Genomic DNA, 144179 nt, shown 5'->3' with positions numbered 1-144179 from the left:
TAGATGGAATTTTGAATCCGTCTGCATAGTTTCGAATGATGTGCAAAACTAATGAGACTACTAATTTAGTCAATTAAAACTAAACTAATTTCTGCACACGGCTTCTCTCGCGAGTATTTGTCTATACCTACTTACTTACTCAACTTTGTTTGTATTCTGTCCCAGAAATTACACAATCAAAAACACTGTATTTTATTTTATTTTATTTTATTTATCTTTATTAAAGAAACATACAGCCTTATTTGACACATGCAGCTTAAAATTAAGTATTTGTTACTAAAAGTAGGTAGGTATAATATATATAATGAGTTTTATATCCATTGTCCTTTTCCTGAGAAATGATTACTTTTTTTTACAACTTTAATCTCCTATATCACCCCCCTCAATGTTATTTTTGTGAAAAATCATAGTCTATGTGCTTTGTTAAGATCCAATCTCTTTGTTTACTAAATATCATTAACATATCACTTCAGTAGAGTGGTTGCATTCAGTTAAAATTGGTTCAATGAAATGAAACTGAATCATTTTCGCATTTGAATTTTGTAAATATTTAAATTTTACGTGGCGCTGAAAGTAAAAGTGTTCGGGCCCCGTGGTGGGTAGACAAACATAGGTTAAATTTAAAAAGCTTTTAGATCGTGGTTGTTACAAAATTCAACTATCCAAAACTTTCCACTTTCAGGGAGATATTTCTTTGAAACTGAATACCGAGTTTGTTTTCAGAGAAAACTTAGTAAAGTATCTATTAAAAGGTTTATAAATATGCTAACTTTTACTTAAATTCACTGCCTCCTGGAATATTGCTTTGAAAAAGCGCTTTTATACTTCCGGTATTGTTTTAACCCTACCAATAATATGCTTCAGTAGTTACAAACATTTACGATCGAAGAAAGTCCAGTAACCTCCAGTAAAGTGAGCTTTAACAAAGTTTAACGTAATACAAAGTGTATAAACCGCTTCATTATGCAATTACCGGTATTAACCGGACAAATAGAGTTAACACACGATTCAAATCGTCATTTTTGATTGATGTCTCTACTCTATCAACTTCAGCATAACTAAATCCACTCTTAATTTCAATCAGCTTAGAGTTCTAAGTCGTTGAAACGATTATTTCTTAGTAAAATACAGCTTAATATGATAAATCTGGACTCGCATGCTATCCCAATATAAATCGCACCGGCTCTATGTAAACAACTCCACAATATCGAGTTGACTTGATCGATAAATCCGCATTTGCAATTCATATCGATCGAACTAATACTCGATAATTTATTAGGATCGATGACTGGCGCCGATTTATGAATAAACAAATATAATGCGCACGTGAATATTTACGAGACGGATAATATTATAATCGATCATAATCTGACTTCAGGATTGTTTCCTGGTAGGTCTTGACAGAGACCGCCAGTTGTTTGGAACTACCCTACTCTCCAAAGAATTACTGCTCTATCTTATCTAAAGCAAATAAAATTAATTTATTGGCATATGAGTAGCACTTTTACACCTACCAATTAACTTTTCATCATTAATCTTACCACTTACTTAGCTTCGAGATAATAATGTGAACCAGTGCTGAAAAAAGCAGCGTAAAAAAATCAGTCACTTTTGCCAGCCATTCCGATAATTTCCACATTAGAGAATAACAAATTCAGATTATTGATTAATTTGAACATTTAAATGATTTCTCATTGATTTTTATTAGCTTGCAGATCTTGTTAAATCTATGATTAAAATAGTTTTTATCATTAGTATTTTTTTTTAATTTAGTTTTTAAGTAATTTTAAGTTAATGTATTATTATAAAATTATTATAAAAATAAAAAAAAATAAAAAAATTAAAAAAAATCTTAAAAAGATGAGGAAATAATACAATATAAAAGATGACTTTACACAATAATACGCACTTTATTTCATTGAATATTAATTATTATGCGTAAATATCAATAGTTTTACCATATCGATAGTGGTTTTATTTATTTAATGAACTGAATATTTATATAACAATTAAAGGGCACTATGTACTGCCCATTATGCGTATGATAATCGATTATTTATTGTGATTTTAGTCCATTACCTTACAGGAAGTAAGGGAATGATTTACTCTATAGTAAATCATTCCCTATTACTATACTATTATAGTTGCATCAGGTCATACTAATTTGTCAAGAATGCAGCTCGCAGACGCGCTTCATTTAAATTATATTTACATATACATTTATTATATGAACTGGATCATTAACTATAGTCTTATTTAGAAGTATGACTTTGTAATAGCATAATGTGGTGGAGATATAATTGTTATGAATGATATAATTTAATCATTGCAATTATTCTGGCGCTTGACCATAGTTTATAAGTACTACCTTTTAACTAATCAAAGTTACAAAGCGAATTGATTGTCGTGACGTCTTGTTTGAAATGTGCGAATAAAGAAGATGAAATGTATCTATTGTAATTATTATTAATTATGTATTCTATCTTTGTTTCAGGTAAGTAATAAAACCGCAGACCCAACATTTGGAAGTTTCCATATTCTGTTTCCTGCAATATAATAGTGAAGCAGTGCAGTTTTCCTGAGTGTCGCCAAATTATAATTATGTAAGTTAGTAATAATATTTACGTACTTATAAAACTAATCTAATTTTAAAGTACTCTATAAAAGGAGGCACATCAAACGTCCTTAACTCGACTTTTGAAATGGACGTTTTCCCCGCAAAATAAGAGCTTTTCAAACTTTAATTGAACTTATTGCAAACAAATAATGATAAATGATAACTAATCTTTCTTAAAACGTCTACAACTTTTTAATTAACATACTGTATCTCCAGTCGGCAGCATATCAACCTACCAAACATTCCAAAATTCCCCAATCTATTATGAACCTTATTACAAAGAAAAAAAGCTCAAAATGCATAGTAATTACTCTTTTTTGCCTCTTACTGTGCTTTCTTACAACATTATTAGCGCCTTCGCTCGTTTGTCGAAATCCTCGAACTTTAGTAATTATACTCATTAAGATGGAGGCCTCATTAAGGACTATAATCCGCAGACATTAACACTGGCCGAAGCGGAAACCAGAACCATTCATCAGAAGTGAACTTAAAAAAACGGCCAAGTGCGAGTCGGACTCGCGCACTGAAGGTTCCGTACAAACTTATAGGCCCTGTAAGCCTGTATGTAAATAATTTGTTCTTGAATAATTTCAAGAACAAACTTTTATAGATTTTCGAAAAAACGGCAAAAAGTCACGTTTGTGGTATGAAGCTTTCTTAATAGGGATACTTCATCTGTGAAATGAAAATTTCAACAGTCTAACTCAGTGTTTTTCAACCTTTTTCATGACACGACCCCCCTAGTATGAAAAAATATTTGGCGACCCCCCGACCACAACCCCGACCTCTCGCTTTTTTTTCATGCATTTTATAATGTAACAAAGATGTTGTAACAACCGAATACTTAAATCCATACAACATATTTTATGCATTGGCATAATTAGATTTCGGACAAATCTATCTTAAAACTTCACTGTTTTTTTACTGAGGTAGTTTTTCGACCTCACGCGACCCCCCTACAGTGTGCTTACCATGAGTTTACATTCGGTGTGCTCGCTAGCGAGTACGTCAAAAAAATCTATGAAGATTTTATTTCTTGAAAGTAGCCACTAGGGACGCTGCACAATATGTCATACATTTAATGTCATTTTTTTACGCAGTCGCTAGCGAGCACACCTAACGTAAACTCATGGCAAGCACACAGTTCATGAGATACAGCCTGACAGCCTGGTGATAGACAGACAGTGCAATCTTATGTGTTCTTTTTCGTACAGTGTGCCTACCATCAGTTTACGTTAGGTGAGCTCGCTAGCGAATATGTCAAAAAATTCTATGAAGATTGAAGATTTTATTTCTTGAAAGTAGCCGCTAGGGGCGCTACACAATATGTCATACATTTAAATGTCATTTTTTTACGCAGTCGCTAGCGAGCACACCTAACGTAAACTCATGGTAGGCACACTGAATTCTAAAAATGATTAAGAGCGAGTTGCGTTTTTACAATAAAAGTTTTCATGATATTAGATTTCCTGTAACAGAAACCTTTCTTTGATGAATGATCATTGAACCCTGTGGTTGGAGGTCTCAGGTTAAAATCCCAGCAGTTGTGACGCTTAAATTGAGATAACTTTAGTTTGTCTACCTAATTCTCCGACAAAATCTTTCAGAACATTGAAAGATTGGCAAATCACGTCTACGGAACTCCGAAAAATCGTTGAATGGAACCTGTCATTTAGGCCGGTCAGTCAAAATTTAAAAGTTAAAGACTTCGCATTATTTGCGCTTACGCAGATGCCGGTTCATTGTTGGCATGGACACGAAAAAGGCGGAAAACCAAAATCATCCTTCCAGTCATGAAAAATAAAACATTTGACTAAAATACTGCTCTCTTGAAAAAGGCAGTGATCTTTCTCGTTATAAAAACTAAAACAGTTGTATAACACTTTACTAAAACACTGCTGTCTCTTTTCATCATACGGGAATCAGCATATGACAGAAGTGACAGTAGGAGCTGAAAGTGTATAAAGATAGACTGAGTTGCACCACCAAACTTTAACCGTCACTAACGATAACCGGTGTATTTAGTACCTATAGAGATTGTCAGATTTTTGACGTTTGTTAAAGTTAAATTAAGATGGTGCAACTCGGCCATATAAACACTTAAAATAAATGAGCACCGTGCAAAGAAATGTGCACTAAAGAAATTTCTTTGAAAACTAAAAAAAAGTCGCAAAAAATATAATTTGGATTGATTTACTCATTTATATTAACAGCAGGAACGTAGGCGATTAGTCTGTAATTGTTTTACATGTGCTTTATACTTGAAGGAAGCAGTGTAGTAATGAGCAGTTATTAAATAGCTCTAAATCTAAATGTCTTAATTAAGAGGCGTCGACCATCTGGTAGAGAAATTGACACTATCCTTCCTACATTCCTCATGGTAATGAGGCTGGAGCTCCCTGACCGACTGGGCAAATTGCGCGTCGGTTTCACTTCCCTTTGGACGGCCTAAATAGTGATAAAGATAAGATATGTCCAGTTACTGATACTCAGTACACTTTGTATATGAAGGAAGACGATCGTCATCTTTGAATGGCTCTTATTTTGTTTAATTCATTTCGTTGCAGGTCCAATAAGAGGTAACTTTCTTCCTTAACTGAGCGTTACTTGAGTTGGTTCATTAGGGATGATCCTGGTTGCAAGGGATATAGGAGAATAACTAATTTAATTACCTTAGAGAATAAGTTATTTAATTGCTCACCTGTGTGTGATACAGATGTAAGCAAAGTAACGAAAAGGCAGCAGAACAAATGTCTTCAGTATGTTTTAAAGCCACATACGAACTGACGTTTAGGATTACCACAATACACACTGTGGAAATAATTATACTTATCATGCAAAAGCAGTCTGAACTTAATAATGCAATGGCAGATGCGCTTGAGTTGATTACTCGCCGACTTTCTGGCCGCATCAGGTGGGCTACTCTCAACGCGTCGTATTTCATGTCTATTTGTCACTGTCGATCCTACTGTCATCTTGCATGGCGTGAAAGGGATGGAAACATACGAGATTCGTATAACGTAGTTGGGAGTAACCCGCAGGTGCTAACGAGCGCGTCGCGTGCGCACTCGTGGAAATAAGGAACAAACGGGAACACTTCTCTGGCTTTTGGAGATAACTCGATTATGAGTATCTTGTTTTATTCTTAACTAGCTTTTGCACGTGGCTTTACTCACCAATTTCAATCACAGAAAGAAGTCATAGGAATAGATTATGTCGTAGGAATGTAGCATTCGACCGGTGAAAGAAATTTCAAAATCGCTTCAGTTTCAGAAACCTTCTTCTTTCTTTTCTTCTTTTTCAGCCAAATGACGTCAACTGCTGGACAAAGGCCTCCCCCAAGGTTTTCCACAATGAACGGTCCTTCAGAAACCTTCTAAGTTCTTATATTAATGCATGTTAATGCTTCTTCTTCTTTTATTAATGGCGATGAACTTGTGTATTTTCGCCACAAGGCACACTGTTCCGCCAATATCACGTGCGCCATGTTAATGCTAAATGCGTTTATGTTAATGCTAAATGCGTTTAAGATTAATTAAGATCTACCTACATTCACATTTATTTTCTGGTCGTCAACATTTTTCATTAGAGATTTATGTGATGCAGCCGATTTGTTGTTAGACATATCATCGGCGATGTAGGCTACATCATGTAGCCGAGTTCTTAAATAAGATTTCAAGTGTTAATTGTGAAAAATATAAAACGTTAAAATAGCGGTATCGTTATAGCCAATGAGCTGCTGTCATAGTGACATTGACGTATTGTCAATGTCACACGAGAATCAAACGTCAGAATAGAGGGACGCGCGAAGATGACTCCGCGCGCTTTTGTGCTAAGTGATGGTATTGTATCTAAAATAAGGCATTAGAATGTGAAAGATGAGTATAAAGTGTTTTATTTATGAGAATAGATCGACCGGCCTTTAATACAAGTCATGTGTACCTAAGTATGACTCCATTTCTAAATACAAATCCACGTGTTTTTCTATCAAATGATTATGTGGACTGATTTATTGAGGTAATATTCAACAGCTCAATACAATACTCAACTTCTAGTCTAAGTCAATATTGTGAAGCCTAAAGATATCCCTTAATACAAACTCTTAGAACCTGTTGGTTAGTACAATATTTTGATTTCCCGCTAACGAAAATAATCGCTAAGCTTGTAGAATCGAAAGCACATCAAGCTATTCATTTTTGTTGCAAAGTAGCTTTTATTACAGCTATTTAAGATGCTAGTGTTTATTTTGATGTGCCGTGGCGTTTGTACATTGTGAGCATAAGGTAATACTTTGTTTAAGATTTAATAGAGAGCATATAGGTAGAGCATATAGAAGTTAGTCAGCATCTTAGTCATGATGGTAGAGTCAGTCTTACGTGTTGATCAAATTAATCATAGTTTCAAAAACACTAGCAATTAATGTAAACTGATTACACAAATACACATATTAACGTTGCTGTCGTCATAGCTGTCACGAGCAATGTGTTCTGTTTTTGGGCATATTGCTGCGACACTGGCCCCGCCCCCTTTTCACATCTCCCTTTAGTTTCTGTGATCTATGATCTCCATACTGATTTCGACCCAACTATCGGCCAACTAAAAATAGGTGGTCTGCGCTTAGGCTAATAGTTCACAAATCTTAAAACCCCAATCAAACTAAACGATACCAGTAAGAATACTTATACTATTTTTCAAAAAATAACTTTAAAAAAATTACTAAGTACCTATGTATGTACCAAAAACATTAAAAACAATCACGAAATTGATCCTGAATGTAACTTTGTCTAAAGGCTCTATTTTGTATTTAAGTGCCTTTTAGTGAGCTCTAAGTTTAACTTTGTCCTTTATTTTGATAGTCTGACCTAGAATGCCTGTAAATAAACAATAAACATACACAAATAGGTTACGGTCAAACACCTCTGAAGTAACAAACTGAATTGAGGTAATAACTTCTAAATAAACATAAATGTGCCACAATAAAAGTAAATAACGCAATGAATCACACAGAAAACTTGTATTAACCTATTTACAGTAATGGAATTCTTGTTTATAACGATTACACGAGTATTTCTTACAAATTGAATCATAATATAGATATAAATGCAAACAAACGTCTGTCTGTCTTGTCCTATTAACAGGACTCGAGTGAATAGATATTTACTTTAAGGTGTAAAATGAACTCCACCATTTCATTATCACCACTTTACCATCATCAAGTTGCTTCGTTCGTTCGTTCGTTTCAACCAAATGACGTCCACTGCTGGATTTCCACAACTAAGTACCGGTCCTGCGCCGCGAGAGCTTACGTCAAATACAAATTGCTAATTAAATAAGAAATCTTAAATCCTAACATCTCTTCTTAACACTTTAACTGCAACAATCAATTTAATATGACAGTGACTGGATGTGAAAAACATTGTGCTTTTAGTGTTGTGAAAATCGTCAAGCGATACTACGGGAAGAAACTAGTTAAATCTCAGAAACTTAATTATTTTATTTTAAGTGTTTTGCATCGGTGTTATTGTCGGTTCCGTTAGCAATTGAAGATGGTTTTAGGTTAATTAAGACAGTTTGTCAACAAGTTAACAACTAAACGGACAGTTAACAGATGGTTCAAATAAACGGTTGTTTTCAATTATGAGAATAACTGAGAAGTGTTGTTTGTGGTAACATTTCTCTATGAAGATCTGAACTAAGGTAATTATTTATATTGTATAGCATTTAATGTTAATGGATAATTAAGATAAAGTACATGCGTACTTTTAGCATTTGCAATGAAAACTAGAAACCGAAGACTCGTTAAAATGGCGATTATTAGGGAAGCCCTATGCCCAGCAGTGGGTATAGACTTGGTTCATCATCATCATCATTTCAGCCACAGGACGTCCACTGTTGAACATAGGCCTCCTCCCCCAATAATTTCCATGACCACTTGATTGGGAAAGGAAACTTTGCTAACTTGCAATTCAAAAGCCCTTGAACTCACCCTTATCTTAAAGGGAATATTTATCTCAGATTCATACATCTCCAACTGTTCTCCAATTAGAAAACTTAATGAATCCGTTCGTAGTTATTATGGTAATTGAGCCGCTCTAGCACCGCTCTGTCAATTTGTATCGACCATCGGGTACACTAGACTGGTCTAGGATGAAGTAAAATACATGTTTCCATTCTTCTCGTCCGATAAAAAACCGTTCCTACGACTTGGATTAACAAATTACTTATATAGTCCCGTTAGCCCCTCGTACGAGAATAAGCTAAATATGCATGTGTCACGAGTGGGCTCACCACAATATTCGAGCGTCAGCAGGATTCGAACTCGTGTTCCTCGGACGACGAGTCAGGCTGTCCGACCTCTTCCTCCGTTAGGCTATCGTGGCTTCTTAAACTTGTCCTCCGAAACTGGGTGTTATTTATCTTTTTTGGAAAAATCATGTTAATTCAAGCTTGCATTTATCTAACTAAACAGAAGCAAATTTTTAAAACAATCATCAAACATCTATCTATGGTCAATAGCCCCCCAAGACAGTATTATTCTTGACACGTTCGTTCGTTTCAGCCAAGTTCCAGTCCACTGCTGGACAAAGGCCAAGGACTTAACTCAATGAAATCAAATCAACATATTAAAAAAAAAATAGATCGTAACAATTTTTGTATAAAAACAGCACCAATTAGTCATCTGAGGCAGGCTCTATTGACCCGTTTCGCTTATCACTAGTGTTGCCCGATTTTAAACCGGATAAGACATTTCCAAATGGAAACGCGTCCTAACTGCATTTCAGGACAGGCAGCTTCATCATTACCAAGACATTTGTGCTCAGATGCTGCTGATTGCATAATGAAATGTGCTAACTCAGCCACTCACAGATATCTGGGCTAGAAAGCAGATTTGTTGGGGCTTCAAACGCTAGAGTTAGGTTTTAATTAACAGAGAAAACTGCTCCGTCAAAACAGAGAAAACATTTGTTTATTTATTTTTTTACTTTTCACACAAATAAAATATTTTTAGTGCATACTTGGACTAGTTCTTCTTTTTCGTCTATGGTCACAATAAGTCTTAAAATTTTACAGGCTGTCCCAAAAATAGTGTTAAGCCGAAGCTCAGAAGTAGAGCCTACGATTTTCTACTCTCTTTAAAACTTCGTTTAAAAAACTCATAACTCCAAAACTATACAAAAATCGTAATCATAATCATAATCATAATTTTATTGTCAAAACTGTGTACAAAAGGTGGTAACAATCGCGCAACATAAATGTGGTTTTGACTTGACAATACTTTTGGGTCAACCTGTATAATACTTCATTTAATTATTATACACAATATACATTTCCAGCTAAATACAAACTTCTAAATAACACTCTACAACAGAATTTACTTAATAATAAATACATTTCAATGGTAATAAACACCATGATATTTACAATAAAATACTGTAATAATAACTAGCTGTTACTACATAATTTATTAACATTATTTTACAATGGCAGTTAATGTGTTAAGTGGCAATACTAGCTGTCACAATCAATACGCCGTCATGGCCGTGGCAACGGGTGTCAAAGTTTAACGTGTACGTGGATAGTATTGCCAAGTTTTATTACGTTATGTCAAAATTTTATGTCAACACTGTAGTAAATAACCTTTTTAATAAAAAAAATCCGATGTCTGCAGAAACAAATCTCTACTCAAAATGAACTTGACAAACGGAGGCTGCTCGATTGAAGTGAGTGAAGCTCGATTCCACCTTCGGCATGAATAATAGACTAATATTATCACTTACCGTCATCAGGTGATAATAGTGGCCATGAGTTCGTGGTCGGAAACATTTGTCTATGGATATGGATGCTTTGTGGTCCTTCAAATTAGATGTTTTGAGACGGTTGTTTGTCGTCCGTTTGCAATACCACACACTTTTGGTATGTAGGTAATTGACTGTCATTTTTATTCCAACGCAGTTGTCATACAATTTTCAGTGTGCTGTCCTGCAAACGGACGAACATCTAATTTGAAAGAGCTCTTAATATTCAATAATATAGGCTGTTTTTTAGACAGCCTACTGGTAAATCAACATTTTCTTTTCATAGATTTTCACTTGAGAAAATACATAAATTTTAGCCTAACCTCACCTTCACTATTTCCACGTTAGTGCTGCCATAAATCCGCACCAATCGTCCGCACGATCTAATTGAGCTTAATTACAATATCGTAGAGCAGTGTTTTGTGCTCCCAGTGACTAATGCCACAGTGGATTGGATTCCGCCCACGCTGCGCACGCGCACCTAACCCTTCCTTGTTTAATGGGGTGGTACTATTGAATTTTGCTGATAGTAGATGAAGTATTGGCCTATTAATTTGTAATAACAGTGATAAGAAAGACCATATGGTTAGTTAACAATTAACCAGGCTCTGGTTGCCTAAGTCCATATCAATTTGAACTTTATGCTGTGAAGATACGGTTGAAAACCAATGACTTTTTTTTAACCTGGTTAATTGTTTAATGAAATTTAAGGTAACTTAGTAGGTACCTCATTGCTTGTCAATTATTTAGCTGCTAGTCCACCTTTCGCGTACCTATATGTTTTCTATAAAAGTTCTGCACACGGATTCGCTTACACGAATTTATTTTATATGCATAAAGCTTTAATGTACCTTTCAAATAGCGAGAAAAAATTTCAAGTAAAGCTACGATGATTCTGAAATTAACAAAGTTACTAAATCTAGTCTTTCTATACATATTTTATAAAAAAAAGTTGAAATATAGGCGTCGTTACTTTCTTTGTCTAAGGAAATATACAAAATATTGTATTAACATGGAAATACTCACATTCTTTATGAAAGAATATTTAAATTATTTGTTTTTTCCGGCCCTTCCAAGTTTCGTTAATTAACAACCCATTTCCCTTCAATAAGTAACTGCTATGTCTGGTGCAGGTTAAAAAATCCATTAATTTAGCATAATTAATGATGTGACTCGGAACATCGATGCAATCGATATTTCAATCAATAACCGTGTTTGTTTTACGAGGTGGTTAATTACGTGTTCGATCGGATCGGAAATCGTTATACGATTGTGTAATCGTTAACTTAGATGTAAGTATTTACACATGATAGGTATTGATTATAATCTTTGTAGTGATGTGTACAAATGCTTTAGGACTGATTTTTCAATCGTTGGATAACTTTTAACTTAAGAATAGGCTTAGCACATTGACAGTTTAAGTATGGTATACGATTGAAAAATCAGCCCTTAGTCAAAATTCTTCTATGATGCACGGTCTTTGTAATATTTATGCTATCTGTCGACATTACTTTGTTGTATTAATATGTGAATAAAAATTAAAATATAGCTATGACATCTTCATTGGCCAATTTTTAAATCACTGCTAAACATATAATTTAGCTGTGCTTGCTGTGTGTGTGACCTTCTTTGGCCGAAATAATGATGATAAATTAGAGCTGCACGCTGTTTAAAACTATTTTCTTCGATATTTTTTACAATGTTTCGATTTTAAAGAAAAAATGCAAAGCCTTTACCGTTGAAGACCCATTTTATATGAGGCTTAAAAGGGGATAACATCCCGCACGAAGGAAATCCTTTAACCAAAGCCCTTGCTTCATTACAGAATCGATAAACCATAATCGAGTACTCGTAGTAGGGGCAAAACCATCGATATGCTAATCCAAACGGTCTTAATAGTGCGGCGCGGACGGCCCGCGATCGCGTTTGAGATAATCGTGTTCATTATTGTCGAGTCGGCATAATTGAATCGATTTTGTGAATCTGGCTTTACGATTATTTAGTCGAGTCGACGATTGGTGTAGATCATCGAGATAGTAGAGCTGTTCTTAGTAAAATACTGTTAGAGGTTTCATTATAGAGTTAAGCAGAGTCTGAGAAAGCGGAACACGTTGCGTTTGCGCGTTTGCTGTATTAAGGCTTTAAAATACATAACCATTGTATTATAATACCTAGTGCACCCATTGCGGTACAACGAATATGCAATAATTCTGGTCGTTTTGGCAGATTTTTTGATTTTTTATTAACTAGCTAGACTCACGACTTTGACCACACAGTTGACGTTTATTATTATTATCATGAATAGGGATATCAAACACAGCTTTTTCTCTGTCTCTCTCAGATATACAATTTACTCAAAGTTAAAGTTACCTTTTATAGTTATTAACCGTAGATTACCCCGAGTAGTTAACTCGCTTTTACTTTTCTCATCTCCTGTGAGACTATAAAATAATTGCAATGGTTAGATGACTCTACTTTAAGGAAGAAATGATTATTTAATTTTAGCTATCACCGGAGCGTTTTAAGCAATTTGTATGCTGATTTTCAATTTTAAAATTAAAACTTAGAAATAAATAACAGTATTACATTCTAGAAAATATTGTTTGAGCTAAATCTAATATTCCAGCCCTACCACTAGCCATATATTAGCGTACACAAACGCTTATAAATTCCATTCTCATAACTAAAGATGGCTTCTTCTAACTTAAAGCTTTTTTAAGCTATAAACTTGAGCTTAGAAGCTTCCGTTGGCCCCCTGCCGGCAAGCAACAGCTTTAGCAGTAAGTTTTTACATGGGGCTTTAAAAGTTACACTTTGTAAGTTTAATTTAATGAGCTTTTAATCTTGCTAACACTGTGAGGTCTGTTTAAATTTAAAAAATATACTTCCGCTTGTCTTCGTAGAATTTTTGACATGAAGAGTTACTTTATTTCCTTGTGTGAGTGATAAACACAAATAAACACTGAGATTAGTCATTAAATAATCCGGCTAAAAAGGTAACATGATAAGGACTTTACGCTGTGAGTTGCATTACCTTAACTTTAACCGTAACTATAACTTACCCGGTGTTTTTGCATGCAGACTTTTGACATTTGTTAAAATAAGATGGTGCAACCCATTCTTAGCAAATCTAGACCAGTATATTATGAAGTATTTGACTCATTTCCGTACAGAAAACTGACTAATCTATTTTTGGATATTAACGTAAAGTGAAAACTAAATTAATTAGGTACTTGATATCTTCACACAGCAAAATTTTCGTTTTCGTTTCTTCGGAGCTACCTCGTGGTCTACTTAGCACAGCATCAACAAACAGAAACCAATAAATCTGTTGACACTTCCCAATGTTTTAGGCTTGTGAACCAATTTCGTACAGTCAGAATATGTTTAGAAACTACTATGAAAATGCTTGAGTTTGATTCCCCGTCAAAGTATTTTTGTCATGTTTAAGTCTAAGCAGAATTTAAGGCTGGGTTGCACCACCTTCTTTAACCATAACTATAACAATAACCGGTGTATTTTGTTTGATAGACTTTTGACAATTAAATTGCAATCCAGTAAGACTCAATTAAGTCATTATTCTTCATAAATCATACTCATCATTACACTTTGTTAAAACTAACAATATTCTTCAACCTACTTAACTGAACTTTAAACTATCTATTTACGATGTAAAGTAGCGCAATGTTTATGTAATAATAGTGTATGGTGTTTTTTGTTTACAGTGTTCCATAATAAGGCTTCAAAAGAACCTAAACCTTCTTTGAATGCTTTTTATTATGTTGACTGTACACCAAAATGGCTGCTAATAGGTCGCATCGCGTTTCCGACACGTACAACCTTTTTTTCCATGACTTTCCCATGACGAATACGTCTTTATTTATGAACTTTGCCAACAAGGTGCTAAGATAATAAATATTTACTCATAATTAAAAAATAAACTATAAGTTGTATATTCAGGCACTAATCGACCTAAATAACACCCAGTTTAACACTAGGATAAAACAAATAAGTTTTTTTCTAACCTACCTATTTTTAATAGAACCACAATAACTAGAATTGTAAAAATAACATGAAAAAAATAACATTCGCAACCAAATGCAATAAAATAGATCATATAAAGAAAACTCTTGGCAAAATAGCTACCAGAAGACCAGCATTGTTATTTTAACCGACTACAACAAAAGGAGGAGTTTCTCAATTTGGTAGATTTTTTTTTCTATGTATGTATGTATGTATGTTCATACACATCACACTCGAACACACAGAAATCTCATGATTTCTGATCCGATTTACGTGATTCTTTTTTTTGCATAACATTATCGTGCTTTGTTTTTCGATCATTCGCTTCTATGATATCTATGGGATATGGAATATATGAGACAGCCTCAGGCTACACCATAATGCCGCGAATCGAACCGCATTACACTTGACTTATAACGCCATCGGTTAACTATAGTGCAGTTACTACGTGCGCATGGGACGTCCCGATTTTCCGGGACTTCATCATCATCATCTCAGTCATAGGACGTCCACTGCTGAACATAGGCCTCCCCCAATGCTTTCCATGTTGCCTGGTTGGTAGCGGCCTGCTTCCAGCGCCTTCCTGCTACCTTTATGATGTCGTCGGTCCACCTTGTGGGTGGACGTCTCACGCTGCGTGTTCCGGGACTTATGGCAGGATAATTTTTATTATGGTCTAATGGTTAATTAAGCTCTCTCAATCCGACGGTTGTGAGAGCGATCCTCGTTTGCAACCAATTCAGTCCTAAATATCGTGTCCCATACACAAAATGAAAATAACCCTCCTTCTGGCGCAGTCGGGTAAAAATGCTCTGTATTTGGTCTTAGTAGGAAACTGAAGGCTTGAATAATTTTCTGAAAAGAAAGTTACCCGTGCTTTTTAAGGCTAACGTGCTTTCCAAATTGGACATTCTATCTAATTAATCCATATCTCAATTGTGACCTCAGTTGTTACAACGGGAGCGACCGACAGTTGACTCGCCTGGACTCACTCGTTTTCGAAATGTGAAAAGCCTAACAAAAGCCGGACGTGTCGGATACTGTTTATTTTGGCCGGACACGCAATCAAAAAGCCGGACGCCTGGCAACCCTACCTAGGATAAAAACGTTATATGAATATGGTTGCAAGATCTTTTCGCCGCGTTAGCATGATTTATTACGTTACTAGCTTTCCGCCCGCGGCTTCGCCCGCGTGGAATTTTGTCTGTCACAGAAAAACTTTATCGCGCGCGTCCCTGTTTCAAAAACCGGGATAAAAACTATCCTATGTTCTTTCCCGGGACTCAAACTATCTCTATGCCAAATTTCATCAAAATCGGTTGCGAGGTTTAAGCGGGAAAGCGTAACAGACAGACAGACAGACAGACAGACAGACAGACAGACAGACAGAGTTACTTTCGCATTTATAATATTAGTTGGGATTAAGCTGTATAGTTGTGCGTATTCTCTCTAATACGTATCAATTGAGTTCTTACTGAATACGAGTATTCTTACTTTAAAGGAACTTACTGGATGTTAAAATTAGACAGACATCTAAAGCTTTAAGATATACTGTGTATTAATATTGGACAGAAAATATCTAAAAATAAAGCAAGAAAGCTGAAACGAAAGCAAGTAGGGTAATTCAAGTGCAATCTGTCATTTCAATCTATTCTATTTGTCATTTAGCTTGTTTAATCTGTGCTGAATAAAGTGCACAATATTTAAGCAGGATATGGTTGCACGCGGATTTTTAGAGAGTTAAATCTTTTGGCCAATAGAAAACGTCATAATAGTTATTATATGAACTGGGATTGGTCAATGACTTTTGAAATTAAAATCCGATGGCCTGAAAAAATCGGTTTTCCAACAAACGTCAGTTACGCGCAAGGAGGTTTAACTATTTATCCATCGAAGTTAATAAGGGAGAAGACATAAGACTAATTTTATTATTTGCCTGCCGCGACCCGGTTTTTACGAACAATGACGATGACGAACGATGAACCAGTAACGAGGAGCACACTTAGCAATGCTTCCAGGTTGCGCCTCGGTATCAATTAAGTAACATTTTCCGTTAAGTTTACTTTATGGCCAACTAAAGGACTTTTGCCGTCTCCATGGACAAACTCGAAGTATGATAACTACAGTCATTGTCAAAATTTTGCACTGCCATTGCCGCTGGATACCATATATCGCTACTATATTCATAGATAATAGACTTTCAGTTAATCGTCAAAATTGACATTGTTTTTTAAATAACAACAAATGGTATGAATTTTTAAATGTGATATTTTTATAAAGGTAAGTCCCCAAAACAACATTTGATAGCCTATTTTCTTTCGTTGGCATCTAAGTTCCTGTTTTCTACATATATGTTACTACTACCTATTGGATAAGTAACTAAGAACTTTGTCGTTTATTCCATGTGAACAAAATCCCTAAAAGCCCATTTGTAATAATATTCTTACTAAACACTGCTGAAAAAGGACTAAACTTCTGAGCTATGAACGTATAATCCAGTAGCATTAAGTAGGTAGGTACGTATAGCGACGTTGGAACTTGATATAGAAGTTAGCTGTTTTATATTTTTTTTCACAGCAGAAATCTTTATCTTTGATCTTAATATCTGATCGTACGTATTGTCTTTTAAAATATTACATTTGCCTAAATAAAAATAACCGACCTGCTGCTTATGTAAATTATAATTATTTATAACCCTACTTACAATGCATAACAATCATAATTAGGTATTATAACCCTACTTAACAATGCATAACAATCATAAGATAGTTTGGCGTATAAGTAGGTAGGTAGGTACTATCTAGGCCGAAGGTGGAAGCGATCGACCCGGAAATATTCTCAACCATCTCAACTATCATAATATGTATTTAGAACAGTCCCTCCTTACCAATGATATTATAGATAATACCATTGCTCCTTACCATCAATGCAATCGAGCAGACAAAGGACATTGATAAAAATCGCCCTAAGATTTTCAAAGACTTAGTATGTACCATAATTTTATGTATATTTTATTTATTTACTTGCAAGTGTCCAAACCTATCGGACAAGTTGCAGTTCGAAAAAATATTTTAAAAGTATTTAAACGAAATCAAAGTCACCGACATATTGACAGAGCAGAGACAGAGATGCGCTTTTTTAATTCGATTTAAGTAAATAATGGTATGATCGATTAGACTAGAGTCTAATCATTAGACCTTTAGACGGGCGCAGATCCGCCGCGCCCGCAGCGCTTCAGTGGATTATTGCATTTTTTTATGTATATTTAATCACATTTATTTACCTACATTTACATATTTACTCTTTTCTTTAAGTGTAGACACTGTTTATGTATAAGTCCACTATTGCATGCCGTGGCAACCTATAATTAAGGCAGCACTTAGATTAAGTTAAATACGTTGTAAATATTGATTGTCTTCCAGTGTATGTCTTGTTGGTTGTCCTATTAAATAAATAAAATAAATATTTATAGCAACACAATGTTTAAAAATAAAATTTTTCAAAAACGATCAATTTAATCGATTATGTCTATTCTAAATGGACATCCCTATTTGTTAGTCAAATTGTCATTCACTCGCATCACCTTTTCTCTCTCACTCACTCTTGCTGTGTTGTTGCTGTCTTGCTTGATCCTTCTTTGTGATTCGTTTGTGTTTTAGCTTTTATTTTCGGAATCGGAACTTTATTAACTACAAACTTGGCTATTCAAACGGACTCTGATTGATTGCAATAACGACATACTCAGCCTGGGATTTACTGTTTTTGTGTGGCTCGGCCAAGGCTCGGCTGGTGGTTCTATGGTGTTAGAAAATGAGCAACTTAATTATACACAACAATGGGCAGCACCTCGATCGGTAAGTATATACCTACATTTTGCTCTGCAATCTTATGAAAGTACTAGCCTTGCCAAACTTCTGAATTGCCATTCTCATGGCGGGTTGTCTTGAAATGAATGTTCCGCTATTATCTACAGCCAGGCCCGATTCGATTGTAAGAAACTAGTCGATGGTACAGCGCAATGGAGGCATGAGCGAAACAACAATTATGTTGACAATCCAGCTGGTTTTGGTGTAAATCTAAGGAATTATTTACTTTGACACTACGAGGGCGGCACTGAAAATTTCGGGAATCAAGGAAGTTAAACAACATTTTACTATTTAAAAATGTATTTATTGCTTTTTAAAGTATTCTCCGCGAAATTTGACACATTTTTCCATACACGAAACCAATCATTGAAGCAACCATTCCATTCGGAAGTTTGGGTTTTCNCTTATGTACCACTATATTGACAAAGTTCTCCGTCTTCGTACGCGATATTGGAAATTTGGCATCTACCATCGGCTGATCTGACATTAGGCGTAGTCTGGCTTTGATATTCAATTTTCAACTGTATTACCTTGACAATCAGTTCAAAATTGATTACTAGAAAATTATTTGACAGACGATTTCTACTCTCGACAAATGCATTTGAATTAGCCCAGAATACTCGTAAAATCACAATAAAAAATTAAAAGTTTACGTAGTAAAATCTCAACATACTTAACGTAAGATTTTTCCTTCATTGCCGTGTGCCGTCTCAAAGCAATAATAGGTGCCCAAACTAGTACACTACACTTTCAGATTATTTCTATAAAATAATACTCCCCCTCTCACCAATTAAAATTCAAATGTCTTCATTCAACCTATCCATAGCATATCTTATCTTGTAACCAATTTGTTAAAACTATTAAAATTACACCTTGTTAATTAATACTAAATGCCGAAAAACTCCACCGATAATAAAAGTACAAAAGACAGGGCTAATGGGCTAACGATGGGAGTAATGAGCCCTATGAGGTGAGGTTAAAATTATCTCGAGTTTCGCCCACTCCTGCCATTCAACACCTCTGGGCTACCGCGACGGTGAGGATTGATACTTGATGCTTTATTTTAAAATGAATTGTATCATTTAGTTAAAAAATACATAGTTTGAGCGCTTTAAAACACACTTTATATGAAAAAACTCTTATCACAACTCAATGTGTAGGCCAAAGCTTGTTATCGACATTGTTTAAGAGTCCACTTCTGAATTGAGACTACCGTATGAACTACAATATAGCCTGTATTCAAAATCAGATCAACCTTTAGTAAAAGCTAGTAATGTTTCCTAATAATAATAAAAAACTCCTTCTTCTGTCGTATTGCGAAACCTAAAAAAACACAAGCTTTTTTACTTTTATTTACCAGAGGCAAATGGAGAATTTGGTCAAACGAGTTGGTATGGATGTATTTAAATACATCTAAAGTATCAAAGACTCACGGTCGCAGTTGATACACCGGCGCTCGCGCACCCCGCGCGTGCCGCTAGAGTAAACCACGTGCCTCTAAATTAAATAATTTGTAATTAATTCCGACGTTAACACGCGTAACGTACTCAACTGCATTTTTAGTGCTTGTTCATAAACACGCGGACTTTCTGTAAACTTGTAATGCAGTTTGGGCCGTTTGTGGGAGTAATTGAATTTTATAACGGTTATAAAGAAGACCTTAGTATTTCAATTATTTTCCTTCATTCAATTAATTCAAAATATTTTGCTGATATTATCAATATGCATGCCATGTGGCTGTCCTAAGTGTATAGAAGCTGGAATTTTCGGTTAGATCCAGTTTATTCTGTAACCGTTTGAGCTCGTGAAGAACTCTCAGGATCAGTAACCAGCTTTCCGATATACCTATGTATTGTATTGTATTGTATTTATTTATTTATTTATTCATGAATAGAACGGTAGTACAATTACACTATTCAAACAAGACGTAACAAAGCTCAGAATAACATTTAAGTAATTAAAAACAATTTAACTTAATTCACATTCGCACCTCACATTCCTATACGCGATCTTTCACTGTTCAAGCTATCCGTCTATGGAACGCCTTGCCGATGTCTATTCGGCAATCTGAGTCACTTCCTATTTTTAAGAAAAGACTCAAGTCTCACTTCCTCACGTTGCTACCTTAATTTCCCTACATCTCTATTCCTTTTAGCTTCTTAAAATTCCTATCTATTTTCTGTTGGCTATCTAGTTCTATCTTTGGTTCGTATCAAGAATTGTATGTGTATGTATATATTATATGTTATATGTATATGTATGTATATATTAATATATTTTATGTTATTTGTATGTATTATTTTGGGTTAAATTTTACACTTTTGTTTATTATTATTTATTTCATTAGTGTCGACACCGCCTTCCCCTTCATCTGTTTTAAGTAACTGTCCTCTCTATAGGTTGTCTGGAAGAGATCGCTTCATAGCGATAAGACCGCCTAATTGTACCTTATGTGTTCCTTTTCTTTCTGTTTCTTTTTACAATGTGGTGTGCAATAAAGAGTATTTATTATTATTATTATTATTAATTTGTAGAGTTTAGAAATAATCGAGTGTGATCACTTATCGTTTCCACCCTGTAGATATTACATAAGTAGTTTTACGCCCATATTCACAAACATTACTATGAGGTCTCACAGTGCGCGTGTACGCACAAGGTAACACACCAATCACAGAGCTCTATTTAATATTTAACGCTGTGCATTGGATTTGCTGCTTCACTTAAGCAAAGCATCGTTTGTTAATACGGGCGTTAAGTACAACGCTTAGCTTTTAAAAGCTTACCTCTTTTTTACTCTTTTAGTTAAATGTAAGTACGTTTCTAAGCTATAAAAGACCGTTACAAATCTATCGATTGATGACGACTCTCCAAACGTAGTTTACATAAACATACCTACGAGTATATTATATGTAACGGCAGTGCCCCCACCAAGTCGAGCAAAAAAGCGGCACGGCCGTACCATCCTTTTCTCGAAGCAATTCAGGCCATTTTCGACCGCCTGTAACTTCGTTGTGGATAAAACTAGAAGGCTGAATTTTCATTAGCTATGCAGGCATTGTAAAGACACGGTATATTTAAAATTTCATTCAATTTGAACCAGTAGTTTAAGAATTATAACGGGTCAAAGTTACTTAATTTTGTCACTCACTGACTCACTGACTCACTGACTCACTGACTCACTGACTCACCGATCATCAAAACTCTAAGGCACTTCTAGCAGACCTAGAAGCTTCAAATTTGGAATATAAGTAGTGTTTGGTGTATGAATCAAGGAAAAACTAAAATATTTGGGGGCACGGTAGTGCAACCGCCAAGTCGAGTAAAATTTTTTAATTGTGGTCCAGTTTTCTAGATACATAACTGCTGTCTACAAAATACAAAAATAAATGAGATCCCATCAAAAACAATACTTGTCAAAAAAACCAAGTCTCGCAACTCAGTTGTTCTACGGTAAATATATTGTATATTGACTTGGCCATCGTATGAAAACACGTGTAAATTGAATTATTTAGTGCGATGGCCAAGTCAATAATTTATGTAAAACGTTAAAGATTTCCTGGCCTGGACTTGGTATTACATGGATCTCACAACTTTTTACCGTAGAACAACTGAGTTGCGAGACTTGGTTTTTTTGACAAGTATTGTTTTTGATGGGTATGTTATATCAATCCCTAATCAGCAGATTATCAGAAATCAAGATCATAGCAAAGATAAAGCCAGCGATAAGCTCGGCATAATACAGTCATTAATATGCAAGAGCTTTGAAATGAGCTTAACTTGAACTTATTGTGCACCGTTAGATCTAACCTATATGTTTAATTGTGGACGCTTGGGAACGCACACTTGCGGATAATGTGATTTAATTATTAAATAGATTATTCTTACATTGATGACTGATTAGATAATTATAATTTTATATTATAAAAAAAATAAGCTTTTCAGTGGAGGCCTCGTTTTGGCAAGCGCTGAAGTCAATTTAAGTATCTAATTGAGTAGTTGACACCATAAATAAACAATTTCAAGGCACTTTATCACTGATAATAACCGTATTAGTTTTCAATTAACCGTGTAAAAGTAAAAGCGTAATGTAAGACGTCCACCTACAAGATGGACAGATGACTTCATAAGGGCAGCAGGAAGGCACTGGATGCAGGCCACTACCAACCGGCCAATCTGAAAATTCCTATTCCTATGTTCAGCAATAAATGTCCTGTGGCTGAAATTGAATGTAAAAAAAAAACATACGGGTCGAATTGAGAACCTCCTCCTTTTTTGAAGTCGGTTGAATACGACGTTGGCATCTTTTAAATAAACTTAGAAACATTATGTTTTTCTTATCTTTCTCATTCGTAAATGAGTACGGATAGCAACTTGACAGCACGTTTAAATGAAGTCGTAAGTGTACTCCCCTTAATTGCAAATACACTTCCGTTAAATAACTACACGGGTAGTCTATTTACAATCGATACAATAACAATCGATTCCAGTAACGAGGCGCTGATTGTGTATCGATAACTGTTTCCTACTCGCTTCCTACTAAATACGTGACCTTAATGTTTACTATTTATATTATTACGTAATTGTAATAAAACAACGGAGAAATTTTAGTATGAACTTTCTATAATTAGTTGAGATTTCCAATTTTTTTTACCTACACTTTTCTGCAATTAGGTAGTTGTCACCAGCAACCAATATGTTAAAGCGCAAAGACTTTTTCCCACGGAAACATCCCGTTTTTTGCAGGAAACCGTTTTTTAGTTAGTGTTTACTCACAATGTGTATTCCCACGGCAATCCAGACCCCAGTTTTGGGGAATACAGTGATGCAGTATCCCGCAAAACTGGATTGTCGTGAGAACGAGCCCTTAATCTCATAATTTTAGCCCTGCAACCCCAATTTTACTATGAATTCCAGAAACTATGTTTTTGGACTCGGCAGATCCTTAGGCAATAAGTATCAAAATCCAATTCAACTAAGAACCAAAACAAAATTTATTTAGAACTTGTATCTCGCATGGCAACCGAACTTAGACCTTTCTACATACAATCGCACTGTGGAACTAATAACCATAATAACTCATTCCAATATTTTTCAATAACTCCAATGATTTACGACCGAGTTCACGATCAAAAGGAACGAATGATGATTGTTTTCATCTTTAGTTTGATCTGTGATTCTGAATCACAGATAAATATATTATTTCGTCTGTAGATCAAAGCGAATAGCAAACTTCTTGGATGTAACAAAGCCCTTGAATTCTATAACATGTTATTGAATTTATTTAATTCGTGGTGACGTAGGTAACTACGTCAGTTTTTATTTTCAACCCAGACAGTTGTAACAATAACCCATGGAGTAAAAATGTCCGAATTGGAAAAATTCCCGGAAAATTTTCCGCACGTCTAGTTAGACCCCTGACCTCAATGACGTTTTATAAAACGTGAGACTAGTGTTATATACGTATGACTAAGACGCCTTTTGCTCGTTAAAGGACATAGACATATTTCCAAACAATCCTCATTCCAATTTTAATAACGACTTGCTCCTGCGCATCTTTGTAACAAAAAGTCCAGGAATCTTAATAAAGGCATTCCAGTCGTATGATCACTTCATTCGGGCCTTTAGGACCGTTAGCATTCTATCCACTAATAAATTCATAAGCAACATTATTCGGAACGAATCAAGGCTTCTGGGTGTAAGGGTTGCCACAGTACAAAAATAACGTTAATATCTTTATCTTGATCATTATTATGAAACTTTTTCGTCGTTTTTAGAACCAGTGTGACAAAAATCTACACGACACGTTTAAAATTACACTAAAAATTTTAAAAATACATAAAAACTTTTTGTAATAAGCCACATAAAGTTTTTTTCTTTGTCTATTTCAAACAGTTTTCGTACTTTATCATGTTAGCAGACTATTTCAGCATTTACTATTATGGGTTGAACATCACTAAATATTTAAAAAAAAAGAGAAAAATAGTGAATTTTCTAAATTACAGCACAAAAGCATGATCTGATGATTAAAGTAGTTGTTCACATAGCTGCCTGTACTTAGCTCTATCAATTTTTGTACAAATTAGATCGTGTTGTTTTTGATTTTGTGACAGCCCTGCCTCAATGTAAAAGGGGTGGCAAGTTCAAAGTTAAAATTATATCCTTTTGACATCTGATAAGTTCGGCCCAACAAAGGCGGGCGCGTCCCCTGCCGAACGGAAAATGATAATTTATAAGATGTGCTTACGTGATATGGACAATTTACGGAGTATGGTGCCCATTATGAGATAATGTTGTGTGATAAAGTATATTTGGGTTCCTTGGGATGTTACATGACTTCAGCATCTCTTGCTCAAAATTGGGAGTAGGTAGGTACTGTTCTTCGGTCCAGTAAGATGATTGAGGTTACTCGGACTAGGTTCAGAGTTTGAAAAAAAATACGTCCTGTTGGGTACTTATCGTGAATTCTAGTTTCTGTTAATATTCGTGTGGTGGCTTTTATAAAGCACGTTTGCAAGTATGAACCCTACCACTGCTTCGGGACAATAAATGGGCCAGTGCTGAGAAGAAGCAGCGGCAGCGCAAGAAACTCAGTCACTATTGTCAGACTCCTTTTCAAGGGTTTACAGTGTTTTAAATATACAAATTATAGTATTATATTTTGGTTGGCCTCATTTACGTACTTCATAATAATTTCATATTTTAATAAAAAGTCGAAAAAACATTGTGTAGATCCATAACATACGGATCCCATCGTTTTGAATAAACGTTCGTCTTCACCATATTTTTAGGCAGTATGCATACAATTAGAAGGTGACATAGCTTTAATAACTTGTTACACATTTTTATGCTGTTATTTTTTGTGTTATGTTCTTTTTTCTATGTTTAATGAAAGTTTTAAAATTGTTATAATATTATTAAGGAAAGACTATTGGGGAAAGTGAAGCTGTTTTGTATGTAAAATACATTTAAGGGGAAAAGAAAATGAGGGCATAGCTAATTTATTCTAGTAACTCCATAATTATGTACTTCCTTTTTAAGATTTTCATGTTTTAGACCGGAAGTCTGACACAATGTTCCCAAAAATATCATAAATTAAAAATAATATGTTGCCCCCTTTGCGGAAATATGGCTAAGTGTATTTTCATGTAAAAAATACTAAACAATATTTATTTGAATTACATAGCGACTTGACATGTCATAACGGATTATTTTAACAAAAATATTTTCTACTTACGTACGAGTATAAGGTAAGTACCTAGGTCAATGAAAGTTGAAAGTTTTCTCGAAAAATAATGCGAATTTCTAAAAATCTTGATTGCTGTTCCCTTTCTCGCTAAATGGTAAAAAACATTTTCATTTTCTATGTGAAAAATACACAAAAACAATCGAATAACATTGCAAGAAGTGACATAAAAATCACGTACCTACGTAGAATGGTAGAATGCAGGCACAAAATAACAAAAGACGTTCAATAAAAAACATGTGTTCTTTAATTAAAAGGTAACAAAACAATTGAAGGAAGCTGTCATAATCGGCCCAGTCATCGCGGGCCGTATCTTTTTGTAGGGCAACAATCCTGACGCCTCCAAACGACAACAAATTGATCGGTCGCGGTGATAATAATATAGCTCTGATATTTCAATTTTGTTACTACTTTGGTTGATACTTTTTGCACACGCCCCCCGCGGGTTAAGGCCCATTTACACATCACGTTTGTAATATGTTTTGAAGTGTTGCTAGGCTGAAAAAACGAATTGTAGTTTTTGATAGCAATAGGTTCTTTTGAAAAGAAATAAATGCTTTGAATTGAAATGACGCATAATACTTTTTATAACTACGTGTAAAGAATTTGTTTGTAATAGGTATTAATTTTATTATTGAAAAGGCTGCTGCTTTTTCTTGCATTTTCTTCGGCATAATTACTATATTACGGAGAAAGTAACTTTAATTTGCGCTATTTTCTCTCACAAAGTAGAAAAGTGGTAAAGGATCTCTCAATAGAATTTCATGAGATAATCATACATAATAGAGTACGAGCTTATTATTTCCCAATTTCCTAACAGGTATTCGATAAAATCAATATGATCTATCTAAACTACTTCAGGTTCGGAATATCTTACGAAACGCATTTGGTCGGTTTCTTTGCGTATCAATTTCACGGCGTTTTCACGGTCGATCCGTCACGGTCAAATTGTCAGTTAACTATCTAACCGCAAAGTTGAACCATTTGACTGTTTATTTTCCTGATTCAAAGCCTAAAAATAATTTTACAGAAAGGTTCCTGTAATAACATTTTGCAAGCTTTTATTTTTAAGAAACTTAAAAGCTAAGCGTTCAATAATACTGTTTTTCAAGTGATTTAGTACTATTCATATTGATTTCAATAGCGCAGAATTGAAAACGTCGAGATGTCATTCAAGTGTTTGACACTTGACATCGACTTCAGGGCAAGGCAAGTGTCACGAATTAGAAATATGACCAATCGCCTTTATATGCACTTTCAATTTGAAATCCTTTTCATCCTTTCAATAATTTAATTTATTTTAACTTCATGCTTATCAAAATTAGCATTCTTTGGGGTTAAACTAGTCAACTGATATAAGTACTTTTATGAATTTTCAAAATGTCTTGATTTCTTTGTCTCAATTCTGTTTTTTTAACCTGACTTACTTGACTTAAGGTCCTATGTCCCCTATATGGGTCAGAGGGCGTCCAAAACAGTCCTCCATCGCGTTCGGTCTCGAGTAAAAAAATAGCAAAACGCACTTTAAATTGCTTAATAAAACAAACCCTACAGTACACAGACCCCAACAATAATAAACTTATTATAAATACGCACAATATCTCTGGAAAAAAACAATTTACCGTCAATAAAAACCTCAATTCCTTTACATCAATGTCATATTTATGCACGGTAATAATTCGAATAAAAATCGATATCTAAAATTGAATTACTCGCTCCCCTATGATGTGAGATTTATATCTTATTTACCTACGTCTCAGTTGCGTTGTTAATATTAAAATATCGGACATGCAAATTGATTGCAAGGATGCAATTGTGATTTACACGTTCCGATTTTATGGGCTAGTTTTATGGCCTTTTATAAGTGGCGCGGCGCCATGTTCAAACGTGTTTTTTATTACAGAAGCTCGTATAAGTAACGTGACAATGTTTGGTAGTTGCTTTATTTGTCGTTTATATTTACGACACCTTTGGACCTGGGAAGTCTCTATTCTTTATAGGTTTTAAGGTTTATTGAATGTTATTCGAAGTACAGTTTACAGGTAGGTCTTTAAAGATTATACATTTTTTTAGCGAAATAAAAAGTAGGTACTACTACTAAATTGCTACAATATTTTTGACATAATTATTGGCTTGACTTGTCCTCAATCATTCGAAAACTTTTAAATTATCTTCAGCCTATCTATCGAATTAAGGATCAGATGTTTGTCTTAAGAAGTACCTACCTACTTAGACTGAGTTGCACCACCTAACTTTGACGGTAACTTTAACGATAACCTAACCGATGTTTTTTGTATGGAGTTTGACAGATTTTTGATGTTTGTTAAAATAAGATGGTGCAACCCAGCCTTAGACCGTCAGTTAAAATTACTGAAAGATTATGAGATTTCATTGTGTCCTCACTAATGGAATAAAAAATAGACGATAGAGAAAAAACTCTGACTCTATTCCAAAATAAAATGTCAGCCGTGAACTATTTCACCAACAACAAAGTTTAAATAAACAAAAGTCCCCATGTCACACTATTTAAGTCAGGCATCCGAAATCGCTAAGCAGGCGTAAAGTGTCGACGCCAGCGCCTCGCGTGGGGCCGCGTGTCAACGTAATCCGCCCATCTGACAGCAGCTGTCAACAAACGTCAACGGTGTGTGATTTAATTGGATCCGCGCGGTGTGACGGTGCCTTAACGATTTCATTGATGAAGTAACGTAGTAGAAAGTGGGAAAAGGGCTTTAGGCACGATGAGACAAATAAAATATAAAAATATTCTAAGTAGGTACTTATTTTGTTTCTAACGGTACCTATTTATGAATTATGAAACACGTTATCCTTTATTTCTTTAATAATCAGATGGATTTAAACCCGAAACGTCCTTGTTAACAGTACTGGGAACAAATACAAAGCTAGGTAAGGGATTTTTGTGTTGTCCCATCTGAAAATCGAACCCAGAACCTCAGAGATAAGAGTCTCACTACACTTTCTTAGTACTGGACCACAAAGACAGATAATCAGATATTTCTTTAACAAAATTAATTTCATTTAACTGTCATGTTATTGATGTTATCTCAATAAAGATGCCCAGTATATTATTTAATTACTTATTTTAATTGGCTTTGTTTTGTTTTCTGAATGAGTGAGAACTGTGCCAAGAGGACACGATTGGGTAGTAATTAATTAATAATTAGACTAATCTGACGTTGATTATTGTGAGTCATTTTAAAATAGGTTACTTTAACAGCCAAAGTAGCAAGCTAAGCAATAATTAATTTGTAATTAAATTTTGATTTCAGTTTTGTTTTTTAATTTGAATTAACTAAATTAAAAATCAGTGGCCGGGACAAGGTGACAATTACACATCCAGTCTAAGGCTGAGTTGCACCATCTTACTTTGACTGTAACAAACGTCAAAAATCTGTCAAACTCCATACATAAATCACCGTTTATCATTAAAGTTGCGGTCAAAGTTTGGTGGTGCAACTCAGCCTAAATACTATAGTTCGATGTGCAGTCATATACAAAAAAGTGTAAAGTTATTTTTGACAAAATTACTATTCTTTAGGAATAACTGTAGTATGAGTTTTTCGTTGATAGCACCTAGTGGGAATCGAACCCGCGAAATCCAGTTTCCCCTTCAACATAAGGTCATCAATTAACACATTTCTGAATCTACGAATCAATTAATTTGGATTTTATTAATTAAAGATAACAGATAAATAACGATAACCTAGACCAATTTATGTTTATTTTTAATTAACTTACAATCCTTATATTATGACTGACCTTGGTCGATATTATCTCGAAGTATTCTTTGACTGACCCAATGACTTAGTTTTTATCTGTAGGTACCTACTACTGAGTACTCGTTGTATTATTAATTAAGGAAATAAGACAAATATCACTTTGTTAAAGACCTTGAGGGTTTTGGGAAATCGTTTCGCTAGTTCTTTTGATTGTGGGAGCAGTGATATGATTATATTATTTGACACGTTTAGACTTATAGAGGATGATTTTTAAAATTAATAAATGAAAATACAGTGTGAGTCACGTTAAAGTGTACATATGAAAATAGATTAAACTAGACCTATTTTTATCGAGAAAAAAGGGGTCAAAAAATTTTTGAGATTTTTTTTTAATTTTTTATAGAATTTTTTTTCTTCAAATTACTTATTGTAAAGAAAACGTAATAACTTTTAAACTAAGCGGTATATCCTGATAAAATAAAAACAGTAATAATGCTTAATAACAGGCGATACTAAAAAAATACATAAAATACACAAAAAATGCCAAAAACTAATAAAAAATGATACTTTTTGAAAAAAATCTGCTTAAAAATTCGTGTTTTTTTTGTTATTTTATAAATTTCTCCAAAAAATGCCCCTATAATCGGTGGTTTTTATTGCTTTGTATTATTTTATATCGTATTATCTTTGTAAAACCAAAAATCCCATGTCTCTATCCCTATCACAACATTTGCTATGATCGTTTGAACAAAGGCCTGCCACAACATTATTCTCCGCTACAGGTAGAGACAATTTTAATTTTAACTAAAATGCTTATTTTACTTCGAAATCTTTTGTTTTTATTTGAAATCTAACTTGTTTTTATCAAAATTACAAATCTAGAGCCATTTTCAGTTATGTTGTTAACGAAGCGTTGAATGGAGCGCCCGGAGAGGCTTAGTTCAAACGATCATTGCAAACGTTGTGATAGGGATAGAGACATGCGATTTTTTGTTTTACGAAGGTAATACGATAGAGAATAATACAAAGTAATAAAAACTACTGGTTATAGGGGCATTTTTTGGAGAAATTTATCAAATAACCAAAAAACACGAATTTTTAAGCGGATTTTTTTCAAAAAGTATAATTTTTTTATTATTTGTAGGCCTTTTTTGTGTATTTTATGTATTTTTTAGTGTTGCCTGATATTTAGCATTATTACTGTTTTTATTTTATCAAGATATACCGCTTAGTTTAAAAGTTATTATGTTTTCTTTACAATAAGTAATTGGAAGAAAAAATATTCTATAAAAAATTAAAAAAAAAAATCTCAAAAATTTTTTGACCTCTTTTTTGTCGATAAAAATAGGTCTAGTTTCATCTATTTTCATATGTACATTTTAACGTGACTCACACTGTATTTATGATACGGCTTTGCCACGAGTACTTCAGTGACTTAAACTTAAATTAAAAATATTATTGTATCCGTTACACGTTGATTACTAAATCAATCATTTAATTGCTAAGCCTAAATGGGTAACATGATGTACTGGATTGGATAATATGATAACCACATCTTGTAAACATTCATGAAATGCAATAAACACATTTTGACTTTGACTTTGACTTTGACTATCTTTCTCCTCCCCTACCCATACTGGCCAGCAAAGAGAGTCGAGGGTCGAATTCCTGCTGTGGAGACGATTATTCTTACTTCCTATAATTGTTGATTTGACTAATTTACAATGACGAGTGTCTAAATTGCACCGTTCTTTCTCTGCCCTCATTATTCCAAAGGGCATACCGTTCACGGAAAGTACAGGAAGCCCATTTTCCATTTAACAATCGATCTAAATAGTCTCGAATCTGTCCCGAAAATAATTGAAACTGCATTGAACCTAACACCCGTAACGAACAGGGCCGGATTAGCTCATTAAGCAAAATAAATAATTGCTTAGGGCATCACGTATCAAGGGGCACTAAAAAGAGCACCAAAAAATTTACTATTTATTTACATATAAACTATTTTCTGCGAATTGAAGACTCGTAAAAGTCGCATTTTAATTTGTAATAAGTACGTTTTTTTTCAAAGACGAAGACTGACGGGGTAGCTACACCACAGGTGTAGATTACGGGACTATTCCCACCTCTCGTTCCCACCACTGCAACTCCTGTGTAGCCAGGATCTACAGCTTGACGCCAATAAAAAGCCCAACCAGTGAAGGTCAAGTTTGTCCCGGAGAAAAGTTAAACTGTCATTGGATCCGCAATGAATTTAGGAGAACATAGGAGTAGTTCGAATTTAAGGTTCGACTTCCTTCCAGTACAGGGGGAGTAGTGTGATTTTATATCATACGCATTCGAAATCGACGTTTAAAAAATATTGAAGATTTTAGTTCTTGAAAGTTTCCACTAGGGGCGCTGTACAATCCGTCATACATTTAGGTTGAGTTGCACTACCTAACTTTAACGGTAATTATGGAAATAACCGGTGCTTTTTGTATGGAGGTTGACAGATTTTTGACGTTTGTCAAAGTCTTTTTTAACGTAGTTGATTTCGAATGCGTTTGATGTAAACTCACACTACGCCCCCAGGTGTGGATCGCTTAGGCCCTTAGCAATCAACACCTGTCTGGAGGCCTAAGCCTTAGGGCATCAAGTAGTCTTAATCCGGCACTGGTAACGACCTTTGATAGTTCTCAAGAAATCGCCATTCGTGCGTGCGCATGCGCCACGGTTCGTGACAAACCTTTAGTTTATGGCAACACCGATCTGGCACACGGACGGCAGTTTGGGTTGCCAGTGTCTTTGTGGAGTTTGAATAGGCTGACAATAGTGACCGAGTTTGATAAGTAGAACTGTCTTTAGAACTCGGCAACTTCAAACACTGGAAAAACGGTCAAGCTGTAGATCCTGGCTACACAGGAGTTGCAGTGGTGAAAAAGAAACGTGGGATTAGTCTCGTAACTTAAGTCTGACAGTAACTAAATGATGGTTATTATTTACTTCAATAGTCAATACAATAAAGATATTGACTATTGACTTCATAAGAACTCCCTTCTTCTTATTACGATTACATAAAATGCTGGGAATTAACTAGAAGAAAATTGATAGTTCTCTGCGTATCCAACTTGGGAATCAAATCCAGAACCTCAGACTCTATCGACTCGATTCTCAAATTATCCATCTGCAAAACTTTCCTAGCCCATAAAACTCAAATGTAAGAAATGAGTTTACATACTTTTTATGGTCACCATAAATCTAATAAAACTCATCATCTCATGTGTAGAACCATAGACAAAAATAAACAGCTATTCTTACTTCTACAATAAAGTTGGAGCAGGTAGATTTCTATTACCATAAATATTAAATCGGACTACATAAAACTATATTAGACATAAACCTGAGAATAGAAGCTGTTTACATCCTTCATCGAGGTAAAACAAACGACCAGAAGGCCATAAGAAAAGTGATATCTTGCGGGTTTTATAGCCAAAGTTTAATTAGACGTAAAAGCGGTCCAGTCACTTCTTCTTTTCGTGTCGACAACAAACCTACACAGTGTCAGCCCAAAACTCCGCCACAAGAGTGGCGTTGTCAGTAACACTCATCAAATCCTCCTGAGTGCAGTTGCTTGGACACTCAGGGCATGACATCAGGTGCTTCATCGACTGGAGAACAAAACCGCACCTGCACTCCGTGCTCAGTCCAGTCACTATTAGTTTACTTTGCAATACGATTTTGATGTCTCTATCCATATACTCTTACTTTTATTATAGCATCTCTTTCTCTCTCTATACAAGCATGTAATTTTCAAAAATCTACCAAGTTTTTCGTAAACAAATAACTGATATTATCCTGGTTAACCCATACAAGTAAGCAAGATATACTAATTATTAGTAGAGTAGGTTCACTACAATAAAGCGGTCGACATTTCAAACGAATGATCCTCGTATCTCGAATCGGCAGTCGATGCCGAAACTATTCGGTTATTGACTACTTATTGTCAAAAAGTTGCTACAAAATATACTACATGTAGAGTCTACGCAAAAATGTGATAATGAATTTTTTTTAAAAGAGTATCATAATGAGGAGAAAAAAAGAGTGGGATAATAATGATGACGAAAAATCTAATCTAAACTGGATCATAGTAGTTTGCTGATTATTGTATCTATGTCAATTTGTATTATAATCATGAACTGCAGGTTAGAAAATCGATTACAAGTAATTGCTGTTGCTAATTCGATCACGTGCTTGTTTATTGTGTAATAATAAACAATTGACTCAGTAAATTCGGAATTTACATCGATTTGGGCTGAGTCGTAAATATTATAAATTATAAACACAGCACCTGTTTAAATTATGTGAGAGGGCACCACTTAAATAAAGGTATCGATAAACTAGATTACCGACAAAAATGTAATAAAAATACTGCAAGCGATGCATATCCCATCACCCACACGTCTCTACCTCTTACCGTTTTCGAGAAACAAGCGTTGATATTTGCAAAATGTTGACCCACCTATACTTATAAATCAACGAATATTTTTTTAAAACTCAGGCAAACTTAACTCTAAACAAAATAAAAATATAAACTTATTTTACTCAAAAATAAAAGTGTGTCCGTGAGGCAAAGAGGCGAGGATGCTGGCTGCATTTCCTCGCTGAATGGCAATACTAAGCCTTTATGCAAGGAAAGAGCCAGCATTTAGATTTTCCGAAATTTTAATCAATTTAGGGGAAATGGTCCGAAACAGTAATTTAGCATTCGGTCCCCAAGGTCCGAAGGTCTCGACACCAAAAGGCGCAAATATGTAATCATTAGAAAGTGCTCATATTTGCGCCGTTTGGCTAACTCAGCCGACTCCGCTGCAGCCCCAGCTTTAGCAACTGATTCCAACACAAGCGAAAACACACATATTTACCAACATATCCACTGTTAAAATATACTAGTGTTATTACGCATGGTTACTGATAATTTATGAGCGGTCTGACTTTGTGTAAATATCAATTATTACATATCACCTTCTCGAGGCGTATCATTGACCTACAACCTGCTGCACTCGGCCTAGTCATTTGTCACATAAATCGGTCAATTTAATCAATTTAACGAAAATAATTCGGTTAAAACCTTTATTAAAATGTTAAGTAAGTAAAAATTTATAATAAATATGATATCCAAGATCCAATTCAACAATTTTCATTGGTTCATGGCGGAAAATTATAACTTTTTGTTTTTCAGAAACATCAAATTCGCGATAACGTCCTTTTTTCCTTGTGATGATTCTACGGGGTGTTTTTAATCATATTATGACGACGTCTAGGAGTCACATCTGACTGTCAACTAGTATGCAAAAAAGTAGAGTTTGATTCTGTAACTAGAAAATAAATATCAGGTTTTCAAGATGTTCAAAATGTAAACATTTACTTTTTTGTGACAACTACTCGTAGCATTCGATCGAAAGAGATTTCTTCAATAACAGAAGAAACAAGAATACTAAATTAGGACTGACAATGTTGTGTTAACGAAGTGGTACATATTTAACTGTTCTAGTTATCGGTTCAGTCAAGAAATAGACATTTTATGTTAGGACAACGAACTTATGGCGACTCGTCTGTTTGTTTGCTGTTAAACGTACAGGTTTTACTATCAATAAAATCATTTAAATCAATAATTTAATAGCCGTGTGGTGATGGCAGAGTAGAATACATTTGTCACCAACCCCTACTCTTCCCGCGGGTGTCGTAAGAGGCGACTTAGGGATTACACATCAAACAGAGAATGGGCAGCAGTGCTCTCTGAAAATCATCAATCTTTTAAACTGCGATCTCCAACCCGCCTGCCAAGCGTGGAGATTATGGCAAAACCCTCCACTATAGTGGAGGAGGCTCATAGTCCAGCAGTGGACTGTAAAGGGCTGTTGATGATGATGATGAAATCAATAATTTAAATAATATCTATCTACGTGCAGAAATACAGTACAACTCAAGGTGATCAAATTATTTGCAACAATTTCCCACTTATAAAAAACTTTGTCAGTTGAAACTTACTGTAGCGTACATTTAAGTATGGAATTAACACCAATTCGAACCAACCGATATATTAATTGTACACTATCCAACATTGTTAATAAAAGAAACCTAAAAATATCTAGAAATTCCCCGTTCATACTGCTAAGGAAGCGACATTTCAGATAACCTATAACACGCATAAAAATATCCGTTAAACTATCGACACTCGCGCGTCACTACGCTGCGCGGTACGTGCGCCGGCGCACGTTGGCGTGTGACGTCACGGATCCGCGCGAAAATCGCCGAACAAGGCCGAGCGATGACCTCGGAAAAGCATGGGACTTGTGACAAAATGTAGGAGTGACATACGGTAGTGGAAAGCAGAAAGCTATGTTCGTACGAAATGCCTGACCTGACATTAGAATAAGGTAAAATTTGAAAAGTAAATTTAAAAAAAACATATACAACTGTATCAATCCAGGACCCGTGAATTTGTGATTATACAATAAAATAGGAAACTCCCTAAAATGTCACCACGACTTATTTATTAAAATAATAATGTATTTGCATAATAACTTAGTTGAGTCAGTTACAATTGGGAACATACATCCTATCGTGGCTACTGTATTAAGTAGATATATCTTTGAAATCATAATAAATAATACAAAGTTCAGAGATAGCGCGCCACAATTCATTCAGACATGTCATAATCTAAGAGCTTCGTTCTTGTCAGTGGCGCAATTTCTGTTCATCCCTCGACTCTATCGGTAGGTACCTTCAACTCTTTGCACGTATTGACAACATTTTTTTATTTTAATTATGTACAAAAGTTCTTCTTAATATTTGCTATTAGCACTTATAAGTCAAAAATATATTATGTCGTCAAGATACATGATCATTGATTTACTGTGGTTCATAGATTACGTGCGCTATGGATGAATCATTGATCTGAATTGTTTCTTTTGATTTTAACTCTATTTTTAACGGCATAGACCTTGTTATCAGTTGACGGATAAGTCACTGAAAAAAATAGGTTTTGTAAAGTTCATTGCACGAGTGCAAGCACTAAATGGTTAAACAAAGTGAACTGACCTGAAAATGTATTCTTTAGTAAATATGATAATCAAACTAAAATACGAGGGCGGCACTGAAAATTTCGGGAATCAAGGAAGTGAAACAACATTACTATTTAAAAATGTATTTATTGCTTTTTAAAGTATTCTCCGCGAACTTTGACACATTTTTCCATACACGAAACCAATCATTGAAGCAACCATTGCATTCGGAAGTTTGGGTCTCCAAAATGGCCGTTTTGTAGGCTTNACAGACAGACAGACAGACAAAAATTTTACTGATTGCATTTTTGGCATCAGTATCGATCACTAATCACCCCCTGATAGTTATTTTGAAAATATATTTCATGTACAGAATTGACCTCTCTACAGATTTATTATAAGTATAGAAGATAATAAATAAATTCTTTATTGAATAACTAAAATGATCAGTTTCCGTGTCCGGCATTGTACAGCACTCGAAACAAGCTGAACGTGTGAGTCGCAAGTTAACAGTGGCCGCCGATTATCTGCTAGGGGACGATATCTCAAGTTTTGACTGCCGCTTTGTAATTGGGCCCTGTGCTGCAATTTTGAGGAGGTAGTTGTACATTAAATCTTTAGCTACCTTTATGTATTTATAGACTTATTTTACTACTTTATAGAAAACATGAAAACACTAGCCTAGATGGGGAATTTGGGAATTAAACCCACGACCAATAAAAATATCTTATCATTTGCTTCGCCTTAAGAGGTGACCACTGACACTGTGGATGACTGTGTATAACAAGGTGGTGCTTACTCGCTTTGAAATTAGGTCGATTAAATTAATTTATAGCAAATGCTTACTTTTCGAGTAAAGTATTTTAATCCTTCAAGGCCCGCGAATCTAGACACAATAGATAATCAATTGTTATGACATTAATTAATGCCGTCTGGGACTCAAGCGGTTAAAGCATGTTGATAAAGTAAAGTTCGTGAGAAGTTTGGGAGACAATAAACCGATATTATCCTTTAAATAAATACTTTATTTTATTTTTAATTACATCTGTGCATTCCCGCATCGTCCGAAGCGCGCGCGGGCGCTGCGAACTCACCGTGCAATTCTAACTCGCGTAATAAGCGAAACTGCTATATTGGGCGGATTCGCACTGGCGTCTGGGAAACGCTGCGTTTCTATTCTGCTTCTGTTATGTGGGTTCTATAAAAGTGTAATATTAACCAGGAAACTAGACAATAGAAAATCTAGAGTTAAGTTTGAAGCAAATCAATGAGCCGCGTGGCACACAACGTGATAAGAATAGACGTTGACGACAGAATGCACTTATTGTAAGGTTCATATCAAGTTCTGAAGATTTAAAGAGAAAATGGCAAGTTCTGTTCTAGAGAGATTTTAAGTTAGTATCTATTTACTAAAATTTTCAGAAAAATAGAGACCCAAGGTCAAAAAATAAAGTAAAGGGTTAATGACAACAAAACAGAACCAAAAACACTAAGGCTGAGTTGCACCACCTAACTTTAACGGTAACTATGACGATAACCGGTGCATTTTGTATGGAGTTTCACAGATTTTTGACGTTTGTCAAAGTTAAAGTAAGATGGTGCAACCCACCCTAAGGCTGAGTTGCACCACCTAACTTTAACGGTAACTATAACGATAACCGGTGCATTTTGTATGGAGTTTGACAGATTTTTGACGTTTGTTAAAGTAAGAATCAACCCAGCCTAACAATCTTTGTTATTTAGACAACAAATTTTCTTATTGTGAAAAGTTCCATGTATAACTTTAGTTTTACCGTATTTCAAACGCCATCAGTGCAAAACTTAAAATACCGTTTGAACTGGAATTTCCCACTACAGACTATATGGAAAATCACAAGTTCTTTGCGTGAGCACCAATCTGAGTAAGCAGTTTGCAGTATTCAATACAACAGCGTAAAATAGCAAAAATACAACACAAAACTACCCTCACAATGGGAGGGTAGAATGTAGAGGTTATTTAATAAGCATGTAAAATAAAACTTATGAATGCATTTGCAAGTTTGTGGGTTAGAATAGAAGTTATGGTTTTGTTTTGTATTTCGTATGAAATGAAAATGCTTTCGAGGTTTTAGAAAATTCGCAGATATACTATGAAAAATTATAATAACATAGGGAATATTTATAAGTGGTTTTAGATTTGAAAGTAAAATTTAAAATAATGTGAAACCGACAGAGTACATTATCTTTTTTAGTTTTCGGCTGAAAATTGCGTAGTCAATAATGGTTTTCAAAAGATGAAAGGAGTTCTTGCATTATCACGAATCAGAAATCATTTAATTGCAAAAATCTGCTTGTATTAGTCTTGTTTTCTCTTTATTTCTCTACACACTAGGTACACTGTCTACACCAATGTTAATGATTTTTTGTTTGTATTGAATCCCAACTAATATTATAAATGCGAAAGTAACTCTGTCTGTCTGTCTGTCTGTCTGTCTGTCTGTTACGCTTTCCCGCTTAAACCTCGCAACCGATTTTGATGAAATTTGGCATAGAGATAGTTTGAGTCCCGGGAAAGAACATAGGATAGTTTTTATCCCGGTTTTTGAAACAGGGACGCGCGCGATAAAGTTTTTCTGTGACAGACAAAATTCCACGCGGGCGAAGCCGCGGGCGGAAAGCTAGTAACTAATAAGAACGATTTGGAAAATTCTTTCACCATTAGAATTTTTCATTACTTCTGATGAAGCCCGAAAGGACGACGCCGCGAGCCGCCAGTGTGCTTGTGACCACGGCTGCAGCATCGCAGCCGAAACGTCAAGCCGTGAGTACATAATGTAACTCATTAATAAACGTCGCGTTAAAACCCGTGTCTTACTATTTTAGAACTGACTAAGCGGTAGGTACGAAGTTCGCCAAAAGGATTTCAGGTATGTTTATATCCGTTGTGTAAAATGTGAACAGCTGTTTCAAATCAACTCTAGGTGTGTTATAGTATATTTATGTCACAGTCAAAGCATTTTGGGGGCTAGGCCGATGATAATGGGCAATTCCACATAATGACCGGGTTGACCAGGTGTACACACACAGGCCAGAGTGGATGCCTCTACATTATTAACGTTAATTATTGACTTTGGATTTTTATGAGCCACTAATTTGTGAGGGTAGGTGAAGGAACACGTTTTTATGGTTCGTTTTAGCTTGTACTGTTAATTAGTTTTCCATACGATTAAATTCTTATTATTATTATTTAGCGACTCAATATAACAATATTTTTGATTAATTCTGCGTAATGAAGCAAAACTAATTGACTTTTAGAATTGAGTTAAGTTTTTTTTAGTAACCTAATAAGTTCTGGAAATAAATATTTTTCAAGTTGAATTAGACCTGTTTCTCATAGTTCAAATAAGCTAAGAAAATTATAATGAAAGTGATATAGCAATGCAATATTCTTTAATTGATGGCGTGATAATGGCGCTTGCAACAGTGCCTAAATATCGGAGACTCAAAATTAAGGTACATGGTAGCAATACCGTCAAATTAAAATTAAAATTGTTTATTACATGAAACACGGTACACGGTCAATAATATTATTCTGATGGCGTACCGTTTAAATAATGTAGATCGAACGACCGAAGGAAGACTGAAAGAAACTGATAATACAAAACCTTTTATCAGTATTATTTGCATGTAATCCCCTCTTCCCATGATGTCCTGCGAGTGTACCGCCATTGTAGTAGACGTAGATCAGAGTAATATACCGGCTGACATGATAATCCACGCCAAATAGAGCGGACCGATTGATGTATCTATTATTGTGCCAGAACTAATTGCTCGCACGGGAATGCAGCTCAAACGTAGACCTCATTATAGGGACATCTATATGTAAAGATATACGAATTAAACACTAAAACAACAGTATTTCTTACGTTAACATTATGTCAAAAGTCCACTATTGCATGCCATGGCAGCCTGTAATTAAGATAGCACCTAGTCCTAAGAAAAAATATGTATGCAAGTAAACCCCTCTGCTTGTACTTGTGTCTGTCTTGTTGGTTGTCCTAAATGAATAAAAAAAAAAACAACAATTAACTCGCAAATTCGTAACACACTCGTAACGTAAGCGTATTAGCTTACCACGAGGGACTAACAAGAATCTTTAAAAAAAATGTAATTTGTTTTATTTTATTTCACCAGAATGTATCTGTGTGAGCGAACCGGAAGTAACAAAAACAAACACAATTTCTATTTACTTATAATAAATATTGAATTAGGTATTTGGGAGAGGGAGGTATCAGCAGTAACCATCTTAAGGTTTAAAGTATGATGATCAAGACGAAGATTAAAATAAAATCCAAAAAATAATAATAAAATAAATTACACTATTAATAAAAGGGGAAACCAAATTAAAACTGTATTAGATCTTATGCTATAGGTACTTTATGTTTAAGTATTTAACTGCCAAGTCCACTTCTATGAAGCTCTTACTGATTTTTAAAGTTGTCATTAGTTAAAATTGAATTGAGCATTGAGACATTGAGTAAATCTTTACTAATAAACTAAATAAATGCAAAAATATAAGATTAAAAAATACGATCTTGCTTTTAGATTTTTCGTTCCTTCAAGGGTTCCAAATTCTGTTTTGATAACTCCCGGCCTAATTAATTTTAACTTTGCTGTAACTTTTAGGGCAGTCCATTTAAACTGCCTTCGGGGATGGCCCGTTTTGTCTATGAACAAGTTATTAACAATTACGAGTATTTTCGTTTCATTGTTTTGCTGGATTCAATATTGAGTTATATCTGACTAGAAAAGTTTGGATTTATTAACTCTTGTAGTCGGAGCTTCACAAAATATCTTTAAATACGATGGAAATGTTTCAGAAAACGTAATATCTATTTTTACATGTTTAAAATAAAAAATCAAAATCAAAAATATTTATCCAGTTTAGACCACAAGTGGCACTTATGAACGTCAAAATGTAGTAAAAAATTAAAAAGAAAAGGTAGCCCTTATGGGGCACTTTACATGTCTCCTTATCTTTTGGGCCCTACCAGCGCTTCGGGACAAACATATGGCAAGTGCTGAGAAGAAACTATCGCAAATAACATATACGATGTTTTTCTCCCTCAAAAATCTTTCGCAGCCATAAGGGCTGGCTCACACAGGCCGTTTTTTGGCAACACGTTGAATATGTAACATGGGGCCTAAAGTATTACCCTGCGTAGCCCCGACTCTGGGCTCCAGCATAAAGTATGCGCGACTCTGAGCGGGCTGCCTTCAAGTCCTGATTTATAGCTGACTGTACTCTTTTCCAACAGAATTCCCCACATTTTTCAACAGAACCCTTAACTCGTTGGGGTAAAGTTCCATTTGGAATGTTAAAGTTTTGCAACAGTATTTCATGTATGGATGTAAGAATATGCCAGCGCAGACTCTGTTTTACTTGAATTATTTCAAGTTATTTGAAAATGACTTTTCACTTATTTTCTGATAGGCGAAGCAAATTAATCTTAATTCAAGGACTTAGATGCGTATTAACATGCTAACCCAATTCAAACTCAAGTGTAAAATTATAGTCTTTAATAAATTAAATTTTATTTAGACAGAGTAGAATCTACTTTGGAGATCAAAGGGCCATTTTAGACCCGTTTTATGAAAGTTTAATATCCAAGTATAATAAAATGGTCTAAGTTCAAAACTAGCTAGTTAGCAGAAGATAAAACTCTTATTAAAAACCTTATCATATTTAGGGTTATTCTTAAAATTAAGCCATATTTAAGCCGTTAAGAGCCAATGACAGATGGAATCACCAAGCTTGTAAGTAACGGACAGTATTGTGGCGAAGAAGAGTGGGGAATTTTCCAGGGTTCGAAAATATCCGATATTTATATGGATAAGGATATTTTCGAACCCTGGAATTTTCAGCGAATAAAAAAATATTACACATAGTTGCTTATAAGTTTTTCTATCCTTATTTTTGAGGCTTTTGCAGGTAAAGACCCGTCGACCCCTAATCTTTTCTAACATGCTTAGTAAAGGAAAGCCGCAAATCTTGCTCAATGGCGTGTATGGAATGAAGCCGCTGGCAAAAACTACTCTATAATAACGTATAAGCGAAAAACATTAACCCACTAAATTTAATCTGTGTCTACTAAGTTAAAAACATAACGACTCCATCCAGTTAATATTACCTCGAATTACTCTCGCTTCCGTTAAAAAAGATACAACGTACAATTTGAGTTTAATTAAGAAATCCAATAGACGACGGCTGGATCACAGCCGTCAATTATAAACACATTAGAACGTGTATTAATACGATAAAGGCCGTATTAGAGGGTACAGTCCGCCGCAGAAACAAGTTCATGCTCCTAAAAGTTCAATATATTTATTTACTTTACTTTATATTTATTTATTTATCTTATTTAAAGACTTTATTGCACACACAACAATGTTCCGTACAAAAAGGCGAGCTTAATGCCATAAGTCATTCTCTACCAGCTGACCTTGAGCAAAACAGAGATATTGGTGATTTATAAATTAGTTTGACTTATGCCCGTTTTCACCATCAATCCCTAATTTTTAAGTGACCCCTATGAATACAAAATTCCTGTTACCATAGGGGTCACTTAAAAATTAGGTATTGATGGTGAAATCTGAATTTTAAGATTTACTGAAAAGTTTTTGCCCCTGAATGTTCGATAGTATCTAATTTTGTAGATTTTAATACTAAAATTAAATTTTCTTTTACTAAATTTTACTTACGACTTTGCTCGCCTGGATTTCAGTGTGTATTTGTATCATGCAGTTTCCGGTTCACAGACTAAGAAAGTTACCTACTTTGAAATATAAAAATATTAGTACTCAACTTGCTTACTTTCTCGCCCAAAAATTGAAATTGTATTCTGCGTAGTTCTCAAATGTCTATTTCCAGTACTTATGTTTATCTCAAATCTTATGGAAGATAGCGACAAATGGACCCAAAAATTCGAAAAAGGCGTCTGAGAGTTCCTGGGAATAATTGAGAGAAAACTTGCCTAAAATATATTCAGAAGATTTGGTAGGCTTGTGAAGAAGGTATAATTAAAAATGACTGATGCTATAAATTGAATGTATCTTTTTGCCTGATTGTACCTAACCGCAATTACAGTTCAAATCGAAGTAGGTGTAAATGGTAAGCCGGCGGTAAGTACACGTTCCCACTTAAATTAACAGGTTATTAAGAAACAAACATACCAATTATACTCATCAGCTTTTTCCTTAACTTCTTTTAAAACGGTCAATTCCCTGAACAAACTTTTTTGACTGTGAAATTTTATAAATATTTAAAGCATTAGAAAGCAGGTATTTATAATGGCCGGCAATCATCCTATATTTTTCTTAGTACGTAGATGTTAACAACTGATTGATATTACCTTGTTGTTAAACTGTTTGAGCCGTAGACGTCGGGAAGTTTCGATAAGATCAAGTAAAATTAATATTTATTTAGTCATTCAATCATATTACTTTACTAATATACTAGCATTTGCCCGCGGCTTCACCTCCGTGAAATTTAGTTTGTCACAGATAAATTATAGCCTATTATGTTATTCTGGGTTAATAACATTAATATTGTAAAGTTTCGTCAAAATCCTTTCGTGAAAGAGTAACAAACATCCAGATATCCAAACTTTCGCATTTTTATTATTAGTAGGATAAACCATGCCTGTACCAGAGAGAAATCAATATTCCAGTCCCTAAAAACAGGACTCCTTACTCGTAGTTAGGGATTAGCAAAATTCTTCTGAGATATTTAATAATGTTATTACTTCTGAAAAAGTCTGCATTTGTTGCGTTAGCTATTTGCCTACGACACAAAAAAGAAATGAAATTTTGTGCCCGCGTTTTCGTCCACGCGAAATTCAGTTATTCACAGAAAGACCCACATAAAATATACTTTATATTAATAAACTAAATATCATTGTAAATTATAGAATAGGCCGTATGATATTTTGAACAATAGTACGTACTGTAAAGCGTCATCGAAATGTAATCATTAATTTGACTGTTATATTTTCTCACACCCCGTTCATCATTAATCACATCTGATCCACTACTACCACTGCCTCTGGAGGGTCGTATCGTAAGCTCCATCGGCCCCCGCGGTCCGACAAGCACCCCCGCGGGCGCCGTCACGTTGACACTCGACAACCGGACATGCCCGAATTAATGCACCGCTTGATTGACCCAGTTATTTTTATATTATTGTCCATTTTGGATGCAAAACTCACACGGATTACAATCATGTAAGATAATCTTATTTAGCTTTAGTGATCGAATGCCGAGATTCTAGACATGCGAAAGTAATTGTTTGTACTTCAGGGAAACGTATAGGCTGATTGGTATTGCCTACCCGGCAAATGATGACAAAATTGGTATTAAAATTGCTTTTCAGTAGGCCTAGGATGTACGCCACGATAAGCGTTTATCGCGCCATGTTATCGATTTTACGCGATAGGCCCATACATTTGTCGTCTTAAATCATCGATAAGATTATATCACGGTGTGCATCTTAGGCTGGCAATACACGTACCGCTTGAAGCAGTCAGGGTCGACAGCTTCAAGCTGCGACTGCACAGTGAACTGCAGAGTTCTATGGACGCACATACATGAACCGCTCGAGCGGTTGCAACTGATTCGGGCGGTCGACAGCACGGTGAATTTTCATCGTGCGGTCAAGCAGTCGCCAGCCATACACTGCCTGCTCGAGCTGCCGACAGCTCTCGCGCAGTTACCTGCGCCCACTTTCTTCATTCCACGGCGCGCGCGCTTGTCATTATTTTGTTGAGCAGTTAATACCAACTGCTCGAGCAGTTATCGCTGGCAGCTTCAAGCTGTTGACTCTTGACTGCAAGAGCGGTCCGTGTATGTTGATCACTGACTAACTGCTCGAGCTGTCCGTGTATTGCCGGCCTTAGCCTGGCTGATCAGTGCTACATACTATCAGGTTAATGGACATCGTTATCATTAGCTAACTCGACAGACGTTCTTTCCACAGACTCGTATTTAGCCAATTGTAGAAGAAAAACTAAATTAGGCCAATTCCTACAAAATATATGTGCAATAACATTTTGAGACTGAAATGAAAAATAATCAGATTTTCTTGCTCCTGAAGTTTACCAAAATGAATTTATGCAGACGCATAACTCAGTCAAGATGATGTACATTTGACCAGCTTAAGCTTGACCTTAAGGCAGGCAGAAGGTGTCCTCAGTTTCAAACAGCTGATTTCCTTCAATGAAATAACATTACGAAATAACCTCCATACTCGCCTACGCACCGCACGCGTTTTGCCTGAGGTACTTATTGGTAGTTCTTAAGTCAATCTAAATATTAAACGTAAGTATAACTCAAGGGTGACTGACTGAATGACATAGTGATCTATCAACGCACAGCCCAAACCACTGGACGGATCGGGCTGTGTGGCATGCAGGTAGATGTTATGACGTAGGCATCCGCTAAGAAAGTATTTTACGAAACTTCACCCCTAAGGGGGTAAAACGGGATCCACGCGTACAAAGTCGCGGGCGACCGCTAGTCCTAGTATAAATAGTTAGTATACTTATTTTAAAGCTAGAATATTTTCCACGTCTTCTTACCCTAGCGAAGATGCTCGGTCCGTTGACCCGTACCCCCCTAAAGTATGTCAGTACGTAAACTGTATTTTCCTACCACTCCCCACCAATTACCATTACGCGCTCGCACCGATATGAAAGAAACTCAAATTAGTTTTAGGCACGAATTCCAGGGTAAGGAGAGCGATAAACTCGGATGGGCTGCAAAAGATGAAATTCTGAAGTCGATACGTAACTATTTGTTTCATAAATGCATCGATGCGCAAGCTTTTGTTTCGTTTTGACATCAAATAGCTCAGATAATGGGTAAATCAAAATACTTAGGTACAGTAGGCGCGCGAGTTCATGTCCATCCTGAGGAATGCGGTAGTGCTGTTACCTAACTAATTATGCTTATGCCGATATCGATAATTATTACCAATGAAGTAAGTCAACCTTATCTACTTATTCCATATTTTTTGCAACTTATAAGCAAGTATAAATAAGTAAGGCCCCGATGGACATGAACTCGCGCGCCTACTATACCTACTTAGGTTTCTAAAGTCAATGCGTGTTAGTTTATTGTTCGTTTCATAAATGCGTCGACGCGCAAGCTTTTGTTTTATTTTGACATCAAATAGCTCAGAGAATCGATAGATCAAAATAAGTAGGTTTCTGAAGTCTAAGTTTGTTTTATTTTTTCTTTTTTCTGAAGTCTAAGGCTAGGTTGCACCATCTTACTTTAACTTTGACAAACGTCCAAAATCTGTCAGACTCCATACAAAAAGCAGCGGTTATCGTTATAGGTACTTACGGTCAAAGTTAGGTGCTGCAACTCAGCCTAAGCTTTTGTTTCATTTAGCTCAGAGAATCAGTAGATCAAAATAAGTATGACTACGGACTACAGTAAAAAATAATAAATAATAATAATAAAAATTGTTTATTTTATCAGACACTCATTATAGTACATTAAAAATTTTTTTTTTGGAAGATAACAATTGTTGCTCTGAGTGTGCGATCTGGAGCCTAAACTAGGGTCACCCTGTATTTCAGGCCTCCAGGTCCCCCACCCGCGGATCACAATAAGATATTACAATACAAAAAGATTAAAGTTAAGTGCTAAGTGCCTATGCGTAAGTTTTTATGGCGCGCGTGTATAAGTGTGTGTGTGTGTGTGTGTGTGTGTGTGTGTGTGTGTGTGTGTGTGTGTGTGTGTGTGTGTGTGTGTTTGGATGGGGCTTCATTACCAAATGCAGAAATCATCCGGTCAACACACTGTTTTTGTGTTAAACCACTTCAAAAGTCATAATAAATCATCGCTCGTGAATTTTCTCGAGTCAATTCCATTTTCTCAACGACTAAACAAGTTTGACAAGACCTTGTGATACGACCGAGAATCTTTTTTTAAATAAATAAATGGTATACGATTTTTAAAACCCTGGAGTTTGCAATTAAATAGATTTTAATATGACTGGAACAGTGGAAATATTCCATTCCCGATACTTTTAGTGCAGCCCTCGTACATGCCAGCACATCTTACTAATATTATATAAGACAATTTGTGAAGAATTACTGAACACATATTGATGAAATTTGGCATAGAAACAGGTTAAGACCCAAGTAAAAACATAGGGTAGTTTTTATTGCGGTCTCTACCTATATGGGGACGCGCGCGATAACTTTTTCTGTACAGACCAAAATTCACGCTAGCTAGCTATTCATTCAAGCTAGGCTAGTCAGAGTTGGTATACTTTTACTTGCAAAATTCTATACTACTACTACTACAAGTACTACTACTAATCAAGCTAGGCACTTAGTACTGGCAGTAAAAATTTAAAAAAGGAAAGCTAATTATATAAAAAAAAAGTTGCATTTCTCTTCTAATCAATTTATAGTCTGTTTCCTGCTACTTTGAAACCGTCATAAAACGTACTCAGATCAAAATGGTTTTATGATCTGTGGACAGATGGCGCCTGAGTTATGTGTGGATTCTTATGATTGGTTCGCTCCTTAGAACGTCTATTTATAATTTTAGAATTAATTATGTGTTATAAAAATGCGAACGATGTTTAATCCTTAAGATATTCTATGAAGACCACCTAAATAGTAGAGCTCATTCTTGATTAATAAATAACTACTATTAAAAGATACTGTTGACTCAAACTATTAAAAACTTCAACATTGCAATAACAAAATGAAGCCCATAGAAAGTTTTAATTCCCATATCATTATTTATTCAACTATCAAAGCTCTACCGAACGAATTGAACGCGAGCTTCAGTAATAAAAATTGTATTAATAAAAAACAAAGGTTATATCTTCAAGTTTACAGCCGAAAAGGGCAGGTGCGATTGACTTTTAATACAAACCCGTATTAATTTCTGGGAGACGTCAGTCCAAATAGTTTCGTCTATGATTTCGTTAATCTCAGCCGGTGGCCGGTCCAATTTTGACAGCTAACTTTCACCATAATTATTATTTATACGGACCCGGCCTGACCTTATCGTGCTTATAATTTCATTACCAACGCATATTTCTGGTAGCATTACGTTACGGTGCTGGTGCTCAAACTGTCAGTGTCGCCCACCCACCCCAATTCATCCTATGGCCACTGGAGTTGTTAATAGTAGGTACCTAGTAATGGCAGCTGTGACCATCATCATCATCATCTCAGCCACAGGACGTCCACTGCTGAACATAGGCCTCCCCCAATGCTTTCCATGCTGCCCGGTTGGTAGCGGCCTGCGTCCAGCGCCTTCCTGCTACCTTTATGATGTCGTCGGTCCACCTTGTGGGTGGACGTCCCACGCTGCGTTTTCCGGTACGCGGCCTCCACTCCAGAACCTTGCTGCCCCATCGGCCGGTGATCATCATAACGTATGTTTTTGCCAAAAAATCGTAGCCTCATCCAAAATCATCATATACGGACGACAGCACATCAAGCTACTAAACACATTGGCTTTTCTCGTTGTAATACAGGCTATTTTGGAACAAAAATGTATATTCTGATTTGCTGTCCTCTGTACTTTAATTGGTAGTATTAGTAATTTCAAAGTGGATGGTGAAAGGTGGATCGACGACCTGATAAAGGAAGGCAAGAAGGCGCTGGATGCAGGCCGCTACCAACCGTGCGATGTGGAAGTCATTGGGGGAGGTCTATGTTCAGCAGTGTACGTCATATGGCTGAATTTTTTTTTTTTTTTTTTTTTTTTTTTAAATAAAAATTGTTTTTTTTATCAGACACTCATTATAGTACATTAAAAATTTTTTTTTTTTTTTGGAAGATAACAATTGTTGCTCTGAGTGTGCGATCTGGAGCCTAAACTAGGGTCACCCTGTATTTCAGGCCTCCAGGTCCCCCACCCGCGGATCACAATAAAATATTACAATACAAAAAGATTAAAGTTAAGTGCTCTATGCTATATTGGACTTTTGGAGTCTTTGGCATACTGAAAATGAAACATTAAAAGCCATTTCAATATACAGGGTGTTTGGTAAATGGGTATATGAGCCGACACTAGCCCATGTTAACATGGGCATATAAATGGTATGGTGAAGTCAGAAATTTGATATCATCATTTAATTTTTTTAATTTTCATACAAAATAAATTTTATAAATTCCGATTTGTATGAAAATTAAAATAATTAAAATGAAGATATCAATTTTCTAACTTCACCATACCATTTATATGCCCATGTTAACATGGGCTAGTGTCGGCACATATACCCATTTACCAAACATCCTGTATTTATGCCTGTAAATTGCAAAACAAGTCTAGCAATGAGCAACTTAAACACTGCTACTGCATGGTGGCAACACTCTAATAATAATTTCCCTGGGCAATAACTATACATTAACATATGGCAATAACTGAAATGATGGTGGGCAATAACTAAAAATATACAGATTTACGTGCAGTGATTACCCACCGTTAAAATGACCGTTAGAAATCAAATTTTATCAGTTATTTTCATTGATAATGAAGAAAACACTTATAATTTCATCATGACTATACACCATTAGTTGAATATTAAATAACTTGGAAAAAAAAATTAACCTCTAAGCAAGTAATTCCTTAGTAAAATTGTTAAAGTCTTCACCTGTTTGAGTAACATTTTCACCCGTCTTGACAAAATCCGCCATAACTGTTTTTTTTTTAGTGTTTCCTATTATAAATTTTAAATCTACTGTACATTGATCACGGAGCCATCTACTTAGTAAATTCAAATCTAACTAGAGTGATTCAAAGTCAGCACCTGACAATATTATTCTTAAAGCGGGCAATCACTACCAGTGGGCAATCACTCTCTGGTTTACCCTATCGATTTTGAACGAGTTGGTGTCTGGGTAGTCAGCCATACATTCAAGATCTCAAGCTTAAATCGATTTAGATGATGTTTAAGTTTAGGTGGTATCTAAATTTCTCTTACTGTCTTGAATCACTAAGTCTTGGTTTCCTTTAATGGCTCATGTTTATTTTTCATTAATAATAATAATAAAAATTGTTTATTTTATCAGACACTCATTATAGTACATTAAAAATTTTGGAGGATAACAATTGTTGTTCTGAGTGTGCGATCTGGAGCCTAAACTAGGGTCACCCTGTATTTCAGGCCTCCAGGTCCCCCACCCGCGGATCACAATAAGATATTACAATACAAAAAGATTAAAGTTAAGTGCTAAGTGCCTATGCGTAAGTTTTTATGGCGCGCGTGTATAAGTGTGTGGTGTGTGTGTGTGTGTGTGTGTGTGTGTGTGTGTGTGCGTGTGTGTGTGCGTGTGTGTGTGCGTGAGCTCGTGTGTGTGTGTAACATTAGTTGTGTTGGATACTACTATCATTAATTGTTTATTGCGGTATTACTAATAGAGCTTCAGTGTCATTGTAATTAGTTTTAAGTAACCAGTTTCGAATGACATTTCTACATTCGTATCTTGATTTGCTGTATATATTTAAGTGCTTATTTAGTTTATTATACAAGTGTGATGCTAGGAATTCCAAGTGTCTTTGAGAGAACGTTGTATGACAAGGTAGTAATTTGCAAACTTTGTCTGATCTACGTTTGAGCAGGGTGAGAGATCGATCGTAAGTAAGAGTTGAATGTTTGTAAAGAGTGGCGTGGAGTATGAATAGTTGCCTGATAGTGAGGACTCCACAGTCCTGGTACAATGTCTCGGTTGGATAACGGAAGGGTTTCCTATGCATAACTTTGAGGATCGATCTTTGGGCGCGTTCAAGTTTTATGAGTTTTGATTTGGCTGCGCCACCCCACGCTGGTATGCAGTAGCTGTATATTGATTGAGCCAGTGCTAGATAGACAGACTTAATCAGTTTTGTGGTGAGGACATTGCGAAGAATTTTGAAGATCCACGTTAACTTGCGCGAACGAGATGATAGTAGGGCAATTTGTTCGTTCCATGATATAGTTTCGTCTATTTGAACGCCTAGGTACCTTATGTGGCCCACTCGTTCCAAATTTAGGCAGTGGCAGGTGTTGGAGCCTATGCAAGAATTATTAGTGTGAATTTTTAGAATAAAATTTGAATCCGGTAGGTGGTCTTTCCTTATTCCAAAGGTTATGAGTTTTGACTTGTGGACATTAAGAGTCAAAAGATTGACTTGTAACCATGATGATATAAGAGCCAAGCCTGTTTCCGCAGAATGTTTCACTTCATTCCAAGTGTTCCCTTTAAATATGAGAGCCGTATCGTCGGCATAAGAGAAAACGCTGCCATTGGGAGGTTTGAAGTTGCATAAGTCATTTATGTAGATAAGAAACAGGCTTGGCCCTAGGACACTGCCCTGTGGGACTCCACAAGTGATTGGACGCTCAGAACTGTTTAGGTCACCAATTTTCACCGTTTGACTTCTGTTACTCAAAAAACTGTGAAATAGTTTTAGCGGCGTTCCTCGAATTCCAACAGATTCAAGCTTTTGAAGTAAGATGGGCGTAGATGATATGATGATCATAATTGATGATGATGATAAGTAATTTCAAGCACAGTGTGCGAATCCTCTAGAAAGATGAATGTGACGTGACGTGACATTTAACGTTACGTAAAATGGAAACGGTTAGAAAAGAAATAGATTGACTTGGCCGACAATCAGTGGCAGTTAGCACGCATTGAGAATGGCTAAGGTGATGATGACGATGAAGATTATGATACAAAATCGATACAGCTGATATTAAAAACGGTTTATGGAACAGAGTGGGGTGGGGAGAATACTGCCAGTTTGGGGACCGGTGCCTAGATAAAGTGTGGCGACACCAACTTCAAGGAATATGGTTTATGACCTCTCGTCGAGTCACCACGGTGACCAACTCGTTATTTTTAACGATGGCGACATTAATTAGAGTTATGGACTCCTATCTCTTCTGTAATGATACTTTATAAGAACATCGATCAGTGTTTTGTAAACACTAATAAATGACTGGTCAAAATAAATACGGAAATAGATATTTTTAGTTAGTCACAGTGTCATTATTATTCAATACTTGCAAGACCTAATGACGCATCACGTTTATATTCTGGGTCAATTCATGCTCAAGGAGACGATATCAGGCAACTGCAGATGGCTTCCTTATAGAATAAAAGTGTAAAAGTGCTTTTTTTAAGCCTCTTTACACGAATAAATGAGTTGTAAGAGAGTTTTTATGAGTTTCAAATAGAATTTGTTGACATCAAGATTGATTTGAAGTGACGATAATATTGTGACTAAATTTCTTGCGCTGTTTCTTCTTAGCACTGGCCCATTTATTGTCCCGAAGCAGTGGTAGGGTTAATATTTGGACGTGTGCTTTTTAAAAGCTTATTTGCAAAAATAAATGAGTTTTATGATTTTTTTTATCATAGTCGAACGATGAAGGTGTTGGATTGGCCGACTCGTGATCTGAGGAACACGGGTTCAATCCGCCACTCGACTATTGTGCCTTTGTGGTGAATCCACTCATGACAAGCATATTTAGCTCACTACGAGGGTTAAGCGGGATTACAAATTTAATTACCTACTAATATTAAAAAAAAACAAAGATCTTTTAACACAATTCCAGAAAAAAGAAGTTAACGCCCGAATTCACAATTATTACTATGAGGTCTCACAGTACGCGTGGATGCACAGGGTGATACTCGAACCAATCAGAGCTCTATTCAAAGCTGTGCGTTCGATTTGCTGCTTCACTTAAGCAAGCATCGTTTGTGAAAATTGTGAATACGGGCGTAAGTTCGCACTTCTGAAACATTCTTATAGATTTCCATGCCTCTACTTACTTATTGAACTAATTTTGAATTCTGTTGACCTAGGAAAATAACAAGCACGTTAAATATCTTGATACCAGCAATTACAATACAATATAGTCAATTCATTACTTGATTCCCAATTAGGCTAACTGGGCCCACTTGTATCCGAAGCTTTGTCTCTGGTCCTAATACGGGAAAGTACATTAAAGGGTTAAGTTATGGGGTCAAAAGGCTTTGCTCTTACCATATTGTTTATGGGAATTAAATTTTTGTTGTGGTGTCCCACTTTCAACTGGAGGGATACGATACTATACAGGGTGGAAACGATAAGTGATCTCACTCGATTATTTCTAAACTATGCAAGATATCAATAAACTAGTTTCTTATCCTGAAATTGCTTCATGAGATCTATTAAACGGTATCAATAATAGGTTACAGAATAAACTGGATCTATCCAAAAATTCAATGTTTTCAGCCATGTTACTCTTTCACGCAAAAGTAACAAACATGCTAACATCCAGACATCCATATAAACTTTCTTTCGCATTTATAGTAATATTAGTAAGATAGTAAGAGTAGTAGGATTAGTAAGATACAAATGACTCATTTTTAACTAGGAATCGCTTAGCTCTCAATAAACAATATAATTAATGCGTTATCAATTAAAATGACAAAAAACAAGACAATTTTTTGTCCAATTCATCTTAGGAGGTAAATGACAGACATGGTGAAGATGAGAAGTTATATTAAATTGTCGTTAGTGGTTAAGAATATAGGTCATCAATGTTTTGTTTATTATTTAGAACTACCTACCTATCTATCGAGTACCTATATTTTAAGACTTTATCGAACTGAGGTGGAATTGTGTAGAGCAATCGTAATCATTTGACAGTTCATAACGTACGATTATTCTGTCAAACGCTTTGTTTAACTGACTTTATCGTACGTTATGAATTGTCAAATGATTACGATTGCTTTACACAACTCCACCTTCGATTATGTATCGTTCTGGTCCAAAAATCAAAGAATGCAATGTTTAGTGCTCTCTCCCACAGAGGCATCCCGTTTTTGGCAGAAACTGTTTTTATTATTAACATTATTTTACAATTTGTCTGTCCCATTTAGGAATCAAACCCAAATCCTTGGACCAACTCTCTCATCACTAGTCGATAGAAAGAAACCATAGTCACTATAGTTCACCTGTAAAGTATTTAACATTCCAGTTGGTAATATAATAAACATTGTTTAGATTTCATCGTGATATAAAGTATTTAGGTATTTCGCTATCAGAAAATGTAAATACATTAAATAAATCTCATGATATCGTCTACGGAATGTTTGCTACAAACTGAATTATAATAATAAACGTTTACTTAATTACAATGTTAACCGAAAATTCTTACCACTCTTCCTACTTAATTAATACCTGGCCAATAAATTACCTGATTAAGCATGTTCCCCACATTCACATTTTACACAAGTACGTACTTGACAATAACCAATATTCCATAAAATAAGGCTTGTTTTTAGACGAATATTTATTTATTTAAAGACTTTATTGCACACACATAACAATGTTCCGTACAAAAAGGCGAGCTTAATGCCATAATATTGTTAAAATAGATTAGAAATCTTGTTGGTTATCTTAGTAAATACAAAATCATTTTCATAGTCAATTTCAATATCAAACAATATTAAAATTTATTATAAAAAGGTCATCCTCATACGTACGCCTTACTTATTAGGTAATCTGCCTAATTTCAAGTTTCAACATTGGGGCCGTCCATAAATTACGTCATCGATTTTTTCAGATTTTAGACCCCCCCCCCTACAATCATCCTATCNAGGCTTGGCCCCAGGACACTGCCCTGTGGGACTCCACAAGTGATTGGACGCTCAGAACTGTTTAGGTCACCAATTTTCACCGTTTGACTTCTGTTACTCAAAAAACTGTGAAATAGTTTTAGCGGCGTTCCTCGAATTCCAACAGATTCAAGCTTTTGAAGTAAGATGGGCGTAGAGACAGTGTCGAAAGCTTTCGCCAGATCAAGGAATACACCGATACATTTTTCTTTGTTGTCCAATGATCTAGTCACAGAGTTAACAAGTTGTGTGACCGCATTTTCAGTACATTTGTGGGGCTGGAAACCAAATTGAGAGGCAGAGATGAGTTGTTTGTCAGTTAAGTAATGCATGAGACGTTTGTTAATTAGTTTTTCTAGTATTTTTGATAAAGATGTTAGGACTGCTATTGGACGATAATTTTCGACACTGTCTCTACATCCGCCCTTGTGAATGGGATGGATTATGGAGCGTTTAAAACATTGAGGGAAAATACCATTGTTGAAACAAAGATTGAAAATATGTGTCAGAATAGGGGTAATTGTTTTACTTGTAAGTTTCAGAAAGAACGATGGAATACCGTCCCAACCTGTGGCGGAGTCATTTTTTAGGTTATGTATAAGATTTTCTACCTCAGAGTTATCCGTTGGATAGAGTGCAAAAGAATATGAAACAAAAGTGGCACCAGAATCAGTGTTTTGTGTGATAGGGGTGGTTGTGGAAGCCCGGCTATTGTCAATTTTACTCGCAAGTTTTTCACCTATTTCCGAAAAATAACTGTTAACTAAATTTATTGATGCCTCAGGATCTTCAGAATGGCATTTTGTAAGCTCGACAGCAGGATTCTTATTTTTGGTGGTGTTAGTAATCTCTCGTAAAGCTTTCCAGGTTTGTTTTGGGTTCTTACAACTATTTATTTGTGTTCTCTGATGTTCTGTTTTTAGTCGATTCAGTAAGTCATTGCAAAAGTTTCTGTATCTCAGATAACTAGTCTTAAGGATTTCGTTATCTGGAGACTTTTTGTGTTTTTTATGAAGGGAATCTCTATGAATTATGCAGCGTAACATACCCGCGGTGATCCAGGGCTTAATTATTTTCTTCCTGTTTGGTATCTTTTTAATTGTAGTGTTGTGTTCAAGCACTTGCTTTAGGCAGGTGACCAAATTTTCCGTCGCGGTGTTAGGACAATCAATCGTAGTGATGAACGACAGATCGCGGTTGCTTAAATCGACTGCAGCTTTTTCATAGTTGGTTATTGTTTTTGTTTTGGCAATTTTACTTCTACTCAGATGGCTGTTCAAATTAAACAAAATAGGTAAGTGATCAGTTATGAGGAAATCTATCACAAAAGTTTGCGATTCGTGTGGAGTTTTTAAAAGGACATGATCAATACAGTTGTTTAGTCTAGTTGGTAAAGTGTGTGCTGGAAGTAGACCGTTTTCTGCCATGAGATTCAGATATTCGTCACAACGTTCATCACCAGAATTTGGTTTGATGTCAATGTTAATGTCGCCTACGACAATTATAGTCTTGAAGTTAGCCAGCGCTTTTAGGGAATTATCGAGTGACAGTAAGAATTGATTGATGTTTTTAATTGATGGTGATCTATATAGACATAGAATAGCGACTTCTTTTTTAATTTCAATTAGAAGGCAATTGGCGTCTTTGAACGGCAATTGTTCCAGCTTACATGTGATATCTCTTGATATGTAAATAACGACTCCATCATTTTGGTTATGTGTTATTTGGGAATGATAAAGTTTGTAATTTTCAAAATGTGGAGGAGGTTTGAAGTCCGTTAGCCAGCATTCCGTTAGGATCAAGATATCACAAGTGACATTTAGTATTTTAAGAAAAGATGCAAATCCATCGAGGTTACGGTAAATACTTCTAATGTTCTGAGTTATTATTTTGAGACCGTTGTGATAGTGCTTAAGTTTGTTTTTACAATCTTTTGGTTCAATTACCATAGCATCAGACACAGTTAGGCTATCTAGTTCGGTGTTTAGGTCGGTTAAGTCGAATTTTGCTGAGAATGATTTACTGGAGTATATAACGGACTAAGATTTTGTATAGCGAATTGAGTAACACTGGAATTATTATAAAATTGTTTTGAGTAGTATGTGTGTGCGGGTGTTACGAGTTGTATTTTGTAAGTTTTGTGTGTAGTGTATTGTTTAGTTGAGTACGAGTGAGTGTAGAAGTGGTTAGTAAATGTGCAAGTGAAATGAGCGCCGTAAAAAGAGATAGGTACATGTAGGACCATAACTAAGCAAAGAATACATACAGAATAAGGCCCGTCTAGTCACTTATCAGAGGTAAAGTTTAGCTTCTTAATGTCGTCCTCACTGTCCACTCTCAGCACTCTCGTATTGCTTTCCTTGCGAAGAAATATATGTCCATTCTTGGTCCAACAGAATTTATAACCGTTTTCAGAGGCGAAACTACGTGTTTGTGCATACAGTCTTTTGGTGATTGCTGGTAAACTTTCAGATATGTAGATTGTTTCTGTACTGTACTGTTCCACTGAGGCCGAGATGCTGAGTTGTCAAGTTTGATTTGTTATTAGTACGAAATCTTCTTGCTGATTCTATAAATGTTTCTTTTTTGAGTACAGTCATAAATTCGACGATAAGTGTCGCTTAACTTCAAACTCGGATAAATCCACTTTACCCTGTTCGGAGATATTTAATAAAAAGTGTTTATAGTCTTATTTTCATGAATTAAAAGGCAGTTCTTTTTTATTATGGCACTACTATTGAAATAAATGATCCTGTTTATTCATTTCAGTATTTAAATCACGCATTCTCCCAAAAATTTAATATTTAGTTTGGATTTACCTTCATTTGATATAATGGAATGCAATTTATCCAACTTTGAAAAAACACAATGAGGATTTATCTGATTTTGATTTAATAGATTCGGATTTATCTAGTTATGAAAAAACACGATTAGAGCTAGGGATGTGGTAGCACATATTGTGGTAGTGACGAAATCACGGTATACCTACCATCGACAGTCAAATTAGTAGCAGCAAACTGAATAGAATAATAAAACAAAATAAGAAAATCTAATTTTTATTTTATAAAAATAGGGAGTACCCAATTTAATAATTTCAAACAAAATTCAATATTTCTTCACTCATCTTCTTCAATTTCTTCTTCGTGAATTGGTCGCCCAATCACATTTTCAATATTAAGTATTTTTTTATAATATTTCAATTCCACCAACAATGCCCATTATGCCCAATTGGCTATAGTGCGTTTCCAGCCTCTAACTTAAAGGAAAAAAAATGTTAGTTTATTTAAATTAGTTAGTTTAATTAATTTAAATAGATCAATATTTTATTTCACACTCAACATTTACAAATTTATTATATTTAGCAAAAAACTGCAAAACATATCCAGACGACCCAACTCCACAAAGCACGTCTTATATTCTAAAATTTACATGATTATACCTACACAAATTTGATCGGAGAAATAAATGTACTCAATATTAGGTATATCATAAACATACTTACGTCAAAAATAATCTGTAACAATAGAAGGACAAAATAATAATCGAAAACGGTTAACACAACACTAGTGCCAACTCTAAATTCCAAACGACGCACAGGGATAGGTATTTCAAATTTGCCGAGTTTTCGCTCTTTCCTCTTTCTTATGGCGAACTTTTATTAAGCCACTTGCGGGCTTTAGTTGGTGACACAATTTTAATATAATTATCCATGGGAACTGTCTGAATATCGCAAATAAACGATAAAAAGCGGGAGCGCATGGTGCCACTGGTCGCTGAGTTTTCGTCAACTGGCGGCCATGTTGAAGAAACGCAATTACCTGATTGGCTCTCATGGACTTAGCTGCGTTTGAAAAAAAATGTCTCATGGATCTATCTGTCTTAGATAAAATATTACGACTTTAACGGCTTATTTCTCAAGAACCACGCTGATTTATACACGACTGATAAAAATGTTTAAAACATATTTTTATTCTCTTTCATTTGACACCAAAATCTCAAAAAATCTTAGAATTGGATTTATCCGAGTTTGAAGTTAAGCGACACAATTAATGGGTTTCTTGTTTGACAATTTGGACTCATAACGAAATAGGTCTTTGATGTCGTTAGTTTCGATTGTCGAGTTGGTTGCCACCCCAATCGTTTTAACTATTTTCAACAGGTCTTCTTTCGTTTCGGGGATTTTCTGTGGGAGGTTGCGTATTTCAACACTTGTATTTCGGTTGGATCGTTCCAAAGTTGTAATTCTGGATTCCAGTTCCCTGATGTAGGTCATATCCTTCTTTCTGTCCTCTTCATTCTTCATCAGTTGCAATCTTACTTCTTCATATTTTTGTGACATAAAGTCTAGGGATTTTGATATTTCAAGGTTTTGATCTTTAATTTCCTGCATTGAAGAATATAGGGATTCGAATTTGCGGTTCTGTTCTTCACGGTTAGTCTCACCAAGTGAAAGGTTCTGAGGGGTCTTGGTATGCTGGTCGGTATCGACGATTTCATACAACTTCGCTTTCCGTCCGGTGTAAGTTGGGCTGGGGTCAGCTTATAGTTGACGCGATCGAGCAATTAGTACAAGTTGGGTGTCAGTTTAACAAGACCTCCGTGGGTGATGAATTCGTCAGTAATGGCAATGCCAGATTTTGTATGGAAGGTGGCGTCTTTTTTTTTTCGCGCGGCCATCGACCAAACTTTGTTTTTTGATTACAAAATAGTGTAATAAACCAAACTTACTATGACATATATACCTCTAAACTCAGTCTGAACTCAGTTACGAGCATCAGAAGTTTAATGATTTTCATACTAGATTTGCTTTTTGCGCGCAAGTTTTGTAAGAAATTGCAACAAAATATTGCGCTATTTTTTTATTGCGCTGATTCTGCTGCATACTGATGTCTGGAGCCTTTAATGGATGGTATTGTGTGTTTACACATACAATGTNTTTCTGTAGTTCCACTGAGGCCGAGATGCTGAGTTGTCAAGTTTGATTTGTTATTAGTACGAAATCTTCTTGCTGATTCTATAAATGTTTCTTTTTTGAGTACAGTCATAAATTCGACGATAATGGGTTTCTTGTTTGACAATTTGGACTCATAACGAAATAGGTCTTTGATGTCGTTAGTTTCGATTGCCGAGTTGGTTGCTACCCCAATCGTTTTAACTATTTTCAACAGGTCTTCTTTCGTTTCGGGGATTTTCTGTGGGAGGTTGCGTATTTCAACACTTGTATTTCGGTTGGATCGTTCCAAAGTCGTGATTCTGGATTCCAGTTCCCTGATGTAGGTCATATCCTTCTTTCTGTCCTCTTCATTCTTCATCAGTTGCAATCTTACTTCTTCATATTTTTGTGACATAAAGTCTAGGGATTTTGATATTTCAAGGTTTTGATCTTTAATTTCCTGCATTGAAGAATATAGGGAGTCGAATTTGCGGTTCTGTTCTTCACGGTTTGATGACATCATATTCCTCATATCCTCCATGAAATTCCTAAATTCCTCCTCGACAACGTCACCCCTTTTTCTTTTATCCTTCCGTAACGTGATGTTAGTCTTGGCGGGCATGCCCTCTGCGGTGGTGGCGGGGCCGGGGCCGGCATAATGTTCCGATATGTTCGTTAAGTCAGGTGCTGAGCAACTAGTTTCCTTCGATGGAGAGTGAATAACTGACATTTTTGTATGGCAAAAATCAAAAGTTAGTCTCACCAAGTGAAAGGTTCCGAGGGGTCTTGGTATGCTGGTCGGTATCGACGATTTCATACAACTTCGCTTTCCGTCCGGTGTAAGTTGGGCTGGGGTCAGCTTATAGTTGACGCGATCGAGCAATTAGTACAAGTTGGGTGTCCGTCTAGTTTAACAAGACCTCCGTGGGTGATGAATTCGTCAGTAATTTGTAGTGGGCACGACCGAACACCTCGGCGATCCACGAGCGAGAGGAATTCATTTATTCACTTAAGGATCAAAAGGACTGAAAGAACGCCAATATCATGCAGTGGCTGGAACTAGGTGTAAAAGGAATATGTAAAGTTCATTCATATTACAGTTAAGCTATGGAAATGATATTTTATTTGAAACCTACGTTCATCGCACGTTTAACTTTTTTGCAATATGTTCGTAAATAACTCACCGTTTTAAGTAATGAATGCCCTAAGCCCAGGGTATTTGCCTTCACTTCTGCTTACCTTGGACGACGTAGTTAAGCTGCCTGAGTGCTGTGCTGATGATGGCGTCTTCCTCTTTGGTGACGCGACCGCGCGGCCACATGCCTCGCAGCTCGCTCACTAAGTTCTCGTAGATTGGACGGTAGTAGACTATTTTGTAGGACTTTGCCATGGCTAGAATAAGAACAATTTATTTCAACGACTATTACTATTTCTAAGAAGTATTTATTAAGAATTTGGCAACATAAATCATCTTGGTACAGCCAGCGTCAAATAGTTCGTGACACCCAAAGTGGTCAAGGATAAAACAACCAACAATTGATAAAACAACCTTATTCCATGTAACAAAGACGTGTAGCGAACTTATTGGCTACTTTAGGTACTCACGAACTACGAGTATTTGACGCTGACTGACCTACGTTCGTTAACTTCTGCCACTGTTAATGAAATATCATAAAAGACTATAAAAGCATCAGCGATAATAGGTGGTGGTAGGTTAAAAAGCAGAGACAGCCGATTCGAGCTAGTATTGTATAATTATCTACAAAAACAAATTTAAATTGACTGGTCATGTATTAATCAAAGCCTGAAGGAGGGTAGAATGTTAATTATCTCCACGTTGTTTGTAATTAACATCGGTCAATCCTAATCCTTTACGTGACAACGTGATGTGTTGATTACTTCATTACGAAATTTTTTACGAAAAATATTTTTTATCATACTTACGTACCTACATAATAACGAACATAATATTCGTTATGTTATATTTTGTATCATACGCCAAGACACATGGGAATAGTTGTTAAGGTCAATACGTTTTAGATGGGAATAAAATGAGATTGTGATACATAACAAGACATATGTAATACCTTATATTTCATAACGATGACACGTTTTTCTCATGATGATAAGAAGACCGAATAGATTGTGCTTCAAAATATTACAAGTTCTGTGCTATTATACTCGTATTAGATTCTACAGGCAGTAGAACAGCTCCCAGCAGAATCTGATCATCATTAGTGACTAGCTCGACCCGCGGCTTCGTCGGCGTATTACATCTAACTCAAAGGATGTTCTAAGAGGCGACTAAAGGATAAATACGCGAACATCAGACCTCCTTAGCCCATTCAGTCAGCATACATCCTGTAGGCCAAATCCACCGTTTACCTACCTCTATTAAGTAAACTAGCTTTCCGCCCGCGGCTTCGCCCGCGTGGAATTTTGTCTGTCACCGAAATACATTACCGTGCGCGTCCCTGTTTCAAAAACCGGGATAAAAACTATCTATGTCCTTTCCCGGGAGTTAAACTATCTCTATGCCAAATTTCATCAAAATCGGTTGAAAGCAAGACAGACAGAGTTCCTTTTGCATTTATAATATTGGTATGCGTAGTTTAAATTTATAGCAGTAAAACTAAGACACAAATCATTTTAGGCACTCTTACACAATTACGACAGCTTCTAGCTGCAACTGCATACTGACAACTGTTTTCTACATACACACATACACGGTACTGCTCGAGCAGTTGTGACTTGTGANATACTGACAACTGTTTTCTACATACACACATACACGGTACTGCTCGAGCAGTTGTGACTACTTCGGCACGGTGAAATTTCAGTTGCCAGGTATATTTTATACTGACTGCTCGAGCAAATATTACAAAGTAGCAGTGGTTCCTCTTCCTCAAAATCAATGTTGCTACTGATTTGAATGAAAATGAAATTGTGACCTGTTGAGCAGTTTCACTACCAACTACTCCAGCAGTTACCTATCAATGGTAGATTCAAGCTGTTGACTGGCTGCAAAAGCGGTCCGTGCCTTTATGTTGACCACTGGCTAATTGCTCGAACTGTCCGTGTATGGCGGGCCCAAACAGACTAATTTTTGCGCATGATAATTTATTATATGAAAGTTCTGTAGCTCTACCATAAGTTTAACCTTACCAAGTGCGTACAAAATGTATGGCAGATTGCACAGCGCCCCTAGCGGTGAACGGCAGAAGTTTGTGTAAGTTACAGTTAGTAGCAGCTAGTGGTAAAGTTTTTTTGCAGTTTTACAAAACACTCCATCCACTATGTCATCCACTCCATCCAATAGGTACCTATCCATATTTCTGCTTACAAATCCAGACATAAGTGTAATAAGTTATATTATGGTAAATTTATGTTCAAATTTAAGCAAAAAGCATTCTGTGTTTATAAAATATAGCTTTCCGCCCGCGGCTTCGCCCGCGTGGAATTTTGTCTGTCACAGAAAAACTTTATCGCGCGCGTCCCTGTTTCAAAAACCGGGATAAAAACTATCCTATGTTCTTTCCCGGGACTCAAACTATCTCTATGCCAAATTTCATCAAAATCGGTTGCGAGGTTTAAGCGGGAAAGCGTAACAGACAGACAGACAGACAGACAGACAGAGTTACTTTCGCATTTATAATATTAGTTGGGATTAGAGTGTCGTGCTCCTGCAAATGACCCAATGATGATGGCTAACCTTAGCAGCAGGTAGCCGACTCACGGCATCATCCGTAAGATCTCGACCATGCGTTCTGAAAACCACCTGGAAGGAGTCTGGAACAAGAACTCGAACCATTAACCAGGTTCCAGTCCTCCGCAGGTCCATTGGCCAGGTCCCAGTTGAACCAAATCATTATTTTAGTAACTAATAGCATATGGCCGCGGTTTCACTTGCATGTAGGATATGTCTTAAAGGTAGACGTTGTTTCCACCTAGTGGATACATATGTCCTGAAAGCCCAACGTGATACACTACAGGGTTTACTTTGCTAGCCACGACTAGTATCTACTGACCTAGCAGCAGGTAGCCGACGCACGGCATCATGCGGAAGATCTCGACGGCGTCCTGGAAGGAGCCGCCGCGCGCCGTCTCCGCCATGTTGATCAACTCCAGCCACGTCACCACGAACAGGTTGGCGAACTCGAACCAGTAGAACAGATCCCAGCAGAACCTATATAAGATTCAAGTTTAAATTAGGACCTACTTGACATCAGGGCTAAAGTCCGGTCGCCGAGCACATTTAATTTCGTCTTTCTTTCGTTCTTTCGTATCAGTCAAATGACGTCCACTACTGGACAAAGACCTCCCCCAAGGATTTTAATAACGACCGGTCCTGCGCTGCCCGCACCCAGATGTTTCCTGAGGTTGAGATTGCTTTGAAAGAAATTGTGTCTTGGAATTTTTGACTAATGTGATTTGTAAGCTTGGATTTTGGACTGTCACAGAATTGACCTGTTCTTGACAAAACATTATATTAAAGATTCAGTTGATCAATGGTACATGGACTTTCTATCCTAACCTTGAAGTCGCGTGCCCAGCATGTTACATTATTTTATTATTCATCTTCTAATCAAGCGAAATAGGTGCTGTTTTGCTACAAAAATTTAGTTTGATGTGCTATCGACTGTATCTATATTTTAGTTCAGCATTAAACTATTGAGTACCTATTGAGAAAACGTGCAACCCTCGACGCAATGACCCTTGGGAACCCTTGGGTAAAGTTACATATTTTTTATTACAACATAAAATATCAGACGACATAAAAAAAGATACGCTGCCTTCAATTTCTTCAAAGTGCAATAAAATTAAAACAATTGCAATATTATTGCTTCGATGTAATCAGGTTAATTGATAATAGGGGTGTGCGACGGCACCCTACTGTCGGGTATTGAACTATTGTCTCTGGACACACGGTGACAGCAAGATAGTTCGTAGGAAGGGAGGAAAAACACTGGCGCTGTGGCACTGGCATGACACAATTTTATAGTCACGAAAAAGTAAAAAAAAAAACAAAGTAGGTAAGTACCTATTTAGCTGAATTAGAGAGATTGATGGAATTTGAATAAATCCCATTGCAAAAATAATGTTGTAAATACACTCGACGTCAAATAAATCGCACCTCCCGCGACAAGCATTTTCAAACGTATGCATCCCCACTTCCCACCAATATTGGCACCACTTAAAAGCCTAGTTCTAACCTTCATTTCATTAAAGGAAAGGTTTTTACCCCAAAAATGTGACTTTAGAAGGATCCAGAGTCACTTCTTCAAAAAATAGGTAGTTAGTAAAGCCAACTTTTATGGCTATAAAATTGTTAAGTTGGGATTAATCGGTATCCATCTGTTAAAGAGGACACGTGAGGTCATTATTTGGTTTTATAACCATAAAAATGGGTCTAATTGATCCCACAGGTGGGCCCAAAGTAAGGTATTTTTTCAAGTCACATTTATGGTATATGTTAATCATTTATAAAGAAATTAAATGTGTTTTTCTTAAAGGATATTTATTGAGCTTTCAAATAACACCAATATTGTTGGGGCACCATGATTGTGTCAGAAGAAAATCGTTAAAGTTCGCGTCGCGGAAGGTGCGGTTTATTTGATATTGAGTATAGTTTTACTTATAATAAATATTCCAAAGCTTCGTTTGTGACATAGACTTGAGATAGTTATAAGATCTAAAAAGATCTTATTTACCAAGAGATAAATAAGATATAATAGCAGATAAGGAAAGAAAGAACAGTATTTATTTGGTACAAGTAAAACCAATAATTTGGCCGTCACATAACTTAGTGCTCCAATATTTCTACCATTAATCTGTTTCTATTACTCTTGGGGCAATAACGAATACCGCTTGTTCCCCAATTAGCGATTAATTTCATAGTGTTATTACGTGCTATGAATGCCAAGTAATCATTTATTGAGGAATACTAACATGCACTATCCACAAATTTATTATTTGAGAAAAGCAACCTGCTTTCTTTGAAAGATACGTTTTAAAGTAAGGGAAAAGACTCGGCCGAATAAGTACGAGGATAAAATAGGAATTTAAGTTTTTAAGCATTCATGTTTGAAACTGAACAAATGGGTCTTTTTTTCTCGACGGCCAAACATCACGCTGTAATACCTTACTGTATAATAAATGTCTTTTATTAAACCCCTAAGTTCTCAATTTCAAAAGAAGGAATTGTAAATAAATACTCACTTCACGAGCTTAGAATCTTTCCTGGTGACCCTGAGCCCGACCAGTTTCAGAATGGCCATAGGAATATCGTACGTGCAAAAATCAAAATCAAAAAAATCAAAATCAAAAATATTTATTCAGTTTAGACCACAAGTGGCACTTATGAACGTCAATAGAAAATAATAAAAAAAGAAAAAGGTAGCCCTTATGGGGCACTTTACATGTCTCCTTATCTTTTGGGCCCTACCAGCGCTTCGAGACAAACATATGGCAAGTGCTGAGAAGAAACGCCGGAACAAACTCAGTCACCACTTATTGCCAGGAATTATCTAACGGTAAGAATAGTCAAATTTAAGTACATCAAATATGTGCAGACTGAACTGACCACGCATCCTTGTCATCAATATAGTCTCGAACCTTGTAGTACCCTTTGGACATAAGGGTATTTTTTATATGTATCTTAAATTTGTTTATTGGCAATTCGACAAGGTTGTGTGGTATTTTGTTAAATATGGTAATACATTTCCCCAAGAATGAATTACCTATCTTATGCAACCTAAATGATGGAACAGCAAGTTTATTCTTATGTCTCGTGTTAAATGAGTGGACGTCACTTTTCTTAGTAAATAAATGTATATGTTTACGGACATACATAATGTTATCAAATATGTATTGCGAAGCCACAGTCAATAGAATGGTTATTGTTGAATCAACGTTTTCCAAGTGGCAATTTTCCATCGTCAATGGGTAGCGGTTCTGGCGACAGATTGGTGCAATGGTATCATGGAGCACCTGGTTTTGTACCCTTCAACGGCCAAGTCACACAACATTAACTATAATAATAAAGAAATCGCAGTAAGGAACCATAGACTTGGCACGACTTTGTCTAGATTTCATTACTTTTTAGAGATAAACAAGCAGCTCCATCGAGACTTGGCTAGTTTTTTACAGAATGTTTTTAGTGGGATAGGTATTAGAATATGTACTTCACCTCCACCCCCCAGTGTTGCATTTTATATAAATCCACCAATGAAAATAAATCCATGTATTCATTAGACAACATTTGTTGATAAACTGTTTATGACTAGTGCGAAACAAGTTTACCATAAACACAGGATTCTGAAACTTGGCCGTTCACACTTGCTCTCCACTCATAGGGGGGCGTCCATAAATTACGTGAGACAATTTTGGCTATTTTTCAACCCCCCCCCGCCCCCCTTGTTGAGATTTGGTGAGATTTTGCCTGACCCCCTCCCCCACCCCCTAATCTCACGTGATATTTTAAAAAATCCGAAATTTTATAGTTTTGGAGTAATTTAACTGAGAAAGTTTTTTTTGTGTGCTTAGTGCGAGTTTGCATTTACCGTCGCTAACGAGTGCATCAAAAAGATCTATAAAGTTTAAGATTTTAGTTCTTGAAAGTATCTGCTAGGGACGCTGTACAATCATCATACATTTAATGCATGTCATTGTCACGATCGATATAAAGTCGCACTAAGCTATTAAATTAAATAAAAATCAGTAAATAAATTGGGACAAGTTCAAATCAGCTGTTAGCGGTAGTGTTGCCACAGGAAAAAAAAAAAAAAGTTGCGGTTGTAGTCTTCCACGGAGTACACATATTTCTGCAAAAAAAGAAAGTTCATAAGCAGATTTTGTATGGCCAGCATCAACAAAAAAAAAGAAACAATCGGCCATCGGTCAACCTGAAAAAAGTTATTGTTTTTTTTTATTGCGTTTGCCTTTAATGGCCAGCAACTGCAAAACAAAGTTACCACTCATGTCTTTTGTTTTCTTTAATGTTCGTGACTAAAGCCTGGTCCGTGAGCACGTAGAATCCCGTCCAATGACCCCAAGCTACCCATCCCTATCGCTCGCACGTAATTATGTTGCTGTCGCGACTGTGCGACGGGCGCCCGCAGTGAGTGTGCGAGCGAGAGAAATGAGGTTTTCATCACTGAGGCTATTAATTTGTCTCAAAATCATAAAAAAAAAACAATACACGCGCTTTAAAATTATGTGGACTAGAATATGTTTATTTCACTTGGTAAGTAAGTACTAGAGTACACGAGCAAAAATAAGGAATGTTGAGCTGAGCATGATAATTTGAAAAAACTATTAATTAAGCACATTGATTGAAGTCTTTTTCTCGGCTTTCTTTCAGTCTTTCTTTGTTACATTAAGTTGATAACACCGATTAATTAAGTAGTCCAGTGAACAAATTATTTAATCTAGGATCACTTTATTTTCCTATCTTTGCTTGGCGTAGCTCTGTAGCCCTGTAGCGCTTGCAATGTATTCACATAAAGTAGCTACGAGAGGAACGCGTGAGATGTGAGCACGGAATTTGTGCAAGGCAGTGTAAAGAGCTAGAAGGCTACAAAGAGCCTTGCATCCTTGTACATCCTTGGCTTTGGCTAGGTCACACACTTTAGAATCCAAAGCATTGTAACGTAGACCACACTTTCCCAAAGATTTTCTGCATTTATTAAAGCACTCACTCTTTTTGCGGCGACTGTAGTGTAAAATGCAGCCCTAAGGACGTCGCACATTTATCAATCCGGAAAGGGATCGTAACCGTATCAACACGAGGCGGTCAGTATTCTTTGTATGAAACTCCACAATGCAACGCACTTATCCGCACCGTAACATTACGCCTCGCCTCGCAATAGACAGCTCGCGAAAGGCGATACGGTGGTATCCTTCCGTTTGGCCAAATTACTTTTCGCCAAATTTCACTTCGCAAACAACTTATCGCCAAAGTTTCATTTCCCAAATGAACTTTTAGCAACTGTTCTTTTCGCAACTAATTCATTTGGTCAAATTATCATTTGGTAAAATTTTACTTGGCAAATGTTTAATAGCAAATGTTTTATTTTGCCAAATATTATATCCCAAATAATTTGTTTGGTCAAATTGATACTTCACATACTTACCCACCGTTACCCACAAATCAAAGCATAAGGCACATGATCATGGTTTTCACAAGAATTTTATGTAAAACAAAGAGATTCCAGAAAATAGTATGGTTGCAAAAAGTAGGTATTGCAGAAAATAGTAGGTTAGGTTAGGTTAGAACAGTGACCCTTAATGCGCGAAGGCGAGCGAAGCGTGCCGCGGCAGCGGCCGCCGAGCGCTAGAATCACCTCTATTGTGAATGAATCATTTGGAAATTTCGATAAAGAGAATGAAATAAGAAAATTAATTAAGAACAAATTTTATATTAACTACCCACTAAATAAAATAATAACCACAAGCTAATTTGTATCCATTCTATGCACCAATCAAATTATTTTGTAAATAGTTTATCGTGAAATATTTTTGCCAAATGAAACATTTGGCAAAACATACTTTGCCAAACAATAATTTGCTAAACAATAATATGCCAAAAATTTTGCGAATTAAAAGTTTGCAATAAGTTGTTTTGCCAAATGAGAATTTGCCAAATAAACATTTGCGAAACGTTGTTTGCGATGTGATAATTTGGGAAACGTTTTTTGGCCAAACATTAGTAGTAATCCCGATACGGTGTTGATTCCTTTCCGAGTTGATAAGTCTGCTTTGAGCTTTACCCTGATTTTTCCAGAAAAACAATTTCTATTCTTGTATTTACCTGCTTTGCTACAATATTGACGTTGGGGTCTTTTGAACAACAGTTTTTCAGTAAATTCATCTTGATTCAAGTATTGGGAGGTAATGAATGTGTTTTGGATATTTGACTGAATTTTATAGGCTGAGTTTGGAGTTCTTTCAACGAATAGGTAAACCTTATTATTTATAATTCGATTAGTGGAACAAATAAAATTGGATTAATGGCGTTTTATTGTCAAACTTTTGTATGTATTAATACAAGTTTTCGTACATAACGGTTTCATAACACTTATTCTACATAAGTGCGAGTAAGTGTAAGGAACCTTTTTTGTGAAATTAATTCGTGTGAACAAAAGCAGATTTTTATTTCATTACTTTAGCAGTCAAACTTTATCAAAGGAACTTTTTGAAGGGCCTTAAAGGCGTTGTGTATACGTTACTTTTACAAACTAGTCTAACTTTAAGTTGTTAGTTACTTTACTAAAGTACCTATTTGTTTTGTGAGAAATTACTCAATCGGTGTAACAAAATTGTAATGAGTTTCACTCGTAATATAACATTTCTAAGAACTGCCAAAGGCATATTATTATCTTAATTTAACATTAGAACTCATAAACAAAATTACGATGCGAGGAATTTCTAATAAAGCTCGACCTTTTTATTTGTTACTTTGTGAATTTTACAAAACAATGAAAAAGTAAGTATGGTATCTAATTATGCCGTTTATTTCTACATTAAATTCCTCACGTTACTCAATTCAGAGGATAATTATTATAATGAATTTTACTGATTTCAAATAAGCTTTGTAAGCTAAAATGTGCTAAATTCGCAATTTTTTGAGCCAATGTTATTGTGAGTGATTTTATGGTTTCTTTTTTAAGGTTTTTAAGGTTGTCGTAACAGTTAAACTGATGGACAGATTGACTGACCTTTAAGGCTGATTCACACGTGTTAAGTTGTTAAGAATTTAGTAGCAAGTCGCAATTAGAGTTTACATGCAATTTGATCACTTAAAATTAAGTTAAATTTACATACATGTTCTACATAATACGTGTAAATCAGACTTTAGCGATTTTTACTTTAAATTTTGCAGGTATAATATGATTAAAGTAAAACCAGAATTACCGGCCGCGTCCGCCATGAATTTTCACCACAGACCATGAATTTTGGCGCGTAAACGATCCATTTCACTTTTTAAATCCTTGAGAAGTTGAGGCGATGGCGTAAAATTATTATGCCTCGGTTCCTACAAATTATTACAATCACGTTCCGAATCACTTTCCGCGATGGACTTTTCTTGTCGTCCGAAGCTATTTGCATCTTATTTTTTTTCACGAAGGTTGTTTTCTTTTTTTCCACATTGTTTTACAATTAAGGGCAATTAAAAAGGCTCCGAAAGTTGTTTTCAGTTTTTGCTTCGCTTTTATGGGGGAGCTTACGCTTAATGTGGAAATACAAATAGCTTTGAACAAAATAAGAAAAAGAGTTTTTTCTATTGGTTTTGGTACATACCTAACTTCAAGTTTATTATAATACCGACTTTTTACATCTTACAGCCTCTAGTCCTAAAATCTAAATTCAGATCAACTTAAGTCAGACTGGTTTCAGCTTTCAGAAAAATCATTAAAATTGGTTCTGCGATTTAAGTGGGAAAATGTGACAAACGAACAGATTAAGTTACTCTCTAATAACATTTTTGCAATCTATAATCTAATCTTGGAGAAATATTACGTCTGTCTTGTTTTTGCTACCTTTATATTGCTTAGCTCGATCACAAAACTAATCATATAAAACCGAAAAGGTTAATAAACATTTTTCAAAAATCTTTGATAAAATTTTATTCGATTCTGGCTATTTAATCGCAGATTTTAACGAGGCTTTCCTTGCAAGCAAAGTATGGTAGGCACGTACTGGTTCACTCCAATCAAATTGAATTTTCATGTCGTCTTGACTGCTTTAAGCAGCTTAAAGCTTTATAACTTTAATGCCTTTGCGTATATAAACTACTTACTTTATTTAAAAAAAAATAAGTGTTTGGCGGGAATTCGCAAACATGAATTATTTGAAGTTGAAGCGCCATTTTTTATTTCACACATTTTCTTCACGTTTTCTGAAAATTGAGACTACTAGGCGAGAAAATAAAGTTTGGATAAGGAAAATAAAAGCAGCTAATTGATGTTTAATCGAAAATTAATTTTAAAATTGTGGAATTAACCACGAATTGACAAATGAAAACTGTAAATTTTCTCTTATCGGAAAGTCGAAAACCATTTTTAATGTAAAATTAAATATCAAATTATCAATTTCTAAGAGGGCGTATTATGTATGAGTTTGCGTCAAACGCATTCGATCGCGATGTCGATTGCGTAAAAAAGTGACATTTATGTTCACGGATTAGACAGCGCCATAGCGGAAACTTTCAAGAACTAAAATTTTCATATCATTTTTAACGCGCTCGCTAGTGACGACGTTTGATGTAAACTCACACTAAGCCCTCTTAATATCACGTGGGTGCAGTCACAGGCAGAAACTAGTATTTTAATAATGAAGCCACAGTTTATTAGGACAAATAAATAGTGCTACAAATGACAAGATGCCGTTCGTCAGTATTTGTTCTTACAATAAGCATTTATATTTTGGAGTTGTCCAGTGTAGTATAACGACTTCCTTAATTGAATTTTGAGGCGGAGGTCGCACACTCACGACCAAAGACTTGGTATACCTACTACTTAAGTAGTATTAACCTTTAACCGACGACGTGCGGTCTCACAGACCGCTCCGGTTTTTGAAATTTCTGGATTGCAATGTTCTACTTACTCCCGTGTCCCGAGCGTCTCAGTACCTTCGAGTTTAGTTACCCATACGCCATTACAGGTAGTGGTTACATCGATGAGGGCAGTTTTAATAAGATAATTCGATTCAAAGTTCAACAGCGGTCTGTGGGACCGCACGTCGCAGACTACGTAACATTTTTGCACCATACTAAAACTTTCGTTTTTGTTTTAGACGACTGATTTTTAAAAAAAATGATGGATCCTGGGCCATCACAACCTAGAGAAAGACATTTCCTAATATTAGACATAATATTATGTAAAATATGGTAGTCTGTAAAAAAAATACCGTGGAACGGGTGGTAAAGCAAACAGTGACATGATTCTTGGCTCTGACATGCCAAATCAGCCTGATGTGATTGCACCAGCTGCAAAAAAGATGTACATTTTAGTCCACCTAAATTGAAAACGAAATTATCTTACAGGTTTTACCTATTCATACCGAAAATGCTTGGCATGCGGTAAAAAAATATGTTCAGATTGTGCCTAATGTTTATCCTACGTCAAATTTTTTTGTGCATGTAATGTACGTGTCATTTATTTTTATTTTATTCATTATGTTCATTATATTTACGAAGGAGTATAGTTTTTCTTAATTTGATTAAAATTAACAAGTTTTAAAGGTATTATTGAGCTCTAGTGTAATTTCAATGAAATTAAGGGTCAAAAAAGTTTTAGCCATATTTAAATAAATAATATACATTAATTCCCCACAAATTATATGTATGTTTATTTGTAATACTATAATGTTCTCAAAAAATATAAAACCAATATACTTTTATACAAAAAATGATTATTTTTGAGTAAACAGTATAGCGGTCCCACAGACCGCACGTCGCAGACGACGTGACAAAAAAATCACGTCGTCGGTTAAAGGTTAAGTAACTTAAATTGATTTAAAAATAAGTATCCAGCTAGAAGTTTTGAATGAATGTCTGTTTTGGGTGAATAAACATCTGTGTTGAAGTTTAGTGAATATGTTTTTTTAAGTAAAGTAATAATTTTGCTCGCGCCAACTCAAGAAGGAATTAGTGGAATTAACTTATTAAGTAAGTACAGCCATAATGTTTTATAATCTGTGGTCTCTGGTTTCTTACCCCCTTACATATAAAAAGTTACACAGTTGTTGAACACTGTTTTAAAATGATATTTCCATACTAAACGTCACTTTAAAACACTGTTCAATGAGCGTGTAAGTTTTATTAGCAAGGGGGTTAGAAAACGTGAATATTTAGTTTTCATTATTAAATTAAATTAATTTAATTTCCTTAAATGTAACCTTTCTTAACTAGGTGTGTGCAATGTGAATGTGAAGCGATAGAAGTAGGTTGGCATTTTTTAAAGTTAAGTAAACCTTGTCTAGATAACGAAGTGGGATCCGCTAATTCTTATCATGTTTAAAATTTACATTTTCCTAGCAAAATAAGTTTCGTGACATAATTTACTAATTTCAAGGCCTAAGAAATTAAGAGTTTCATAGTTATAAGTGCTTTTAGGCATGGTCAGGAGTAAAAATCGCGAAAAACTAATTCCGTCATTTCCCAAGTGGACCTTGAAATTCCTGTCCATCAATCAAAATTCGTGATCGAACATTTAGCCTGCAAATTGGCATAATTGAACCGAAAAAAATGGTGTCATTCGCCGTTTGGACGAATTCAATTTTAGGCCCCCATCAGTGAAGGTCGTAAAGTTAGGTTATTAAGCTGCGTAATATCAAATCAATTAAGTGTAAAGATTTTAAATAAAGTCTCATAAATATTCATAATTTTCCAAATTATAACACCATAGTTATAATTTGGAATCAATATAGGTAATTTAAAATCTCAACTATACGTGACCATACACAGATGCATTTGTAACAAATTTTTGATCATAAAGGTCCACAACAAAATAAATCTTCATTATCTTTTGATTATATTCCAGGCGATGTACTTACCTACTTACCTATGAACTTCGTCAAACCCAAATCAAACAATCTCATAGACGTTAGGCGTATTTATCTTCAAAGTGAAACAATTAGCTAATGACTTTAAATTAAGGTAAAAGGTACCTACATACGTCACCAAAATATTAGCAAAATTGATGCAACAACCAGTAACTTTTCTAATGCGGGCTCCAGTTTTGGACCCTGTGTTCTAATGAACGCCATTTTTCCTCCTTTTCATTTTGTTCCGTAAATTGTGGTCATTAGTTCGCGAACCAGCGCCTTAATTTTTCAAATATCCTTGGTTTGTTTTAAAACAAAATGGCTAAAGCCGGAAGTTAGTAGATGGGATTTTAGAACTTTGACACATTAACTTCTGGACCTTTTTTTAAATCGTCTATAGTTCCTGCCACTCACGAAGGCGAGTGAACTTTACTTGTGTGTGTACGTGTACATGCACATAACGATAGTGTAATGTCAATGTCTATCAAAACTTTTGAAAAACGAACAGTAGTGAGCCACCACACATGTAAGCTCACTCGGCTTCGTAAATTGCAACAAGCATACATATTTGAACATGTTCAAAACTTCAAAAAAATACTTTAAGGCTTCTTCGTTTTGATGGAAATACATTGTAGGCTTCAAATAACTCGATAAAACTGACTGAAAATATGAAAAAGATGAAAAATGAGTCAGATTCACTCGATCAAGCTACTAATGACGTGTTATGAAGGCAGGTACGTTAGGGTTAGTTCACACAATAGAATAGGTTGACCACAGATAACAAATAAATTGAAACCCTTGAAAAGGAGGCTGACAATAGTGACTGAGTTTCTTGCGCTGCTTCTTCTCAGCACTGGCCCATTTATTGTCCCGAAGCAGTGGTAGGGTTAATATTGGGACGTGTAAAAGTGCTTTTTAAAAGCCTATTTGTAAAAATAAATGAGTTTTATGAGTTCTTTGTTTGATGGACGATTCGCATTTATGAAACTTATATCGCGTCTGAGCTAGAGATGGGTTTCCACCCGGGTAAAAACCCACATGAGGGTAAAAACCCAATAAAAACCCGTTTCATTCCACCCGTGGGTGTTTACACCGGGTGAAAACAAATAATTTTATAATTATTTCAATTGGTATCTTTTCTTTATTTTTATTGAATTTTTCTCATTTAAGTTTATTGATTAATAAGTAATAAGTCAAATTTAACACTAATATGCATTTATATCGTGGCCAAATCGTAAAATTGATCACGTTATGATGTTGTGACCAATTATTTTATAAAATTGTGTTATTTCAAGAATCGTTGAACCGATTTAAAAGAAATTTAGTAGGAACACAATAATTTGTGATCATGGCAAGGACATGGAGGGGGGGATGCCAAAGATGCCAAACTATCTCTTTGATGACATTACGGTATAACGTTACAAATAACAACACCAACTACAAAGTACTTCTGCTTGAAAACTTGAAATCGACCGCCCTTCCGCCACTGTAACGCATTGTAACGTTTTTCAAGACCTCCTCTCCCCCCAGATTGCTTTACGTAACACTAGAACGCCCCCTTAGCAACAAATACCACTTCTCACTTTAAAAAAACGCTATTTTTGTTTTCACCCACCAGAATGGGTGATAATGGGTAAAAACCGGGTTTTTACCCAAATCACCCAGTTTTAACCCAATCGGGTGAAATGGGTTTTTACCCACTACCCATCTCTAGTCTGAGCACCTTTGTATAGGTTGGTTTGTATAGGCACTTATGTACTAGTGTGCATAAAGGCAGTTAGGCATTTAATCTACCTAATGCCAGAAGTAGTTTGACAAAAATAATTTTATTACATTTAAGCGAGCAGGATTCTTTTGTAGATACATTTTAGAATTTAAGTTACTACCTACCTAAATACACACCTTTAGTACCACCCTATAGGAAAAAGGTTTTTAAATGTTCCCTGGACAAATTCAATCCAATTTATTTACTTAATAATAGACCACGCAATTTGGTAATTCTGGAGAAAACGGGACATAACGACGACCCACCGGTGACCAGTTTTAAGTACGAAAGGTCTTGTACACTAATATTATAAAGAGGAACGATTTGATTGTCAGTTTGTATTGAACAGGCTCCAAAATTACTGGACCCATTGAAAAAATATTTCACCTTCAGAATCCTACATAATTTCTAACAAACATAGGTGGTACGAAGTTCGCCGAGTCGGTCAATCCAGTTATAAATCGCAAGTGTGCGCCACCATCGCGTGCCATCCCATTGTCAATTAATATACCACCAAATAGAGAGGCGATTGTATTGGCTCCTTGTAGGGCTGCCTAACGGCCAATTACGCTGGCCTCGCAGCCCGCCCGAAATTATCCAAGCGAACTACTCCTTGGCACGACACTTTGACACTTATTAAAAAGACAATTAAATGATATTTTTTTATGAGCTGCCAGAACGCGAATCCCATGTCGATTTGCGACTTTGTACGGAGCACATCAAGCTAAACTCAGTGGCGTCTTTTTTCGTTGTATTACAAGCTATTTTGTAACAAAAATGTAGGTATAGTCTGATATACTGTCGACTGTACTTGAGAATTGAAACTCAATTTGATGCTTTGACGTTACACGTGCGTGCCTAGGGTTGGATTTTTCAATCGTTAAATAATAACTTTTAAACTAAGTAAACAACTCATGCTTATACAACTTTCTATCCAACAAACTTATTCTGGCAATAGTCTAAAATAAAAGTTTGCAAACATCGCGGCGTTGCTCGGTTGAAATCAAAATTACATATTTACAATTTAGTTGCTTGTATAATGTAAAACTGAAGGCTTCATAAAATTGCTAATATTAAATTAAATAACAAGAAATCGTATCGATATTCTGCAGACCTTTACAAACGTCAAACCATGTAACAAAGTTTTAATTACGTATTTTCCCTTGTGGGAAAAGTTTGATAAAACGACAAAAGAAAAGGAACAATAAACTTCACACGTGCCATTGGCAGAATTACGTTTCCCAATACCCAAGTCTTTGCCATAAAGGAGAAAAAAAAAAGTTAATAAGTTTTTTATCTGTACCAAAACCTCTAAATACGACTAAATGAAATTCTTCGCCAGACCGGGTACCTACTTGCTTACATTAAACGGAGTTAAATGAACCTACTAACTTGTTGCTACAAAACTTTTCTTACAGTAAAAATAATCAGGTGTTTATTTTCCTTGCTTGGGTAGCAAGGAAAATAATAAATTTTACCAATTTACATTCAAAATTACTTGTTTTTCTTCCATGAATGATAGTAACTTTCAAGGATACGTATTTGCGTAGCCGTTTTGTAGAAGAGCGAGTGTTTGTTATTCTTGTTCCTCTCTTGCAACAAATACACCCTTAATTCTTGATGCCGCAGAAATTGTATATTGTCGTGATTTTTATTCCTGTGAGATTATGAAGGCGGACGTGTTCATAAAAAGAAATGACTTCTATTATATTATGAGAAGGCGTTAGGAATATAAAGCAAACAGCTTTCTTTACAATTCAAGAAAACTAACTCCATCACCGCGTAACGTACGCCTAGAGAAATTGCGATTTATTCATTATGCTTTTGTTAACATAAAAAATCAACATAAACGTGTGGTAAATTGAAAAAAAAACCTGTTACTTACAAAAGTCCTCGGCCGACAAGAGTCCTTTGCTCTATCTTTTAGATTTCAATTTTCTCAACAGTCAACAGGATGGACATAGTTTTCTCATTCTTTCAATGTGTAAAAGTTCTCTTTGAGAGCCTAAGTAATTACTTACTGAAATTAAATGAGTTTACAGATTTTCTTTATGTAGAAATTGACAATGGATTCAAATTAAAGTCTAACTTAAGTGATCTGTTACATTATGTATTTAATCATTGAGGGCAATGACACACATCTTTTCATCGTCACGAATGATTCACCTCATTGAAATTAATTCGATTCAATATCCCTGTTTGGACATTCTAAAAATAAATTAGTTTATTTATAAACTCTGGCTTTCCTGTTAGAATTATTTATAAATCGATATTTTAATGACCCTTTTCCGGGTGTCTCTCATTTTAAGCCAACTGATTGTTGTCAATATAAAAACATACGGGTCGAATTGAGAACCTCCTCCTTTTTTGAAGTCGGTTGAAAATAGGTCTATGACTTTTCAAAATTTTATGCTTTATGAAAAGTAATTTGGATAATCTTGAGCCCATAAATAACTATTTATACTAGCTTCAAACTACTTTCACCAAGGAAAATTTTGTAAGGAAATCACAGAATTCAAATCAAATTGACGATTGATGAACTGCATGGTGATTCCCCTTTTGGTAATCAAGCTTACAGTTACTGCCTCGCGGTATCCTCATTTGGTACGAGGAAAGCAACCAGTCGTGTAACCGTCAAAGAAGAATAACCTCTATTGTTACGAACTCTCGCAATTTGGACAGCGAATGTTCTATGAACAGTCGCGATCACGTTACGTAATAAGGCCATGATTCGCGCCTGCGGATACAACTGATCCAGAGATATGTAGCGAGCCCAATTCGAGTCAGTTGAACGCTCGCCACGCGCAGAGCCTGTCTGCTCCCACCCTAATAATGTTCGACAAACAAAACGCAAACGCGCGAATTTCGAATTCGGAATAACTTTGCATTCGTTTGTTTTTGTTTTTTTATTGCAGTGGTCACGGTTTGGATTTTAATTTTTTAGTCAGTATAACTAGTGGAACATGTGGTCGTTTTAGTGATTTGCCTGTGTTTGTGTAGTTAAAAAAGTTTTTTTGTTTGAAAACTATTGAAGCAAGTTCATACCAAGGCAGCAACAAAAAGGTAAGTTTACAAAAACTTTTTTAAGAACTTTGGATTGTTTAAGTTTGGTTTGTACTCGTAATTATAGTAAGTAAGTGTACAGTCTTAATAATCGTTGTGGTAAGTAATGGTTTATAATATTTTTTTATTTAGGAGAATAAAAAATAAAAATCTTTACCTATTGTAATATTAGGTAGGTTAATTAAATAAGACAAAGTCTAATGTTAGGCTATTTTTTATTTATGTTTTCTACCAGCAGGCTCACATAAAAGTTTACGAAGTTAGCCTATATTACTTAACTACTTAATTGTAGACAATAATTCTAGATATTATTATAAGATATTTAACCAGCAATTTATAAATGCAAAAATATTTTGCCTTTACAATTTTCGAACTTCTTTTTAACTGTCAGATTTTGTGTGGTGTGGAAAATGAAATATCTTCCTATCTACTGATATGATAAACATAGCAATATTAATATCCAGCTAAACTTTCAGTGACCCTCAACTCCAGGCACAAACATAAGCCAGTGCCCACTTACTCCGATAGTTACCGGCCCTAAGTCCCCAAAGTATTTTCCAAAGCTCTTCGAGCAACTGCCGTATGTAATACATACAGTTTTTAATTAATTGATAGATTAATATGTAACAAAGAGTATCTAGGGGAGACTGGGGCTGGTCTTAACAAATTTTAATTTGAGCGTAATATTTTCTAAACTGCTTTAGCAAGAAACATGGTTTTTTGGTACGTGATGTCAAATTTAATGAGCTTTACGTAAAGTACAACAAAATGTATATAATAATTACCATATCTGAGAAAAATCGAGTTTTGCCAAACAAGTCACTTGTTAGATCTTACCCCCGGTTTGGGGTTGGTTTTAACATCGCTGGGGAAAGTTTTAACAGCGGGGGTAAGAAATAATTTATAGTTCGGAANAAATAAATTGACTCACTCAATCAGCATTACTCAAATCAAAGAACAAAAAATATTTTTTGATCATCAAATGATCATTGAAATTCGGCTCCTTGCCGTTTAAACACGTGTAATAAACTTAAAACTTTTTAAATCTATCTTTATCAAATAAAATAACAAAAAAAATACTCCTCTAATAAATCAACATACAACTTTGGTTATAAAAGACAGTCTTACTCAATGTTCGGGGCAAATATTAACGCGTTAGAACCTACCCCGTGCATTTTGTTAAAACCAACCCCACGACCTCATTTTGCACAAAATTATTGTTTTTCTTTTACCGGTTATATTTTCGATTAAAACTTTGAAATTAATGAAAAATACAATAAATTCGGATTTATGCAATACCAAAGCCAATTTTCTACGATACATATTTAAAGAGTAATTCAAAAAATTAAACACGTAAAAAAGTTCATTTTCCTGTGAAATTGGAGGCGTCGGACGCAACCTGCTCCCGTGACGCTTGGCCGGCAACTGACAGGTCGAGACACGTTCGCGCTTATTCGTAGGCACAAAGTGCGTTGGAATTAGCGTTGTAAGTCGAATAGGTTCTATGTAATTACGCTGTTAGTATTTACCCCTGTTAAAACCAACCCCAGTCTCCTATTTAACCGCCTCTGGTCTGGTCTAGTATCGGACCTCCTGCTTTAGACTCTGAGGACCCGGTTCGATTCCCAGTAGGGCAGATTTTTCAGTTTGGCTTGGTTGGTAGCTCTTGTTCCAAGTCCAACTTTCTAGCTATGACCATTTACCTAAGTCTGTCGCCCATAACAACAATGTTAACAGCTGTTGTTTTCCGGCAGTTGGAGGTAAGATACACAGATCCTCTGTGGTTGAGGATTCCGGGTGACATCTTCGATCACTTTTCATCTGGTGAGATGAAGGTCAAGAGCTTCCTCGTTATGGATAAAAAAATCCGGGATACTAACAATCCAATACTAAATTATTTCCTTAATATTAATATCCAGCAGAACTTTAGTAGGTAACCCTCAACTTCAGGCACATAATGCTACTTCGATAGTTATCGAATAAGATCCCTTAAGCGTTCCCCAAAGCTCTCTGAGCGAGAGCCGTATACAATAAGATTCGTGACGGACCCAAGTACAGTCCACAACAACTTTTTGGTTGCGAATTAGTAGGTACTTTAACACTAAAGGGTGTTAGCACGCTGTACAAGGCCATAGCTTGAGGCAATAGTACAAGAATAACTTCTTTAATACGTGTATGTGAATGGATTATTACTTTAAACTCTTGAACATCAAGTTAATTTCCCATGAAATAAAGATCATTTTGTGATTTTAATTATTTACAAAAATGGTATGATAATTATGATGGCTAATTTTCGGAAATCTTTGATACAGTATTATTTCTTTAAAAAAATAAAGGAATGTTTTCTTTCAGTAATTTTTTTTTCTTTCTATCTACAGTATTAAGAGCACTTTCCCTTCATGTGGTGGCATTACAAAATTCCACCCTGTATAATATGCTGTACTCGTCTATTCATCACCGGTTATGACGTTGATGACGTTTATACAGCCACAGATTAAGGTCTGGTTTTATACAGATTAAAAACACTGCCACGTCTCATAAGCGATGCTATAATCTTCTGCGCCAAAGGAATCGCATGAGGTGCTTATGGCAAATTTAATCGCAATGGTGATCAATGTAGCCATGATCACATAGAGTTAAACCATCCAATTAAAGTCTTGTTCCTGTATAACAAATTGAAAAGGCTTTATTTTAGGTATACATACGTTAATACAATCTTTTTGAAGGCTCGACCGAACTTAATAGTTTAGGACATTCTACAACGGTTCAAATTCTGTTGGAGGCAGATAAGTACACCTATAATTTTTAATGATTCCTGTAGTATTATTATTACTTAGAATCAATTAGTTACAAGCTTTGTTTATTTTTTGGGAATTTATTATCATGTAATTGGATCGATCGAGGATTAGAATAAAATTAGAAGCTATATTAACGCTGCATTTTTGTTATGATCATGTATGCTTTGCAAAATCTGTCAGTAATCAATTAATTAAGGCATCATAAAATATACGGGCAGCACAGGACCGGTCGTTATAGAAATCCTTGGGGGAGGCCTTTAAAATACAGCAGTGAACCTCATTTGGCTGAAAAGAACGAACGAAAATAAATACTAAACACTTTCTTTAATTAAATAAAAAACCACGTTTGGTTAAAGCAAATATTGATTTTTGATTGTCCATTTTTGCGGGAAGAGCTGAGTTGCATTAAAACGGGCACAGTCCGACTAAAGCCGGTGGGTGGTGGGCGGTGGGGTGATGATTAAATTATGCGAAATTCCCCACTTTTGCAGTTTAAAACTCTGGCTGATGTTAATTNTAATTTTTCATCTTCTACACCATCGTGTAGGATATCGTTGGATGACTTGGGGGTTTCAAAGACTATTTTTCGATTTAGGGATCCGCTTGCAAACTATTAAAGTTTAAAGTGCCAATTTTTGATCGAGCAGGGCGTCCCCCCCTCTAAAAACTAGACTGTTAGCTTGAAAAATCTGGAAAAATTCATAACAATACTGTTTTTTATGAACTTTCAAGAAAACTATAACGGTTAGGTTAGGTCAGTTGGTTTAAGAGTAATAGTCATTTATCTCATGTATTATAAAATTTCATATCTTATAGAAATTCCTTAGAAGAAAATATTAAAAGCGACTTTAGATGAAGGAATTGCTTGCTTCTGAAATATATTTTGTTAACGACGGACAACTACGGAACCCTACACTGCGCGTGGCACGACACGCACTTGGCCAATTTTTTTACTAAGATTTAAACCCAGTTTTCTGACAAACTCTATTTCTTGCGGAAAAAAATACGTGATATTTCCTGAGACCCCCCCTCTCCCCCACGTGAGATTTAGTGAGGTTTTTGTTGACCCCCCCCCCCCCCCTAAAAGTCTCACGTAATTTATGGACGCCCCCTAGCGGGGAGCACGGCAACATATGTCATAAACAATGTTTCATCACCTATGTTTATGGACTGTTTATAAACTGTTTATAGAGATGATTAAACATTATGAAACATTGTTTATGAGCAGTTTATAAACAGTGTTTATCAACAAATGTTGCCTAATGAATACATGGCTTAATACCAACATGAAGCGACGTAGGTATCTAGTTTTCAGTTGTGGACTAAATAATATCAGTCTTCCAAATTGAAAGTAGCAGGGTCTTATCGCATCGTGTTATTTCGTGTGTTGAAACGTGAGCAAGTTAAATTTACCCGCCACTGGTCCTAATGCGCTTGAATGGCAGTTTTAAAACATCAGCAAACTACCTCTATGTATAAGTATTCTTTCTTATTTTTAAAGTTTTTTTTACATTATTTAGCAGCCACCAAAAACTAAAGTAGTATTAACAAGATGAAATTCCAGTGAACATAAATAAAAGATTGTGATCTGTATAAACGTGTTTGTACAATATTCTATAACCACATCAAAAGGGAATGTTAGGTTTACTCTAGGTGTAGTTTTTATTTACATTCGAGGCAGATTTTGATTCGCGTTCTATTTGTATGATAAGATTAAAGTAATACAATTTCGTCGTTTGTTCATTATAAAATTAACTTTAATTTCGGCAGATTGTAAAGTTCAATTTGTAATGTTAAGTAACGTAACCAGTGCCTGTAACCAAAACCTAATGCAAAACGTGAGGCCTTACCTACTTCAATGCTGATTGTAGTCACTTGACCGAATAGAAACTGTCAGTATTAAATCATTGGCGCCTATCAAAATCTGCCTTAATGTCTTTTTATATACATTATATATATCATACATAATATAAGCATTTAAATACCATAAGTATAAGTTTTATTTGTAGTGATATACAGCATTTAATTGAAGAGTTAACCTTATAATGTGAACCATTATAGAACGCCAGTGAATGTAAGATAATTCTACGAATGCTACAGTGAAACAGTATTGTGCATTTCTATATTGTGAATAATTTTAGGGTAATTTTTAATTTTAATGTAATGTATTATTGAATAGTTTGTGTGTGTACACTTAGTACAATATGTGATTTAGTGTACAATTATGTACTTACAATTATTTTAGGGTAACTGTAGACTCGTATATAAAGTAAATATGCTACATCACGAAAAATTAAATGAATATCACAATTTAGAATGTACCATGTGCGTCGCTATGAATTGGATTAGTTGTTTTATAGAAATTTTTCATTGTAGAATTGATATTTTATACATAAATCTATTCTTATAACTTATAAATGCAATATACATCATATTTATATTATATAGTCTGAGTATTCGATAAATTAATATTATATCACATGCCTTTAGATCAAAGATATTTTTTCGGCATTGAGAAACGATTTGATTATACCGCAACGGGGTTCGTTCATGAGGCACGGATTTTACCGCGGATGTAGCGGGCAAGCGGATTGTATAAGCTACCATCCACATTACAAGAATTAAATGATCCTCAATCCGGACACCCAAAACTTTTGAACGTAAAGTGGTCCACTAGAAGAAAAAAAAAATGACACGTAATATGGTCTAAGCGCTGAAATATTATGACAAGCTATAGCTGTTCTCTATTCTGCGATTCGTAAGCGAATTAAAAAAGTCTCGTCATGTATGAAGATATATTCTGCTTGACGAAATTATTCGTTTAAGCTGGTCACAATAAACCTGTTTTAATGTTTATGGCCAAACACCATTGATGCCTTGATTTTCCTCGTGTATCCAACACGATCAACATAGTCCAAAGCAATAATTATAAACTAAATAATAAATGTTTAAATATACTCATAATATTAGATATAATATTTTTAGAACCGATTCATAGGGGCGCACACAAACTTAGTCCAAGCGCGCTTCGCTGCTCGGTGCGCACGCGCTTGCTCTGCGACGAGCTACGTTATTATGAGCCTGCTAATGTAAGGAGTGTTAAAATGTGAGATATTACCTGAGCATAAAAATAATTGAGCTAGCAAACTTAGTAGTAAACGTCGCCCGCGTGTAGTTGTACGGTGACGCTGTTGTGCATTCACGATAGCCTTATATTTATATACTCAGGTATTTTTATACTATTTCGCGTAGTAACATAAAATAGCATATTCCTGTTTAACACGTTTAGCACAATAACAGTTTACGCATGTTCTGTATGTATAGATAGCTTACTGTAGCTCATAGGGATAGTCGAGGCGGTGTAAAGTGTTTCTTGGGTTTCGCCAATTTGTTACATTGAGTCCTGTTTTATTAGACAATGTCGAATGTGTTTTGTCTGCTCAAATAAACAAATGTTTCTTTGAGTGGCAAAATAATTCTTCAAAGAAGAGCACTAATAAATAAGGACTGTTGTTGTTGATTGTTACGATGACGATTGTAGTTCGCGATGAACTATTGAATTTGTATGGACCGCCTGAAATGTTGACTCGATTTCGAGCCCTGAACTGACGTTACACTGCCTGCGAAACCTTGACAACATTTTATAAACGTCTCGATTGCAATAAGTAGATAATTTTAATGTCTCATATCACTTGAACTTTAGATCTCGATGTTAATGTTAGCGACACACCAAGTGTATTATTATAGCCACATGCATTTTATAGCTAATAAGGGTGTCGCGGTAGCATTTCAACGTACTTAAAGCAAAATAGTGTTTTGATCTTATTTTCAGGTGGGAATATGCGAATAGTGTGTAGATTGCGACATGATATTCGTATAAACCACTGCCATAGAGTCAATCAATGAAAGTTATGGTCACAAATTTTAAATTAAATTTAAAGACTAACTTTTAGAATTACATTTAAATCAAAATGAGTTTTTCTAAATTAATAAATAAGTCTGTTGATAATGCTTACGCTACCGCAATAAATAGGTGTAATACCTCCTTACTTTGAATGTTCTGACGCGACAACCTCGGTTTCCCGAACAGTGATACTAATATAAGAGATAAAAAAAATTGTTGTACTCCCGTTAAACAAACATTAAACCAGAGGAGAGTGGGGACAGCTACATCGATCGGCTAGCGACGAGGGTGCGCGTACACAAAGTATACTCGCTACGAATCTGCTCCGCTAATAGGGATGTTTCCTGGGTCAAAAAGCAAGAGTTTTAATTAGTCCGTCAGTTAACTTATCAAAAAATACTCTACACGTATTTTTCACTTTTTCAAACTAATGAAAATTTAAAGAGAAAGCGCGCCAAAGTTCATAAGAGGAGGCCCGTGACGTCAATGCGTGCATAAAAGTGCCGCACGTTGTGACGTCGTGTGGAACTTCAACGCACCATAACTATGTCATTATTTGTTAGATTGACAAATAAAAATATACGTGTCCAATATTTATTGATATTAAACATTACGGACTAAAAAAATTTTTTTAGGAAACTAGCCTATTCAACCGCCACGACGGTCTAGCACTGCCAATAGTATCTTATCGGACCCACAGGCGCGTCGGCTTTCCGAAAGTTAACGTTTCGAATAGCGATTCAAGTAACGAATATGCTTTGTCTATAGGGCATATTAAAACCAATCCCCGATAATTAGTTAGAGAAGTATACATATAATGTTTGTTATAGTCTGATAAATGACCCGCTAATATCTAAACATAGATATGCAACATTATTACATTGTTTATTGTAGGCTCTGCATTGAGGCAATATATTATAATCATATCAGCTACTAGTTTATATTCTTAATATACTAGTTGATAGTTTTTAAATAGTGTTTTAACTTCTCTAACTAAGGGCGTTTGGTTCGTGTAGTACGATCACGTATTTCGAGCGCGCCTATGTACTAGTGTCAATGGTCGGGCAATCACGAAGACAGCTGCTTAATCATAATCATAGATACAAAAATTGGTGCCTATTTTATACTGCGAACTATATATTATACTTTTTTATCAATCGATTAACGCGTAAGTGAAATACACTTGTACATAGGCGTTTGAAATAACAATGTTACACTTAGAAGTATTATTTTTTACTTTCTATGTCTAAGAAGTATTATATTTTTATAAAGTTACATTTACAACGACGCTTTCATGTTTATTCTCGCGATCTCTTATAATTTTGGACTGATTTTTATTGTAACATCTAGTAAGAGCTAATGGTTGGATGGTGGCCGCCGGCCGGGTGTAAATATTTGTATATACCGCGCGTGCGTAGGATAGAGTCGATTATTAAGACTGCTTTTTTGTATTTAATTGTCTTTTACCCTTCAGTGCCATTAATGTAATGCATTGATTGCGTTTATTTTTATATTATCTAATAAACATAAAGGTCAGTAGGAGAATCGATGCAAAGCGACATGAAGTTGTTACCAGATACAAACTCGATGTAGTATAAGTGTCAGATTACTCGCAAACCATTGCGACGTACCGTCGTTGTCCGTCTTCTTCATCCGTGAAGTGCTTCACTCGAATGAGACAGGTTGACGGAACCCAAACCTACGCTCTTTGGGACGTATTTTTGAAGCAATCGAATTTTGATTCACACACGGTACCGCACAAATTGTATGCGAATCGGAATTCGAATGTTTCAAAAAACGTATATTGATCACGTAATTGATAACGTTTTGAATAAATGCTTGCATAGATACTAGCGCCACCACGGTAGCGTGGCTACGGGACGGTCGTCTTTCGAGAAAAAGACGTTATCGCGTCTTAACATTATTTTGAATTGTTTTGAGATCGTTGTAGTTATGCTAGAACTGGTTATATAATTTGAAGAATAGGCGGTGTGTCCGTGCAAAATTGATGAATAATAATATTATGCAGGTACTTAAGCAATTATATTCGACAGATTAATTCGCGAATTTGTGCGTAGCACTAAATAATTGTTCTATACCAAAATAGATAATAAATCATTTGGTTATTTTGTACTTTGCTATTTTTATTTACTACCCTTTAAATCCTGAATAATCTTCGTTATTATGAGTAGCGTACACATATCCTGCAGGATACACTACACTTGAACAAAACTTACTATACACATAATATTTTAAGTTATTATAATGCTTACTTAGTGGATAAAGTTCCCAAGTTTATAACTTAAACCCCTTATTAATAAAAAGTTGCACCCTAGTTGTCCACGCTTCAAAGTGAAATTTCCATACTAAACGTCACTTTAAAAGTGTTCAACTGGGGTGTGCTTTTTATTAATAAGGTGGAAAGTTTTTAACGTATTATACGCGACTGCTCTGCGCTGAGTGGTAGTAAAAAGTGTCGAGTGAAGCTGATGTCCAAGATTTTAAGGTAAGATATTAAAAAGTATCGACTAAACGTGGTGAATGAAATGATTTGCAGACGCGGAGAGCGCGAACGCAGCATTGGCGGCGGCGGGGCTGCGGCTGCGGCGCGCGCGGCTGTTCAAGCGCCAGGGCCGCGTGCCCGAGGAGCGCGCGCGCCGCCAGGCGTCCGAGCCCGCGCCCGCGCCGCAAGCCGCGCCCCCCGCGCTCGTCAAGCACGACTCCTACCCGCAGTATCCCAAGGTAATGATGACGATGACCCGGCTTAGCCTCAGGCGCGCGGTTCAAGCGCCAGGGCCGCGTGCCCGAGGAGCGCCCGCGCCGCAAGCCGCGCCCCCCGCGCTCGTCAAGCACGACTCCTACCCGCAGTATCCCAAGGTAACGATGACGATGACCCGGCTTAGCCTCAGGCGCGCGGTTCAAGCGCCAGGGCCGCGTGCCCGAGGAGCGCGCGCGCCGCAAGCCGCGCCCCCCGCGCTCGTCAAGCACGACTCCTACCCGCAGTATCCCAAGGTAACGATGACGATGACCCGGCTTAGCCTCAGGCGCGCGGTTCAAGCGCCAGGGCCGCGTGCCCGAGGAGCGCGCGCGCCGCCAGGCGTCCGAGCCCGCGCCCGCGCCGCAAGCCGCGCCCCCCGCGCTCGTCAAGCACGACTCCTACCCGCAGTATCCCAAGGTAATGATGATGATGATCCGGCTTAGCCTTAGAATGTCCAATTTGCAAAATGTCAAGTGGTAGCAAAATGTCCAAGTCGCAATACGTCAAAGTCGCAAAATGTCCAAGTCACAAAACGTATAAGTCGCAAAATGTCCAAGTTGCGAAATGTTCAAGTCTCAACTATTCAAAGTTTCTTAAGAAATTATGAAATGAAAACTCGTTATTAGAAACTTTGAACTTTTAAGGCTGAGTTGCAACACCTAACTTTGACCGTAACTATAACGATAACCGGTCTATTTTGTATGGAGTTTGACGGACTTTTGACGTTTGTCAAAGTTAAAGTAAGACGGTGCAACCCAGCCTTAGACTTATAATAATAATAATAAATCTTTATTTCATTACCAGAAGTTTGCTTATAATTAATAGTGATCGATGCCTCCTTTTAAGCTTAAAGAAGCCTGTGCCAGGAGACTTGGACATTTCGAAACTTGGACATTTCGAGACTTCGACATTTTTCTACCACTTGACATTTTGCATATTGGACATTCTGAGACTAAAGGGATGATGGTTCGGTTGATGATACATCCGACCGATTTCACTCCGACTCTTAGCTGTCTTGGCGGCGCTGGTGTGCTCAAAGATGGCTTACGTAGCCGATCTTCGCGGAAGACCCCCTCGCACATTGAGGGCATCTGAGCACGCCGCCAACATAATTAAGGTAATTAATCGAGACCGTAGCTACCCTCGCACCGTCACCGCTGCCGGGGGACAGGGAGTGAAAAGGAATCGGCTCCGTCCTGTACCTCTAGCATGAACAACTTTCGTCTTCGAATCGTTTGCGTATTCGTCAAAATTCGATACTCAACTTTCGAATTAAACGTGACAATTTCAAAATAAGTTTCGTTCAACCATTTCTCATACTAAGTTCACTCTACGACACGTTCACAAGGGCGCTGTTGTAGTTTTCGTACTAAATTTTTTGATGGCGATTCGAGTACGCAAACGATTCGAACTCGAAAGTTTTCCGTGCTAGCCGTGTTGAAAAGGACGCGACGGGGTATACCCACTAAAACCTCCGCGGCGTTCCGTCATCGCCCGAGTGGGAGTGTCGCGACTATCCGGCCGTAGCCTTTTTGTTTCTACAGGATAAGCTAACCCGCTCCGATCACTAATCATACCCTCAGTTTCTGAAGGTAAGAGATGAAGTCAAATCCACATCTCACGGTACGGTGTCGGTCATCCGAATTGGCAAACGATTGCAGAAACAAATGAGGCGGATACGTTGCGTGAACAAGACGAAAGAAAATTCGCTTTTGGTGTCTTTTATTGAAGCCTGCAAGTCGTCGAGCCAAGCAGGACGTCGTTACCACACGCCTGCGTATCGCGCCCTATAAGCACGGTCGCTGCCCGCTCGATGTAAAGGTAAACCTTTTCTTATCTTTAAATAATGTTTTCCTGTACACTACAAAACTGGTGACTGTATTAAGACTACGAAATGATTAAAATCCAAATGCTATCACAATATTAGTAGGGCGAGGCTGAATTTAAACACAAATTCACAAGCACACACTCACTCACACGTATACACTTGTATTTTATTTATTAATTAATTATTTTGATTTTATTTACTTGTTTTTTGTTGAAACTTTATTTTGAACAGTGGTTCATCCTGACAGGGCCGGACTTACAGTTTAAACGGAGACACTGGTCGTTGAGGGGAGAGCGTATGAATTATAAAACGTTTACGTATAAAAAACGTGCTTATGACTTACTTTTTACGCTTAGGGCTATATTTCACCGGGACACCATGGCGGCGCAACCAGTCATCGGCTACCAACAAAATGTATACAGCTCTATAGAGAGTTACTCACCTGGTGTCCGTTTGGTTGCGCAAAGCTGCATAAATTTTGTTGGTAGCTGCGACTCGTTGCGCCGCCATGGTGTCCCGGTGAAAGATAGCCCTTAGTGTTTTGCGTGTTTCGTCATTTCACCACTGCGCGTACGCACGCATTTTATATTCTGAACAGCTTGTCTGTCTAGTAGGTAGACTTAGAAGACTACTGTGTCTAACCATATCCTCGATCGATTTCGCTCAAAATGTCGAAACCTTAATATTGCATTGCGAATTCCCCCCTCCCCCCATTCTCATCGCGACTGTGTTTTGGCTGTTAGCGCTTGTCATATCTTGAATAATTATAAAATAACACAATAATTTTGATTGAATTGAAGTTATTAATTTCAAAAATATTTTTCTGTCAGGAATTGATTAATTTATAAGGCATTTCATCTTTTCTTTTACGAGATTATAGATTACACGAACTCTTAGTACATAGTGTTGCTTCAAAATTACAACATTTTTATATACTCCAACCCAATTGGCTTAAAACTTAAGGATTTTTTTTCGTAAATTATTGGTATAGACCAAAACTTGAACGTTCTATTGGTCTGCTGCCTGCGGCCTACTCGTATTTATAGCTTTGTATCCACTTGAGCATGCTCAGGCGATTGAGCGCTTCAAGTGAATACAAGGTTTAAGTCTGGCCTCCGTCTAACTTTAAGCTGACGGGGGTGCCAAGTATCCGCAAAAGGAGGCCAGGTTTAGTCTCAAAATGTCCAAATTTGCAAAATGTCAAGTGGTTGCAAAATATCAGTCTCAAAAAGTCCAAGTCGCAAAACGTCCAAGAATGTCCAAGTCTCAAATTGTCCAAGTTGCGAAATGTCCAAGTCTTAGAAGTTCAAAGTTTCTTATAAAGAGTTTTCATTTATTAATTTCTTAACTGAACTTTTGAGACTTGGACATTTCGCAACTTGGACATTTCGCAATTTGGACATTTCGCAACTTGGACATTTCGCAACTTGGACATTTCGCAACTTGGACATTTCGCGACTTGGACATTTCGCAACTTGGACATTTCGCAACTTGGACATTTTGATACCACTTGATATTTTGCAAATTGGACATTCCGAGACTAAAGGAGAGGCCATATCACACAGGCCTAACTCGCGCAAGGAGTGCCACCCGTCTTCGAAAGCAGAGGATTCGAACCGTCTACTATCGCATAGTTGTCTCAGTCTCAAAATATAACAGAAGGTAAACTCCATACTAAGCGCGCTCGAGCCACGCACACATAGACACCGCTCACGTACGCGTTATCAAGACTGTCTTGGACGAATGCGTTCGCTTGAGTGACGCTGCTCATGCGTTTGTGAAATTATTTTGTTTGTGCGAAAATGAGTGAACAACAAAAAAGGGGTATTATAAGTTTATAACATTTGTTAAGTAGAAGGTTGCTTACACTCAACATTAAAAACTAAATTTTCGTTTTTGAAACTAACAGTTGATTCCGGGAGGTAAGTAAGGTATTTATTTGTATTTCAATAGTTCGTTTAACGTTGACAAATTGAAAGCCAACTCAATTATTAGGAATATCGAATTGTTTTAGAGAGGTTTTAGGAATTATTGGATAATAGTGTCAACCACTCAACTACATACTACTTCCTTCTCGTGTATTTGTTTGCAAACTATTACTATAATAACGTTCTAAACATAACTACATAAGTATACGTGGATATCTGTTATTGTCTTTCTTCCATAGTATTAAGAGTTACATTTTTCTATCATAACGAAATAAACACAACACATGACAAGACAACCCTAGCGCGACGGCCGAGCGTGCGAGCGAGAGAGGTATGCAAAGCGAGGTACATACATGAGTTTACCTTCTGTTATATTTTGTGTCTCAGTGCCAGAGATATGGGAGCGGGACGGGAGGGTTTTTTGTGACGTCATATCTAGTGCTATAAAATACAGTAGACGTAAACGAAGAGCTTGAAGTGAAGATAGCCTAGAAGGAAAGATAGCATGGTAAGTGTTACTGTTTTTGTTTCATTTTATTTTTTTATTCTGTGGTGTTTTTATACTATTATGTATTTTCATTCTTAACACTTACACAATCATCATTTGCCACGAGCCATTTCCGAATGAATAGTCAGCAGGTGAGTCTTAAATAGCCTCAGATTGGGAATTTTCGAATAGCTGTCAAAAGTAACTGACGCGGAGGTCAATCAAAGGTAATTTCACATTGTAGATTTAAAGAATTTACTTATCTACATGCATATTATATTGTCTGTGTGGCTAGTCCAAAAACAGCTAGTTTCTGTTTTTTTGCAGCTGTATTTTTTAATTTTATTTTGTCTCAATCTACACACATAATTTATTATATAAGATAGTTTATGATTCTTTAAAAATACTCCCACTTTATAAGGAACAGAAGTGTTCGCCAAATCCTCCGTACTAAATAGCAATTCCATAAAAGATGAATCATATGGAGTGTGTTAGACACTTGCGTTATTTCATTACACATTGTCATTTGCACCGAATGCACTGGGTCATGACGTTTTTGACATCTTATAGTTTTTGAAACATCAATCAAGTAATTTGATAGTTAGAGGGGCTTTGTAGAACTAGTTGGAAGTTCCCAGCGACGTGTTCCCCACAGAGAGCTGCGCATCAAAAAAGGACATTGGCAGAGATGGGAAAAATCTTTCTGTATTTTCATTCTCTCACTTCTATAAATGGCACTTAAAAACATGTATCAATATTTGTTTTTATTGTTCCAGACGGATGCAGGCGAACCAACGGCGACGGACACAAGAGGCGCGCAGGCCGGCGGCGTCAAGCGCGAGCTCGACGACTTCGACGCCGCCGCACAGTTCATGTCGTCACAGTTGCGCGGGCTACCTTTGCCCTTCGCTATTCATTGTCAGAATGTTCTAAATTCGTATGTGGCCAAATTCCGGCTCAATTTATTGAAAATGAAACCCCCAGCGTCCCCTATGAGTGCAGTCCTGGATCAGCCGCACAACGAGGAGGCCGCCCCGGAGCCCTCGACTTCCTCGCAAGCCTCGGTTCCCGGTCCCGACGTCAAGTATTACGAAGTTAGCATTGACATTCCACAGACTGAGAATCAGCCGGAGGCCGAACGGGAAAGTTCCCCCGATTGCGTCATCGTGCCGGCCGAAGCGGCCGAGGAGGACACGAACGCGGAGGGGACGAATGCGGAGGAGTCGAGCGACGACGACTCCGACGACTGCGAGATCATCGAGGTGCCCGCCGAGGAGCCGCAGCAGGTGGACGACTCGTCGCAGGAGGCGCCGCAGGACGAGCCCGACGACTGCCTTATCACGCGAGTCTACTTTTTGTCGCCGCCGCCGCCGCCGCTGCCGCCGCCGCCGCCGCCGGCGCGGCCCGTGCCGTACAACCCGCCTCAGGCGCACTTTTCCGGCTACGTGCCGGCACCGCAGTACTTCGCTCCGCCGTGCGTGCTAAGCGGCGGCTGCCCGCTGCCCCCGCCGGGCTACCACGACTGCTCCTGCTGCCCTTGTTCGTGCTCCGGGCCGCCCATGCCGCCGCCCATGCAACACATGCCGCCGATGTTGCATTGCCCCAGTATGCAGCTAACCATCCATCCGGGAATGGCACCGAATATGCAGCCGGTCATGCCGCCGTCTATGACGCCGACAATGCCGCCGTCTATGACGCCGACAATGCCGCCGTCTATGACGCCGACAATGCCGCCGACTATGCAGCCGGCTATGCCGTCGACTATGCAGCCGGCTATGCCGCCGACTATGCCGCCAATCATACAGCCCAATTACCAAATGGAGGAAGAACCAAATTTGCCAGATGAGTACGTTCAAATATAAGACAGACGTACATATGATTGTGATATTATACACGTATTTACCCAATTTTATATAATATATTAATTAAATCCACAATAGCTGAACGGTGAAGGCCGACTCGATATCTGAGGAACGCGGGTTCGAACCCCGCCGCCGCTCGACTATTGTGGTGAGCCCACTCGTGACACAAGCATATTTAGCTTAGTACGAGGGGCAGACGGAACTATTAGTTATTTGTGAAGTACAAATTACTAATATTCTTTTTATAAATGTCCTATGTATATCTAGTCTATAACTAGACTACCTAGATGTAAGATTTTATCAATGTTTTTTAGAGTTTATTTCGTTTGATTGAATGTGCATATCGGACTGACGAGTTTCACTTAGCACGACACCCGCTTCGAAAGCACAGCTCTGCGATAATGATCAAAGGCAAAGGGTATCTTTGCTCAGTTAGAACGCCTTGTTGTTGATGCGGCGTCCTTTAGCGTGAGTACCACAGTCGCCCGCGACGTCCTTGTAAACTAATACAATTCCACTTCATTTGCTATGCATTTCCTTCATACCTTACGGAATATCATCCGGTATCTATTTAAATATATATAACTCAAAGGTGACTGACTGACTGACTGACATATTGATCTACCAACGCACAGCCCAAACCACTGGACGGATCGGGCTGAAATTTGGCATGTAGGTAGATGTTATGACGTAGGCATCCGCTAAGAAAGGATTTTACGAAACTCCACCCCTAAGGGGGTAAAACGGGATCCACGCGTACGAACGAAGTCGCGGGCGGCCGCTAGTTTTCAATATAATTCTAGTCGAATATTACGAGTATAATCTAACGTGAATGTATTTGTATCCATCATTAATGTAATAGCCGTAGGACATCAATAAAAACGTTGTCCCCCCTGCTGTCTGATGTGGTATCCAAACCCGAATTTATTAATAAATCTAGGTATACCATTGATTGTTAATTTTACTTGAAAAGTAAGTAATTATTGTACCAATTTATTTAGTAGACGTTTTTAAAATTAAATTGTTAGTAGTTATATGTATATTATTTAATATTGTAAAATATCTTTTAAAATGAAAAAAAAAACATATTATTCGTAACTTATTCTTAAAAAAATGTAATTAATTTGTTCAATGTTAACCAATTATTTGATCCTTATTTATATTAATATATTAAGTTGAATATCCCATTAGTGCAATTCCACTGTAGTGTTCAGTGGGCTGAGTGTGGGTTTACTCACTAGTGAGCGAGTTTAAAAAATGTATGAACATCTTAGTTTTTGAACGTTTCCCGCTAGGGGCGCTGTACAATCCGTCATACATTTAATGTCATTTTTTGACGCGCTCACTGGTTAGCGCGTTTGATGTAAACACACTAGGCCCACTGGTTTTTATGACATATTTACATATAAGATAATGTATCTTTTAAAATAAGGTTATAATTATAAGATGCTGTGCTCAGTATACACATGTATTTATAAAATAAATGCATTCATTAAATAAATTATTGTAGCTTTTCACTTTTCTGCAATGTGCAATTAGATTTCTGTCTGTACGAAGGTATTATCCTCTTTCGGAGTCATATACAGAGTAATGTATCGACCCCTTTGCTTTTGGACCACTATTAACGACACACCCTGTATACGGTGGATCAGCATCAAACGTAATGTAGGACACTCCGCAGACTGTCAGGCGGTGGAGTGATCCGGCTATTAAACAATATGAACTTGAACATGTATGGAAGTGCGCACACTACATTGATTTGGTAAAACTAAGTGTGTAGACAAAAACATTGATCTATTATTTATTTAGGTATGCATTTACTAAGAACTATAAACTGCTACAGCCAAACACCGATTTGCAAGTAATTACATTACAAAATTATTGTGAGGTTTATAAGACCCCATGGAACACAAAAGATAGAAAACAATACTAGTCGGTGGACTCATGACCTAGTGAGGGTTGATGGAAGCACACACACACACACTCATACTTGTTACACGCTCTCACTAACACACACACATCTGACTTTATTTATGAACAAAGAATATAATATTGTATAGCATTTGGTAAAATAATCTAGGTGGTGCCAGTTTCCACTCCATCCCAAGGACCCTGAAAAGTAAGTCTTTATTTTTCTATTTGGAAAATGTTATTTATAGTGAGAACAAACCTAATGACTGTAAAATGATACAGTACTGATTACTGTTACTGCTGTGGTTGATATTAACTTTGTTTCATTGTAAAGCCCGGTCTGTGAGCACGTAGAATTTTGTCCAATGACCCCAAGCTACCCATCCTTATCGCTCGCGCGTAATTATGTTGCTGTCGCGCTCGCACACTCACTGCGGGCGCCCGTCGCACAGTCGCGACAGCAATATAATTACGCGCGAGCGAGACAAAATTCTACGTGACAGACTATAGGCAAGTATTAATGTAAGCAGTACTTAGTAGGCTGTGCGAAATGTAATTAGTCCCTAATAGTAGTGTTACTTGATTAATACGTTGTGAGTGAAACGACTTTCAATAGTCGATTCAAACTTAGCGCTGTGCGATCTGATTTTGGCGTTTTGCTCAAAGAATCGTTATTTATTTGTTCTGCGAATTGATTCTTCTGTTTAATATATCAGTCTCAATATTTTTCTTTGAAAATCGCAAGGTTAACATATAAAATGTTAATACAGTAAGCTGCTCCGCAAGACAAGTTATAAAACGTGACATTTTTAATTTCGAGAACTGTCACGTTTTGTAACTTGTCTAGGGAGCTGAACTTGTGGCTGTGCTGTTGGCTGTCTTAGAAAAAAAAACAATAGTTAGGACTTAGCAGGTATAAAGGAAGAAAACTAGATTTTTAAACTCCAGCATAAATGTTGTGATCTATTCTTGAATGTGACGAGTTTGAAGATTCATGCATGAATATTATGTGAATCGAGCGCGATGGTCCTCTCAAGCTGGGTACTCATCTAGCCGTGTAGCATGTAATGTATCAGATACTGTATCAAGTGAGTACAGAGGCACGAGCCCGCTGCTCGCGCGCGGTTCGCAGGGAGATCGCAGCGACCCGCTGACTGGCGGTATCACTGCGAGCACAAAGGCGGCTATTGTCACGATTACGGGAGCTCGCAGCTAGATACCTACGCGATGACCGTCGACGAACCGTACTCACTTGAAGGTTGGATACGTTACATGCTAAGTTACGTGCTACAAGCCAGGTGAGTACCCTGCTTCAGTACCTCTAGCATGAACAACTTTCGTCTTCGAATCGTTTGCGTATTCGACAAAATTCGATACTCAAACTTCGAATTAAACGATAATGTGACAATTCTGATGCTCAAAATAGGTTTCGTGCAACCATTTCTCATACTAAGTTCACTTTACGACAAGTTCACAAGGACGCTGTTGTAATTTTCGCACTAAATCTTTTGATGGCGATTCGAATACGCAAACGATTCGAACTCGAAAGTTTTTCGTGCTAGCCGTACTGTACGCCTGTCTCAGTCGCACCCTCGCGTTCCAGAACCGGCGCTCGCGGACGCAGGACCACGAGGTGGGCTCGCTGCTCATCCGCGCCGTCACTCTGGTGGAGCGGCCCGAGGCGCCGGCGCAGGCGCGCGCGTCCCACACGCCCGCCGTGCGCGCCGGCCCGCCGCTCAGCTGCAACTTCTGCTGGAACACCGTGGACGAGTGCGGCCGCATCCTGCGCCGCAAGACCCAGTACCACTGTCCCGAGTGCCGCACCAACCTCTGCATCGTGCCCTGCTTCCACGAGTACCACGACGGGCCCGAGGCAGACGCCCCGAGCGCCAGGTGAACGCCCCGCTCGACCCTCGCGGACTCACAGCTACCAATCCGACGCGAGAGCTTGGCATTCTCAGCCATCTCAACTGACGTCAACACAAAAATATTGCTTAAACCATCTCCGTAAATTAACGGGAAATTAAGTCAAAGGCAAATCTAACAATTTCCATGTCTTGTTTTGGAATGTTTTCATATTCATTCGGATGATGATTTGACATCAGGAAACTTACAATTTCTATGTTAGAGGGAATGATAAACATTTTAAAATTATCAAATAACCAACTTTTTTGGACTAATTTTAGTAGCTTTTCTAGGTGTTATTGAATAACTCGATTGAGTATTATGAAGTATTTCAATTTCCAGTACATTGTATGTACTATACTTTTTCATATTGCGCGCGTGTCGTGTATATTAAGGAGTATGCCTTTAAGATTTGTCTCTTGCTATGATTGAGGACCTAATCCCGCGATGGAGCATTGATATTGATATACCTACAAATTGAATTTGATATGTTTTTACACGTGTTATAATGTACTGTCTGAGGATGCAGGCCAACTCATTCGTCCAATTTGGATATTTAAAATGTTTTTGATGTAATTAATGCTCGAACAGTTAATTGCGGGTGGGTCCCAGCTTAAAGCTAATTGTAAATAGTAGCCTGAATTAGGAGTAATTTGACGTTTTTGAAACGTGTGTTAGCTCGTAAGTAAAATGAGAGTTTTGAAGCGCACTAAACTGAAAAGCCATAACATTGAGATATATTTAAAATTTGATAACACGTTATCGAAGGATCTTGTGAGTGTGCAATTTATGAAAATAGGTATTTACAAATACAGAATATATTTTTTTCTTATAAATGAAAATAGAACATTTTATGGTATGGAGCTATATTTTTATATTGCAGAGTATACGTGTACTGTACTAGCTATGAATTCGATATTGCCAATATTTAATAATATTACCATTAAGGTTCTGTGATGATATTGTGGCTTGATTAGATGCCAGAGTGTGAATGTCTTTAAGATGTTATTGTTAGAATAGGAGCACTTTTTGATAAAAATATAAAAGGTATATTAACTACAAAGTTACAAACACGGAAGCAATCTATTTTCAACAAATACCGTAGCGTTTATTAAATAATATTGTACCTATATAAAGTGTATCTATATGACATGCCAATATTGGACCCCAAGCGAGAATGATATTTGTATTTTTGTATATCAGTAGCACACACTATGTAGTAGCATATTACTAGTGTGAAATTTCAAGCTTTGACAGCGATTTTCTGGTAAATTTTTATAACAAGAATTTCAATAATGTTGATTGATTAGCGCATTTTCGTGCTAAACTTTCAAATGTTAAGTTTAGAGCATTTGTGGCACAAATCTTGTGCATCAAAGGTTTCAAAAAGAAGGCATGAGGTGCCCACAGTTATTGTAATGATTAAATAATACAGATTTTCCAAATTACATGGCAAAAGTTTTTGATCTTCTTCGATCTTCTGTATTAATTAATTAATTACTTCTTTGAAGCCGGAAGGCATGTATCTATAATTGAAATATTTATAAACATCCATTTTTTTCTGTAGGTGCTGTTTTCTACCTCTTCCTAAGCGGTGCTTAATTTATATTGTACATTTTCCTTCATTTTCCCGAAGTATTATACTTATGTTTAAGATATTCTATATTATGAGCCATGACAAAGGCATTTTGAGTATTTTACTTTGTACAGGGTGTTGTTGGCAAAATGATGACTTGCTAACGCGTACCTCAAGCGGCTATAGCATGGCATATGTCAATCAAATTAAGTATTCCTTATTCTTCAGCGTATAATAATATTAGGTAGTTTATATTACGTCTATAATTTATTCAAACATTAATTGAATGTAGAACTATATTACATTACCGTGCAGTCATGAAATACGAGCCTTATTATTTTATTCTTTCATGAAACTCAACTAAATAGAATTAACAAACTCGCTTGGCTACTAGGGAATGACAGACATGACAAAAACTATTTTTAGATTTGCTATTTCTAAATTATTTAAGTATCAATGTCTATGCTCAAATGAAATTATTATCACTTAATTTTTGTTTCAAAAGAAACCCTTTTTAGGGTTCCCTATTTTCAATATACTAATGAGAAGTATAAAAATGATGGTATTTTGGAACTAACGTACAAAATATAGGTTAAAGTTAGTTACACCATGTACAAAATGTAACTTCTAAGCAATCATTTAACATTTTCAATTTGAATATACAGAACACTACATTATTGTACAATTTTAATATATCCGATACTGTAAAGATAACGTGAGTTATATTTTTGTAAATTAGAGTGAACGTGAAGAGTGACTATTTGTAAAAAAATAACATAATATGAATAAAAGTTTAAAATTGATATAAATATACCTATTGTGTAGTAATAATAATTGTTAAAATTGGATGACATATCAGTCAAAGAATGATTATAGAAAAAGAAATATATAAAAATTGATAAAATACTTGGCGTTAAAACAGATTTGTACCTGTTGTTGAACACTTTGGATGTTGTTAGATGTTTTGATAAATTCGGTTAGGTAGTCAGACTTTTGTACGAAAATGTGGAGTAGATAAGAGAACGCTTGAGTTGAGTTTTGCGATGAATGCAATTCAGCAGTCTAATGCCCGTTTTCACCATCAATCCCTAATTTTTAAGTGTCCCCTATGTAAACAAAATTCCTGTTATTTGTTACCATCACTTAAAAATTAGGGATGAAGGTGAAAACGGGCATAAGGCCCTTATCATATTTCTCGTGGGTAGTGCTCTACCATTGAACTGGAAACGTCGCGTGCACGAAGCATCCGTGTTATTCAAATAAAATATTTGACTTTTTGGACAGGCCATGGCATGGTTATGTAAGCAAAGTTTAGTGAGCAAGAAGTAAAAAAATATGTATATTGTGTGTTCGTCTTGGTAGATCTCGAGGTAACATGGGTTTGCCATAGTTTATTGCTTCGACTTGCCTCAATTCGTCTGAGGAAATATAATAATTTCGAGTTTATATAAATATATCTTATTGATTTGGAGGGTGAGTCGAGTTGAGGTATCGTCAATAGGAGGTATTTCTCACTCATACTTGACACCAAAATCGCTGACAACGATAATATTGTATAGTCCATAATGTTTAGAACTAGTTAAATACCTTGATTTATATCTTTATAAATGTTGTTGAAAATAAATATGTATGTGCAATTAAATACTTAATGTTATTGGAGATTGATGTTAGAGCAGTGTAGGGGTGCTTACATGCTGGCAAATGACAGGAGTTTTTGTAAATTCTTCATATTATTATCACGTTCAGTTAAGCTTTCTTGGTAAACAGTATTTAGCGAAGAGCATTTAGCATTTTTTTTTCAATTATACAGATTTTTTAAAAGTTTTGCAGATTACTATTTGAAAACAAGCTCATGAAAGTGTCTGTTGGTATCTTGAAGCTGGCAGCGGTACCTTTCTTACATGTTTGTTATAAGGGAGTGACTATTTCTGTAGTTTTCGGTGTGGAATATACCAGCTTTGAATGTAAGCACCCTTAACAAATAAATTATTACCTGGAGTCTGGAACTCTGGTTGACTTAGGAAATGTATCTCCCTGACGTTTATTGTAAACGGATCTCGATAAAATGCATACATTTCATTCAATATTTTTTCATTAGAACATGTGGCAATTACTTGTAGTTTTAAAAATAATATTTCCCTATTGTTAGGTGGTTACGTATGAAATTGCTGTGTAGTTTTCAATACAAAATAAGTAGTAACATGGTATTTATAGGGATAACGTGTAACTGTACCAGCAATGTCATGGGTAGGCATCTAGTAAGATCCTGTTTACTGTTTTATATTACTGGTTTATCGAAATTTTCATATTTCGTAGTATATAATACTGTTACTGAAAGTTGTGCAAAAATTTTCAAGACCTAATGGCTCATGTTCTAAAGATATTATGCCATAATCTCGAAAATAATCTATGTATTTTCATTGAGAGTTGAAGAAATTTATATCGTTATTCAATAAAGTATCTTTTCTAAATGTTTGTATTATTTTATTTTAATGTATGAACTATGAATTATAGCCTGACCAGGAACATAAAAACCCTCGCCATGTTGCGGAAAACTAATGGTACTAATTTCTTTTAATGGCAACAGTAACTGAAAACTTCATTGACATGTCACCTTGCATGTCAGTCTATTGTTGTCAAAGTGTAAACAAACTTTATTTTAAATGTTTGCAATTGATTTTGTGAATTAAATTGCTAAAATATTTTTATAGTCGTGAAAGAAAAGTGGTTCACGATGTGTTAATGTATTTGTCGAAGAGAAATACTAAGGGTTCGGACAATATTTTCATTGAATAATGTTTCCGACAAAGGTTGTCAAATTGACTGACATGTTTATCGTATAGTACAGTCCACTATGAAAATTAGCTGTAGTCTGTTTCAACTACCTATTTTAAAGTTTTTTGTCACTTTCTAAGTTTTGAATTTTATGGAATTGGGAAAGAAGTACCGAGTTTGAAGCGTTCATGAGCAGACATTGCACTTGAATATTCAAGTTCTGAATTTGATTATTGATGAATAATAAAATAAATCCTACTAGCTCGATTGATGGTTTCATTTAATTTATTTAAACCAGGTTACCTTTAATAATATTTTTCGTTAATTTATGAAAATATCAAATTAGCCCGTAATCCTGAATCCTGATACATAAATTTAGCCTATTAATTTAACACATGTACGACTGTACTCAGTGTTGCACTATCAAATGCAATTGAAGCGCCCCTATTCCAGGGTTTTTATGTTCCTGGTCAGGCTATAAATACTTATACCCCTTCCTTCGTGGTAACAGTACTGCTGTTATGGGGCAGCTTCCATTAAGAGACCACCATGAGAGTCACAGCGGCCTAAATACAATTCCTAAAATTTAAAGATTTAAATGTTAAAAACAAAAAGGTTTGGTTTTAAGAAAGCAAAGATTGCTCTCGCTGAGTATGTCCCACGATTCTGATACGTCAAGTGGCAAAAATCAAAAACTATAGTATAGACCCAATATACTGAACTGTCCTACCCGTAACATTGACAGGGGGCGCCACCGTCAATACCGAATCGATTTTTGCCATGTTGGAAACTATATAGTTGAACGATGGTGGCGCCCCTCTGTGAATGAGTTTGGTGGGACAGTTCAGTTTAGGTCATCTTTAAACCCAGTATTGATATTATTCATCATCATCATTTCAGCCATAGGACGTCCACTGCTGAACATAGGCCTCCCCCAATGACTTCCACATCGCACGGTTGGTAGCGATCTGCATCCAGCGCCTTCCTGCTACCTTTATCAGGTCGTCGGTCCGCCTTGTGGATTATTGCCCTCTGGTAATGTCATATTAAGGTTGTCCAACGTGGCAAAAATCGAAACCAGCGGGATGGTTCAGTGTAGGGCACCGTTGGAGTTCGTCGATCCGAGCGAGCTCTGGCGTTGTTCGTGGCGTCAGCAGTGTGGACAGTGTGGGCTGGACTATGAGAACGTGGCCGAAATGATGATTTCTGTAAATATCAAGAACAGATAACAAAATATACAATTTTACTAATTCCTACTAATATTATAAATGCGAAAGTTTGTATGGATGTCTAACATGTTTGTTACTCTCTCAAGCAAAAATCGTCTGGAAGTGCTTTAAAAAGAAAAAGAAAAATATACACGACATCGTACATAAAGGCTATACCTACATACAATAAATACTTTAAAAAGGTTAACTTACATTTTAAGCGCAAGTATCAACGATGCATTAAAGATTAGATTGTTGTTGAAATTACCCCTCAAGAAGAAATTAGTTTATTTAATATATTTATTATTTACAAAAATACCTGCGTTTACAAAAAAAAACCTAATTAAACATTAAAACCATACAATACTTACTTGAAGAAACGATATCGAATTATGGATAGCACTAAAACTTATACCTATACTGTCCTAATTTATGCTATTAAATAAAAGACATGCGAACATTTTATTATGTATTTCGTGACATTTGATTACATTTATGTACGTATATTATTAGTATTTTACGGGTGCGAGTAAACAAACAATGGTACCTTTAAACAATCTACAAAGATCACAAGAAGTTTGCGGACACGGCCCGCGCCGCGAAACAAGCCTTAAATGCTGCGGCAGACGTCCGGCGGAGCATCTACCAGTTAAGAACCCTTAACAATTAAATTAATACAATCTACCGCGTTCACCGAACGCATGCCTCGAGGTATATGCATCGTGCTGCGAGATACTTCTGCAGTCAAGTAATTGAACGTCAAACATTTGCTAGTTCACAAATAAAATTGTACCTTTGCACGCGATCTGGCAACACCATTCATATTTCTATTAAAATACACATAATATTATACCTGGCCATAGAATATTTACGTTTAATACTGTCTATGTAGGATTCCGATTTAACAATGCATATTATTATGACAAATGATAAAAGTTTCTATGCACCCAATGCGCGGGCATTACCTATAATGGGGGACGATAAATACACGATTTTATTGTCGATGGTACATAAATTATACTAACTATAAATCTGGCAAGATGGGGAACTAAGGTGAGACGGACAATACCATAAATATTATGCACATTTAATTAAAAAATGTTGCCACTACATTCCGTCTCGGCAGCCTTGGACTCGATTGTGTCTAAATAAAGCGTGCATCAATAATAAATCAAAAGTCGTATACCACAATTAAGACTAACAAATGTCCGCTGAAAATCTCCCCATTAAAGATTTATTACAAAAATATTAATTCAATTACCTACATATAAATACTAAATGAATATCCTAAGACTTAAAATTAAACTTGCTTAGTTCACGTTTATGTACAAGTTATATTGGTATAGCGTCTAATACATTTATATGGAATAGTGAAGAGAATCGAAGACTCGGTGCGCGCTCGAGCTGAGCGAGAAACATACGAGCAACTAAACATATGCCAACTAAAGAGTTCCGTAGGTACTCGACCAAAAATGATTTTACTTGCATACGGAATCCTTTGTATTACACCTACTTAACAATAACATAAAATTGCCCATAGCATAGGTTCCAACGCTTGGTGGAGGCAAACAGACAATGCCTACTAATTAATATAACTTACAGCCGTTCTAGTAATAGAACGCTGTCTGCGTTTTTGATGGTTTCAGTATAACTTGAAACATCATTGAATAATTTTGACACATCGTCTTGAGGACGGACGAAGCTGGACTATTCCTGACTAGCAAATCTAGACTGATCATTTGTGTAAAAACGAGGTCACCTGGAAAGTTTCCCGTTATCTAGTTTCTTGGCTTTAATATTATCACATTGCCACGTGTTTTGCCACTGTACTTTTAAGTACATATTATACTGAGTTGAGTCATTATTTTTAGCTAAATATTTATGAATAGAGTACGATCAAATAATTAATTATGTTTGGCTTATGACCAAAGTGTGGCGAAGAGTGTCTTATGAAGCACATGAAAATGTTATCAAAACTTTCGCGAAACTTCCCAGGTAAATAAAATACCAAATAATCGGGCTACACTGCTACGATACAGTCGAATAAAACCTACTTATGGTAAACTCAGAGAACCAGAAAGCTGACCTCTGCCGAAGATATGTTCTAATTATTGACATAACATCACCACAGTCTCATGCCTACGCAGTTAGCTAACGGACGCGAACGACAGGGGCGAGGGGTGGGGTGGGGGGCATTAAGGGCTGTCTCTGCGTGCGCTGCTGAACAAACTATTACTTCATTGACTGCATATTGTTTAAATACTTATGTATGAGATTCATAGATTCTTACTCAACTCAATAATTACAGAATTAGTTACAAGGCGTTGACAGTGTTCAAAAGTTTGTAATTTTAGCTTTCAAAGTTTCTTTTGTAAATAAATCTAATTTAACAATATGAGATGGAACACTAACTAAATATTTTGGAATGAAAATAAATTTTATAGGTATTATAATGATCATTTTCACACAATTTAATGAAACATGCAAATCATGAAAAGCAAAAAGGCAACTTGTTAGTGACAGATGTGTAAAATATGATTCCTAAGTATGATTTAGTACGTCTTTTTACAAAATAATTAAAATCAATATGTTATTCTTGTAGAGTAGTTGTATAAAAATGAGCTTTATTTAAGCAATTTCATAAATATTTAATTGTGTCAATCGTGTAATTTTAAGTAAAAATAAGTAGGTAAGTATAATAATAAACAGAATTGATTTGAGTTACAATAATTCTTAAATAATATTAAAAAAATATTTGTACTTTAATGCATTAGACAAAGCGACAACCCTTATTGATTTATTATATAACATTACACAGATGACACTTGTCCCACGAACACAAATGGCGTTAGCTCACTGGATGCATTGACAACTGTGACATTACCGTTAGTACCGTTCAAATTTACTATGCGCCTGTCCCCTCGCGGTGTTCACTCTGAGGTGTTTCGACTGATTTAAACCTGAAATAATAAACCGGTGTTCAGTTTTCGGCTCCCCGTGTCTCACTACACTAAGTACGCGCGGGCAGCCCTAGCCCCGCCGGCGCGGCCCGCGACCCCGCGCCCTGCCCCTAAACCTCACGCTCGCAACTCCTATCCGAAAACCCATCGACCATGACAGCAAAACGTATCAAAAATTCATAATTCTAATTTAATTTTAAAACATTCACAAATCGATGTTTCCATTTCAATAAAAAGGGCGATTGAAGCTCTATGCAAAATTTTATCATAATCACCTACGATTTACACGTCAAAAATTTATCTAAAATGAGAGTAAGCTCATAGTTTATTGAACGTTAAAATAATATGAAGTAGTATATAAATTGATTATAAAAATGGAATAAATGTATTATTGGTTAATCGATGAAGAGTAAATAATAACTACAATACACGATATCATGATACTTAATTAAAATAAATTAATGATAGATAAATATTTAGACGCCAGCAGAAGATTTCCGCGGCGAGTTGTCTTTTGAATGTGTTCAACTTTTGGTGGTCGTCATGAAATGGGATTAAATCTTTCACATTGAATTTTCATTACATATAAAGATGGGACCATGGGATCGAATGTAGATTATTAGAACGCCCCAGAGTCCACACGGGAAGTACAGGGTGTTATTTAATATGTGCCATATAAAATACGCGCTTATGGCAGCAGCAGTTAAATTGCATCGTGCTAGTATAATTTAAAAAACCTTTATGTAAAAGTAGTTTGATTTATACACATCTACGTAACTTACGGCACACATTAAAACAGCACCCTGTATGTATACAACGCTATGCTTGTAAATATTTCGCTAAGCTTGTACAAAATATTAGACTAGTGTCCTTCAAGATTCTTATTTTTTCAAAACCGCGACCAATAACAGTTTTTTATTTATTAAAAATTAAAAATGAATTGTTGATATTTATTAAATAAAATGCATTCATAAAATTTTGCGATTAAAATAATAAAATAGTGAACTTATCTCTGTCGATAAATATTCGTTGGTGAGTGCTACAACAGCTATTATATGAATTCAACAATACTGTATTTCAGCTTGAATGTAATCTTTGCGCGTCAATCAACGCCAAGAAGTAATCCAGCTTTATTTTATTATTCTACTTTCATAATAATTCGTACTATTTTTTGCTTGTTTGTCTGTCAAGTTCTCACTCATTGATACATAGGTCCCTCTCTAGCCAGCTTAAACAGAGAGGGACAGACAGACGTAAACATCTATTTATTAATGTTGGTATACGAATATGTGTGATTGTGTGAAAAAGTAAAGGATTTTGAAAAATTAATCAGTAATTTGACTTGGACCAGACAGCCTTGCACAATGGTCACAGTTCAAATGATCGAAACCACTATCTAATTCATTAGAAAACTACATAAAACGAGAAAATGACACCAAGGTTCGTATGATGAAATAACACTTAACTGTGAATTAAGAATAGATTCAAGCCTCAGAAAGAAAGGTCTTAAAATTCCAATGCAACGAATCATAGTGTGGAATGTTTCAAGTGTTATTCCATAATACGAATGTTCAGTGTTCAGCCCAGATTTTAAATTCCAGTCATTAGACGGTATAATCTGTGCAAATCCAACACCAAATTACCAACTCAAAAATGGAACTTAAGAATGCAGCTCTGAGACCCTGATGCATAATAAATAAGTGACAATAATGAACCTTATTAATTTAAAGCTTAAAGACGTAAGTGGGACGTCTATGAAACGTTGGCTACCCGCAGTAGCATACAAAAGTTAGACAAACCATTGATGCCATGTAGGAATGTACACACGCCCACACTGTTAACTATCCATTTCCGTTTTTGCTCTCGCTCTAATCAAATGGAGATTCTTTGCGATAGAACGAGATGACATGACTGGCAATGGGCAGTTAACACTGTTGCCGATAGTACCTTCATTCTTTAAATGTCAGTTTAGTAGCAAACGGTGATTTAGTGCAAATTTTTTTATGCAACAGGGTTACCCATAGTCCCCACAGAATTTTAACGAAAAGTTAAATATTGTTGACTGTGAACCATTTGACTAATCCTATCAGTCACTAAATTTTGTACAGTCAGCGTAAAATAGTACCAGACACCCAAAGTTTTTTTTAAGCATAAAAAGGCAGGTATTTGACCACAATCGCACCTGATGTTAAGTGGGATGCAGTCTAGGATGGTACATATCTGCCCTGTAAGTGCCTATTCACTCTCGCCTTGAAAAGGCCCGGATTGTAGTCATCGGGAAAGACAGCAGCAGGCACCGAATTCCAATCCCTAGCTGTTCGCATTATAAAAGTCATCGAAACGCTTTGTGCGAGTGGTCAATAGTTGAGCGAACTTTTTTACTACTTTGGGTGTCATGAACTATTCGGCACTGACTGTACCAGCCCAGATACCGAGGGTAAGTGCGTGTTTAAAGCCAAACGTAGGTGGGGTACGGTTTTGAATTTGTTGAGAAATACTCCGTAATCTGCGTATGATCGCCGCAGCGCAGCGGCGATACGTTTGTAGCTTCAGAGGCAATGTTAACAGCATCGGTCTCTAACTTATGAACCAAGTGTGTGGTTAGTATGACCAGTTGATGTTTATTACAATTACGCCTGTAAGGTTTCACTGTGGCATTTATTGATGTTTTTAATTTTTTCGACCAAGAATTTATGGTAGCGTATTTTTGAGAACCTATAGAAACAGTAAACGTTTTATGTTGGCATTAATGTTAGTTCCCGAAAATACATCGTTCTTAATATCGTGGCAGGAGCGTTTTAATTATATTATATTATTGTCATTGCCACGATTAGCCATAAGTGGTAAGCTGTTTGGCTACCCATCAATACCTAGAGGCGTATTTAAAATATACATCAATCCCCAAAATCACTCAATTAATTAAAATATCATATCAACGTGTGCATGATGATTGACACCAGTGAACTTTCGTTCAGTCGAGCCATCGACGCCGACCCAGCCTACCGTGGGCCGAGCACCGCTGCGTTCACTAACATTCAACGTGTAAAACCATCAAAAATTATACTAATCTCATTAATTAACATTAAATCCAATAATCTAATACTCTACGAAAATTTAGAATTACTAAAAAAATGATTTATAAAGAATGGATCCTTTAAAAATTGGTGTTATTACCGAAAAAGCATAATTTAAGACACATGGACTTTGATTTTGAAGTTTTTAAAAATTAAGAAGATCATAATAATAATTAGGTCATTGCGAAGACATTTGGCGTTTTATAATATTTTTTATATCTTATTTTTTTAATGTGTTTTAACAGCTGTGCAATATTTATCCGAAGTTACGATTACATTTTCCTACGCGTAAGTATGCATTCGATTCTATTGCAATGTAATAAAGTTTAATATTATACTTTACAAGTGGCCAAGTTTATACAAATCATCTCCATTCATAAAAGGAAACTGCATATAGTATGTACTAGATGGCGTTAGTAGTACTGTATTTGTGCATTGCAAATACACGTGCTTTTGTTTAGTTTCATTCCCCTTTGGTATGAAAGTTTTGTTTTAAATTGTTTAGAATTAGATGAAGTTTTTAGGTTTTACGTTATATTTTTATAGAAAAACCTTAGGCTAACGTGAAAAAGTAGCAAATTTTTGTTTAGATCGTTGTTTTAGTTGTATATGAGATAGTTAATTGTGTTGTATTTTGGAATTTTTTAATAATATTTTGTAATTGTTCGATATGTTTTGTTTATTTGATGTTGGTTCATAGTTTATTATTTGAATGAATATTGATGACTGCAAATAATGTGCTAAAAGTATTGGAGGTTAGTGACAGAAGATGATTGTTTTGTTTTGAATTTGTTAGTATGATTATAAATGAGAGTTGTTATATAAATATTAATTGTTTTAATGTATCAAAAAGTATTATTAAAGTGAGAGTAAGATGATATTTATTGTAACTTAAAAGGAGTTTAGTGACAAACAAGAATTTTTATGAATAAATCTTTTGTTGTTTATATTTTCAATTATTAAAAAAATATTTTAGTTTATTTATTACTAGCTTTCCGCCCGCGGCTTCGGCTGCGTGGAATTTTGTCTGACACAGAAAAACTTTATCGCGCGCGTCCCTGTTTCAAAAACCGGGATAAAAACTATCCTATGTCCTTTCCCGGGAGTGAAACTATTTTTATGCCAAATTTCATCAAAATCGGTTCAGTGGTTTAGGCGTGAAAGAGAGACAGACAGACAGAGTTACTTTCGCATTTATAATATTAGTATAGATTAAAGAGCATATTTGTTATAAAAATTTCAGTAATTATGATAAAGTATTAGAGTTCAGAGATAACAGACAATTTTTGAAGTATCAAGAAAGTACAAGAGCCTTGTGATTAACGATAACCGTTCGTTGTGCGCGTGTAGTCATAACTTTTGTATTATTATTTTATTTTTTTCCCTAAATTTTGAATTTTTGACGAATTTCAATATTTAATTACTACATGTGATATGTTATTGGAAAGAATAGGGGTTAGATATACAGTGTGAGTCTTGATAAAGTGCACATATGAAAATAGATGAAACTAGACCTATATTTCCTGTTGTATACCAGATCGAGGGCAATAGTTTCTTCGTTGTAGATAAAAAATGTTCTTTTCAGTTATTGTCTTTAAATGTGTTCTACATAACGTAAACTTAGGGGATTGTAAATATTAGTTAGTTCTAAGAAAGTCAAAAATATGTATCTGAATCTTCGACTTATCACTTCAGAAAATAGTGGTCTATTAAGTACATGTTTTTGTGTTATTATGAAAGTTCAGAAAACTGTACAGTTTTTTGGATCTATGGAAGTTCTTTTCATTTTCAAATTTTTAAGTTGAAGATTTTAGTCTTTAGAATGTTTTATAAAAGTATATTTTTTATGTTTCTAGCTAAAATTTTGTATCTTGTATCAAAGATAGGAAGGTGATTATTTTCTTTAAAAATCTGCAATTAATAGGGATTTGTAAAAAAAAGAAATCTGAGAAAAGTTAACGCAAAAAAAAGATATTTTTTTTAAAGTCTAGTCTAGGTCACAAAATTCGAAAAAATCACAAAATTAACGATAACTTCTAAACTAGGAAAAATCGTAGAACATATATGGGGGTGAAATCGATAGGTCTAGTCCTCACTTATCATTTGTTTTCGGTTTGATACCTTACAAGAAACACCTTGTATAATTTTAGCCATTTAAATGTTTGATTTAAATGACTTATGCTCGTTTTCACTATCAAGTCCTAATTTTTAAGTGACCCCTATGTAAACAAAATTCCTGTTAATTGTTACTATAGAGTTCACTTAAAAATTAGGGATTGATGGTGAAAACGGGCATTAATTTATGTATTAATAATTGCTTTGGTGGGCGCTACGCGGGCTACAAAAGCTAGATCTGCGATGCTGGCCGCTCCGGCCCCGCCAGGCCCCGCCCCCCCCCCCCCCCCCCCTCCCCCCGCACCCCCCGCAACTGCGCCTGCGCAACGATCCTCGTTTGTCACTAAGCTCTTAATGTTATGGGGGTATTATTTGGAAAAAAATATTAAATAACCAAAAAAACACGAATTAAAATGTACATTTTTTTATTATTTGTTGTCATTTTTTGAGTATTTAATGTATTTTTTAGTATCACCTGTTATTTAGCATTATTACTGTTTTTATTTTATCAGGATATACCTTTTAGTTTACAAGTTATTACGTTTTCTTTACAATAAGTAATCGGAAGAAAAAAATATCTATAAAAAATTAAATAAAATTGACCTCTTTTTTGTCGATAAAAATAGGTTTAGTTTCACCTATTTTCATATGTACACTTTATCGTGACTCACACTGTATTTTACTCGGGCAACATAATATTATAATATTACTAGCGGCCGCCCGCGACTTCGTACGCGTGGACCCCGTTTTACCCTTAGGGGTGAAGTTTCGAGTTTTTTAGGGTTTACCCGGAAATTATTCAAACTTTTCTCGCTGTAAAAACCGTCCTTGGACTTCAACAAACATTTAAAAAAAAGAATTGGTAAAATTGGTCCAGGCGTTGTTGAGTTATGCGCTTACCAACACATTTTGCGATTCATTTTTATATTATAGAAGATGTGCATCGTCCACGTGTGGCACAGTTGGTGGGCGCTACGCGGGCTACAAAAGCTAGATCTGCGATGCTGGCCGCTCCGGGCTTCGCCCCGCCCCCCCTCGCGGCCCCCCCCCCCTCCCTCCCCCGCACCCCCCGCAACTGCGCACGCGCATAAACACGTCCTCGTTTGTCACTAAGCTCTTATACTTTTTAATGCTTTAATAAATAAATGGCAATGCCAGAGTTTGTATGGAAAGTGGCGTCTTGTTTTTCGCGCGGCCATCGACCAAACCTTTTTGATTACAAAATAGTGTAATAAACCAAACTTACTATGACATGTATACTTCTAAATTCTGTATTAAGTTACGAGCGTTAGAAGTTTGATGATTTTACATACTAGACTTGTTTTTTGCACGCAAGTTTTGTAAGAAATTGCAACAAAATATTGTGCTATTTTTTTATTGCGCTGATTCTGCTCCACACTGATGTCTGAAGCCTTTAAATGGATGGTATTGTTTGTTTACACATACAATGTCACTATTTTGTTGCAATTTCTTACAAAACTTGCGCACAAAAGGCAAATCTAGTACCTATGTAAAATCATCAAACTTCTAATGCTCGTAACTCAGTTGAGATTGAATTTAGAGGTATACATGTCATAGTAAGTTTGGTTTATTACACTATTTTGTAATAAAAAAATAAGGTTTGACCGATGGCCGCGCGAAAAAAAAGACGCCACCTTCCATACAAAATCTGGCATTGCCATTTGACATAGAGATAATTAAGTCCCGGGAAAAGACATAGGATAAAATTTTCCGAAATTAAAACTAAAAACTGCTTAAATTTTTTTTCTCGAGTGTTTTCAACAACTTTTTTATTTGATATTAATATCACAGGGTGTTAGGTAAATGGGTATATGAGCCGACACTAGCCCATGTTAACATGGGCATATAAATGGTATGGTGAAGTCAGAAATTTGATATCATCATTTTATTTTTTTAAATTTTCATACAAAATAAATTTTATAAAATCCGATTTGTATGAAAAATAAAATAATTAGAATGAAGATATCAATCTTCTGACTTCACCATACCTTTTATATAACCATGTTAACATGGGCTAGTGTCGGCTCATATACCCATTTACCTAACACCCTGTAGAATATGTCCTTAGTCAAATAAAATAAATTTCAGATCCAGATAATGATTTGATAGTTACGAGCCGCCAAAATTTAACAAAAGTACAAACCACGATAAAAAATTCTGCTTAGAATTCGATTAAATAAATAATTATAGTGATAATGAATTACCAATGATCTTAAAACATCTCTTTCCAATGATATATCACACATAGTTGTTAGATATTAAAATTCGTGAAAAATTCCAACTTTAGAGAATAAAATAGCATAATCATACAAAAATTATAACCTAACTATAAAATTAACACCTCCCCTAAATACTTTATATCAAAATCAAAAATCAAAATCAAAAATATTTATTCAGTTTAGACCACAAGTGGCACATATGATGATATGATGCTTTAAACTTACTATGCCAACTAATATTATTAACAACCCAATGATTTTCATCAATTCCCAATCAACATTAACTATCCCATATACTTACTCAAAGAACGTTATCAAAATCTATGTAAATAGTTTTTCTACAAAACTACAATACATTATTATTACATTAGTTTAATATTTTGCCAATGAATTTGGTTCATCACTTCAAATTATTATCATTATTTTCAGTCATTTATAATTATTTAAATCCAATTGAAATTAACCTTTTTCAGTTTGAATTTCAATCAAGTTAATCATTTACTATACATTTCATTGCAATTTACATTGTTTTATTTTTATTTCTCCTGATATCCGAGCTTTATTCACCAACTGAATCATTTCATTAAACAATGAAACTATCTTAATCCCTACTGGCCATTGAAAAACATTTATTTATTATCCGTACCTATTTCATTTTTGCAACGCATTTTATACTTAAATCATGCCAAAAATTTTATTGTTTTTATTAAGAACGCGCGAAAATCTACAACGCGTGTATTAAAAAACGGGGGTTAACCGTTTTTTTTTTTCATTAATTTCATTTTTGTGAACGCACGTAATTCGATAATGCGTCCAAATTACCGTTTCAATTCGTTTACATTTATCAAAAATTCTCAAAATCGAATTCATTTGCAAAATCGAAAACCTATGTTTAGTTTAGTTTTTTACCGGACCCTATACATTGACCGCTTTTACACTTATAAGGTTTACTCACATAAGTAACTTACGATAATCTGTTTACGCAAGTAAGTTACGGCTATAATTTACGTAAGTAACTTACAGCTACCCGTAAAGTTATTGACGTACATTTGTAAGTTACTCGCGTAAAATTAACAACGGACCATCGTAAATTTTATTGTACTCCGTAAGTTACTTATGTAAATTTTATGGCGTTTAGCTTCAACCACACCGATGCGTGCAGATCACCGGCGCGATCATAGGCCAATGACAGGTCTCGACTCATGATAGTCCACGCGACCTGTCAGCTTATGATAGCTTATCGCGCCAGCGATGGCGATCAGCACGCGTTGGCGTGGTTGAGCTTTACGTAGCAACTTGTAACTAAAGCCCGGTCTGTGAGCACGTAGAATTTCGTCCAATGACCCCAAGCTACCCATCACTATCGCTCGCGTAATTATATTGCTGTCGCGACTGTGCGACGGGCGCCCGCAGTGAGTGTGCGAGAGCGACAGCAACATAATTACGCGCGAGCGATAACGATGGGTAGCTTGGGGTCACTGGACAAAATAGGCTAGTTTTCTACAAATTTTTTTTTTAGTCCGTTATGTTTGATATCAAAAAATATTGGACACATATATTTTTACTTGTCAATCTAACAAATAATTACATAGTTATGGTGCGTTGAAGTTCCGCGCGACGTCTCAAAGTGCGGCTTTTTATGCACTCATTGACGTCACGGGCCTCTTCTTATGAACTTTGGCGAGCTTTATCTCTTTAAATTTTCATTAGTTTGAAAAACTGAAAAATACGTGTAGAGTATTTTCTGAAAAGTTAACTGACGGACTAATTAAAACTTGCTTTTTGACCCAGGAAACATCCCTATTCTACGTGCTCGCAGACCGGGCTATACAAGTGTAAAGGCGGTGTTCCATTATGCTTCAGTCCACATGTCTAAAGTCGGAACGCAGCTAGTGCTTGACGCACGCGTAGACGACGATGCCGGCGACGAGGACGCCGACGGTGACGGCCAACGGCGCGAGAAGCGACCTCTTGAGCGCGTGCCACTTGTCCGCATCGCGCGCGCGCCGCTTCATCGCCGACACGCGGTCCGCTAACTCGCGTGTATGACGTCGGCGAAGCTCGTTGCGGTCGGTGCTGGAATTGGTGAACGTGCACGTTAGAAAGGACAAACTTGTAATGATTATCACTTCACGGGATTTAAGGATAAGAATTAGAATACAGTAGAATCTCGATTATCCGGATATCCGATTATCCGGACTCATTCTTCACGGTTTCTAATTACCGATTCAGGGTCTGGACCCATAAAAACCGAAGGCGCCGCCACCGTAACATGATACGGACGTCTTCTTAGTTCATTGTTAAAAGAAATGGATGACCAATGGTCTAAAATTTAGATTTTTAGACTCTTTAATGATGTATTGAAAACCCTTTCTATTGTAAAAAGTTAATTATTGTTAGATTTTACTTTGAAATCGATTATCCGGATTTTCGATTATCCGGAACACCCCTGGTTTTAATTGATCCGGATAATCGGGATTCTACTGTACTTTATTCAGCATAGAAAAATAAAATAAAAATACAGTACCTATTATAACATTAAACTACAAGCTATGCTGAAGAGGCGTCCGCTCAGCTATATTCGCGACATAACAAGCGCCATGAGAAGCTGGTTTTCAGCGGGAACCAACACGATGAAGATTGCGGATTGCGCGCCCTCTTGACCGGGACCATATTGAGGCTACCAGTCAAGAAGGCGCGCAACAGGGGGCGTTATGGACGGTGATCACAAAATTTTATTGTAACAATATCTTTTTTAACGGTAAATAAGATATTTACCCTCCCGACGTTTCGGTTCGGTTGCACGAGTCAGCTCTTCAGTCTGCCCGCGACCATGACTCGTGCAACCGAGCCGAAACGTCGGGAGGGTAAATATCTTATGTTTACCGTTAAAAAAGATATTGTTGCAATAAATCCCGTGAAGTGATAATTTTATAGTAAAAATGCAACATAATAGTTTTAAATATTAAACTTGTAATGTTTGGTTCATATTACGCAGGGTACTCATCTAGCCGTGTAGCATGTAATGTATCAGATACTGTATCAAGTGAGTACATAGGCACGAGCCCGCTGCGAGCTGCTCGCGCGCGGTTCGCAGGGAGATCGCAGCGACCCGCCGAGTGGCGGTATCACTGCGAACACAAAGGCGGCTCGCAGTAGGATTCAGGAGTTCGCAGCCAGATACGCTATGACCGTGGACGAGCCGTACTCACTTGAAGGTTGTTTACGTTACATGCTACGTTACGTGCTACATGGCAGGTGAGTACCCTGCCTTTGAGCCCCCAGACTACAATCTTTTTATCAGCCGATAGTTTAGTTGCCTTCTACTTTGAATGGGGAATCGGCCGATACCAAATCGGTAGACATGTTCATACTGATTGACAGCCCGGCCGACGAAAATTCTGTAGTCTGTGGTCTTAGCATCATCATTATTATCATTTCAACAACAGCACGTTCAATATTGGACATAGACCATCCCGAATGTTTTCCAGATTAATCTGTTGAAAGTGTCCACTTTCTGAGTGCTTTTACTAGTACGTGGCCTTTATTCTCGAACTTTGCTACTCTATCAGCTGTCAGTTTTGCATGCTATTTGCCCTGCCCATTGCCACTTTAGCATGCTAATCCGTCGGGCTGTGTCAGAAGTACTTTCCTTACGGATCTCCTCATTTCTGATTCGATCTCGTAAGGAAACACCGAGCATAGCCACTTTCATAACACGCTGTGCAACTTTGAGCTTCCTTATGGCCTTTAGTGAGAGGATACCATACGGCCGGCAAGCAAAAGATATTTCAAAGATATAAGGCGGTTATCACACTGCGCGACAGGGGCGACAGATTTAATCATTGTATGCAAGTACCTCAGTTTGTATAGAAAACACGCGAGGCACTTCACACTGACAACGCGTCCGCGCGCGTGATTTTTTATATGAAAATCACGCGCTCCGCGGCGGAGAGCGGCGCAGTGTAATAACCGCCTAAGATTGAAAAAACATAATAAAACCCACAAACCTGTCGTCGAATACCTAAAAATCGTTAATTATTAGTTAAAGCTCCAAAAACCAAAACTTTACCTTTCAGTCGGTGTGGATACAGGCTCGTCGTCCTCGTCGTCGGCCGACGACGCGGGCGCCGAGGGGGAGGAGCCGCGCGCGGGGGGCGTGGGCGGGCCCTCGTCCGACGACTCCTGGCCCGCGGGGAAGGCCAAGTTGCCTGCCAACGCACAACACGGTCAGACCAACGCAAATACTTCACCACCACCGGCACGAATGGAACGAAATTAAACTGAAACAGTACATTCTCTCTATACTCAGTTCTTTTGCAGAGCAGCTGGCTCACCAAACATTGTGGTTGGAGACTCTACGCGTGTTGTTTAGTATTTTCAGTATGCGACAAATCGGAAACGGCGAAACGCTCAGCGCGCGTTAATGACGTTTCGTCGCAGCCCAGATTTGAAGCGTACCCAATAAAAACGTGGAAATTAAGATTTGGTTGGATTTGGCGAGCCAGGCGCTTATGACAGAAGTAACAGAGTATAGAAAAAATTACGGCACCCGCATAATGTTTGTTAAAGAAGTGACAACATAAAGACGAGGTCTCACATCTACTTTTTTCGTTCCACACACGCCAGTTTGTTTGAAACTATAATCCCCGTCAAGAAATAACATCGACTTTGGCAACTTATTCAAACAAAGGATTAAAGATTTTTTTTCTTTTTTCTAAGGTCGATGTTCAAATTTACGGGAATCAAACCCCTTCGCGACGTGACAAAGGACGATAGAGAGGAGTCGACACACATCGCAGCCGCGTTGTACAAACGAGCGCAACTCACAATAAGATCAACTTATCAATGCATAAAAAACTGCGACTCGCGTATACGCAACGTGGCTGCTTGACACAAAGCACACATCAAGAAAGAAAAGTCATCAGCCTATCGGATACGTAAAGCGTTCTCAAGCCGAAATTTCATTCCAGGAATCGCATGTTTACACAAAACACCGATTTACGTCGCGAACGGGTCATAGACGCTACACATTGACACAAGTCATCTAAAGGATATAAAATTACTGACAGTTAACACACAATTCGGTTGTCCATTGCCATTGCTTTTCGTTCAAACCACTCTAGTCCCCCCCCTAGCTCGCTTTTGCTGAGCAAAAAGCGAGCTGGGACTTTCGGGTGAGTACGAACATTTGATTACCTTAGAGTATGCGCACACCGTTGATTTTTAGTTGGCCGATAGTTGTGCCCGATTTTAATTTGTATGAAGAATCGGCCAAATCGAATCGGCGTAGTGTGCGCACTCCCATACATGCGCATATTGATCAACTGCCCGACTAAACTATCGGCCGACGAAAAATCAACGGTGTGCACCTACTCTTAGACTGCGGGACAGCACCGCCGCTTAGTGAGGGGACACTGAGCGGCGATCGAGTCAACGCAAACGTCTTCAAGACTCACACTCGCAAAGGCAACACAACCGAGACAACTAATAAAAACTTTAGGTACCTATATACCATTCACACCATCCTTAGTACTAGGGTATGTATTGCAAAATAATGTGACAAAGCATGTGACCGAATGATTTGTGTGCGTGAAATGACGACGGTTGATATAAATGTACGGTGAAACGAATGTAATCCTTAATTCCTCTCCAAACGGGATGCTCTAACAGAAATAATAAATAAATTAAAACTCCCCGTAATATACAGTCCCTTTACAGAAATATTTACAACGAGAAAATATACACTATTCGCAATCTGTCTTAAAACTTGAAACTTCAATAATAATCGAACTTAATGGTGAAAATAATCATAATTGAATTTACAATTTGATTCCAGAATAAAATAAAAATAATCGACCAAACATAACAATGAAGGTAGACGAATTTTTATTACACGGAGTGATTTATTGCCAAAATTCACTCGTACAACACACAATAAACTTTAATATAGATAGTATATTTGAATACCAGTGGTAGAGATAGATTTACAATTAACCGAGGGAGGAAAAACTAGACTAGACTAGTCTAAAGAACACGATCATGTGATTTTGAACTAATTTAAAATCCCTGCTTTCTTTTATATAACACTACACCCTTCCCCGTTCCCTACAATACCTTTTGTATATTATAACATTACATGCCAAGAGGCCACATTTTCGCATAATTTTGGTCCAACTCCTGTGACGTAGTCACAACGGATACGTATCGAAATGCCCAAGTTTATAAATTATCACTAAATTCTTAATAATCATAATAAATTGAACTAATATGGCATCAAGAAATCACAGACAATTGTCAAGTTTTAGTCACGATAGCTTAACATTTTAGTTGATGCTGGCTTCTATTGATACCACCATAATATCTTTAGCTTAAAATAAGATTTTAAACCAATTAAAATTATTTTTCTTTAGACAATTTAGATAGTTAACATACGCGAATCGAACACTGTTTATTACGAGCACCGAAATACGATCATAACAAAGCTTAGAACAAGAGAAAAATAATTTTAATTTTAGTATCAGGCATCCCGTTTAATATCCACACCTATCCAATATTCCAATAATTTCCAAAAATATCTTGTCGCTATATCACCTTGGTCGCTTTTGGACCAACATTCTTCATAATCACGATAATTTTGACAAGTCCCCAAAAGGATTAACATAGGAATGACTGGAAAGTCGCTAATCACCTACATCTATAGTCTACTTAAGCCACTCCTACTTCTACTCTACTTGAACATATTTTTGTATTTTTCTGTTTTATATTTTTTTTGCGTTCATTATCCTATTGAACATTGTAATACATTATTAAGAAAATACAAATTAAGATGGAATATTTAAAAAAAAATGCAATAACATAATTGTTTTTACAATGCAACTTATAAATAACAAATTGTAGAATATAACTCAATGGTTTCTTAAGGCAATTTAGTATAATCCAAAAAACCTATAATCTTCGAATTAAATAGCTAACGTATTCTAACTTTGGCCGCTTGAATCTTTTGTAGTCAAAACTATAGTAAATATAAGCTATATCTATCAGATAACTCTAATCTACAGTATTATTATAGTAGTAGATCTACGTAATAGCTTATTGTCATTGCCTGTATGAACGACGCGAACTCTATTGATATGCTATTTCTCTTAAACATCAAAATGTCGTTCACGGTAGTTGGTCTCCTGATGATGTCTTTACTCTTTACAAAGCCATGACAATAACCGATATGCATGTAATATTAAACTAGTGATAATACGCAAGTGTTAGTAAGCATTGAGGTTATATTGCCCGATGGTCAGCTAGGACTGTAGCAGAATGGATAAAATTTAAAATTTCGAAAGAACAGTGTCGGTAGCGATGGTCGGTTCTTGACACTGCTGGTTGCTTCCCTGGAGGTGGGAAGGTGGGAAGCGCCGTGCGCTTAGCGGTGGCATTTGAATAGGTTGAAGAATTTACCCAAGGAGGTGCTGGTGGGAATGGCCGGCAGAGGACGCGCCGGCGCTCGCGTCAGGCTTTCGGCGCGCGGCGGCGGCGGCGGCGGCGCCTCCTCGTCGGCCTCGGTCTCCTCTTGCACCGACGAGTACAAGCTCTCCTTGTCGTCCTGCTGTGGATTACACCACGGTCAAGGATGTTTTCTTAGGCCTACTTCCGAATAGGATTGCGAAGCGAACATAAAACGAGTTATAATACATTTAACGCAGACAAGTTTTAAATAAAGATGTATTAAAAAATCATGACGTGTACAGCTGAAAGCCGCAAACCTGAATATTTAAGAGTACAGTATTGAGAATTATTTAAATACTAGCTGTGCCCACGACTTCGTACGCGTGAAAACCCGTTTTCGCAACATTTTTCATTGTTGCTCTGCTCCTATTGATCGTAGCGTGATGTTGTATAGCCTCTAGCCTTCCTCGATAAATGGGCTATCTAACACTGAAAGAATTTTTCAAATCGGACCAGGAGTTCCGGAGATTAGCGCGTTCAATATACAAACAAACAAACAAACTCTTCAGCTTTATAATATTAGTATAGATATTTCGGAGCAGGTAACCGTTTAATACGCCCACGTAGAGTCGAGGCCAAAGGCAATTTCTCAGGAAACCGTGGAATTATTCTGCATTCAGATACAAACTGTAGGCCCGCCGTAAGGGCTGTATTTGCAAACGAAAGATAACGTTCAATTACGTACTAGATTTCTCGGAAAACAGTTGATGCTGGTGCTTATAAGCCGAGCTTTAAAGATGGGAGGAATATTAAATAGTGAAATAAACCTGACTTCGAAATAAAAAAAGGATCTCTAGGATAAAATGACAGTCGATGTCAGTAAACAGATTTGGCTGTTAATGCCAACCTAACACGTTTCACTTTAGGTGCACAACTACGAACCCAGTTGGGGTCCATCCGCTTGGTGCCTTCCATGATGGCCTGGTAGGAGAAGCGCAGCTGGTCGGGCGTCTGGATATGCCCCATGCGGTCCTTGCGCATCTTCAGAAGGATCTCCTGCACGTGCATGCTGCGATACCTACCAACCTAACAGTGCTGACTCTAGGTGCACAAGTACGAACCCAGTTGGGGTCCATCCGCTTGGTGCCTTCGATGATGGCCTGGTAGGAGAAGCGCAGTTGGTCGGGCGTCTGGATGAGCCCCATGCGGTCCTTGCGCATCTCCAGAAGGATCTCCTGCACGTGCACGCTGCGATACCTACCAACCTAACAGTGCTGACTCTAGGTGCACAAGTACGAACCCAGTTGGGGTCCATCCGCTTGGTGCCTTCGATGATGGCCTGGTAGGAGAAGCGCAGCTGGTCGGGCGTCTGGATGAGCCCCATGCGGTCCTTGCGCATCTCCAGAAGGATCTGCTGCACGTTCACGTTGGCGAGACCCTCGTTTTCGATCTGAAACCAAATACTACCGTTGTAGTACGCAGCAGTTGAGTTGCAAAATAATGCTTATTGGAACGATGTAAAATGCCAGTGTTGTTTGATGTGTGTACCAGTGCCGTAATCCGTTAGTGTATCATCAATTCTACTTTAAATACTGAGGGTAGAGATTGACAAGTGTTAATTGCAAAAAATCTAAAACGTTAAATAACGGTATCGTTGTGGCCAATGAGCTGTTGTCATAGTGTGACATTGACAATACGTCAATGTCACACTAGGATCAAATGTCAGAATAGAGGGACGCGCGGAGACGACTCCGCGCGCTTTTGTGCTAAGTGATGAATTGTATTTTAATAAGGCAATAATGTGAAAGTTGACTATCCAGTGTTTTATTTATGAGAATAGATCTAACGGCCTTTAATACAAGTAACGTGTCACTAAGTGCGCCTTCAAAAGGCGACTTCAGCAGCGCGACTGTCGCGCGACCCGTAATTTCAAACTATATGACAGCGTGGTAGCGAAATTTTGGAAGGCGCTGTTGCGCACAACATGCGACCTAATGTGAAGGCGCTCTAAGAAATAAAGCAGCTGACGCCCTGTATTGAACTATCACTACAACGCACAAATTACAAGATGCTCCATGGTTCTTATACGGCGGGCTATCACTGGTAATTTGAATTGTTCTGACTGGGAATCGAACATCGGGACAAATAGTTACAAAGAAAAACACCTTTTTTATTTTGAAACCGTGATTGTAGGAAATATAAGGAGTAAAAATAGTAATGGATCACTGGCTCTTTATTATGACACTGTTTATAAAATGGTTTTCCAAAAATGACAATATTTAATTGAAATATCTGAAAACTTAATTGATTGATGCTCTGCAACTGGGTTGTTTCACCACCCTGTGTTATAACATTGCATTTTAGTAAACTATATTCTCTCTCTCTATGACGGTTTATTTGTCTCTCGACATTGTACAAGTTTCTTAAGTTTTGTTTGATTAGGATCAAGTATGTGCTTATAGATTTATGCTTTTTTACTTATTTTTAATTTCATGAATCATGAAAAATTGATTCTGTTGCATGCCGATATGGTATGATGTAGCTGAACAATATTTTAGTGAGTGACCTGTATGCAATAAAAATACTTGATTTGATTTAACTTTTATGTATCTTGTACGATGAGCCAGGAATGCGGTTATAATGCAAGTGATTCAGACTTTGAACACAGTCTACTTGAGTTTGTTACGAATACTTATTGAACAATCATCTCTGGCAGTGCTTCTCAAACTTTTTCGCAACGGAACTCTTGAAATACGAATATTATGCACTAAAGTTAACGAAAATTTAATACGCGTTTCTCATCTTTTTGGATAAGAATTTTCTTGGTGATCATCACCCATTCAAGTGAGCCCTTACAAACACAAAGTTCAGGGATTCGAGCACACTGAAAACGGCGTACCTACTTAATTATAAGTCATAAACCTTGAAATTAATTAAAAATACTAGAACAAATATCCGTGTTCACCGACACGGTATGCTAAAATCCACTTGTTCCAATTTGACTTTGAAATGCGTTTCCACGCGGGTTTCCATTCACAGTCCAGTGGGCCGCGCGGCAAAAAGTGACAGTTACGTCATACGCCGCTCGCACGTAGCGTAGGCGCAAGCGCATCATTGCGAAAACGACGGGCATCGGACTACATTGCAGCGTCTGTGAGAGAATGCAAATTTTTGGGGTCGCTAAAATAGAAAGCTATTTGGAAAAAAATATTTCGCTTTAATGATCTTCGGCTACTGTATTTTTGGGTTCAATTTTGGGGTGGGGTGAAATATTTTTCAAAAGGATGCATGTTTGTTGACGGGAATCATAGAAAGCCTTGTATGCTAGTTAGTCTTCTGTTGGATCAAATAAATGCACGAAGGAATGAAATCTTATACTCGTACTTCAACAAAAGTAAACATAGGTACGGTCAGGGTTGGGGACTTCGGAAGACTGGACTCTGTCCAATTGCTCACGATCACGTGGCAGGAGTCCACCAGGCAGAAGGTGCGAGTCCTTGCGCCGACTGGCCGTACTTAACTATCAGTGTTTGGGACTTCGGAAGACTGGACCCTGTCCGACTACTCACGATCACGAGGCAGGAGTCCACCAGGCAGAAGGTGCGGGTCCTTGCGCCGACTGGCCGTACTTAACTACCAGTGTTTAGGACTTCGGAAGACTGGACTCTGTCCAATTACTCACGATCACGAGGCAGGAGTCCACCAGGCAGAAGGAGTCCTTGCGCCGACTGGCCATACTTAACTACCAGTTTTTGGGACTTCGGAAGACTGGACTCTGTCCAATTACTCACGATCACGAGGCAGGAGTCCACCAGGCAGAAGGTGCGAGTCCTTGCGCCGACTGGCCGTACTTAACTACCAGTTTTTGGGACTTCGGAAGACTGGACTCTGTCCAATTACTCACGATCACGAGGCAGGAGTCCACCAGGCAGAAGGAGTCCTTGCGCCGACTGGCCATACTTAACTACCAGTTTTTGGGACTTCGGAAGACTGGACTCTGTCCAATTACTCACGATCACGAGGCAGGAGTCCACCAGGCAGAAGGTGCGAGTCCTTGCGCCGACTGGCCGTACTTAACTACCAGTTTTTGGGACTTCGGAAGACTGGACTCTGTCCAATTACTCACGATCACGAGGCAGGAGTCCACCAGGCAGAAGGAGTCCTTGCGCCGACTGGCCATACTTAACTACCAGTTTTTGGGACTTCGGAAGACTGGACTCTGTCCAATTACTCACGATCACGAGGCAGGAGTCCACCAGGCAGAAGGTGCGAGTCCTTGCGCCGACTGGCCGTACTTAACTACCAGTTTTTGGGACTTCGGAAGACTGGACTCTGTCCAATTACTCACGATCACGAGGCAGGAGTCCACCAGGCAGAAGGAGTCCTTGCGCCGACTGGCCATACTTAACTACCAGTTTTTGGGACTTCGGAAGACTGGACCCTGTCCGACTACTCACAATCACGAGGCAGGAGTCCACCAGACAGAAGGTGCGAGTCCTTGCGCCGACTGGCCGTGCTTTATCATGGTATGGGATTTCGGAAGACTGGACTCTGTCCAATTACTCACGATCACGAGGCAGGAGTCCACCAGGCAGAAGGAGTCCTTGCGCCGACTGGCCATACTTAACTACCAGTGTTTGGGACTTCGGAATACTGGACTCTGTCAATTGGTTCCCGCTGAAAACCAGCTTCTCGGCATGACGTTTGTGTCATGTCGCGATTTTTGATGAGCGGGCGCCTATTCAGCATATGTTTTTATTTATTGTTTGTTATGTTTTTATGTTTTTTTATGTACTTACTCTTGTTTTGTATACCTTAAATGCTAATTATGCTGAATAAAGACATTCTTATTCTTATTCAATTACTCACGATCACGAGGCAGGAGTCCACCAGGCAGAAGGTGCCCGAGCGGCCGATGCCGGCGCTGCAGTGCACCACCGGCGGACCCACGTCTGGCTCGAGCGTCCCGGAGGCGCGCACGGTCTGCAGGAAGTCCAGGAACGCCACGGGCGACGAGGGCACCCCGAAGTCCGGCCAGGTGGTGTAGTGGAACTGGATCACTTCGCGGCTCTCAGAGCTCTCCATGTCCACGATCCTGCGACAAACATTGGCCGTTATTTCGACGAATGAGGGTTTTCGCGTATGAAAAATCCGCCAGATGGCAATACGCGAGGTCCAAATGCTGCATGATTGGTTATTTTTGACATGACATTGACAGATATGTCAAAATCCACCAATCACGCAGCAGTCAGACCCCACATCCACGTCCCGCCATCTAGCGGATCTTTCAAACGCGAAAACCCTCATTGAACGCCAAAGTTTCTAAGATATGATTTTGGTAAATACTTCGGTGGGGCATTAAATTCTACTTACGCAAAAACTACCTACTTACTATACTTACATTAAAATAACATACAGGCTGTGATTTACAAAGATATTATAATAGGGAGACTTTTCAAACAGTATAATTATGCATTTTTTTAAAAAGCTCTATAGAACAATTTAATAAAAAAATAAATAAAAAATGTATTTATTGCCTAATAATACAACTTTATATTATTTATAACTTTATGTAAAGGATAAGGCTTTATTTCGCGCACCATTGTCTATTAAGCATTGCCGGTAACTGTATTTTTCTATAAACGAAGTAAATTATCCACGTGTGCTAGTTTTGAAATCGCGCGCGCTGACAAAAATAATAAAATATGAAAAAAGAAAGTTTTCTTTACTTAAATCGATTAAGTTACTGATACTGATTCACTCTTTAAAATTTGGACACTGATTGTTTTGTACACCCTGTATAACGCAGACTGAGCCGCGGGAAAAGCTAGTTGTACCTTAAAATAAGACCAGCATTATTTGTATGAAGAGATAAAATAAATTAAATCAATACGTATCTCATCATTCCGCCTTACCAGGCTTCAAAGACAAAATATCTCAAACAAACAAATAACTTTTTCACAATTCCTTTTAGATACACGTGGCCTTTAGAAAAACATTTCTCTCGGAATTACATCTACAAATGTTATTAAATATAATTTAATTTGGTTTTGATTTAAAATACCAATTTAATCTTTGAAGCCGGATCGCATGAAACTAATATCTTCTGACCTACTTTAAAGTAGCAGGTTAACTACTAACTCTACAAGCTTTTATTAGAGCAAGGACTAAGTTTCTTTAACGTAATCTATTATTGATACTATTTAAAAGAACTCGTTTATAATATAAAAATGAATCGCAAAATGTGTTGGTAAGCACATAACTCAAAAACGCCTGGACAAAGGACATCATCCATTTTGGTCCAAAATCAAAAGTGCCGGCCAAAAAATAAAAGTGCTGTATTCTGATAGAATACGTCCGCCTTAGCATTTATAACTATGGCACCAAAGCTGTAGCACCACTGTGCATCGTAGTATTTGAGTTCTAAAAATATATGAAACGACTGACTTTGATCTCAAATACTACGACGTACAGTGGTGCTACAGCTTTGGTGTCATAGTAACAAATGCTAAGGCGGACGTATTCTGTCAGAAGACAGCACTTTTTTTTTTTTGGCCGACACTTTTGATTTTGAACAAAAAATGTATGAATAGTCGATGACTTTTAGATCTCAAATACTCGACGCACAGTGGAGCTACGGCTTTGGTGCCATAGTAACAAATGCTAAGGCAGACGTATTCTGTCAGAATACAGCACTTTTTTTTGTTGGCCGGCACTTTTGATTTTGGACCAAAAATATATGAAACGTGGATGATGTCCTTTTACCAATTCTTTTTTAAAAATGTTCGTTGAAGTCTAAGATGGTTTTTACGGCGAGAAAAGTTCGAATAATTTCCGGGAAACCCCTAAAAAACTCGAAAGTTCACTCCTAAGCGGGTCCACGTGTACGAAGTCGCGGGCGGCTGCCAGTTTTAAATAAACTCACCACTTGACTACGGAGCCAAGTTATTACATGCACATCGTGTGTAGAAAGAGCATCTGAATTAAGTAAATAAATATTAAAATTGCATAAATGCACGATGAGGTCGTCTGAGAGCCCACCCCAGCGTAATACACTCCAACAAACATTATTGAAAAGTAGCAAAACAAATATTACAAAAAGTCATTATTGAAATAAATTAATATGTTAGGCACTCTCCGATATACTTAAAACTCTATTTATAACTCTCGGTATATGTTGTAATAAACTATTATTATACATTATTGGACATGAGAAGAGCTACATTTAATTACCTATAGGCAAATATAGGGAATGTCGGGGCTAAATAAACATTTCTAGCGAACTGCTAGATGAAAATTAGCGTGATGTGTTCGTCGTTAAATCGATACGCATTATAATATGAGCAAGCACTAAAACATAAATTAAATATTAGAAGATAAGTGTATACTAAGAAGATGACATTTATTAGGTGCATTGCATGTAGTTTTCATTGGAAACATGCTCTGTGCACCGGGAATATTCTCAAATCATCCCCCGACAGCGAATTCTGGCGGATAGAGTACGTGAAATTCCCCGTACTTCCCAACAGGTCCTATGGTGTAATGGTTAGCACTCTGGACTTTGAATCCAGCGATCCGAGTTCAAATCTCGGTGGGACCTTCCCTTTTTGTTTTTTATTATTTGTAATGCTTTTGTTTTTGTTATTTTGATACAAAAGTACCATTTTTTATGAAGAAACAGAGACGCATCGCGGCGCAGCATTAAATATTTTATACATCGCTATTGTACGGGGATAAAACAATATTACGTTATTTTGATATAAAATTTCATATTTATTAAAATGTCTTTAATATACTCCTTAGAATATCGGCGTTCAATATTTGATAAATTCTATAAAAATGATTAATGATTGTTTTAAGCGAATACGAATTTTGCAAAACAATAGTGCACATTGAATAATAATGCAAACAAAACAATTTGATTTAAAGCTTGTTTTTATTAATCTGTCGTTCATGATCTCATCAAACTTGCTAAAATGAAATTTAACGTATTGTTTTTATTTGATTCAGCTGAAATTTCAAAAAATATGTCGCGTTGGATGGAAATGTAATAATATGACATAACATGTAGAGTAGTATATTACTAAATATTCAGCTACGATTATGTCAAGCCTGTAAGATGGAATCTGAGGCTTAAATAGTGTGTGTTTCGTTTCAGAATTAATGATTCCAGTTGCAGAAGATGATGAGCAGAAAAAAGGCAGATAAAGGTTCAAAGGTTGTATTGCGTATATCAAAAAAATTGTGATATGCATAAACTTTAAGAGTTTTAAAAAGTAGCCAATACGAGCGCCATTGCGAGACGTTATTGCGTTCCGTTTTACGTAGGGTTTAGTTCGGCTTCAATAGTGTCGCTTTAGTAGCCTAAGATTAACCTTTTGAAGATCATCAGTCACGTTTTCCATTCTGTAGTGTCATCTACATCATCATCATCAAATTAAAGGCATTTAATCACGCAGACCGTTGGACTGCCACGCCACTTGTCTTGTCCACTCATTATCTTTTCAACAGCAGGGGCAGAATATGGGCAATTAAGCAGTCTACTTGATGTAACTAAGTAATTTACTAGGGCTTACTGCCTACCTATGATAAAAATGATGCACACATACCATTAACTGTTCCGCAAGCAGGTACTTACTGCCTACCTCATTATGAAAATGATGCTATTCGCTTTGATAGTACCATTATTTTATTCAAATTGATTTTTTTAATTAATAATAACACAACGCAATGGCCGTTGTAATAAATTAACCATTGGTGTTTCAGACGATATTATGTAAAAACTTATTGGTAGAATCTAGTCTTGTCAAAATGTTCAATTTTTGTAGAAAATAATACCATTGCAAGTTCCTATGCGATGCTGTTATAAAATACAATATCGTTTGTTGCCGCTTCATATTGAATATCAATGCAATTTGCAATTCAGCGTAGTTCTGCAAATATTGGACGAAAGCCACGCGTTGTAATATAATTATTATCGAAACTCAGTAAAGGTGCATTTGCATGTACAGGCAGCGCGCATTTGATCCTGCCCTCGAATGTTATGATGGACGCTCGGAACAGCTCAGGGCTGCTGCTGCGATCATGGTGGAGGCTTTGGCATACTATGTTCTTAAGGAACTAACAGAGAAATGATAGAGTCCTGGAGATTTTGCCGTGACACCCCTCTATTGTCTGTACTCTGTAGCTAAACACTGGTGCGGATAAAATTAGGGAACTTTATCATAAGTTTGTAACTAAGTGTGCAAGTGTGCCTTTTGGCTGGCGTTGGTGCAGCACGGAGCTTTCCAAATACATACTAAAGAGACACGGTGTTAGAGGAATTAATTGCTTCATGACCAAATACAAGTTTATCCTCGTAACAAACGATGAGCTAAACGTAACCATTCTGAGCTTTTACCAAATGCATTTTTTAAAAGCATCTCCAGCCTCATCAGCCAGCCCTGGGAGAATGATTGGATGTAACATAACGAAGGCATTGTTTTCTGTCCTACTCGTGCCTCGCAAACCACACAGAGCCTCGTGAATAATTTGCATTTATTTTGCTTTTAATATTGCGACCTTTCAAAAAGCAAATTTGATTTAGTCCGATCCACGTGTAACGGAACGGCGCTATAGTAGATGACAGTTTTATGGGTAAATATACGATTGAACTAGTGGCAGGTTTTGTGACAGTCTTTGCAAGTACATATTATTGTCTTGGCTGAAACGACACTGGCTTACAGTGAAAAATACATTTGAAAATTAAGATGAGTCTATGGTAGCTCAGTCGGTCAAAACAGTTGCCAGGTGAACGAACGAGCGTGAGTAACAACGAGCCCGGCCCTTGAGGCACTCAAGTTTATTAAGTGAAAATTTATGTGTGAGATATACTTATGTAGCTACTTAGCAATGTAAATGCAAAATTAATTAATATTGCATCTTGTTTACCCATACATTGCGTGCCGGGCAGGTGGGGCTCCAGCTATCAGCATTATTCAGCATATTCATAATCTTGTGCTGCAGACTGATAGTCGCTGATACTAATGGATGGTGTTGTTAGACGCACATATTAAGTAGTCTTCATCAGGCATCTAATCTAATGTTACTGTACACTCATTAGGCAACAAAACCACTGACAATTATACTAAATTCAATCATATCCAGTATGTATCTTAGTAGGTATCTAGGATTCACATTATACACAATAATGATCCAATCATCTGAATATCCACACAGCTGGTTGATTGATATCTTAATGCATATTAAGATTAAGATGTGTGGGTAATACGTATTATGTAAGGACATTTTAGTCATATACATAATTATTACAGTATTACAGTCCTCTTAAGCTTTAAAATCCCCTTCATAAGATCATGTTACATCTGTTACAGGATTTTTTTTTCAGAAATATTGAAGAGAGAGTCATGAATATCAGGTTATTCGCACTTGCTCGGTTTTAGAATTTGACACCAGTTCTGGGCACTGCTGCTTAAAACAACAAAGAGTGCGGTCGAAAGTTTTCTGACTGAAAGCTCGCTTCAGAAACCTTCACGCGGATAACTTTTTCATCGTTTAAATAGACAAAGATGTGCACCAGAGTAAATAGTTAATTAACGAAGACTTAAAAGTTGACCGACTTGTTAAATTCCGTTAATCTTCCGTCGCGTCGTCGTAACTTTTATTTTACAGAAGAAAATGCCGCGGTCAAATCGTCCGAAAAGTGCGTTATGTACATTTTACGTTTAGCAAAGTTAACTCGTTCAGTAGGTAGCAGACAAACAAATAACGAAGTTCGATAACGATTCGAAGACGCATCCCACCAATTTTTGGTCGAAAAAAGCGCGGGCGGAAAAGTTTGAAGCGAGCAATCCGAGCGTACACTACAATAACGACGCTAGAGTGCACACTCATGGATAATTTAGCGTGTACCGATAACACTCAAACATTAGCGGAAAGATGGCGCGGAGCGTCTTCGTGGATGAAACGCTCTGTAATGTATAGAAAACACCCGTAAAGTGCAGTGGCGGATTTACAGTTTTGCCGCCCGTTGGCTATTGTGGGGTTGGATCTTTATTTAACTTTTATCTTCTGAAATCGAGTAAGTGTCATCTGAAATCTGCCGCCCCTAGGCCGCGGCCTATACGGCGTATTGACAGATCCAGGACTGGTAAAGTGTACTTACTTGAACACCCTGGTCGAGTAGTAGTTGCGATCGTCCTCGCTGATCTGCTCGACGGTCAGCTTGACGTCCACGAGGGTCATCTTGTGCTGCTCGCCGACGCCCTGCGGCCAGTACCAGTGGCACTTGAGCTCGTTCTTCTCGATAACTTTGTTGAGCATCAGGATGGCGCGCGAGTTCTGCTCCCACACCATGAGCCAGAAATGGCTGACGGTGAACGCCAGCGGGCCTTGCGTCAGGATGTACTTGCGATTGGCGCGCTCCATCTGTGGACGAATTTAGCAGTTAGATTTGCGAGTGGTATACTTATTGTTTGAAGCGCAATGCACTATGAAACAATGACGTGCATTTGAATGCATTTATCTGTACTGTTAGTTGTATTGGTTTGCCGCAGACCACCGACTTTTAGTTGGCCGATAGTTCGGGCTGTTAATTAGTATGGAGATGTATGAAAGTGCGCACATTACACAGTATCGGCGATTCTTCATACAAATTAGAATCGGCCAATTAAAAATCGGTGGTCTGCACCTAGGCTTAGCATTATCTATTTATTTGTATTATACCTGAGGCAGGACTTTCAAATTCGATTAAATAACATATTACTAGATAAAAGCACATGAGTAAAGAAAAAATCTTACTATGATAAAAAGCGTATTTCTTACGAATTTTTTATTTTATTTATTTAATAGGTACACCAACAAACAAATTTTGTATGAATTAATTAAACATAAAGCTCCGATATAATCAAATGCAGTCCTATATTATGGGATTATCTCCCCCGTAAATTATATGGTACCTACTGAGCTCGTTGTAGGTTAATGCAAGTATATTTGTAATTAATGCGTTGCTAATTACATTAATTGCTTAATCTCCTTTTGCTTCACGTGTAATTGCACTCCATTGAGAACCAATAACGATTTGGTTTAGTTAACGATTACTCGTGCTTTGTACAAAACAGGTCTGGATCAGACATATTTCATTTTACGAAAGAATAACACGTTTGATTTAGATTCAAGAATCAAGTTTCAAAATGTGCATATTATTTTCATGTTTATTTTTTGATTTTCTATGTAAAGATGGGTTACACTAGGAAAAAATATTAAAGGCTAGGTTAAGACTTGTAGAGACATATAGAGTCTCTCAGTTCAAGAGTTTATTTTTTTAAAAGAATATTAGCCCCTCGTACTTAGCTAAATGTGCTTGTGTCACGAGTGGGCTCACCAAAATAGTCGAGCGGCGGCGGGGTTCGAAGTTTCGAACCCGCGTAGAGTTGGAGCTGGATCACGAGTCGGCCAGTCCGACCCCTTCACCGTACGGCTATCGTGGCTTCATTATTATGTAAAGACTAGCGGCCGCTCGCGACTTATCGTACGCGTGGATGCCGTTTTACCCCCTTAGGGGTGGAGTTTCGTAAAATCCTTTCTTAGCGAATGCCTACACGTCATAACATCTACCTGCATGCCAAATTACAGCCCGATCCGTCCAGTGGTTTGGGCTGTGCGTTGATAGTCACCTTTGAGTTATTGTATATTTAGATGAATGCAGGTGCGCCGGCGGTGGCGGCACCAGCACCTTTACAGTGCAGTGCCTTTATTAAACTAGTGATTGAAAGGCCCAACTTCCATTAATTTCAAGGTCAGCCTTTTCACACTATTCGGTCGGCAATATTCGATCAACGTAAGACGAGATCAGTCCGGTTCGGTGGTTCGCTATTACTCAGGGTTGCCACTATATAAAATTCGTGCTAGTATGTGATTCGGAGAGCACGTTAAGTTGGCCTGATTGGGCAAAGTCAGACATCAACGGTAGTTTATTATTGGCTATGACGTCAGTTGTTAAGAAGAATACGAAAATAATTTTAAGCTAAGCGTCCACATGTCGGTATCGTACGCATCGGACGTATCGCACGCAACGGATCGTAGTATTATTTATATGGAAACTCATATAAGTGCGTCCACCTGTCCGCATCGTACGCATCGCACATCCGATACAATGTGTTTCGTACGATGCGTCCGTTGCGTACGATACCGACAAGTGGACGCTTAGCTTAAAACACCAAAATTAATGACCACCTGGCCTATCTGGTTTGAGTACTGCTAAATATATTAAAGGCACATAATATTACTTCTAAAGTAATCAACTTATCTATGAAGTGCTAGAATAGACTGTCTATTAGTGTAGGTAGAACTTTGAGCAAAAAGCTCAAGGATATTTATTTATTTATAATGCTCACCAATTTTCAACAGGCAAAAGTGAGTGCAACCACTTTTAGTACCCGTAAAATGATTTGGTAGCATACGCTAGCTGAAAGCTTTAAAGCTTCACCGGACAGACTGGCGAGTGGCGAACATACTCGAGTCACTCACGAGGCGTGATAGGGCAGCATCGGTAGATCGATTTGTTTCATAATCTGGTTAGAGGTACTTAGACTTTATATTTTTATGATGAGATGATGACTATCTGATACAAACACTTGAATAACTTTAGAAAATATACATATCTATAAAAGTAAAAGAATTATCCTCCAACTCCTAAGCAGTAAGGAGTTTTACCTTCTGTCATCAGCTCATCAATATGAGATGATGATTTCCAGGAACAATAACTTAAAAAAAAATGAAAAACGATAATACGTTAGGCACGTATTATTGACGGTATAATTTGAGGGTTGCCCTCGATTTCCCTAGGATCCCATCATCAGATCCTGATTTGGTGACAATGGGACCACCTCAGAAGTGTACCCTATCGAACAAAAAAGAATTTTGAAAATCGGTCTAATCGGAGTAATCGGTGAACATACATATGAAAAAAAAAGATACAGTCGAACATAGAACCTCCTCCTTTTTTGAAGTCGGTTAAAAATAGAAGCCACGGATGGCAACCATGAGAGTGATTTAAATTCGTTTCATTTCCTTAAGGAAACAATGGCCGGGCAATACCTATCTATTGGCGGAAACTTGCACTGACGTGATACGAAGCTTGTGGTTCAAAAGGCTATTTCTCAAAGATATTTCATTTTATTTAATCTGAAAACTATATACTTTAGCTAAGTTGGATAAAGGTTGTGGTATATAAACTCATGTACTTTTTGTATACCTAATAAATAAATATACTTGTAGATAAAACACTAAAGAAAAAATAGTATCAATATGTAAATCGTTTACAATTGAAGGGGATTACACTGAACATTTACAAAACCAAGCTAGCGGAGTGCGAATTTCGCGTGAAATTGTTGTACATTTTCAGATAGCAACTATGTGGAGCTTTCGACCTGGCTGCACAGCTTTGGGCTTTATCTGTCTCAAAATCAATAAATATTGTAATGTGGGGACCGGGAGTTGTCAATGAAAGTAGTTTATACTGTACGATGCGAGTATATTGTGTCTCAGTTTACGCAGCAACACCAAATATAAAGCCTTACACATACTACAATATCCTTGGACATTTTACACTTCGCTTCTAGTCCCAAACTAAGCAAAGCTTGTACTATGGGCACTAGACAACGAATATAAACATACTTAAATACTTTTTTTTGTAAATACATACTTATTATACGTAACACCAGGCCTGTTCATCTTCGCGAGTTTGCATCGAAAACAAAACACGCGCGACTACCCCTCCTGAGATACCAAATCGACAGGACAATCACGAGCGAGTATTGACGCACGCACGTATTCTTCACCCATTTGCATTGTAAAGACAATAAACGGTGGTGCAATTAATACTCTGCAGTATTTTTTAACTGCCTGAATAATATTAGAAACACAAAATATAATTCATGCTTATTCATGTATTTCCTCCGCCATTTTTCGCAGTTTGGCACCTCACGTCACACATCATTTTACCGAAGTCAGCCCTATGTCTTCGGCGCAGTACCGATCACTGACGTTTGTCAACAAAATGGTGCTCGACTCTTGAGACAAGCTAAATTACACCATATTGTTAACGACATTGAGCATACATTTTTTTAAATACCTTCGCGAAGAAAATCTTCTGTACGAAGTTCTTATTATTATTCTGTGGTAACACCCAGACCCGTCACAGAAATTAAATTTCATCATTTCAATTTCTGCTCGGCCGGGAATCGAACCCGGGACCTCTCAGCATAGTAGTCCGTTCAGAACACTACACCAAACGGTCGACAAAATAAAAGGTGATCACCAACTACAACTACCCCAAAAATTTGTCTGGGATATGGATCTCGTTAGCGCAAACCTGTCTGGGTACAAAAAGGTAGCACCGGTGGGGCGAGTTCAGAAAACGAACGCAACTTGGGTGAATTGGTTCTAGTCGGACTAGCTCGTCCCGCGGACACAAATATGCATACAGCACGTCAGACGAATATTTTTAAATTTGTCACCGCCCTTATTTCGCGAGAAATGGGAACGATTTTGCAGTGCAACTGTTTCACATAATCTCTGAAGTGTATATTCAATAAAGCAGGTTTAGTGATCAAGCGCAGAGTCACAAAACACGTCAAGAATTAATATGAAGATTATATTGAGAATAATCCCCCAAATCGCATTCATGCAGATAACAGTGAACGGCTTGTATTTTTATGCAAAGACTGTCTGGACTGAAACGACGACTTTGTGAGTATACCCCGTGAGAACTAACATCTCTAAGATAAACCCACGCGTACCGACAAAACATGATTTTATAAGTAGCTCGATCTTTTTGTGTAGTAGTACCAGTAATGAAAACGTATGTGAAGCGATCGCAGCAATGTGTTAAAGAACTGCAAAAGAGTGTTTTGAGTGCCGTTTTCAGTATATCCACTGACCACTCTTGCTCCCTCAGTTTCCCGGATTTGAATATGGACACCCTAACTATACAGGGTGGAAACGATAAGTGATCTCATTCGATTATTTCTAAACTTTACAAGATATCGAAAAACTGGTTACTAATCCTGAAAGTGCTTCACAAGCTCTATCCAACGGTACCAATATTAGGTTACAGAATTAACTGGATCTATCCAAAAATTTAATGTTTTCAGCCTCCATACTAAATGTATGGCAGCCAAACAATAATAGAAGTAATAATATTTTTTATTAAATAATAAACACTTAAAATGAATTCGTAAATTGCATTTTGATATAAAATTATTCGTGGAAAACATTGGTTTTAGGCTTTACTTGCTATAATGATAACAAGACATGAGTGCCATGACTGTGGCTGTACTAAATGTATGGAAGCTGGAAACATTGAATTTTCGAATGGATCCAGTTTATTTTGTAACCTATTATTGGTAACGTTGGATAGAGCTCGTAAAGCACTTTCAGGATCAGTAACCAGTTTTTGAATATCTTGCATAGTTTTTAATATTTTGTGGTTTTTCTAAATGTATGGAAGCTATAAACATTGAATTTTTGGTTAGATCCAGTTTATTCTGTAACCTATTATTGGTACCGTTTGAAAGAGCTTGTGAAGCACTTTCAGAATCAGTAATCAGTTTTTCGATATCTTGTATAGTTTAAAAATAATCGAGTGAGATCACTTAACGTTTCCACCCTGTATAAATATGCAAAGGCCTCTTACAGAAGCTCGGCGGGCCGGAGGTTAAGTAAGACTGACTTGAATAGTATAGCACTTCTCTTGACTTATGATATTTTTTTAGTTTAAAGTAGCACTCTTGTTAAGCTGAATGTATGAGTAAATAAAGATCTCAGCAAACATTTGAAAGCAGCAACCCTGAGAAAGGATGCAGCGGTGTCAGTGTCAAATAACACGTCTAAATAACAGAAGGAGCATGCAGGAGCATCATATACAGTCGATTAGACTGTGTGACTCACAGAGGCAAAACGACTAAGTTTATTCTTATTCAAATCATCGTAAAAAGAACACAATAATGATAACCACGTCAAGGATTTGGGAGGAATTTTCTGAACTAAGAGACAACAATAAAAAACATATTTTGAGGCTTTAAGTTTTGTCAGTAAACTTTAAAACATGGTGGCAATATGCCACACTTGAAAGGATTAATTAATGACATTATTACAGCCCTGAAAGAATGTAGTGTTTTTTTTTTCAGCGAAAGAGCATCTTTTGTGATTTTTTCACCCACACTCTCGCACAGCTTGGCAGCACACACGACTGGCAAACAATTTATTTCGGCAATTTTAAAGAAAAATGTACGAATTAAATTACAAAAACATAAATACAGTGAAGAAAACAGAATGAAAGTTGATTTATAATGAACGAGACTTAATATTTTAAACAAAAAATTCCTCGCTTTCACATTTAAGAAATAGGTATTAAATATCATAAATTTTTATAATGAATACTTACATAGTTTTGTAACATTGTGATTGAGTAATATCAATATAAAAGCTAAGTCACGGTAATAATATCATACAGTATTGTGACTTCATATAAACCGACGAAACGCGAGTTTTCCTTCGAATTTCAAATCACGGGACGTGGTTGAGATCCAAAAGTTAGGGGTGTCGCGAATGTGCCGAACGGACATCGATGGCCTAGTGTTGAAAATGACTAAGGTGATTGAATTTGACTGACCGTCTTAAACGATCAAATTTGTCAAAAACTAGTCATTAACTGTCAGAAATTGACATTTTCAGTCAGTTTGGTTTGAAATGAAAATTATATTGTATAAAACCAGCTTTGGCCCACGACTTCGCCAGCCTGAAATTAAAGTAACAGGTCATTAAGTACTCATTATGATTAGTAGATTCAAAATTATTTTAGCATATTTTTTTAAATTAAATCTACTAATCACAAAACAACACGCATTTTTATCCTATTCCATTCACAAAGTATTTTGTTTGTCTAATAAAAAAAAATTACAATCACAAAACTAGATAGAAATTCTAAGTAGACAGATGTAATTTGAATGGGTACTATAGGTGAGCAGCCCTATCGCATGTTGTCATACCGTGACGTACCGCGGGGCTGTTGACATTTATTTCAAAAATATGGCTGAGTTGGAATACTGTATAGATAGTATTACCGTGGCTAAGTCCAGACCAGTGGCAAAATGCCATTTCTCATTTGTGGGCTCATGCGATGAACAAGTTAAGGGCCTGTTCACCTTACGACGAGAAAGTCCTTGATAACTATTAGGACTTTCTGTCAAATAAAGTAGAACTTTTGGATTCACAGGATGCATAAGTATTGCGGTTGATTCGTTCGTTCGATTCAGCCGAAAGACGTCCACTCCTGGACAAAGGCCTCCCCCAAGCATTTCCACAAAAACCGGTCCTGCGTCGCTCGCATCCAGGTACCTCCCGCGACCTTCACCAGATCGTCGGTCCACCTAGTGGGAGGCCTGCCCACACTACGTCTTCCGGCTCGTGGTCGCCACTCAAGAACTTCCTGCCCTGTGGTTGATTATGACACCGGAAACCAACAAACTTAATTTTTAGATAGCTTTATATGTCTTAAAACCAGTGTTGCTACTTCCTACTAATATTATGAATGCGAAAGTTTGGATGTCTGGATGTTTGTTACTCTTTCGCGCAAAAACTACTGAACGGATTTTGGTGAAACTTTACAGTATTATTGTTCATAACCCAGAATAACATATAGGCTATAATTTATGACGATCTGTGACAAAATAAATTTCGCGGGTGAAGCCGCGGGCAAAATCTAGTTACTCTATAAAATCACAAGCTGAACTATTCACCTTTTGTACAAATTAAACAATACACATTCACGAATTGGAAATGTAGATTCAATTTCCATGATTTCAATAAAATGTGTGACCTAACCGAATTTTTTACTTTTTACTCAGTTGCGATTTTGCAAAATTTCCGCGAATGTCCTCAATAGGCCGTTGTGTTGAAATTTTACATAAAATATTTTCTTTTGGGAAAAAAGAAACCACTCAAATTGTTCTAAAAGATAATCATTTCGGTCTTTTTAGTCGGTTTCCGTAAAAAATTCTTTGTTTTTCGTGAGTTTGAAGGAAAATATTATATTTTTAAACAATAAATTAAAATCAAGTTGATTTACAATTGATCTATTAGCAGGTGAACAGACTTCGTGATCTTTCAAGGGTTCCGTTCTGAAGCTTTGTACGATTCCTAAAGTCAGTAAGTACCTAACTTTCGACAGGGTGTTGCCCTAAAGGTAGCCTAAATGCATTTGGATTTTTTTAAACGATTGCATTTCGTATTTTTCATTCTTATGAATAAGTCACATCAACTTTTTCTATTCCCATCGGCGCCCCCTGGCGGGCGCCAAGCGCGGTTTGTGGGAGCAGTCGGACGCGATAGCCGCCTACTGTGTCAATTGAGATGATCGATTTGACCTTTGCAAAAGTAATTAATTAAAGAACGTCAATCGCTGCGGCAAATGTATTGAAAGATCTAGAGTAACTTTTTAAGTTTGTTTGACAAAAAATTGCTAATTAAACTACAATTAAAATTAAAACAAAATCTGAAACACTTAATAATAAAAATAAAAAGATGTTAGCACCAAATATAAAAAACATAATAATTCCTTTGTAAAATAAATGAAGAATAAAAATACTATGCTTAGTAAACGTCACTGCGTTTACACTTACGACTCTTACGAGTACCATCAAAGAGTGCAATCATTAAAACTAACTACATCATTAAATTAATATTCTTTAGCCTAATATAAGTAGGCCCTGAAAAAAAGACATAGGTACTTTACGTAACGTATCTTCCAAGTTCCACCCTACCCCACCGTTGCGATCCAGGGTATCGATGAAGCAAGAGATCCAAGAAATTGTTCATCTGGACTGGATTTCGGATTCCACGAAATATGAATGTAAGAGAAAACAAACAATAAGTAGATAATTACGATTATTATTATTGTACTTTTCTTTGTTTACTAGTATTTTTCCTGGAAAAAACTATTGCTATCATTGCGTTGATATTGAAGGTGAATCGGGACGTCCCGTCACCCGTGCAAAACGGGACACTTGGCAACGAAGCCCGCGCAAAGGAGCCGACTTGCTTGCAATGACTTGGCCACGAACCGCGAACTCTCAACTAGGACCGACTTAGTTCAATACTAACTATATAGCGATTTATGCAAATGCTTTCAAAGGGAAGGCAATATTTGTCTAGGGTAACTAACAAACTAAACAGAGGAAATAAGTCAATCATCTTCATTAACTTGTTCCACGATTTGTGAACTAATTAGATATACCAAGCTACGATTTTAGACCTATAAATTAATGATATAACTGAAGTAGGGTTGCCATCTAGATTTAAGTTCCAAAAATTTTAAAATTACTTTTCCCCCTTTATACATCCAATCAAGCGGTCGCATATAAGATCGCGTAGGTATATCTCGATTCGCGGGCTTCTTATGTCAAAAAGCTGGACCTAAGTCACGGTCCTGTTGTGCGAGTATTAGGCGGTTATCACACTGCTCCGCACTCCGACGCGGAGCGCGGGGCAACAGATTTAATCATTGTATGCAAGTACCTCAGTTTGTAAAGAAAACATGCGCGGCACTTCACACTGACAAGGCGTCCGCGCGCGTGATTTTTTATATGAAAATCGCGGGGGAGTGTGATAACCGCCTTACAGAATGAATCTCAAAACTCGACTCGCCATTGTCTTGGAGACTTTCATAATTAGAGAGATTTGTGCGTTGTAATTAAAATAGTATGTACTATATCCGTTAAGCTAGCACCCATAACACAAGCATAATAATTGCTTACTTTGGGGTTAGATAGCGCAGTGTGAAATTGTCAAAAGATATTTAAAAAAAAATTACATACAGAAATTCTGCACGGGAAGCAGTTAAGACCGCGGCGGTCAAGGAGACCTCAGCAGTTAATAGATTCATATCTGGTGCTATTAACGCGATGATCCAAACTCTCTGCTAGTTTGAAACCATTTAATCTTGCTGAGATACAGAATTATTATCTAGGATTACTTGCAGACGTACAGTACAGCGTATTAAGACATTTTGTTGCAAAATCGCACTTATTGAAAGTAGATAAGATGGCAGTGTTCCGAAATAAGAAAATTCGGACATTGATAGAGCAGGAAACATTTCAGCAACTTCATCTGTGAATGTATAGACATGACTGTTTCAGTTTCAATTAAGAAAGTTGAATGTTACACATCATCATCATTATCATCATCCCAGAAACAGGCTGTCCACTGCTGAACATAGGCCTCCCCCAATGCTTTCCATGTTACCCGGTTGGTAGCGGCGAGATATTAAAATCTTTGGTAGCGAGAGTCATATTTGTTATGGATCCATAACACAAAAAGAACATAGGCCTAAAACTGTATAACGATACACATAAAGTTTAATGTCCACTGTCGACCAGATGGGGAATTCACACAGTGACGTCATAATGTGTACGTAAGTAATCGGCGGAAAATCACAAAAAACAATGTATAGTAGGTACGAGGTACGAGTTACAAAACAGTAGAAAGAAAGAAACATTTATTAAGATGAACATCACCTAGTTGAGGACAAAGAAGGTGACAGAAATAGCACATAAAACAATACAAGGGAATAAAAAGTGAACTGAGCAGTGCCACTCTGTCGCAACAGCGATGCCCATTGCAATGGGACATGAAAATTAAAAAAAGCTAAGTACTGATTGCAAAACATACTTGCCACGGCGGCGGTTGAAAGAAAACAGTATACCTACCTACTCAAGTGGCGGCCATGTTCATTTAATGATAATTTTATTTTATTGTCTATGCATATTCACTCAGCATTAGACGTGCGCGCCGGTCGAAAAAAATCGGGCGGCGGCGCGCCCCGAAAAAATCCACGGCGGCGTAACGCCGGCGGCGTGGAATTTTTCAACTTTGCATATTAAGACGTATAATGAAAAACCACCCTTAAACGAAAGAACTTTATTAAGGGCTGATTTTTCAATCGTCAGATATCTTTTAACTGAAGAATAAACTTGTCACTTTGACATATTTCCCATACTGAAACTGTCAATGTGCCAAACTTATTCTTCAGTTAAAAGTTA

At 36.8% G+C, this 144179-nt stretch overlaps 3 protein-coding genes and 1 non-coding gene across 7 annotated transcripts; 2 read left to right on the top strand and 2 right to left on the bottom strand.

Moving 5' to 3' along the window:
* Nucleotides 1-61157: 61157 nt before the first annotated feature.
* LOC114363945 (uncharacterized) lies at nucleotides 61158-66217 on the bottom strand. Its single transcript, XM_028319884.1, has 3 exons — nucleotides 66152-66217; nucleotides 63961-64118; nucleotides 61158-61324 (listed from the first exon to the last, which is right to left on the bottom strand). The coding sequence occupies exons 1-3, from the start codon at nucleotides 66208-66210 to the stop codon at nucleotides 61158-61160; spliced, it is 384 nt and encodes a 127-aa protein (XP_028175685.1). The 5' UTR covers nucleotides 66211-66217.
* Nucleotides 66218-74797: 8580 nt separating this feature from the next.
* LOC114363942 (WW domain-binding protein 11-like) lies at nucleotides 74798-95519 on the top strand. Its single transcript, XM_028319870.1, has 4 exons — nucleotides 74798-74813; nucleotides 88567-89021; nucleotides 89068-89184; nucleotides 93787-95519. Exons 1-4 carry the CDS (start codon nucleotides 74798-74800, stop codon nucleotides 94870-94872), a joined length of 1674 nt encoding a protein of 557 aa, XP_028175671.1. The 3' UTR covers nucleotides 94873-95519.
* Nucleotides 95520-104703: 9184 nt separating this feature from the next.
* On the bottom strand, nucleotides 104704-133506 carry Bmptp-Z (protein tyrosine phosphatase). Of its 4 annotated transcripts, XM_028319853.1 has the most exons (7): nucleotides 133244-133506; nucleotides 126949-127174; nucleotides 123380-123529; nucleotides 122092-122239; nucleotides 118709-118847; nucleotides 116605-116712; nucleotides 104704-107207 (listed from the first exon to the last, which is right to left on the bottom strand). In XM_028319853.1, the coding sequence occupies exons 1-7, from the start codon at nucleotides 133504-133506 to the stop codon at nucleotides 107153-107155; spliced, it is 1089 nt and encodes a 362-aa protein (XP_028175654.1). In that variant the 3' UTR covers nucleotides 104704-107152. The 4 variants fall into 4 exon arrangements, 3 of the variants coding, with proteins under 3 accessions (XP_028175654.1, XP_028175637.1, XP_028175646.1); XM_028319836.1 differs by lacking the exon at nucleotides 104704-107207 and having other exon boundaries at nucleotides 116421-116712; XM_028319845.1 differs by lacking the exon at nucleotides 104704-107207 and having other exon boundaries at nucleotides 116421-116712; nucleotides 122092-122236.
* On the top strand, nucleotides 129608-129679 carry TRNAQ-UUG (transfer RNA glutamine (anticodon UUG)). Its single transcript has one exon. It is a non-coding gene; the product is annotated as a tRNA-Gln (tRNA).
* Nucleotides 133507-144179: the final 10673 nt, after the last annotated feature.

The sequence above is a fragment of the Ostrinia furnacalis genome, unplaced genomic scaffold, assembly GCF_004193835.3.
Source record: "Ostrinia furnacalis isolate ACB-3 unplaced genomic scaffold, ASM419383v2 OfSCF0404, whole genome shotgun sequence".
Classification (NCBI taxonomy): domain Eukaryota; kingdom Metazoa; phylum Arthropoda; class Insecta; order Lepidoptera; family Crambidae; genus Ostrinia; species Ostrinia furnacalis.
The sequence above is the reverse complement of the archived record's forward strand: the minus strand, read 5'-3'. Positions and strand labels throughout refer to the sequence as shown.

Excerpts from the sequence above, each read along its gene's own strand:
- LOC114363945 (XM_028319884.1), bottom strand. The coding sequence starts at position 66,210 with ATGGCCATTCTGAAACTGGTCGGGCTCAGGGTCACCAGGAAAGATTCT. Across the intron at positions 64,119-66,151 it reads AAAGATTCTAAGCTCGTGAA|GTTCTGCTGGGATCTGTTCT; the intron begins GTGAGTATTTAT and ends AATCTTATATAG. Across the intron at positions 61,325-63,960 it reads CGTCGGCTACCTGCTGCTAG|CCATGGCAAAGTCCTACAAA; the intron begins GTCAGTAGATAC and ends TTCTTATTCTAG.
- LOC114363942 (XM_028319870.1), top strand. Across the intron at positions 89,022-89,067 it reads CCTACCCGCAGTATCCCAAG|CGCCAGGGCCGCGTGCCCGA; the intron begins GTAACGATGACG and ends GCGCGGTTCAAG. Across the intron at positions 89,185-93,786 it reads CCTACCCGCAGTATCCCAAG|ACGGATGCAGGCGAACCAAC; the intron begins GTAATGATGATG and ends TTATTGTTCCAG.
- Bmptp-Z (XM_028319836.1), bottom strand. The coding sequence starts at position 133,506 with ATGGAGCGCGCCAATCGCAAGTACATCCTGACGCAAGGCCCGCTGGCG. Across the intron at positions 122,240-123,379 it reads AGCGGATGGACCCCAACTGG|CAGGACGACAAGGAGAGCTT; the intron begins GTTCGTACTTGT and ends TGTAATCCACAG. Across the intron at positions 116,713-118,708 it reads GTATCCACACCGACTGAAAG|CACCGACCGCAACGAGCTTC; the intron begins GTAAAGTTTTGG and ends CACCAATTCCAG.